At 52.7% G+C, this 111,263-nt stretch overlaps 1 protein-coding gene across 4 annotated transcripts; it reads left to right on the top strand.

Moving 5' to 3' along the window:
• The first annotated feature begins 2,653 nt into the window (after positions 1 to 2,653).
• GRAMD4 (GRAM domain containing 4) lies at positions 2,654 to 108,315 on the top strand. Of its 4 annotated transcripts, XM_029078804.2 has the most exons (21): positions 27,568 to 27,662; positions 32,086 to 32,677; positions 40,888 to 41,098; positions 49,410 to 49,530; positions 66,798 to 66,918; positions 68,873 to 68,940; positions 72,830 to 72,962; positions 73,440 to 73,465; positions 74,259 to 74,350; positions 76,488 to 76,579; positions 78,341 to 78,389; positions 79,531 to 79,602; positions 80,552 to 80,595; positions 80,691 to 80,800; positions 91,442 to 91,596; positions 93,576 to 93,641; positions 98,684 to 98,831; positions 100,715 to 100,808; positions 102,223 to 102,307; positions 103,476 to 103,544; positions 104,498 to 108,315. In XM_029078804.2, the coding sequence occupies exons 3-21, from the start codon at positions 40,937 to 40,939 to the stop codon at positions 104,597 to 104,599; spliced, it is 1,809 nt and encodes a 602-aa protein (XP_028934637.1). In that variant the 5' UTR covers positions 27,568 to 27,662; positions 32,086 to 32,677; positions 40,888 to 40,936; the 3' UTR covers positions 104,600 to 108,315. The 4 variants fall into 4 exon arrangements, with proteins under 4 accessions (XP_028934635.1, XP_028934637.1, XP_028934634.1 ...); XM_029078802.2 differs by lacking the exons at positions 27,568 to 27,662; positions 32,086 to 32,677 and adding an exon at positions 2,654 to 2,773; XM_029078801.2 differs by lacking the exons at positions 27,568 to 27,662; positions 32,086 to 32,677 and adding an exon at positions 35,816 to 36,142.
• Positions 108,316 to 111,263: the final 2,948 nt, after the last annotated feature.

Raw genomic sequence — 111,263 nt, 5'->3', positions numbered from 1 at the left:
GTGACTTTGGGCAAATCAATTCACTCTCTGTGCCTGTTACCTCATTATAATAATAGTAGTAATAACTGTGGTTTGTTTTAAACATCTCCTAGATGCCAAGGGCAACTCACTTAATTTCTCTGTGTCTCAGTTACCTCATCTGTAAAATGGGGATGAAGACTGTGAGCCCCCTACGGGACAACCTGATGACCTTGTATTGACCTTAGCTCTTAGAACAGTGCCTAGCACATAGTAAGCACTCAACAAATACCACAAAAAAGCACCGTACTAAGCGCTGGGGTAGATACAGGATAATCAGGAACCACATGGGGCTCAGAGCATAAGTGGGAGGGAGAACAGACATCAAATCCTCCTTTTTTTTTCCGCAGATAAAGGAAATGAGGCACAGAGAAGTGAAGTGTCAGTAAAATAGGGATTAAGACTGTGAGCCCCCCGTGGGTTATAGAGTGTGTCCGAATTAGTTATTTCATGGCGTAATGGATAGAGCACGGGCCTGGGAGTCAGCAGGTCATGGGTTCTAATCCCTGTTCTGCCACACGTCTGTTGTGCGATTTGGGGCAAGTCACTTTATTTCTCTACGCCTCAATTACCTCATCTTTCAAATAGGGATTGGGACTGTGAGCCCCACCTCGGACAGGGACAGTGTCCAATCCGATTTGTTTGTATCTACACCAGCGTTTAGAACAGTGTCTCGTGCTTAACAAATGCCAGCAGCAGCGTGGCTCAGTGGAAAGAACACGGGCTTTGGAGTCACAGGTCATGGGTTCGAATCCCAGCTCTGCCACTTGTCAGCTGTGTGACTGTGGGCAAGTCACTTCACTTCTCTGTGCCTCAGTTCCCTCATCTGTAAAATGGGGATGAAGACTGTGAGCCTCATGTGGGACAACCTAATTACCCTGTATACCCCAGTGCTTAGAACAGTGCTCTGCACATAGTAAGCGCTTCATAAATACCAACATTATTATTATTACCATAATTGTTATTATTTATAATTGATATTAATGTCTGCCTCCTTTTCTAGATAGTAATCTGTAATCGTGGCCAGGGAATGTTTCTGTTTATTGTTGCATTGTCTCTCCCAAGCGCTGAGTACAGTGCTCTGCACACAGAACGCACCCAATAAATACGATTAAATGATCTACCCCAGCGTTTAGTACAGTGCCCGGCACAGACTAAGCACTTAAAAAATACGATTAAACAAAAGGGAAAGAGAGAGATGGGGGAGCGGGAAATAGTGCAAAAGCGATATCTGGGGGGAAGGGGAAGGAGCCCCAGCTGCTCAGTGCTCAAAAGCCCGTCACTGGGCAGGGATTGTCTCTAAATGCTGCCCAATTGTCCATTCCAAGCGATTAGTACAGTGCTCTGCACACAGTAAGCGCTCAATAAACACTATTGAATGAATGAAATGCCATTGATTGATCGATCGATCGACTGGTAGATCGCCAAACTCTCTTCCCCTCTTCAAAGCCCTCCTGAGGGCTCACCTCCTCCAGGAGGCCTTCCCAGACTGAGCCTGCCTTTCCCCCTGCTCCCCCTCCCCATCACCCCTACTCCCTCCCTCTGCTCTACCCCCTTCCCCCACAGCACTAGTCTATATTTGTACATACGTATCGCTCTATTTATTTTATTAATGATGTGTCTAGATCTACGATTCTGTTGATAATAGAATATCTGAGCCACGAGAAGCAGCGTGGCTCAGTGGAAAGAGCCCGGGCTTAGGAGTCAGAGGTCATGGGTTCTAATCCAGGCACTGCCACCTGTCAGCTGGGTGACTTTGGGCAAGTCGCTTAACTTCTCTGTGCCTCAGTCCCCTCATCTGTAAAATGGGGATGAAGACTGCGAGCCCTACGAGGGACAACCTGATGACCCTGTCTCTCCCCCAGCGCTTAGAACAGTGCACGGCACATAGTAAGCGCTTAACAAATACCAACATCATCCACATTATTGATCTATTTTGATGGTATCGATGCCTAATGATTTGTTTTGTCTTGTTTGTCTCCCCCCTTCTAGACTGCGAGCCCGTGGTTAGGTAGATATTGTCTCTATCTGTTGCCGAATTGTATTTTTCTCAGCGCTTAGTACAGTGCTCTGCACCAAGAAAGGGCTCAATAAAGAATAGTGAATGAATGACTGAATGAATGAATGAGTGAATGATGGATCGCAGGGGGCGGCGCTTGCGCAGTCGGGGGCGAGAAGGCGTGGCCCGGGGGGCGGGGAGGCGCACGCGCAGTCGGGGAAGGTGGGCGGGGCCCGGGGGACGGGGCGGAGAGGCGCATGCGCGGTTGGTGGGCGATGGGCGTGGCCCGGGGAGGGGGGCGGAGCGGCGCACGCGCGGCTGGAGAAGGTGGGCGAGGCCCGGACCGGGGGCGGGGCGGCGCATGCGCGGGTGTAGGAAGTGGGCGTGGCCGCGGGCGGGGGCGGGGCGTGCCGGCGGCCGCGCGGGTCGGGGCTGGAGGTGGATCTCCTTCCCGGCGGGCGCGGACGGGGATCGGGCGGGCGGGCGGGGACGGCGCCCCCTGCAGACGGCGCCGCGCAAGCACAGCTTCCCGCCGGCCCCCCCCGGGGGCCGACCGCAGCCGAGGAGCCGAAGGGCCGAGCGGCCGAAGGGCCGAGGGGCCGAGGGGCCGAGGGGCCGAAGGGCCGAGGAGCGGCGATCCCGGGCGGGGGGAGCAGCGCGGCCCGCAGTGCTTCGCTCCCCCCGGGCCGGCGGAGGCGGAGGCGGAGGCGGAGGCGGCGGGTGAATGAAAGTTGTGGGCCCCGATTTCCGCGCAGGGTAAGGACCGGCCGCCCCTTTCCTCCCTCCTCCCTCCTCCCTCGGCCCCTGCCCCTTGCCCCCCTGCCCCTGCTGCTGACCCCTGACCCCGGATCGCACGCTCACACCCTCCCGGGGCAGGGGCAGGGACCCCGAGCCCAGACCCCCGCACACAGGCCCATCCGGGCTAGGGGGACACAGACCCACTGGCCCGGGACCCACCTGGGCCAGGGACACACAGACCCACTGGCCCAGCCTCACGCAGACCCACCTGGGCTAGGGGGACACAGACCCGCTGGCCCAGGCTCACACAGGCCCACCTGGGCTAGGGACACACAGACCCACTGGCCCAGACTCACACAGACCCATTTGGGCTAGGGACACACAGACCCGCTGGCCCAGGCTCACGCAGATCCACCTGGGCTAGGGACACACAGACCCGCTGGCCCAGGCTCACACAGACCCACCTGGACTAGGGACACACAGACCCACTGGCCCAGGCTGACACAGATCCACCTGGGCTAGGGACACACGGACCCACTGGCCCAGGACCCACCTGGGCTATGGACACACAGACCCACTGGCCCAGGACCCACCTGGCTAGGAACACATAGACCCTCTGGTCCAGGCTGACACAGGCTCACCTGGGTTAGGGACACGCAGGCCCACCTGGGCTAGGGGGACACAGACCCACTGGCCCAGACTCACACAGGCCCACCTGGGCTAGGGACACACAGACCCGCTGGCCCAGGCTCACACAGACCCACCTGGACTAGGGACGCATAGAGCCATCGGCCCAGACTCACACAGACCCACCTGGGCTAGGGACGCATAGAGCCACTGGCCCAGGCTCACACAGGCCCACCTGGACTAGGGACACACAGACCCACCTGGGCTACGGACACACAGACCCGCTGGCCCGGGACCCACCTTGGGCAGGGACACCCAGGCCCGCTGATCCAGACTCACACAGACCGACTGACCCCGCCTCACACACAGAGCCCACCGGGAGCAGGGACAGGGACTCCTGATCCAGACCCCCTGACCCAGGCGTGCACACAGACCCACCTGGGCTAGGGGGACACAGGCCCACTGGCCCAGGACCCACCTGGACTAGGGACACACAGACCCGCTGGCCCAGGCTCACCCACAGGCCCACCTGGGGAAGGGACACACAGACCCCCTAATCCGGGCTCACACAGACCCACCTTGGGCAGGGACACCCAGGCCCTCTGATTCAGGCTCACACAGACCCCCTGACCCAGGCTCACACACAGGCCCACCTGGGGAAGGGACACACGGACCCCCTAATCCGGGCTCACACAGACCCACCTGGGCTACGGACAAACAGACCCAATGGCCCAGGACCCACCTTGGGTAGGAACACCCGGGCTCTCTGATCCAGGCTCACGCAGACCCAGCTGGGGAAGGGACACCCCCCCCCCCCCCCCCCGATCCAGGCTCACACAGACCCACCTGGGATAGGGGTACACAGACCCACCTGGGGTAGGGACACGCAGACCCACTGGCCCAGGCTCACACAGACCCACCTGGGCTATAGACACACAGGCCCACTGACCCAGGCTCGCATAGACCCCCCCCCCCCCCGGATCCAGGCTCACAGAGACCCACCTGGGGTAGGGACACACAGGCCCCCCGATCCAGGCTCACACTCAGGCCCACGTGGAGCAGAGCCAGACCCCCTGACCCAGACCCGCTTGTGACGGAGATAGACCCACTGACCCATGGGGAAGACGAATGCCCAGATCCACCAGGAGCACTCACACGGATATGGACACGGTCCAAGACCCACGGACACACACGGAGGTGGGGATGAACTGCCGGATAGAGGGACAAGCACAAACTCAGGCATGAACACGCACACACACATGTGCACAGACCTACAGGTGGGATCAGATGCAGTCAGGGTCCCACGCACACAGAGGCTGGACAGTGCACAGAAGACATGCTTCGATGGAGCCAGGGACGGACACGTGGAAACAGGGACGGACCATCCATTGGTGCCCCCAAAACCCAAATGGCCACCCCCGAAGGTGGTGACCCCGGCCCAGTTTCGTGGGCTGGGGCAGGAGCTCACCCCTAAGCAGATGGACGGAGGGAGACGGGCATCTCCCTCCCGCTTCCCCCTGCTGCAAACCGGGCCTGCTTGCTGTGGGTTGTGAGGGGGTGGGCTGAGATGGGGGGGGCGGGGGGCTTCCCCTTTGCAGGGGGAATAGGTGTGTGAAAGGGGGGCGGGGGACGGTGTAGTGTGTGTGTGTGTTGGGGGGAGAGGGGAGTTGCTATTCCTGATAGATCCGGAAGCAGCGACCCCTTTTCCTGCCTCCTTTTATTCTCTGCTCCACCCACACTGTGCTGCCTTCTTTCCCGACAGGGAAGAGGATGGAGAGAGGGTGTGAGGGAAAGGAGACGATGCCCAGGGCATAAATGGAGGCCCCGGGGGACGGGGAGTGACTGGGTGCCCGGACGAAGCCATTGTATTGTTTTTGCGCCCGCCAGTGTCCCATCTCTTGATCCCCCCAGACTCCGCCGCACGAAATCGCCGTTTGCAAAAGTTGCCAAAGCCTTTTCCCTCCCCTCGCCCCCTCCCCTTAGCCCACCGTTGTCTCGCTGGCCCTGGGAGGCCAGGAGGGGTCGGCTCAGGGCCCGAATCGGCACCCCGGGAAGAAAGCCAAAGCCATCGGCGTCTGTGGAGAGAGCGAGGGAGGGAGGGGTTTTCTGTTTTCCTTGGCCGGTCGCTTGCCAGCTAGAGAGCGGCCAGAGGAGGGTCCGGGACGGAGGGCAGCCGTTGGATGCCCCTTCCCCCCCGACCCGATGTCCGCCGGAGCTTCGCACGGAGGACAACGTCAACAGACATCAGGGGTAACGAGGCCCGTCACGCCTTTCCCTCCCTTCCTTCGCCGCTTCCAACCCTCCCTCCCGCTCTCCCTTTTCCCGTCGGCCGGAGCCGGAGGCGAGGGTCAGGCCGTGAGCATCCTGAGGGTCTCCGGCGGGGCTCCCTCAGCTCCACAGGCCCCTCTCACCCCCGACCCAGGGGGAAGGGCTTTGGGAGCCAGACGGCGGCCGCCTCGCAAGACTCATTTGCCGGCCTTTATTTTTTTAATCACGCCCCGAGTGTCTGACGGAGAGACAAAGCCCTGGCTGGCGGAGCTTCTCGTGGGGAGGCAGATAAATAGAGGAGGCATTTTCAGTCCCTCGATAGGTGCCTGGCGTACTTCCCACCCCTGACCCGTAATCATTCTGTAGAGATGATCTTGGGAAAATCCCAGCTCATTTCCGTGAGAAAGAACAATCAAAGTTCACACCCCGAGTTTCCCCTGGGTAGAAAAGCGGCCTAGTGTTGATTTCCTTCAGATTCCATGTGTTTGTTCGTGGTGGGCGGGGAATGTGTCTGCTATATTGTCGTGTTGGACTCCCCCGAGCGCTCAGTCCGCTGCTCTGCGTGCAGTGAGCGCTCAATAAATACCACGGACTGATCGATTTGTTCCACGGAGGCGGGAGAGAGGAGAGCCGGCCCCCTGAGAATCCAGGCTTTTCAGAGGGAGCCTCGGCCCTCCAGGGATTAGACTAGTCTGGCTCCTTATTGGCTGGGATCGCCTCTACCCTCTCCCTCGTATCGCCTTCGCCCCAGCGCTCGGCGCAGCGTCGTGCGCCCGGGACGCGCTCGATACGTGCCGCCGACTGACCGCCTCTGGTGGCATTCCGGGGGTCCCACGTAAGGCGGTCGCACCTGTGGGTTTGTCGATGGGGAAGGCCATCAGAATCGACTGAGGCGATTACACTTCGGACATCTCCCGCGTGGCCTCCAGGGCTGGGTGGAGTTGGGAAGGAAGGGTTTCTCGTCGAGACTCTTCCGTCTCCCCCACTTCCTGCCCCCCTCCGCCGGCACCCGAAACCTCGGCTCCGGCTCAACCCCTTCCTCCGCTGCGGCCTGCCGGTGGGTGTCGGGGCGGGGCGGAGCCAGAGAGCGGGGGGTTTCTGGGGGCCAGGGAGGACCAGACACCCCCCATCTCCCTCGTGCGGGGAGTAAACGTTGCTCAACACTCCTCCCTGAGTCACTTCCTCCTAACCAGGCAAGAAGGGGGAGAGACCTCAGGCTCCGAAGCTGCTTCAGCACATCAGCGAAGACCCATTTTGTCTTCAGAAACCATCAAGGCCCCCGTAGGTCACCGGACTCAGTAGTTCCATCTTGGGAGGGCCGGGAGGGGAAAGGGAGGGTGTTGACCGCAGGCCCGTGTGTGGATGTTCCTTGGTTTGGAATCCAGTCGTTCCCAGACAGAGAACCCCGGGTAAATCAGAAGGAGCCTGGTCTAGGGGTAAGAGCCGGGGCCCGGGAGTCCCAGGTCCCGGGTGCTAATTCCGGCTCCGCCGCTCGGGCGAGTCACTTGGCTTCTCCGGGCCTCCGTTCCCTCCTCCGTAAAAAGGTAGATTAAATCCTCCTCCCTTGCAACTTTGGACTGCGAGCCCCGTGTGGGACAGGCACCGTGTCCAACCTGAGAAACTGTTATCTACCTCAGCGCTTTAGAACAGTGCCGGACACACAGTAAGCACTAAACAAATACCATATTAAAAAATAAAAATCGGACGTCAGGACAGTCGGGAAAGTCCACGTCCGGGGCCTAGCGGAAAGTCAAGCGAAGGGCGGAGCGGAAGGCGGGAGGCGGTGGATTTCACTCCGCTTCAGAGGTTTGGCCTCATTTGGTTTTTAGAGAGTTCTGGGCTCAGGGTGTATCTGCGGCAGGTAGACACCCTCGTTATCTCGGCCTGGCGGCGTGCTAGAAGGATGAAGGGGAGGGGTTGTGGTAAATGAGGGCGAGAGCCAATGGGCATTTCGCAGAAGCCACGGAGAAATCGGGATTTTTGAGAACGGGTCACGACTCCGGATCGGGTGGCTTGAGGAGTTTGCCTGGGCTCAGTGCTGACTCGGTTTCCCCTCCCCACCTCCGGGGGGGCAGCCTTCCTGATGGGGAATTAGCTCCTTCCTTTGGAGTCTGGGATCCAAGCACAGATCGCGTGCTAAGCGCGGAGAAGCCAAGGTCCCTGTGAAAGCTAGGAGAGTTCTCCCCTCGGGGGACACGATCGGATTTCTGTGTCTGCTCTTGTTCTAGAGACACCGCGGTGATTCACTGGATAGAACCAATCCGTCAGTGGTATTTATCGAGCGCTTAGGCTGGGCAGAAAGCCGTACTGAGCGCGCGGGAGAGTACAGTATAACAGAGTCGACAGACCCGATCTCTGACCACGGTGAGCGAATAGTCTAGAGGGGGAAACCGAAACAGAGAAAGTTCAAAAATCGTATCTCTGGCTGTCGCTGGGGAGTAGGTGGGAAGCCTGGTTAGTGGCCAGGCGGCAATCTACAAGCCGTTTAATCGTGATGGTGTTTCGTTCGTTCATTCAGTCGTATTTACTGAGCGCTTACTGCGTGCAGAGCACTATAATAATAATAATGACGATGGTATTTGTTAAGCGCTTACTATGTGCAAAGCCTGTTCTAAGCGCTGGGTGGATACAAGGTGATCAGGTTGTCTCACGTGGGGCTCACGGTCTTAATCCCCATTTTACAGATGAGGTAACTGCGGCACAGAGAAGTTAAGTGACTTACCCAAAGTCACACGCTGACAAGCGGCGGAGCCGGGATTAGAACCCGTGACCTCTGGCTCCCAAGCCCGGGCTCTTTCCACTGTACTGAGCGTGTGGGAGAGTACAGTACAAGAATATGGCCTAATGGATAGAGCACTGACTTGGGAATCAGAAGGACCTGGGTTCTAATCCCGGCTCTGGCACGTGTCTGCTGTGTGACCTTGGGCAAGTCACTTCACTTTTCTGGGCCTCAGTTACCTCATCTGGAAAATGGGGATTAAGACCGTGAGGCCTGTGTGGAACGTGGACTTTGACCAAACTGATTAGTTTCTATCTATCCCAGTGCTTAGAACAGTGATTGACACATAGGAGGCACTTAACAAATACCACTATTATTATAATTTTTATTATCAATAAACAGGCACATTCCCTGCCCGCCACAAGCTTACAGTCCGAGGTGCGGGGGGGACGACATCGGTGCAAATAAATTACAGATATGTACATAAGTGCATTTGTTAAGCACTTACTATGTGTCAAGCACCGATCTAAGCGCTGGGATCCAAGCTAATCAGGTTGAACCCAGTCCCCGTCCCACATAAGGCTCACAGTCTTAAGTCCCATTTTCCGGATGAGGGAAGTGAGGCCCAGAGAAGTGAAGCGACTTGTCCAAGGTCGCAGAGCAGATGAGCGGAGGAGCTGGGATTAGAACCCAGGTCCCTCTGACTCCCAGGCCCGGGCTGTAGCCCCTAAGCCACAGTCTAAGCCCTGTGAGACCAGCGGGACACCTCGCCCAACCAGGACATCCGCGTCGAGGTCTGAAGTTGCCCGAGGGAAAAGCATCCCGCGGGTTACGTCAGACAGCGAAATAATCCTCTCACCCGACTCGGTCAGTCGATCGTGTTTATTGCACAAGGAACCGTGTGCAGAGTACTGTACTAAGCACTTGGGGGAGTCCAAATAAAAATAGACACGTTCCCTGCCCACAACGAGCTTACAGTCCAGAGGACCCAAGCCAGAACCTCGAAAATGGACGTTTTCCCATCGTGGGGCAGTGATAATGGTACTTTTTAATCGTGTACTGTGTGCCAAGCACCGTTTCAAGTTCTGGGGAAAATGCAGTTTGATATAGTTCCCAGCCCCCACGGGGGCTCACAGTCTAAGTAGGAGGGAGAAGGATTTAAACCCCATTTTCCCGATGAGGGAACGGAGGCTCAGAGAAGCGAAGCGGCGCGCCCACAGCAGACAGGTGGCAGAGCCGGAATGAGGACCCAGGCCCCTGCTCTTCGCACTAGGCTGCGGGAGTCAGAAGGTCATGGGTTCTAATTCCAGCTTCGCCACTTAATAATAATAATGGTGGTATCCCGTCAAAGGGCAGGGACCGTCTCGATCTGTTACCGATTTGTCCATTCCAAGCGCTTAGTACAGTGCTCTGCACATAGTCAGTGCTCAATAAATACTATTGAATGAATGAATTTGTTAAGCGCTTACTAAGTGACTTGCCCTAAGTCACACGGCTGGCAAACGGCGGAGCCGGGATTAGAACCCATGACCTGTGACTCCCAAGCCTGGGCTCTTTCCACTCAGCCACGCTGCTTCTCTTGTCTCTTGCTTCACTTGTCTGCTGAGTGACCTTGGGCGATTCACTTCACTTCTCTGGGCCTCAGATACCTCATCTGGAAAATGGGGATTGAGGCTGTGAGCCCCACGTGGGACAGGGGCTGTTCACCTCAATTTGCTTGTAATAATAATAATGATAATAATGATGATGGTATTTGTTAAGCACTTACTATGTTCCAAACATTGTTCTCAACACTGGAGTAGATACAAGGTAATTCAGTCATTCAATAGTATTTATTGAGCGCTTACTATGTGCAGAGCACTGTACTGAGCGCTTGGAATGTACAATTCGGTAACAGATAGAGACAATCCCTGCCCAGTGACGGGCTCACGGTCTAATCGGGGGAGGGAGACGGACAAAAACAAGACAACTTAATTGCGATAAGTAGAATCAAGGGGATGTACACCTCACTAACAAAATAAATAGGGTAATAAAATAATAGGTTGTCCCACATGGGGCTCACACTTTTAATCCCCACTTTGCAGATGAGGTAACTGAGGCCCAGAGAATGAAGCGACTTGCCCAAGGTCACACAGCAGACAAGTGGCAGAGCTGGGATTAGAACCCACAGCTTCTGACTCCCAAGCCCGGCCTCTTTCCACCAAGTCATGCTGCTTCTTGTATCCCCCCCACCCAGGGCTTAGTACAGGACCTGGCACATAGTAAAGCGCTTAACAAATGCCATCATTATTATTATTATTATCCTAATAACGGGACTCTCTCATCCCGCGTCGGGTGATGGAACGAGCATCGGGTAGAGTTTCTCCTAGCTGGAAATTCCCGGCTAATGACAGTCGCCTTCTCGGTACTATTGTTAAGACGATGTCAGACCCTTCCATTATAACCCCACGTTATTACTGCTTTTCGACTTGGCAATTAAAGTTTCCCGCAGGTTAAAAAGGGAGCGGAGAAGTGTTGGCCCACAAGAAAAAAACTCTGCAGGTTTCAGTGAAGCGGCTAGGAGGTGTCAGACCTAGAATTCAGACCCCGCCACCAGACCGTGGGCCACTTCTGGGCCGGAAGGGGCCACGAGCCCGGTGGCTGTTCCGAGGCTGAGAAAGCCCGGGCACCGGCCTGCGATCCACACCCCGCAGGTCCGCCGGGAGAGGCAGCGGGGCCTAGCAGAAAGAGCCCGGGCTTGGGAGATAGAAGGACCTGGGTTCTAATCCCAGTTCCGCCACTTGTCCGCCGTGGGGACCTTGGGCGAGTCACGTAATTTCTGTGGGCTTCAGTGAACTCCTCTGTAAAATGGGGATAAAGACTGTGAGCCCCATGTGGGTCAGGGGCTGTTTCCAGCCCAATTATCCTGTACCTACCCCAGTGCTTAGTACAGTGCCTGGCACATAGTAAGCACTTAAATACCACAATTATTATTATTATTACTGTTAGATAGATGAACAGTGCATGTGCCCTGAAGACAGATGCCCTATCTATGTTACCCTACCTACAGATGCCCAAGGCAGACCCTGGGTAGGCAGGAAGCAGTGGGGCCTAGTGGAAAGAGCCTGGGCCTGGAATCAGAAGACCCGAGTTCTAATTCTGCCACTTATCTGCTGTGTGACCTGGGGCAAGTGACTCCCCTTCTCTGGGCCCCAGATACCTCATCTGTAAAATGGGGATGAAGACCGTGAGGCCCAGGTGGGACAGAGATCGTATCTGTAGCTTGTATCTACCCCAGCGCATAGTACAGTGCCTGGCACATAGTGAACGCTTAACAAGTACCATAAAAAAAATGCTCCGTATACGTGCCTTGTAGCCAGATGCCCCGTGTGTGCACCGTGTCTACGGATGCCCCGTGTATATGCCGTGGAGTCAGATGCCCCAAGTATGCACCGTGACTGTAGATGCCCCCTGTGCCTGGCACATAGTGAACGCTTAACAAATACTATTAAAAAATGCTCCGTATATGTGCCTAGTATGCACCGTGACTGCAGATGTCCCCTGTTTATGCCACGCACCGTGTGCTGCTGGCGAACCCCAACCGAAATAACAACGAAAAGGAGGAGGGAAAGCGACGACGAGGAGTTTTCAAGGCAAAGTATTCAGTGCCCAAACGGTCAGGGGATAAGATGAGCTTCCCACCCAGCTCGAGCGAGGAACGGACTGTTCCCAGGACTTGACACCTTTGAGCCCCGGAGAAAAATGAATCTGCATGTGTTCGTAGAGGCTTCCGTGCTCGGATGGGAGGCGGGAGGAGAAGAGCATACTACTGGACGCTGGGAGGAATTAAAAGGGAAGAATCACCCCGCAACCCCTCAAAGCCTTATCGAAGGCCCGTCTCCTCCAAGAGGCCTTCCCAGACTAAGCCCCCCCTTTCCTCTTCTCCCCCTTCCTTCTGCGTCGCCCTGACTTGCTCCCTTTCTTCATCCCTCCTCCCAGCCCCACGGCACTTATGTCCAGATCTCTCATTTACCCATTTCTGTTGTCCGTCTCCCCCTCTAGGCTGCAGGCTCGTTGTGGGCAGGGAATGTGTCGTTAATCCTTGCAGTGTACTCTCCCAAATGCTTAGTACAGTGCTCGGCACACCGTAGCGCTCTCTAAATACGATTGAATCGGGGCCTGCCTAGGGACCCAGGGGCTGATGAAAGAAAGGAATGGAAAACCCAAGCAATCCATCTGTCGGTCAATAGGATTTATTGAGCGCTTACCGAGTGCGGAGCACCGGGCTGAGCACTTGGGAGAGGAGAGTACAACACCACTGGGAAACAGATGTAGAACACCGGCAAAGAATCAGTCATTGATTGAGCACTGTGCTGAGCACTTGGGAGAGTACAATATAAGAGCGTTGGAAGGTATGGTCCTTGCCCACAAGAAGCAGGGTGGTCTAGTGGCTAGAGCACCTGGGCTCTAAGGCCGGCTCTGCCCCTCTTCTGCTCTGTGACCTTGGGCCAGTTACTTTACTTCCATTCGGTCGTATTTATCGATAAATACGAGCACTTACTGTGTGCAGAGCACTGTACCTCTCTGGGCCTCAGGTGCCTCATATGGAAAAATGGGGATTAGGACTGTAGGCCCCATGTGGGACGTGGACCGTGTCTAACCTGATGAGCTTGCGTCTACCCCAGTGCTTAGAGCAGTGCCTGGCGCATAGGAAGCGCTTCACAGATACCCTTAAAAACCCCCCAAAGAACCAGAGGATCTTAGGCCCTGTTGGTGTCAGGGAGACCCTGGCTTGCAGAGTGGAAAAACGGCGTGTTACCTTTTTATCTCTCTGGGCCGCAGACCTAATCTGGCCCGGCTCCGGGCTCAAGGTCACAGGAGAGAGTGGAACGACTAACTACTAGAATAACTCGTCCCACATGGCTTCGCCCTCCTCCACCCACCGTTACTTTCCTTTCAGGCGGTGGCGATAAGCGACTCGCCCAGGCAAACATTGGCATGGGCTTCGAACACCTCCTCCGGCCGAGGCTTTTGGGCGAGGAGAGCCGTGCTAGGCGCTTGGACGTTCAGGGCAAGAAGCAGCGCCCGGCACGTTACTCTCTCAAGCGCTTAGTACAGTGCTCCGCACGCAGTAAGCGCTCAGGCGACAGGACAGTCGGCCAGGGGCGAGGTTCCGGGTTTAGGTCCCGCTGACGGACGACTGGGCGATGGAGAAAAGGAAGGAAGGCGAGCGGCCGAGAGAGGGCCGGTCGGAGATGCAGGAAGTCCGAATGGGGTAGTTGGGGGAGGTGTCGTTTGCGCCGTCACGCGAACCCCGGGGGTGGGGCAGTGTGGATCAGTGGAAGAAATGGGAATCGGGACCCCCGGTTTGGTCACGCGGCCCGTGGAGTGAGTGTAACCTCGGGTGGGTCACGTCATCATTAGAACAAGAAGAGTAACCGAGGTATTTGTTAAGCACTTACTATGTGCCAGGTGCTGTCATAATAATGATAATGATGGTATTTGTTAAGCGCTCACTCTGTGCAAAGCACTGTTCTAAGCGCTGGGGGGGATACGAGGTGATCAGGTGGTCCCACGTGGCGCTCACGGTCTTAGTCCCCATTTTACAGATGAGGGAACTGAGGCACAGAGAAGTGAAGCGACTGGCTCAGAGCCACACAGCTGACAAGTGACGGAGCCGGGATTAGAACCCGTGACCTATGACTCCCAAGCCCGGGCTCTTTCCACTGAGCCACGCCGCCTCTCTAAGCGCCGTACTAAGCGCCGGAGTAGATACAAGGTAATCAGGGCCTGCATGGGCCTCACAGTCTAAGTAGGAGAGAGAACGGGTCTTGAAAGCCCATTTGGCAGATGAGAGAGCTGAGGCCCAGAGAAGTTAAGAGACTTACCCAAGGTCACACGGCAGAGATGAGACCCCATAACCTCTTGACTCCCAGGCCTGCGCTCTTTCCATTAGGCCTCGCTGCTGCTTCTCACTTAACCTCTCCGGGGCCTCCGTTTCCGTCCGTGGAAAGAGAATCATCTCCGTCTCTCCCTCTCTCCACGGGGTGAGGACGGTGAGATCGGAGGGTGGTAAAGCGCCGGAGTCATGGCCAAGGGATTCTCATTGGGATCTAAATTTGAGTCGTAGGACAGATCCCTTAGAGCCGAAAGGACTCTTTAAGGAGAGCCGTTCCTGTGATCGGTGGTTGCTGACAGATTGCTTTTAACCGGGTGTCTTTACGAAACAGTTCCAATACAGGCTAAAGGGCCCTGTGGTGATCGGCAAGATGTTTCTCGAGAGGCGCCCGACATCGCATCGAATCCGTCGGCTTCCGGAGGCTCGTTTCCCCAGATCCTTTTGGGGGTTATATTAAGCGCTTACTAGGTGTTGAGCACACTCCTACGCACTGAGGTAGAACCGGGATAAGCCTGTCGGACTCAGCCCCCGCCATGGGACTCACTGTCCTGTAATCATAATAATAACGGTTGTATCTGTTAAGCGCTTACTATGTGCCAGGCACTATACTAAGCACCGGGGTAGGTAGAAGATAATTGAGTCGGACACAGTCCCTGTCCCACATGGGGCTCACGGTCTTAACCATCCAAGAGGGAGGGAGAGCGGGGCTCTTGTCCCCATTTAAGCGGAAAGCGAGGCCCGGAGAGGGTAAGTGACTCCCCCGAAGATCACCCAGCAGATAAGTCAGGATTAGAACTCGGGTTCCCAGGCCCGGGCTCTTTCCACCAGGCCCGGCGTGAACTTGGAACTGGGTGTGTCTGATGTGACAGGTTGGCAAGGTAACGTGGGGCTCGGGCAGGTGCCCGGCAGATGGAGGTTCTGGCCTCAGCCCTTACATGTTTGGTTCGACCGTGGCGCGGGGGAGCGGAGAGAGGACTTCCTGCCCCGGGCCCGACCTAGGCGGCTCGGTGTTCTCTCTCTTTTTTTAAATGATAGTTGCTAAGCGCTCACTACCTGCCAGGCACTGTACTAAACACTCTGTGGTAGCTACAATCTTATCAGGTTGAATAGAGTCCCTGTCCCACATGGAGCTCACAGTGTCATTCCCCATTTGATAGCTGAGGGAACTGAGGCCCACAGAAGCGAAGTGGCTTAATAATAATAATAATAAAAATAATGATGGTACTTGTTAAGCGTTTCCTATGTGCCAAGCGCTGTTCCTTCATTCAGTTGCATTTATTGAGCGCTTACTTTGAGCAGAGCACTTTACTAAATGCTTGGAGAGTACAATGCAGCAACAGAAAGAGACAATCCCTACCCAACCACAGGCTCGCAGTCTAGAAGGGGGGAGACAGACAAAATAATAATAATAATTTTGGTACTTGTTAAGCGCTTACTAAGTGCAGAGCACTGTTCTAAGTGCTGGGGTAGATACAGGTTAACCAAGTTGCCCCACGTGAGGCTCACAGTCTTCATCCCCATTATACAGATGAGGGAACTGAGGCCCAGAGAAATGAAGTGACTTGCCCACAGTCACACAGCTGACAAGTGGCAGAGCCGGGATTTGAACCCATGACAAAACAAGTATGAGAAGGATGGACACGGTCCCTGTCCCACATAGGGCTCGCACTCTTAATCCCCATTTTGTAGATCGGGTAACCGAGGCCCAGAGAAGCGAAGCGACTTGCCCAGTGTCACGCAGCAGAGAGCGGCGGAGCTGGGATTAGAACCCAGGTCCTTCCGACTCCCGGGTCCGTTCTCGTCCGGAAAGCGGGTGGATCTCGGGTGCCGGCTGTTGCCCGTCCACAGGTAGATCTCGACGCCTTCATTGTGGGGCAAACTTTGGGTGAGGGCCAGAGGGGCGTGGGGGGGCGGGCTGCCAGCTGGGTCGTTGCCTTGGAGATGGAATTGTGGGCCGAGGGAATGGTGTCATTTTTGGTCGTCTTAGGTCCTTATTTACGAGCGTGTGCCCACTACCGACCACCTCCGAAGAACACGGGCTCGACCCCAGGGTGGGGTTGACTGAGTCGTTCGGCCCGTCACTGGGCGGGGATTGTCTCTATCTGTTGCCCAATTGTCCATTCCGAGCTCTTAGTAGAGTGCTCTGCACATAGTTAGCGCCCGATAAGTACCATGGAATGAATGTATGCGTCAGTGGGTTTTGTGAGATGGGGGCGAGGCCGGGGGGGTGTCCAGGCGACCCTTCTACCGCCCCGGATCTCCCGGGTTTCCGGCCTCCAACGGGGAGGTTACGGAGCCCGCTCAGTCAGGTCGGCGCTGGAGACCGGCTCCCGCTCCCCGCTGCCCGGGAAAGGCCGGGACGCGGCGGGATTTCTGAGGGACTGCTGTGCCGGAGAGCGGATTAGGGGCCACCGCCAGCCCAGCGGCCGGAAGGAGCGATGCGGGATGGGGGTGAATCATCCCCCCCCTCCCCGAACCCCGGGCCGGGCGGGCTGGTTGCCGGGAGACCACGGCAGCAGACGGATCGTGGCGCGGTGGGCGGCAGCCCGAGATGGAGGCCGCCCCGCTCTCAGACGAGCGCCGGGTGGGACTGTGAGCGGAAGGAAGGAATGTGCCAGCAGGGGACCGGAGGGTGGGTGGCTGGCTGGCTGGCTGGATGGGCGTGCGTGTGTTTGTGTGAGAGAGAGAGAGCATAGAGCACGAGAGGGAGAGAGCATGCAAGAGAGAGAGAAATCGCGCGAGAGAGCACGCCGTTCTCCAAAGAGTGCGTTTCTGTCACCGGAATGTTAAAGGAAGACGAGAGACGGGTTGCAGAGACAGAGAAACGACAAACTTCTGCGCGAGGAAAGCGGGAAGAGGTTAGGATTCTTCTGTCTGGAAAGATGCAGGTCGAGAGGATGGATCGAAGTTGCAAAAGCACGCTGGGCGTGGGCGAAGCCAGCACGGAGTTGTGGGTCCCCAGGCGGCACGACACCAGGGCACCGCCCCTTAGGTTGGTCGTTGGGGGGGGGGGTCACCCTCCACTCATTTCGGTGTCACCGCCTCGCCAGCGAACCCCACGGAACATCGGCGGCCGGCGGGCCGGGCCGGCCGGCTTCCGGGTCCCGGAACGTGGTCGGCTCGTGGCTCGGTGGAAGAAGCCGGCACTTGGGAGTCAGCGGTTATGGGTTTGAATCCTGGCTCTGCCACTTGTCAGCTGTGTGACTGTGGGCAAGTCACTTCTTCTCCGGGCCTCAGTTCCCTCATCTCTAAAATGGGGATGAAGACTGTGAGCCTCACGTGGGACAACCTGATTACCCTGTATCTCCCCCGGCTCTTAGAACAGTGCTCTGCACATAGTAAGCGCTGAAATACCAACATTATTATTATCATTATCGAGGCGGTTGCCTGGGAAATCTCACTCCGCTGGGTGGGATGCGCGAAATGGGCGGGGGAGAGCGGGATGCCCCAACAGCTGCCCTCTGGCCGAGCGAGAGCGGGCACGTGCCAGCAGGGAGGGCAGAAAGACCCAGAGGCAAATGCCGAAGACAAACTAGCCCGGCGAGGCTGGTGCCATTGGAGCGAGGTACTCTCCCAACCCCACGGCACTCATGTACGTCTCTCTAAATTATATATTATAAATTATTCACACTGATGTCGGTCTCCCCCTCTAGACTGTAAGCTCGTCATAGGCAGGGAACGGGTCTGTTAATTCTGTGGTATTATACTCACCCAAGCACTTAGTACAGCGCTCTGCACATGGTAAGCATTCAACAACTGTGATTGATTGAATGCTAGACTGTCTACGATCAGGCTGTCGCGGGCGATCCGAATTGCGAGAGGCCAGAGCGGCGGAAAAGGCAAGCCTCCCTGCCGCAAACACAGCGACACACGTCCCTCTTTTTTAATTTTTATTTTAACTGGCATTTGTTAGGTGTTTACCGTATTCCAGAGGCTCTACTAAGCTCTGGGGTAGGTACGAGCTAATCGGGTTGGACACAGTCCCTGTCCTATACAGGGCACTAGTCTTCATCCCCGTATTACAGATAAATAATGTCGGTATTTGTTAAGCGCTTACTATGTGCAGAGCACCGTTCTAAGCGCTGGGGTAGATACAGGGTCATCGGGTCGTCCCACGTGAGGCTCACGGCTAATCCCCATTTTACAGATGAGATAACTGAGGCCCGGAGAAGTGAAGTGACTCGCCCACAGTCACGCAGCTGACAAGTGGCAGAGCCGGGAGTCGAACCCATGACCTCTGACTCCCAAGCCCGGGCTCTTTCCACTGAGCCCCGCTGCTTCCCTAAGATGAGGTAACTGAGGTCCGGAGAAGTGACCTGCCCAAGGTCAAAGCCGGCAGACAAGTGGGATTGGAATCCGGGTCCATCTGGCTTCCGGGCGCGGGCTGTAGCCGCTAGGCCGTGTTGCTTCTTCTGCATTCCTTGCGTTCGCGGCGTGGAATGGGCCGACTGCATAGCTGGGCGGTCACCGAGGGTTGCTGCAAGTCACACACGGGCAAAGTGAGCACTTAGTAAATACCGCTGATGGACTGACCGAGTAAATACAGTTGGCTGAGTGGTTGAAGTTGGATGGCCAGCATGGAGCGCTTAGTATGTGCACAGCACCGTACTAAGCACTGGGGAGAGGCTAGTATAACAGAGTCATTCATTCGATAGTATTTATTGCGCGCTTACTATGTGCGGAGCACTGTACTAAGCGCTTGGAATGGACAAATCGGTAGCAGAGAGAGACAGTCCCTGCCCTTCGACGGGCTCACGGTCTAATCGGGGGAGACGGACAGACAAGGATAATGGCAATAAATAGAATCGAGGGGAAGGACATCTCGTTAAAACAATAGCAAATAGAATTAGGGTGATGTACATCTCATTAACAAAATAAACAGAGTCGGTAGGCGTGTTCCCTGCCTCCGATGAGCTTACAGTCAAAGGGAAGCAGCGTGGCTCAGTGGAAAGAGCCCGGGATTGGGAGTCAGAGGTCATGGGTTCGAATCCCAGCTCTGCCACTTGTCAGCTGTGGGACTGTGGGCGAGTCACTTCACTTCTCTGGGCCTCAGTTCCCTCATCTGCAAAAATGGGGATGAAGACTGTGAGCCTCACGTGGGGCAACTTGATTACCCTGTATCTACCCCAGTGCTTAGAACAGTGCTCTGCACATAGTCAGCGCTTAACAAATACCAACATTATTATTATTAGAGGGGGAGAGGCATTTAATATAGATCAGTGACAGATGTGGGCGTCAGTGCTGTGGGATCGAGGGAGGGGGGAATGAAGTGCGAGGGCGACGCAGAAGGGAGTGGGAGAAGAGGAGATGAGGGCTGAGTCGGGGAAGGCCTCTTGGAGGAGATGGACTTTCGATAAGGCTTTGAAGGAGGGGGGAGGGATCGACCGCCAGATACGAGGAGGGAGGGCGTTCCAGGCCAGAGGCAGGATGTGGGCGAGAGATCGGTGGTGAGATAGACGAGATCAAGGTACAGGGAGTAGGTTGGCATTAGAGGAGAGAAGTGGGTCGGCTGGGTTGTAGTAGTCAGGCAGTCAGGTGTATTTATTGAGCACTTGCTGTGTGCAGAGCACTGGACTAAGTGCTTGGGAGAGGACGATATAACAGTAAACAGATACGTTGCCCGCCCACAACGAGCTTGCAGTCTAGATGGGGGAGATAGAAATTGAGAGAAATAAATAAATGACAGATATATACGCAAGCGCTGTGGCGGTGGGAGGGGGTGCATGAATAAAGGGAGCAAGTCCGAGTTTTGCAGAAGGGAGTGGGGGGAAAGGCTTAGTACAGTGCTCTGCACACAGTAAGCGCTCAATAAATCCGACTGAATGAGTGAATGGTTGAAAGGAGGGCCTAGTCAGGGAAGGCCTCTCGGAGGAGATGTGCCTTCAATAAAGCTTTAGTAGGAGATGAGGAAGGGGATGGTGATTGAAGGATCTAGCAACCGTCTCTCCGGGCATCCAGAGAGGATCCTGGGCTGGATGGACCGTGATTCTGACCCAGTAAGTCACTCGTTGCCTGTGGCCTCGTGATCGATCAACAGATCAGTCATACTTATTGAGCTTTTACTGTGTGCGGAGCACTCTGCTCAGCTCTTGGGGGAGAACGATACGACAGACCCATTAATAAAAGTCTCAGAAGGAAGCCTCCGTATTGCCGTTGTTCTTGTCTGTCCGTCTCCCCCGATTAGACCGTAAGCCCGTCAAACAGCAGGGACCGTCTCTATCTGTTGCCGACTTGTTCGTTCCAAGCGCTTAGTACAGTGCTCTGCACATAGTAAGCGCTCAATAAATACTATTGAATGAATAATAAAAATAACTGCTGTGTTTGTTAAGTATTTACTCTGGGCCAACCACTGTCCGAAGAGCTGGGGTAGATCCAAGACGATCTAATCGGACACAATCCCTGGCCCACACGGGGCTCAATCTAAGTAGGAGAAAGCCCAGGTATCGAATCCCAATTTTACAGATGAGGAAACGGAGGCACCGAGAAGTTGTGACCTTTTTTTTGTGGTATCTGTTAAGCACTTACTGTGTGCCAGGCACTGTAGTAAGTGCCGGGGTAGATATACACTAATAGGTTGGACGCAGTCCGTGTCCCTCGTGCAACTCACGGTCTTAATCCCCATTTTACAGACGAGGTAACTGAGGCACAGGGAAGTGAAGTGAGTTGCCCGAGGTCACCCGGCAGACACGGGATTAGAAGCCAGGTCCGTCTGACTCCCAAGCCTGTGCTCTATCCGCTAGGCCACGCTGCTTCTTGCTCAAGGTCGGCACTGCGGGCACACAGGGAACGTGTGTTTTGCTTCTCTTGGAATTTCCAATAACACCATCACCATTCATTCAGGAGTATTTATTGAGCGCTTACTATGTGCAGAGCACTGTACCGAGCGCTCGGAATGTACAATTCGGCAACAGATAGAGACAATCCCTGCCCCGTGACGGGCTCACGGTCTAAATGGGGCTCACTACTACTCTACTCTTCAATTCTAAAAAAACTGGCTTTTTTTTTAGAACTCTGATAGAAGGGGCCGGGTGAGTCCATCCCTCCCCGTGGGCCCGGGTCGGATCTCCGGCAGGTATGACGCCATTCAGGCAGGGAAGACGGTCCCCGGGGCGTCTCTCCTCCAGTCCTCAAAGGGTTCGGTGGGTCTGGGTCCTGGAGTATTCGGTACTGTACTCCGCTGTCGGCCTTTTGTGTGAGGGAGAGCGTGAGGAGGAGGGAGACTCTCTTTAGAACGATTTCAGAGATTCCCTTTTGGCAGTTTCCGACCTGGAATTCGAGTTTCCGGGCTCAGAGGCCAAAGACTGATCCGATCGGCACCGTCACCCCCAGGGAGCCGAGCCGCCGGGAACTGCGAGCGACTCTTTAGAGGAGAGAAACGCCCGTCCGTCGTGCGTGGCGCCGCCTCTCCCCTGCCGGGAGGATTCCCCAGCCTGAAACGCCTTACACGAGATCTTCTCAGACCAAACCCCGTGACCTGGAAATGTATTAGCCGCCTAAATCGGTAGTGCGGGCTGCCCCCAGATCTGGGAAAGGATTCAGTCTCTGTTTTGTTGCTCCCTCTAGACTGTAAGCTCGTAGTGGGCAGGGAATGCGTCTGTTAAATCATTGTGCCGTGCTCTTCCAAGTGCTTAGTACAGTGCCCTGCACACAGTAAGCGCTCTATAAATACGATCGATTCTCTCTACTTGTATTTTACCGCCTCCCCCATTAGATTGTAAGATCCTTGGGGTGATGATGTCGACGACGATGGTATTTAAATGCTTGCCATCTGCCAAGCGATGTACTTGAGAAGCAGTGTGGCCTCGTGGAAAGAGCACGAGCCTGGGAGTGAGAGGACCTGGATTCTAATCCCGGCTCTGCCACTTTCCTGCTGTGTGACCTTGGGCGAGTCACTTATCCTCCGTTCTTCAGTTCCCTCATCCGCAAAATGGGGATTCAATCCCCGTGCTCTCTCCCACTTAGAACGCGAGCCCCGTGCGGGACCTGATGATCTCGTATCTACCCCCAGTGCTTAGTACAGTGTTCGGCACATAGTAAGCACTTAACAGATGCCACAGTTATTGTTATTATTATTACTGAGCTCTGGGGTAGTCATGGTAATTAAAATAAAGAGAAGCAGCATGGCTAAGTGGATAGAGCACGAGCCTGGGAGTCAGAACAACCTGGGTTCTAATCCCGGCTCCGTTGCGTGTCTACTGTGTGACCTTGGGCCAGTCACTTCACTTCTCCGGCCCTCAGTTTCCTCTTCTGAAGGTGGGGATTAAGAGCGTGAGCCCCATGAGGGACTGGGACTGTGTCCAGCCCGGTTTACCTGTTTCGATCCCGGTGCTGAGAACAGTACGTGGCACATAGTAATACAAATACCAACATTATTATTACGTAGTAAGCACTTCAATACCGTAATAATGATTGTTATTATCGCTAGGTCAGACAGTCCCTGGCCCTCATGGGACTCCTACGCTAAGGGGGAGGGAGAGCAGGGATGTCCGGTGGTACGAACCGAGCGCTCCGGGGAGCCTCCCTTCCTAGCACGCCCCTCCTCCCCAACTCTCACATCAGCCAGGAGGGACTTTTTCTCCCCCAGATCCCCACCCCAGTGAACCAGGGTACAAAAATGGGCAAAATACTCTTTAGGGCAGGGACCCGTTGTCTTCTCCCAAGCACTCAGGACAGAGCTCTGCACCGAATAAGCGCTCAGTAAATACTGACTGGTGGGAAAATGCCAAAGGCATGCAAACGCAAATGAGAAGCAACATGGCTTAGTGGAAAGAGCGCGGGCTTGGGAGTCAGAGGATGTGGGTTCTAATCCTGGATCCGTCGCTAATCAGGTGGGTGACTTTGAGCAAGTCAGTTAACTTCTCTGAACCTCAGTTACCTCATCTGTAAAATGGGGATTAAAACTGTGAGTCCCACCTGCTAACCTTGTATCTCCCCCAGCGCTTAGAACAGTGCTTGGCACAGAGTAAATGCTAAACAAATACCGTCATTATTATCATCATTATTATTATTAAATGGGCCTCCACTCCTTCAGGCAGGAGGCCAGATATCACCAAGTCGTATGTGCCAGAGCTGGGCTCTTGGCTGTCTGTCTCCCCACCAGACTGTAAGCTCTCTGTGGGTGGGGAATACGTCTGTTATTTTGTTGTGCTGTACTCTCCCAAGCGCTTAGTACAGTACCCTCCCTGTACACAATAAGTGCTTAATAAGTACGATCGATTGATTAATCAAGCGAGTGAGGGACCTTCTGTTTCTCTGCTCTGAGCACGTGGGAAGTGGAGAGGTGAAGGATGCGTCCACAGCCACGGGAACCAGGACTCGGATCTGCTGGATCCAGTCCGCCCGGCCTGATCCCGCTTTCGGGCCTGATGAAATTCGATTTGGGCCGGGAGAGGAGTCCCTCTGTTGGACTTCCATGTCCCGCGAGTGGGTCAGCAGCAGCTCCCGGGTCACCCCCAGGGCGGGCGGGGGGCGGGGAGAGCCCTCTTTGGGGTTTTAATCCCTCGGTGGCCTGCCGGGTGACGCCCGATTCCCGGATGAGCGCTAACAGTTCGGCCGGGCTCCGTCCCATTTGCGTTTCTGCTTGGTACAGTGCTCCGCACGCACCAAGTGTTCAAAAAATACAGTTGAAAGAACGAAAATGAACGAATGCCACCGGCCTCGGTTCTACCGACATCCCAGCTGCCCTTCTAGGAGAGTCAGATTTCTTGATATTCGTGTCCCTCTCCCCCTCTAGACCGTAATCTCATGGTGGGCGGGAAATGTGTCTGTTTATTGTTCCACTGTGCTCTCCGAAGCGCTCAGTACAGTGCTTTGCACCCAGTAAGCACTCAGTTGATACGGGTGGCGGCCGATGAACCGCTTTTTGAGACCGAAAGGAAAGAAACGGGGCCACTCTGGTTTTGCCGAGCGTACGCAGAATACGGAGCATCGGGTGAGGAGACGGGCGGGGAGAAGAACGCGGCCCAGGGTGATTACAGAAATGATTAATCACTTACTCTGCGTCGGGCTCTGCGAGATAATCAGATTGGACACGCTACCCGATTCACATGGCCCTTACCGTCTAAAAGGGATGGAGAACGGGTACGTCATCCCCCTTTCACGGATGAGGAAACCGAGGCCCGGATTCCGTATTTATTGAGCGCTTATGGTAGGCAGAATACTGTACTGAGCCCTTGGGAGAGTCCAGCATAAAAGAGGTAGACAAGTTCCCTGTCCCCAAAGATTTATAATCTAGAGGGATCGGTTAAATGACTTGCCTAAGGTCCCACAGCAGGCCCGTGGCAGAACTAGAATCGGAACCAAGGTCTCCTGACCCTCAGCCCTGTGTTCTTTCCAATCAATCAATGGCATTTCTCGAGCGCTTACCGTGGGCAGAGCACTGCACTAGGCGCTTGGGAGAGTTCAACACCCACTAGGCCATTCTGCCTCCTCTGTCCTTGAGGACCATGAATTCTAAGGACCGAACGGACCGCCCGTAGAGCGTATTTTATTGTTTCCCCTCAGTGACACCCCCGTGGGCCCCCCACAGTTCCTCCGGGAATTCCGATTGTGGAATCTTGGCCCTCGGGGTGATCCGGTGTCTCTCCCCCCCACGGCCCTCCTTCCCACACACGCTCCCGCCCCTTCCCCCGCCCTTCCTACTGCTCGTCAACCAGTTGGTCCGGTCTCGCTGGCTGCAGCCTAGGCGGGGCCGATGGTGGCCGGGCCCGGCCGTGTGCCCGGCCCGGCCCGGGCTTTCCCAACGGCCACGCGGGGGCCGGGAGCCCGAGCCAGCCGGCGGCCCGGCATCCCTGAGGCCGGTGACGGGGTCGGAGGGGGTGTCCCGAGGCGGGTCGCCGCCGCCCGTTGCCGCTCGGCCGGTCCACCCGGGTCCAGCGTGAGGCGTCCGATCCTGGGGGCCGACCCCCCGAGATGGCCTGAGGGACCCCAGCCCCGCCGGGGGACGGAAGATGTGGTGAGTTTCGTCTTGGGCGGCTTCCTGGCGTGTGGCAGGCGCTGTGGGGAGTGGGCTTCTGTGAGCTTATTGTGGGCATGGAATGTGTCTGTTCAGAGTTCTCTTGTACTCTCTCCAGAGTGCTTCTAACAGTGCTTTGTACTCAGCGACTGCTCGATAAGCACAACTGAATGAATGAAAAATGAACGAACGCCGCCGGCCTCGGTCTAACCGACATCCCGGTTTCCCTTCTAGGAGAATCAGATTTTTGATATTCACGTCTGTCGTACGATCCTCTAGATCGTAAGCTCACCGTGGGCAGGGGATGTGTCTGTCGTTCCACTGTACTCTCCCAAGTGTTTAGTACAGTGCTCCGCACGCAGTAAGTTCTCAATAAATATAGTTGAATGAACGAAACTGAATGAATGGCACCAACCTCTGTCTTACCGACACCCCTTCTAGGAGTGTCAGATTTATTGATATTCACGTCCGTCTCCCCCTCTAGACTGTAAACTCGTTGTGGGCGGGGAATGTGTCTGTTTATTGTTCCATTGTACTGTCCCAAGTGCTTAGAACAGTGCTCTGCGTACAGTAAGCACTCAATAAATACGATTGACTGGAGCAGGTAGGGGCTCTCATCAGCTGGCCTCAGGAGAACTGGAAACTCGCCGATCGTTGGCATTTGACAACAGGCTCTGCCCAGTGCTGTCCTGAGCGCGGGGTGACCAGTGAGAATGGCGGGTGAAGCCCAGCCCTGGGAGTCAGAAGGCCTGAGTTCTAATCCTGGCTCCGCCACTCTTCTGCTGTGTGACCATGGGCAAGTTGCTTCACTGCTCCACTTCAGTTCCCTCATCCGGAAAATGGGGATGAAGACTGTGAGCTCCATGTGGGACAGGGCCTGGGTCTAACCTGATTAGCTTGGATCTACCCCAGCACTTAGTACAGTGCCGGGCACATAGGAAGTGCTTAACAAATACCATTATGATGATGATGATGTAGGACAGGGACTGGCTTAGTGGAAAGAGCACGGCCTTGGGAGTCATAGGATGTGGGTTCTAATCCCGGCTCTGCCGCTTGTCTGCTGTGGGACCTTGGGTAAGCCACTTCACTTCTCTATGTCTTAGTTCCCTCATCTGTAAAATGGGGATTAAGATTGTGAACCCCAAGAGGGACAACCTGATTATCTTGTAACTACCCCAGCGCTTAGAACGGTGCTTGGCAAATAGTAAGCGCTTAACAAATGCCATAATAATAATACCAACTTGTATCTACCCCAGCAGTAAGCAGAGTGCCTGGCACATAGTAAACACTGAACAAAAACCACTATATTATTATTATCATCATCATTATTATTATTGCTTTTTTGGGGCCTGGACCCGAAGCTCTGAGCCCAAGAATCCCACCCCTGGGGCTCTCATCCCTGCCGTCCATATTCCCCCTGGGCCCTGACTGCATCTGTAGGGTTTGCTAGGCACTTTCTATGACCCCCAACACCATACTAAGCGCCAGGGTAGATAGGAGATCATCCGGTCTCACATGGTGCTCACCATCTAAGTAAGAGGCAGAACAGTCATCGAATCCTCATTTTGCAGATGAGGGAACTGAGGCCCGGAGACGCAAAGGGACTTGCCCGAGGTCACACGGCAGATAAGTGGCGGAGCCGGGGTTGGACCCAGGCCCGGGCTCTTCCCATTAGGCGACGCTGCTTCCCGGCGTTCGATGTGCCGGATACAGTGACGGATGCGGGACCGGCCGTGTCGCAGCCAGCCGGGACCCGGCAGGCGGTAGCCTCCGTAGCCACTCCGGCCTCGGCCGCCCACGTCAGCCAGCCGTCTTTGAGGATTCTCGCCGGGCTTGTCTCCCTCACGGAACGCCGTGGGTGGTTCTTCGGTCGGAAACCTCCCTGCTGATGGCCCGGGCCCAGCGGGCAGAGCCAGAACTATCAATCGATCATATTTATTGAGCGCTTACTAGGTGTGGAACACAATACTGAGCCCTTGGGAGAGGCAGTAGCAGTGTGGCCTTTTGGAGAGAGCCCGGACCTGGGAGTCGGAAGGACCTGGTTTCTAATTCCGGCTCCGCCACTCGTCTGCTGTGTGACCTTGGGCAAGTCAGCTGCCTGTTACCTCATCTATAAAATGGGATAAAATGAGATTAAGACTGTGAGCCCCATGTGGGACAGGGACTGTGTCCAACCCGGTTCGCTTGTGTCTACCTCGGTGCTTAGTACAGCACATAATAGGTGCTTAACATATACCACTATTATGGTAATGATTATCGTTATTACACTTCCACAGAATTAGCAGACGCGTCTCCTGCCCGTAACAAGCCGACATTCTAATCCGGGCCTGGAGCCCAGGTCCCTCGGTTTCCGGAGCTGGGCCCTTTCCACTGGATCAACAGGCTGTTGAGGCTCACTTGAGCCACTTCCAGGCCAAATGTGGAGAGGACCAGCATGGAGGCAGGCCAACAAGAAATCTAGGTAAAAGAAACAGCGTGGCATAGTAGTACAGTGCTCTGCACATAATAAGCGCTCAATAAATCCTATCGAATGAATAGAGCATGGGCTTGGGAGTCGGAAGGGCATGGGTTCTCGTCCCGTGTCCGGCACTCATCTGCTCTGTGACCTTGGGCGAGTCACTTCGCTGTGCCTCAGTTGCCTCCTCTGTAAAATGGGGATTAGGACTGTGAGCCCCATGTGGGACAGGAACCGCGTCCAACCTGATGAGCGTGTATCTACCCAGCGCTTAGTCCAGTGCCGAGCATGTAGGAAGCGCTTGACAAGTACGAGCTGACGGTCCAGAGGATTAGGTTGTAAAGCTCGGTAGATTTTGTGCATATCTGCAGTTTACTTTTATTCATATTAATGTCTGTCTCCCCCACTAGACTGTGAGTTCGTTGTGAGCGGGGATTGTGTCTACCAGCTCTGTTATACTGTTGTATTGCACTCTCCCAAGAGCATAGTACAGTGCTCTGCGCACAGTAAGCACGATTGATTGGTCTGCCTCCCCCTCTTTACTGTAAACTCGTTATGGGCAGGGAACGTGTCTACCAACTCTCTTATATTGTACTCTCCCAAGCGCTTAGTACAGTGCTCTGCACGTAATACGATCGTTGGATCCATCGTTGAGCCCTCAGAGATCAGAGACCGTGTGCCTGCCATCCGGTTTGCTCTCGCGAGCGCTTAGTCCAGCGTCCCGCGCCCAGTAAATCCTCGTGGGTGATCGATAGGGACAGGGAGGGAGAGTGAGCGGTCAGGCTCTCTGAAGGATGACCAGCCGAGGCTCCCGTGCTGCCGCGGTGACATCCGACTGTGAAGCGGAGCGTACAGCCGATATCGGAGGTAAAAGCTGCGGCTGAAATCCAAGCCGTAGGAAGAGGAAACAGACGAGGGCAGGGGCCGAGAGCCGGAGGGCGAGCCGTTGAGACGCGCGGCGGGCGGCGTCCCGCTCCTTTTCCCCCGGGCCCGGTCGAGCTCCGAGGACGGAAATCCGCGTCGGCCGCGGGGATGAGCAGGGAGAGGTGTGTACCGGGTGGTTGAGGAGGAGCCGTCCCGTCCTCCTCCGGTGTCTGGTTCCGGGGAGGGCGAGGCTGCCTTGGGCGCAGGTAGTGGCGGGAAGCGGCAACGATCCGCCACCGGGACTCCTTGCTTCCCGGAAGGCTGGAAAACCTGGGACCGCGGGCTGGGACGAACAACAGGGCAGCGCCCGCGGCCAGAACCGAGGGGGCCGAGGCTCCCTTCTGGACCCGTCCCGTGGCCCGTGGGCTCGGAGGAGAGAGGGACCGGAATCTCGTTGTAGGCAGGGAGTGTGTCCGTTCTCTTGTTCTGTTGGACTCTCCCAAGTGCTTAGAACAGTGCTCTGTACATAGTAAGCGCTCAAAAAATACAATTGACTGACTGGCGGTTAGTACGGAGTTTAGTTCAGTGCTTGAGTACTCCGCGCACAGTGAGCGCTCAATAGGTATGACTGAGGTGGGGGCCCGCCGGCTCTGGGGCAGATGAAACAGCGGAGAGGTAAGATCACCATCTCCTCCTCCTCCTCTTAGAAACCAACCCTTGGATGCTATTGTATTTATTGAATGCTTACTGTGTGCAAAGCACTGTACTAAGCACTTGGGAGAGTGCAGTACAGCAACAGACACATTCCCTGCCCACAGCGAGCCCTTGATGGGACAACCACGCTGGCGTCGGAATGAATGCGTGGAGCTCACGGGGTGGGGGGCCGGGCCGGGGGCCGGAGCGGCTATTTAGCCCGAGCACGCCTGCAGTCGGGCCGTGAATTACAGAGGAGTTAGCCTGTTTGTGTGCCTGTCTTTCCAAAAGACGCGAAATGGTTTGAAATGAGCATCTGCCGGGGAAGGACGTCGGCGGAACCCGCCCGGCTCTTTTGCGGAACGGCCATGTGACGGGCTGGATGAAAAGTTGTGTGTGTGTGTGTGTGTGTGATTCATCTGGGTGATTATGTGTCTCCCACCAAGAAGCCCCTTTACGCAGCCTGACCATGGGCGTCGATCTGAGGTCTGGATGGTGGGGCGAGATGCCAGAGCGAGAGCGGGTAGTAATCATCGTGGTCTTGGTTCAGTGCTTACTATGTGTCAAGCTCCGTGCTAAACGATGGGGGTAGATTCAAGATCATCAGGTCCCCTATGGGGCTCACAGTCTAGGTAGGAAGGAGGGCAGGGATTGAGTCCCCATTTTGCCGATGAGAGAACTGAGGCACAGAGAAGTGAAGGCACTCGCCCTAGGTCTCCCAGCAGACGGGTGGTGTTGCCGGATTTAGAACCCAGGTCTTCGGAGTCCCAGGCCTGTGCTCTTTCCACTAGGCCACGCTGCTTCTCAAGATTTGAGAAGATAGATTTGAAAATGCGGTTGGCCTCTTCCTGCCTTTTGTCTGTGAGAGGAGAGCGCTTGCGTGCGTGTGTGAGTGTGAAGAGGGGGCTGGAGGGGGCGGATCTAGAGGGAAGGGGGATGGGGAGGAGATAACGTTGGCATTTGTTAAGCGCTTACTATGTGCAGAGCACTGTTCTAAGTGCTGGGGTAGATACAGGGTAATCGGGTCGTCCCACGTAGAGGCTCACGGTTAATCCCCATTTTACAGATGAGGTCACTGAGGCACAGAGAAGTGAAGTGACTCGCCCACAGTCACACAGCTGACAAGTGGTAGAGCCGGGAGTCGAACCCTTGGCCTCTGACTCCCAAGCCCGGGCTCTTTCCACCGAGCAGGTGGCCGAGATGGGCGATGCGGGTCTTCTGGATCCCTCGAGAGGATTTGAGACCCCTCTCAGTAGCTGCTCTAATAAACAATACTCTTGATTGATTGATTGATTAGTAAAGCAGTGTGGCTTAATGGGAAGAGCCCAGACTTGGGATTCAGAGGACCTGGTTCCCCTTCATTCTGTAAGCTCACTGTGGGCAGGGAATGTGTCTATTAGATCTGTTATATTGTTATATTATACACTCCCAAGTGCTTAGAGAAGTGATTTGCTTTCAGGAGGGGGTCAATAAATACGCTTGATGGATTCTCACCCCGACAGCACGGGCTTGGGAGTCAGAGGTCATGGGTTCAAATCCCGGCTCAGCCACTTGTCAGCTGTGTGACTTTGGGCAAGTCACTTAACTTCCGTGTGCCTCAGTTACCCCGTCTGTAAAATGGGGATTAAGGCTGTGAGCCCCATGTGGGACAACCTGATGACCTTGTATTCTCCCCAGCGCTTAGAACAGTGCTTTGCACACAGTAAGCGCTTAACAAATGCCTATTATTATTATTATTATTCTGCCAGTTGCGTGCCAGTGTCGGGCAAGACGCTTCCCTTCTCTGCCCCTCGGTTTCCTCGTCCGTCAAATGGGGGTCCAGTACGTGTTCTCCCTCGCACTTAGTTTGGGTGTCCCGTCTGGGGCAGGGGTCTCTACGCTGTAAGTTCATCGGGGGCAGGGACTGTGTCGGTTTATTGTTGTATTGTGCTCTCCCAGTGCTTAGTACGGTGCAGTGAGGGCTCAATAAATGCGATTGAGTAGAGTTGAAAGGGATCGTGTTGGGCCTGACCATCTTGACGATCTGACCCCAGGGCTCGGTGCAGTCTTGGCGCGCACTAAGGGCTTAACAAATGCCATCGCTATTCATTATTAACGAAGAAACAGAGAGCACGGCGTAGCAACTGGAACCTCTCACCCCGGATCCCGTCACCGGTCCCCCTCCCGGGACTCCCGCGACGGGGTCAGTTCCCGAAAACAGGGCCACGGCAAGGGACGGAAACTCGTCCCTCGGGAAGATGGGGGAAATCGGGCCCAGGCAACGGGAAGCCGGTAACTCCAAGCTCTTTACCTGAGAGCAGCCTTGTCCGAAAGTCTGGGATCTTTTTTTTTTTTTGGTGGTTTGTTTTTTAAATGGAATTTGTTAAGCGCTTACTACGTGCCGGGCTCTATACTGAGAGCTGGGGTAGATCCAAATTAATCAGGTTGGACACAGTCCCTGTCCCACTTGGGGCTCACAGTCTTAATCCCCATTTTACAGGCGAGGGAGCCGAGGCCCCGAGAAGTGATGTGACCGGCCCCGGGTCCCGCAGAGGACCGCGACAGGCCCGGGATTCGAACCCAGGCCTTCCGACTCCCCGGCCCGGGCTCTTTCCACTAGGCCACACTGCTTCTCCGGTGGTCCCGCTTTGATTTTCCCAGTGGGGAGAGGCATCAGGTCTCGTGTTCTCCTCCCCGTAGGCGCTCCGACCTAGTGTCATCGAGGACGGTGGTGTCGATGTGGTTTTTGAGTGAGCGACATCTTTTTTTACTGCCCGCTTGCAACCTATAATAAACGACTCTTTAAAAAGCCGGTTTTGGCCTTTTAAGGAAGCTTGATCTGACAGGAAGTGGTTACTGGCCTCCCACACGCTTTTTTTTTTTTTTTCCCCAGCTGTCCACCGACGGCTTCGAGACTCACAGAGAAACTCCTATTTGGGCTTTAGGACAAACCCGGCCCAAGGCCGGGACAGAGCTGGACGGGTCAGTGATTCACCCCAATCCATCCGTCTCCCAGCCGCCCTCCGGAGCCGAGCTTCATCGTCCCCGCGTCGTCCTTTGAAGCGGACGGGACCCGGACAGGGGCTTCGGGGCGAAATACTTTCGGGCCCGCTCGTTCCAGCCGGGTGGAGATCCGTGATCCCGGACAGCCGACGGAGAGGCGGACCTGGCGGACCCCAGGGTCCTCTAGACCATAAGCCCGTTCACGTGTCCGGCTCTGTTGCCTCGGCCTCTCCCAAGCGCTTAATACAGCGCTCTGCACACAGGAAGCGCTCAATAAACGCAGTTGAGGAGAGGAAAAACTCTTCGTCTACCGCCCCGAAATTCCTCACGCCGCCGATTGTTTTGTAACCAGCCTGTTGGTTGGGGCTGAGTTTTATCAATCAGTGAGGGGTATTTCTTGAGCACTGTACTGAACACTTTGGCAGAGCAGCGCTAGAGAAGACGATCCCCGCTTTGAAGACTGGCACAGTTTAGCAGGGCAGGTGAGCGCCCAGTAATTTTGGATAGGAGGAAAAAGAAAGTGATTATACGAACGAACGAGTGCTGAAATACTGATAGAGTATGTAGCGTAGCAGGTTGGGAAGCATCGTGATGTAGTGGATAGAGCCCGGGCTTGGGAGTCAGAAAGTTATGGGTTCTAATCCCGCCTCTGTCACTAGCCTGCTGTGTGACCCTGGGCAAGTCGCTTCACTTCTCCGTGCCTCAGTTAGCTCATCTGAAAGCGGGGACGTGGGACAGAGACTGCGTCCAGCCCCATCTGCTTGTGGAGAAGCAGCGTGGCTCAGTGGAAAGAGCCCGGGCTTGGGAGTCAGAGGTCATGAGTTCGAATCCGGCCCTTGCCACTTGGCAGCTGTGTGACTGTGGGCAAGTCACTTAACTTCTCCGTGCCTCAGTTCCCTCATCTGTAAAATGGGGATTACCCGTGAGCCTCACGTGGGACGGCCCGATGACCCTGTATCTACCCCAGCGCTTAGAACAGTGCTCGGCACATAGTAAGCGCTTTACAAATACCAACATTATTATTATCATTATCCACCCCAGCGCTTAGTACGGTACCTGGTGCGTAGTAAGGGCTCAACAAATACTATGGTTATTATTTTTATTATTATTTAATAAGCGCACGCTGTATGCGAAAAGCTGGGGAAAAATACCCGTGGTCCTCGATTCCCTCCAGTGGCTCAGAGTCTAAGAATATATGTGGACGGAAGAGCTGCAGGTGGGTTTGAATGCCTTAGGGCCGAGGTGGTAATTGGTAGAGGCTGACGTGAGGAGAAGAGACCTAATCAGGGATTTATTTATTTGTATTAACGTCCGTCTCCCCCTCTGGACTGCGAGCTCATTGTGGGCCGGGAACGCGGCTGCCGATGCTGTTGTATTTACTCTCCCAAGCCCATAGTACGGTGCCGTGCACACAGAAGATGCTCAATAAAGCCTCCCGCGACAGGTGGCGTTTTAGCAGCTTGAGAAGCAGAGCGGCTCGATGGATAGAGGACGGGCCTGAGAGTCGGAAGGACCTGGGTTCTAATCCCCGCTCTGCCACATTCATTCAATAGTATTTCATTCAATAGTATTTATATAGCGCTTACTACGTGCAGAGCACTGAACTAAGCGCTTGGAATGTACAACACGTGTCTACCATGTGATTTTTGGGCAAGTCATTTAATTTCTCTAAGCCCCAGTTATCTCGTCTATAAAATGGGGATTAAGAGTGTGAGCCCCACGTGGGACGGGGACTGTGTCCAATCTGATTAACTTGTTTCTACCCCAGTGCTTAGAACAGTGCTTGACACAGAGTAAGCGCTTAACAAGTACCCTAATGGTAATTATTATGATTAAAGAAGCAGCGTGGCTTAGTGGAAAGAGCCCGGGCTTGGGAGTCAGAGGTCATGGGTCCGAGTCCCGGCTCTGCCACTTGTCAGCTGTGTGACTGAGGGCGAGTCACTTAACTTCTCTGTGCCTCAGTTACCTCATCTGTAAAATGGGGTTTAACTGTGAGCCTCACGTGGGACAACCCGATTACCCCGTATCTACCCCAGCGCTTAGAACAGTGCTGTGCACATAGTAAGCGCTTAACAAATACCAACATTGTTATTATTACCTGCCTTTAAAAAAATAAGGTCCTGATTCCAGAAACAGGGCCACCTCGGGGCCACCGATCCAAACTAGAAAGAATGTTTGTTTTTTTAAAAATGGTATTTGATGAGTGTCTGCTATGGGTCAAACACCTTTCTAAGCACTGGGGCTTGGTCGGTCACAGTCCGTGTCCTACCTGGGGCTCACGGTCTAAGTAGAAGGGAATAAAGGCACCAGACTCAAATCCTCACATCAAAGCAGCCACTTTGGAGGAAAGGATGATCTTGGGCTTCCTTGGAGATTTGCAGATGGGTGTGGCCATGTGGGGAGTTTGCCTGGATTTGTTTTTTTAATGGTATTTGTTAATCACTTACTAAGTGCCAGGCACTGTTCTAAGTGCTGAGGTAGCTACAGGCTAAACAGGTCGGACACACGGTCCGTATCTCACATGGGGCTCGCGGTCTTAATCTTCATTTTGCAGATGAGGGAACTGAGGCCCGGAGAAGTGAAGTGACTTGCCCAAGGTCACACAGCAGCCTAGTGGAGGAGCTGAGATCGGAACCCAGGTCCCTCTGACTGCCAGGCCTGTGCTCTGGCCACTAGCCTGAACTTCCCCTCGTCACCTGATGGTTCTAGAATCTGGCCGGGGAGGGAGGGGGGAAGAAACCTCAGAAGGTCATCTTGTCCAGCCCTCTGCCTTCAGCCAGCTTTGTGCTCAACCCTCACTGGCCAGACGAGTGAGAATAATAATAATAATAATAATTATGGCACTTGTTAAGTGCTCACTATGAGCCAAATGCTGTTCTAAGCACTGGGATGGACGCAGATTAGTCAGGTTGGCGCAGTCCTGTCCCACATGAGACTCACGTTCTTAACCCCCATTTTACAGATGAGGGAACTGAGGCACAGAGAAGTGAAGTGACTCGTCCAAGCTCACCCAGCAGGCGTGTGGCGGAACCGGGATTAGAACCCAGGTCCTTCCAGGCCCCGGGCTCAATTCACCAAGCCAGGCTGCTGCTTTCGGCAGGAGACCCCGTGGTCCGCTTTGGGTGGGAGTCCCGAAAAGTTGCCCTCCCTCCTTTCCTCTCTAAACTTGGGGCCGGGGTTTCGGGGCCTGAAGGAGGGCAGAGCAGAGGGCTTAGGGGACTGGCAGGTGCCCGGGAAAGGCAGCGTGTGACTCTCTCAAGGGGCCGGCGTTCCAAGCAGAGTAGTCATTCATTCATTCAATAGTATTTATTGAGCGCTTACTATGTGCAGAGCACTGTACTTAACGCTTGGAATGAACAAGTCGGCAACAGATAGAGACGGTCCCTGCCGTTTGACGGGCTTACGGTCTAATCGGACGGGCAGATTAGAGGAACCAGGATGGTCTTAAAGAGTTTATTAGGACAGATAGGACAGCCAGCGACGATTTGCCAAGTATTTCATTCATTCCGTCGTATTTATTGAACGCTTACCCTGTGCAGAGCGCTGTACTAAGCGCTTGGGAGGATACATTCGGACAATAAACAGATATATTCCCTGCCCGCAACGGGCTTACGGTCTAGAGTGTACGTAGCTTACCGTCTAAGGATTTCCCGACCCAAAAGGGGAGAGACAGAGAAACCACAGTCGCGTCCCCGGGAGCGACCCCTTCCCTCGTTCCCCCCGACCTCCCCGCCGGCCTTCGGGCTCTCGGGCCCGTCCTCTACGAGAGCAGCCGGGGACTGCAGTTGGTCTTCAGGAGCCGCGGTTCTTCCTTCCAGGGCATCACCAGCACTTGGAACTCACACTGGAGCTAGCCGAGGGACGGACGGACGGACAGAGAGTCGGGACGGGCCGCGGCGGATGTCCCACCCTCGCCCGAGTCCTGTCCAGCCTCCCTCCCTCGTCCGGTCAGTGCTTGCTGCGGCGTCCGTCTGCGTGCCGGAGCTCCTAGCGCCCTCTCCGTATCGTTTCTTAGACCTCTCGGGTCCTCGGTCAATCAATCGGTGATATTTATCGAGCGCTTACTATGTGCGGAGTACTCTACTGAGCGCTCGGGCGGGTCCGGTACAACAGAATAAGCGGACCCGTTCCCTGCCAATAAGGAGTTTCCAGTGGAGAGAAGAGCAGCCTCGCACCTCTCCGCTCCGTCAGCTGACTTGCCGCTCCCCACACCCGCCTCTCCCCTGATCCGTGGGTGCGGGTGTTTCTCTTTTCCTTCTCCTTCCTCTCCCCCCAACCCCCCTTCCTCCCACTCCCTCCCGCTCTCCCATCTGCTCAAACTCAGACGAGCGGATAGGCTCCCAGAGCTTTTCCCCGTTCTGCGTAAGATGATTAGGATGGGGGTCGGAGGAGCAGAGAGGCGCTTGAATCCCCCTCGTCCAAACAAGCGTTTGCGAGCGCCCCCGTTCCGAGCGTTAGGCCCCTCCTCGCACTGGAAACCATTTTGGGGTTGGGGCAGTTCAGATCTCTGCGTGGGAGCCCTGCCCTCTGCTCACCTGGTTTTCCGGGCCCTGGACGAGGCTACAGTTGGCCGGATTGGGCGTCGGCGTCCTCGCTTCCTTCCCGCGGTCGACACTGTCCAGGACCACGGTCAGATAGTAGAGCATCCCCGCCACCACCTACACCCGAGGCAGGGCAGCGGTCAGCCCACAGCGGGGACCCCTCCCCCTGCCACCGGCCCGGATCTCCCCTTCCTCGGGGACGCCCGCCCGCAGAGACGGCGAGATGGGCGGCCGGGCGGGCGGAGGGCACGGGGCAGGACCGTCCCGAGACCAGGAGCCACGGAGACAAGGCGGGAGCCGCTTGGCTAACCCCGAAGCTTCCGGCAGCGAGGACCGACCCAAGGTCACATACGTAGCGGCGTGGCGGAGAGAGCACGGGCCCGGGAGTCAGAAGGTCTTGGGTTCTGATCCCGGCTCCGCCGCTTGTCTCCTGTGTGACCTCGGGCAAGTCGCTTCGCTTCTCCGGGTCTCAGTTCCCTCATCTGTCAAATGGGGATTGCGACTGTGAGCCCCAAGGGGAACGGGGACTTTGTTCAACCAGATCTGCTTGTATCCACCCTAGCGCTAAGTACCGTGCCTGGCATATAGTAAGCGCTTAAACAAACACCACAATTATTATTATTATCATTATTATGATCTCAGAGTTTCCCAGCCCGGAGGGGGAAGCCCGTTGCCCTCCCTGGCCAACTCCCCCCTCAAGCACCCGACGTCTCCACCTTGCCTTGCTGCCCGAGGTGCCCCCCGCCTCATTCCCGCTCTCCTTTTCTGCGTCCCGCCCCGGGCTTCTGCCCCTTCCCCAGCTCCGTCACCTGCGCCTGGGCCTTGACGACCCGCGGGGTTGAGAAGTAGAAACTGCTGTTGCTGTCCCGGTTGTAGCTGTCCAGGGCCACCTGGGCCAGGTCCTGCACCTCGGGGGCGGACACGTCCAGCGTCAGCCGCCTCCCGGGCAGGCCGAGGGAACGGCAGGGCAGCGCCCGCAGCCCCAGCGGCCCCAGCAGCAGCAGCAGCAGCAGCAGCAGCGACGGCCGAGTCGGTGGGGTCGGGCTCCTCCGCGTCGGCATCGTCGTGGCGCCCCGGGGTGCCGGCCTAACGTGGGAAGACCTCTGCCCAGCGGCCTTTTATTCCCCCGAGGTACCCCGCCCCGGCCAGGATCGCTCCCATCTGCTCCGGCCCACCCGCCGCCTTCAGGTGCGGTCGGGGACATCTGGCCCGTTGAAGGAGTCGTCTGTTCTCTCCTTCCTTCTCCCGCCTCCCCCGCGCTCTCCCTCCCTCGGCCCCTCCCGGCCAGGTGGCACACCGTTCCGTCTCCCAGCGAGGGTCCCTCGGCGCGAGGGAGCGGAGCCGAGCCCCTGCCCCGGGAGGGGCAGGCTGCTCCTCTGAGATCCCGGGCTGGGACGGTCCCCCTGGATCCGCAGCGGACCCCGGACGTTCCCTCCCCCGGCCCGGAACGCCGAGGGAAGGGCCGGGCGGCGGTCACGGTCCGCGGGTCCGGATCGCGAGGACCGCTGCCGGCGCCGGCGGGGGTGGGTCACTGAACGCGGCCATCTGTTGGCCGTTCCCCCGAGGGAGGGAGGTCTGGGCACCTGCCTCAGCGGCCCCCGTTTTGGAAGGAAACCCGGGCCTGGGGCCTGCGGTTTTACTACCTCCGTCGTGGCCGCTCAAGAGATGATAGGCCCGGGTTGGCCTCTCAGTGTAGTACCGCTGAATGAATGAATGAATGACTAGTGGCTGGAGCGTAGGCCTGGGAATTAGAAGGTTGTGGGTTCTAATCCCAGCTCCACCACTTGTCTGCTGTGTGACCTTGAGCAAGTCAGTCACCTCATCTGTAAAATGGGGATTAAGATTGTGAGCCTGATGTGGGGCATGGACAGTGCCTGGCACATAGTAAGCACTTAACAAATACACTCTTATCATTATTCTTATTATTATTAATGGGAGGGCAGTGGCCCAGGGATGGCAGGATGTGCTGGATGTTAGCCCAGCGAGAGCATCACCCCGAGCTGCCCCAGACAGATACCCCGCAGTCTTGGCCGCCGGCACGGGGTGGGCGGCGGCGGAGAGCGTGGCGGATGGGTAGAGGCGGGGCCGGAGACGAGCGAGGAAGAGTAGAAAGAGGAGAGGGGATGGGGGTCTTCTGAGCGGAGGAAGCCAGTCCCGGGTTTCATTTGTTGGGCGACAACCCGCCAGCAGTTGGGTCCGGAGGGATCTCCTGGCATCTTCCCAAATTCATTCATTCGTTCAGTCGTACTTATTGAGCACTTACTTTGTGCAGAGCACTATACTGAGTGCTTGGGAGAGCACAATACAACAATAAGCAGACACATTCCCTGCCCACAACGAGCTTACCACCTCGAGTAGGGGAGACAGAAATGAATATAAATAAATTACAGATATGGACACGGAGTAGCGGAGAGAACACGGACCTGGGAGTCAGAAGGTCATGGGTTCTAATCCCAGCTCCACCACTTGTCTGCTGTGTGACCTCGGGCAAGTCACTTCAGTTCTCTGGGCTTCGGTTACCTCATCCGTAGAATGGGGATTGAGACTGTGGGACCGGGACTACGTCCAACTCGATTTGCTCGTATCCACCCCCGTGCTCATTACACCTCCTAGCACATAGTAATCGCTTAATAAATACCATCGTCATTATTATTATAAGTGCTGTGGGGCTGGGAAGGGGGTTGAAGTTAGGGCGACCCAGAAAGGAATGGGAGAAGAGGAAAGGGGACCTTAGGGAAGGCCTCTTGAAGGAGATGGCCTTCAGTAAGGCTTTGAAGGCGGGGGAGAGTCATCGTCTCTTGGATTTGAGGAGGGAGGGCGTTCCAGGCCAGAGGCGGGACGTGGGTGAGAGGTGGGCGGCAAGATAGACGAGGTCGAGGTGCGGTGAAAAGATTGGCGTTAGAGGAGCAAAGTGTGTGGGTTGGTTGGTAGCGCGGTGAGGTGGCAGGGGGCGAGGGGATTGAGGATTTTTAAAGCCAATGGTGAGGAGTTTGTGTTTGAGGCAGAGGTGGATGGGCAACCACTGGAGGTTCTTGAGGAGTGAGGAAACATGGCCTGAACGGTTTTGTAGAAAAATGATCGGGGCAGCAGAGTGAAGTTTGGACCAGAGTGGGGAATGACAGGAGGCTGGCAGGTCAGCAAGGAGGCTGATGCGGTCAGCCTGGCGGGAGAGGGGGAGTGATAAGATGGAGCCAAAGAGAACTCCCGGCCGGGGATCCCAAGGCCGGTTCCCAGTCACCCGCCGAGATCCCCATAGGGATTGAGAGGTGGATTTGCGGCAGCCCCGCGTTGGCAGCTGGGCCACGTGGCAGAGAGGGCCTGGCGAGCTCAAGCCGGCCTGCGCTGGACACCTGCCACACACCGGCTTTTCTTGGCTCCGAGTCAGCAGCGGCGACCGGGGATGGATGGCGGGCCGAGCCCGCACGCGCACACGGGGGCGGTCGGAAGGTGGGCTGCGGGGGCCGGGTCGGCTTCCAGCAGGCACGGCGGGTCACCGCAGCCGGCCTGGCCCGGCCCCCCAACCCAGCCCCCGGCACAGCCTCCGCCTGAGGAGCTGGGACCTCCTGGGGGGCTGTGGGGTGTGACCAGGTGACGCAGGGCAGGAATAATGGCTTCCCTTTCACTCTGGTTTGCTGGGCCTCGTGACGCAGATTTCCCTGCCCGCCAGAGCTGCGGGGTGGTGTTGCCCAAGCCTCAGGCTGCCGCCCGTTGGAACCCAGCCCCCCGATCTTTCAGCTGGACTTTCGGTGACTTTAGAGAAGCGGCACGGTCTGATGGGTAGAACGGGGGCTTGGGAGTCCGAAGGATCTGGGTTCCAGTCCTGGCTCCGCTACGTGTCCTCTGGGTGACCTCGGGCAAGTCACTTCTCTGGGCCTCGGTTCCCTCCTCTGGAAAATGGTGCTAAGACTTGTGAGCCCCACGTGGGACAGGGACTGTGTCCGGCCTGATTAACTTGTATCGATGTCAGCGCTTAGAACAGTGCCCGTCGCAGAGTTAGCGCTTAATACCGTTTAAAAATAAAAAAAAACCCCAAACAAAAGATAAAAAACAACCCAGCCCCAGATGACCGAGTAGCCGCCCCGGGTCGTTTTCCTTTTCTTTCTCTTTCTGGGATGACTGAGTAACCTCTCTGCGTTTTCCTTCTCTTTCAGGGACTCTAACCGTCATGTTAAGGTAAAGCAGAGAAGCTCAGTGCTGAACATGCTAAAGAGGTTAGACAAAATAAGGTTCAGAGGTCACAAGAGAGATGACTTCCTCGATCTAGCCGAGTCTCCGAACGCTTCAGACAACGAGTGTGGAGATGAGATTCCCCTGAAGATCCTTCGGACGGCCGCCAGAGACCACGAGGAGCTGAGAGACCCTGTGAGTCTACCCGGCGGCCAGCGGGAAACGGCGGGTTTCCGGATCCGGGGTAGCCGGGCGCGTGGGAGGGGTCCGGGGTGGGACCCCCGCCTCGACCCCCTCCCGGCGTCTAGTCGGTCACTCAGTCGTATTTACCGAGCACTTACCCGGCAGCGAGCGGGAAAGCTGGGCCGGCCTCGGAGCGAGGCGGGAGAAAGACGCTCCGGTAGCGCTTATTTGGTGGCGCTTATTATGATGTAGTTGACGTCGAACTGACGGTGACTGCCGGCGCCTATTAGAGCAATTCGCAGTAGACAGAGTCTTGTTGGTAACAAATAGCAGCAGCAGCAGCGTGGCTCCCATTATGATATAGTAGACGTCGTCCCGGAAGCCACAGGAGCAGCAGCAGCAGCCTGGAGATGCCTAGAATTCATTCGGTCATATTAATAGAGCGCTTACTGTGTGCAGAGCACTGTACTAAGCGCTTGGAAAGTGCAGTTCGGCAGCAGATAGACGATCCCTACCCAACGACGGGCTCCCAGGCTAGACTACGGGCTCACAGTGTAGACAACGGGCTCACAGTCTATTACAATTACAGAGTCTATTACACAGTCTATTACACAGAAGCTGTGTAATTACAATTACACAGTCTATTACAGAGAAGCAGCGTGGCTCAGTGGAAAGAGCACGGGCTTTGGAGTCAGGGCTCATGAGTTCGAATCCCAGCTCTGCCACTTGTCAGCTGTGTGACTGTGGGCAAGTCACTTAACTTCTCTGTGCCTCAGTTCCCTCATCTGTAAAATGGGGATTAAGACTGTGAGCCCGACGTGGGACAACCTGATTCCCCTGTGTCTACCCCAGCGCTTAGAACAGTGCTCGGCACATAGTAAGCGCTTAACAAATACCAACATTATTACAATTATTATTAAAAACTACGGTATTTGTTAAGCACTTATTCATTCATTCAATATTCATTCAATAGTATTTATTGAGCGCTTACTATGTGCAGAGCACTGTACTAAGGCTTGGAATGTACAAATCGGTAACAGATAGAGACGGTCCCTGCCCTTCGACGGGCTTACGGTCTAATCGGGGGAGACGGACAGACAAGAACAATGGCAATAAATAGAATCAAGGGGAAAAACATCTCATTAAAACAATAGCAAATAAATAGAATCACTTACTATGTGCCAAGCACTGATCTAAGCCCTGGGGTAGATACAGGGTCATCAGGTCATCCCACTCGGGGCTCACAGTCTTAATCTCCGTTTGACAGATGAGGTCACTGAAATACAGAGAAGTGGCTTACCCAAGGTCATCCAGCAGACAAGTGGCGCAGGCAGGATTAGAACCCACGTCCTCTGACTCCCAAGCCCGGGCTCTTTCCACTAAGCCACGCTGCTTCTCTAGTAGTAGACGTCATCCTGGTAGTGACAGAAGCAGCGGCAGCCTGGAACCAACCTGGGACTCAATTAGATTTTATTTTTATGAATGAGGAGAAGCAGCCAACGAATGGCAATAAGCCATTTTCTCCGGAAAATCGAAAGCATCGAATGATTGACAACCCTTGAGGATCCCCTCCCTCAAGCAGGGGCAGGGACAAATAGCAGTACTTTCCCCTCTCCCCCGCATTTTGCTTTTTATGGTATTCCTTAAGAGCTTACTCTGTGCCAGGCACTGTACTAAGCGCTGAGGGAAATACGAGCTAATCGGGTTGGACACCGTCCCTGTCCCACATGGGGCTCACAGACTTAATTCCCATTTTCTAGATGAGGGAACGGAGGCCCAGAGAAGCGAGGTGACTTGGCCAGGGTCACCCTGCAGACAAGAGGCAGAGCCGGGATTAGAACCCCAGGCCGGGGCTCTATCCACTAGGCCACGCTGCTTCTCTTCGTCTTCGACCTTCTAAGACAGAGAAGCAGCGTAGCTCAGTGGGCTTGGGAGTCAGAGGTCATGGGTTCGAATCCCGGATCTAACACTTGTCAGCGGTGTGACTGCGGACAAGTCACTTAACTTCTCTGTGCCTCGGTTCCCTCGTCTGTAAGATGGAGATTAAGACCGTGAGCCTCATGTGAGACAACCTGATGACCCTGTATCTACCCCAGCGCTTAGAACAGGGCTCTGCACATAGTAAGCGCTTAACAAATACCAACATTATTATTAAGACCTGAGCTCGCCGTGGGAAGCAGCGTGGCCTACTGGAAAGAGCACGGGTTTGGGAGTCAGTAGGATCTGGGTTCTAATCCCGGCTCTGTCACTTGTCTGCTGTGTGACCTTGGAGGAGCCACTTAGCTTCTTTATACTTCGGTTCCCTCATCTGTACGATGGGGATTCATTCGATCAGTTGTACTTATTGAGCGCTTCCTGTGTGCAAAACACTGTCCTGAGCGCTTGGGAGAGTACACTATAACAATAAACAGACATATGCCCTGCCCATAACGCGTTTACGGTCTAGAGGGACTCAATCCCTGGTCTCCCTCCTACTTAGACTGTGATCCCTATGTGGGACCTGATTAGCTCATATCGACTCCAGCGCTCAAGTACTGTGCTTGGCACATAGTAAGCACTTTACAGATACCCCAGGAATTACAAACCCGGAGCCTCTTATCGCCACTGATCTCTCTGTCTCAAAGTTGAAATTCCAGCCTTCACCCTTCCCAACGTGCCCTGAGGAACTCGAGGAATCGGAAAACAAAAACCCGTTAGAGGTTTGGGAGGGCAGACGGTGCCCCCCCTGAGAATAGAGGTCTTCTAAAGGGCAAACCAGAGTATAGAAGCGCTAGCTTCTGATGAATATTTTTCCTTTTCTTCCCCCACTAGGGTTTTCTTGTTCCTTTAAGATTTGGGAAATAAGGGAATCCGTCTTTCTTTAGGATCCCGAAAGGTGCCCGGAAGCTCTGGTTAACCGCACAATAATACTAATGGCAGCACTTACTTTGTGCCGAGCACTAAACTAAGCACTGGGGTCAATGCCAGATAATCAGGTTGGACAACAGTCCCTGTCTCACGTGAGGCTCGTAGTCTAAATAGGAAGAAGAACAGGTATTTATCCCCATTTTACAAATGAGGAAGCCGAGGCACAGGGAAATGAAGTGACCTGCCCATTGTCACACGGCAGTCAGGCGGCGGAGTCGGGATTAGAACCCAGGTCCTTCTGACTCCCGGGCCCGGGCTCTCTCCACTAAACCACGCCGCTTCTCATCCATCTCTTGGGTAGATCCCAAAGCCGACCCCTCGGGGAGGCTTCAGCAGACCAAACCCCGCCTCACGTCCGGTTCCCCGACGACGGCATGAGCGGCCCCGCTGTCGGCCGTCTTGCCCTCTCCAATCGATGGTATTTATTGAGCCCTTCCCCTGGGCAGAGCCCTGTACTAAGCACTTGACTGTGGTTTTCGTTAAGCGCTGACTATGTGTCAGGCGCTTTACTACGCGCTGGGGCGGATCCAAGCAAATCGGGTTGGGCACAGTCCCTGTCCCACGTGGGGCTCACAGTCTTCATCCCCGTTTTCGTCGCTTGGGAGAGTACGACAGAGTAGAGTGGGAAGACACGATCTCTTCCTACATGAAGCTTAAGGCCTAGAAAGAGTTTAGAGTCCAGGTGGGAGCTTGCAGGCCCCAGGATCTAGCGGAGGAGTGTTTGGAAGGCAGCTCCACGGCGGAGAAGGTGTGCGTTGCGTGACGGAATGCCTCGGATTTGGGGTCCGGGCCCGTGTCTCCCGTTGAAGTCCTGCCCCATCCCGGAGGTCACCCAGACCTTACACGGCGCAGGCAGCCGGGGACTTGAGGCGTGTTATAAACACCTTCAGAATACGTGAACGCGTTCCCGACGAGGGAGAAGAAAACCAGCCGGCTGCAGTGTTGGATTCTTTTTTCGGCCAGAAATAACCAAGTGGAGCTTGTTGTCATAAAAGCGGCAGAGAGGAATCTGCTTTTTATAGAGCTTCTCATGGTGAATAGCCCATCTTCCCAACCGTTTACTCCCCGCCCCCGCTTCTTCCCCTTTCCCCCGCTAAAGAGGGAGGAGGGGAAAGGAGATTTTTAGCCCTCTCCTTTCACGCCCCTCACCTCGGCCCCCAAAAGGTTCCACACCTTATGTGCTCAAGCGCCTACTGATTCGCGGGGAGAAGCAGCATGGCCTAGGCGTCAGAAGGACCTGGGTTCTAATCCCAACTCTGCCCCTTGTCTGCTGTGTGACCTGGGGCGAGTCACTTCACTTCTCTGGGCCTCAGTTACCTCATCTGGAAAATGGGGATTAAGACTGTGAGCCCCATGTGGGATATGGACTGTGTCCATCCCGATCATCTTCTGTCTACCCAGCGCTTAGAACAGTGCCTGGCACATAGTAAGCACTTAACAAATACTATTAGAAAAAAGATGCCGCAGATCGACCGGCTTGGGTAGTTCAGTTAAAAATGGAGAAACCCAGAGTCTCAGAGCAACCTTAGTGTTCTCTCTCTATTCTACGCGGCAAATACGGCACTTTACAGATTTGTACAGATCAAACGTGGGAAGCAGCATGGGGTAGTGGATAGGGCCTGGGAGTCAGAGAGTCATGGGTTCTAATCCCGGCTCCGCCACTTGTCTGCCGGGTGACTTTGGGCAAGTCACTTCACTTCTCTGTGCCTCAGTTACCTCATCTGTAAAATGAGGATTGAGGCCGTGACCCCCCCCCCCCCCACCCCGTGTGAAGGCACTGTGTCCAACCCAATTTGCCCCAGCGCTTAGAAGTTTCTGGCACATAATAAATGCTTAAATACGATTTTTATTATTTTTATAATCGATAATAATAAACATATGGGGGGGTCTTCTCCCCATGTCATTGCGAGAACCTCTAGGCAACCCGCTTATCATGTTTAAAGGAGAAATTTCACTTGGGGTCGTGAAAGGATAAGACAGGGCTGGGGATACAAAGTCACCAGAAATCAGACCCGCTTCTGTCTCTGAGGGCCAACGAAAATTCCCTCCACCAGTCAGAAAACGTAGGCAAGGGGTGTTCTAAAACTTCCACAGTCCACTGGCCACAGAGAAGCAGCATGGCCTAGTGGATAAAGCAGGGGCCTGAGAGTCAGAAGGACCTGGGTTCTAGTCCTGGCTCGGCCACTTGTCTGCTTTATGACCTTGGGAAAACCACTTCACCTCTCTGGACCTCAGTTACCTCATCCGTAAAAAGCGCTGGGGGAGATACAGAGTAATCAGGTTGACCCGCGTGAGGCTTACAGTTTTAATCCCCATTTTTACAGATGACGTAACTGAGGCCCAGAGAAGTGAAGTGACTTGCCCACAGTCACACAGCTGACAAGTGGCAGGGCCGGGATTCGAACCCATGACCTCTGACTCCCAAGCCCGGACTAGAGAAGCAGCGTGGCTCAGTGGAAAGAGCCCGGGCTAGGGAGGCAGAGGTCGTGGTTTCGAATCCCACTCTGCCACTTGTCAGCTTCACTTCTCGGTGCCTCAGTTACCTCATCTGTAAAATGGGGATTAAAACTGTGAGCCCCACGAGGGACAACCTGATCACCTTGTATCTCCCCCAGCGCTTAGAACGGTGCTTTGCACCTAGTAAGCGCTTAACAAATACCACCATTTTTATTTATTTTAAAAAGGGGATTGAGACCGTGAGCCCCACGTGGGAAAGGGACTGTATCCAACCTGATTTACTTGTATCTACCCCAGCACGTAATACAGTGCCTGGCGCATAGTAAGCGCTTAACCGATACCATAATTATTACTATAGCTGTTATTTTTATTATTATTATTATATTATTAGATAAGTGATTGAGGTGGTGTTACAGAGTGGCAAGGAGCTACAGTTGTCCCATCTCTCCTTTCCTGTCTCGTGAAAACCTCCCTGGGCTTACCTGTGGATAAACTGGCCCGTCGTCCGGCATTAGACGGAAGCAGTAGTAAGATCCCGGGCCTGGGAGTCAGAGGAGCTGGCCTCTAATCCTGGCTCCGCCTCTCCGTGACCTTGGGCAAGTCACTTAACTTCTCCGGGCTTCAGTTTCCTCATCGTAAAATCGGGAATTCAATCCCTGTCCTCCCTCCTGTTCAGAACTGGAAGCTCCATGAGGGACAGGGACCGTGGCCGACCTGGTTAACTTATATCTATCCCAGCGCTTAGAACAGGCCTTGGCATATAGTAAGCGCTTAAGAAATGCCATGATAATAATAATAATAACGATAATCTCCCCGGCAGCGTGTCCCCAGCCCTGCTCTGATACGACACCAGATACTTCTGTGTCTGTCTCTGTGACATTTTTGGCTCCGAGCCTCGGCGGCTTGGGCTGCGGGCCACACTCAGTTTGGAAGGGACTCACGAAGACTCTGGATGGAGTCCTTGAAATTTCCCAGCATTTCAGAGCCCCGGAACATTTCTCCTCTGCTTCCCTCTGCCTCTCATCGCCTCCCTCCCTCCCCCTCCTCAGCAGTGGGTGGCGTTGATCTCCTGAAGGGTGAAGAGGAGGCGGGCACTTTTCTCCTCGCTTCCCCAATGCCCGCTGTTTTCTGGACTCCTGCTGGCAGAGGGGGGCCGAGAGGGTTGGGATTCATTCAGTCATTCATATTTATCGAACGCTTGTTGTGTGCAGAACACTGTACTAAGCCCTTGAAAAGTACAGTGCAGCGATAGAGACGATCCCTCCCCACGACGGGCTCACGGTCTAGAAGTTGGGGGGATTCATGCGTTCGTTCAGTTCGATTCCGACAGCAAAACGGATTAATCCTCCGGGGTAGTTAGAGAAATAGCGTCGCCCAGGGGATAGGACACAGGTCCGGGGGTCGGAAGGACCTGGGTTCTAATCCCAGTTCCGCCACTTGTATGCTGCGTGACCTCGAGCGAGTCACTTTACTTCTCTGGGCCTCAGTGACTTCATCTGTAAAGCGGGGATGAAGATTGTGAGCCCCATGTAGGATATGGACGGTGTCCAGCCCCGTTAGCTTGTATCTGTTTATTGTATTGTACTTTCCCAAGCGCTTAGTACAGGGTCCTGCACACAGTGTGCGCTCAGTAAGTACAGTTAAATGAATGAATGAATGACTGTCTACCACATTGCTTAGTGCAGTGCCTGGCACATAGTAAGCACTTGACAAATACCGTTATTATTACTATTTATTAGTTCCCGAAGCAGGCTGACGGACACTGGATATTTTCGGGAGGCCTTTGGGCCCCCTCCATCCCGAGGGTTCTGAGTGGAGGGAGACCCAGAGGACCCCAAGAGAAGTTTAGAACTGTCCCCCTCCCAGCTGCACCTTGGACGTTCGCGTCCCCGAACCCCCGACCACCTCGGCACCTCTCGGCTCCGGTGCCGACCTGCAGATCCGTGCGGAAGCGTGGTCGTTCGGGACGGGGATTCTCTCACTCAGTGACAGGATGACCGAGATGTCTGGAAACGGCGAACTCCTCCCCCGTCCAAAGGAGGGCGGTGTAGAAACCCACCCCGACTCCCCCAGTCGCGCTGACGGGAGGAGCCGTCGACACCGAGGCCTGAAAAGATTGGGCGCCGTCCACCCTCTTTCGAGGCCTCTCATGGCACTCCGCCTCCGCTGCCTGCGGATGCGAGAAATGTGCGTAACCGCCGGCCCGATTTGCCCCGGACGGCGGCGGCCTCCCCTCAGCCGTGCCCCGCGGCCCTTCTCCCTTCGCCGGGAATACCGGGCCTCTCTCTTCAGAGCCTGGTGGCGGCCTTGATTTCCCCCGCCACAACATCCGTTTTCTCCCAGCTGCAGCCTCCCTGCGGGGAGAGGACGGGCAGGGGTGTCACCGGGGTGGAGAGATGAAATCCCAAGCCGAGAAACCAGGCAGGTGTCTCAGTCCCGCGGCGTTCTTTACGGAACGCCACCCGGTCCTTTCAGCCAGCTTTCGCCGTTGCCCCGCCTGCTTTAGGCCGCCAGAGGAACGGTCCTTGGGTTGAGGGCGGCTCAGCGTTTTAACCTCAGGAGGGGGAGGGGCGAGCCAAGGAGCTCCCCGCTTAGAGAATCCATCTCTCGAGGCCTCTCGCTGGCATCGGCGTCCGCTTACCTCACTCGGGGCTCGGATCTTCGGGAGGAGTCGCGGCGAAATCGGCCTCGCCCCAGCCCCGGGGACGAGCCGGGGTCCGGAGCCGCGCTCCCCCGTCCGAGGCCGGCCGTCCGGCCGTCGGGAGGGAGGACCGGGGGCGCGGGATCCCCCGGGTCGGTTGTGGCCTCTCCTTGGTCGTGAAAGGCGAGCGCGGCCCCCCGTCTGCCCGGGCCTCTCCCCTCCTCCTCCGGCTCCCACCCGCTCGGCCCGGTACGGACGGGATGCTCTGAGGACCCCTTCCCGTCTGAGCTCCTCGGTGGCTTCTCTCCTTTTTCCCAGGCTGGTACGGGGACCATCATCATGGCGTCGGGGGTCCAGGATTTTAACCGAACCGAGTCGGACAGATTAAACGAGATCAAAGGTCACCTGGAGATCGCCTTACTGGAAAAACACTTTTTGCGTAAGTACCGGAGAAGGCCGTGGAGATGGAGGCCGGGAGGGGACGGGGTGGGGGAAAGGGGTAACCTCCTTTTCTGCTGCTGCTGCTGCGATGCTGTCGCCCGAGTGCGGGGGAGTGAGGGTTAATTCTGGGAAATCGCATCTAACCCGGTGATGTTAATGCCTGCTGCCAAACACACTCCGATCAGCAGACTGCACTCGGGCCTGGGCCCTCTGGGCATTTGGCTTCGGCCCTTCCCTTAGCCCCACAGCACTTTCAAAGAGCTCAGTACAGTGCTCTGCACACGGTAAGCGCTCAGTAAATAGGATTGACCGACTGACGTAATCATTCAATAGTATTTATTGAGCGCTTACTATGTGCAGAGCACTCATTCGGTCATATTTATTGGGCACTTACTGTGTGCAGAGCACCTGTACTAAACGTTTGGAAAGTACAATCGGGCAACAGATAGAGACAATCTCTACCCAACAACCAGCTCACAGTCTAGAAGGAGGAGGCAGAAACAAAGCAAAACAAGTAGCTATACATTACATATTATCAATCATTTATTTATATTAACGACCGTCTCCCCCTTGACGCTGTAAGCTCTTTGTGGACGGGGAACGTGTCTGCCAACTCTGTTGTATATTGCATTGTACTCTCCCAATCACTTAGTACGGGGCTTCGCACCCAGTACGCACTCCATAAATACGATTGGCTGACTTATGTACGTAGCTATACGTCATGTATTATCAATCATTTTATTTATGTTAACGACCGTCTCCCCCTCTAGACCGTAAGCTCACTGTGGACAGGGAATGTGTCCTCCAACTGTTGTATTGTGTCGTACTCTCCGAAGCGCTTAGCGCAGGGCTCTGCACATAGTACGTGCTCAATCAATCCCATCGATCGATCATCTGGTGGTCTGGCGAGCAGTTTTTAAAGCCCCGTCTGCTCTCATCGTTAGGCTTCCGACGTTCCGGCTCCCCTAAAATCCCAAAGAGATCCGTCACCGTGACCAAAGATCTGTGCTTGTACTTGGGCATGGAGTGGAGATGTGTATGCGTTGGGTGAGGCCGGGTCTGAGAAGGAAGCGGAATTTGCAAACTCCAGAGAGAGAATAACGTTCCCAACCTGATTTAGCCCGAGGAGACCGGGTCTCAAAGCTATGGTGACAGAAATGTTCGAGGATTTTTGAATATTTGTGCCGGGTAGAGTTAGTTGATTAATCGGTCCATCTCCTGTTATTAATACCATTCCTCCCGGCTCTGCCGCTTCTCTGCGACTTTGGCCAAGTTGCTTCACTTCTCTGTGCCTCAGTTACCTTATCTGTCAAATGGGGATTAAGACCGTGAACCCCATGTAGGACAGGGACTGCATCCAACCCGATTTGCTTCTATCGATCCCAGTGCTCAGATCAGTGCCTGGCACATAGTAAGTGCTTAGCAAATACCACCGTTATTATTATTGATCCATTTGGGGGTAGTTGAGGAGGGAAGGGTCTATTTGGGGGTAGTGAAGAGGAACCTTCTTTGAGAAAGGTGTGAGTGTGGTGTTCATTGGCCAGGACTCGGTGCTATGTGCTCTGAAGACTCGTGGTGACTCGATGGGGATTCCAGAGAAACTGCTGTTCTCCGGAAAAGCGGCCCCCTGGGAGCATCCGCCGGTTGAGGGGCCCTGGAATACCGTCGGGAAAGCCGCGGCCGAGAGGGGCCCAGCCTGGCCCTACCTCAGGGGTGTGACCGATCGGGTCTTAGGGGTGGTTGAATCCGACGGTCCCTGTTGGACCCAGGGCAGGCGGATCGTCTCTGATCACTTCTGTCTGGAGACGGATAAGCTGGTGGAAAGGCTGGTTGCCCTGGTCCCGGAAGCTACAACGGAGCGGGGATCATTCTCATTTTAAGCCCCGGCACGGCTTTGGAGTGGTTGGCGGCCAGCGAGCCGGGCCGGTTGGCCTCAGGGGACTCCCCGTGGGCTGCCCGTGTAAAAAGCTGGGGGTCAGGGAAATGCACCTCCAGTACTCAACCAATCCATCAGTGGTATTTATTGAGCGATTGCTGGGTGCAGAGTACTGTCCTAAACACTTAGAAGAGTCCAATACAACAGCATCGGCCGACATTTTCCCTGCCCACAACAAGCTTACAGTCTAGAGGGGACACTCAGTAAGTCTGAGTTAGATCAATTATTCGTTCTTATTGAGCGCTTACTATGTGCACGGCACTGTCCCGAGCGCTTGGGAGAGAACAATACATCAGAGTCGGTGCCCGTATTACCTGTCCGTGACGAGCTTCGAAGGGTGTTTGACAGGTTTTGATCTGCGGACTGCTATTTTCTCCCACTTCACCCACGTGATCTCTACCCCTTCCGCCCCGCCAGCCCCTCCGGTGGCGTTTATTGAGCACCTGCTGAGGACCAGGGCACCACACTACTTTCCGGGGAGAGTGCAGCGGTAGCGAGACTCACTTTCCTGCCCTCCGGGAGCGTCCAGTCTAACGGGGGAGACGGGTGAACATCATTTTCAGGTGGCGAAACCCGGGAAAGAACACGTATGATTGAGGAGGTTGTAATAATAGGAATAATTATGGTGTTTGTATCCACCCAGCAGAAATCATATCTGCTGGGTCATATCTACCCGGCAGAAATAGGCAGCTGAACGGGTCATCGAGTGTTCCGATGGAGAGGTCAGTAATATCGAAGGAAAAAATCTGTAGACCTCTGGATGAGAGGACTGAGGATAGGAATTTTCCTTTCCTTTTGGGTAACGCTACGGCTAGAGGAGGCGACCCAGGAAGTTCTTAGCTGGGACAGAGAAGCAGTATGGCATAGTAGATAGAGGACGAGCCTGGGAGTCAGAAGGTCATGGGTTCTAATCCCGGCTCTGCCACTGTCTGCTGCATGGCCTTGGCCAAGTCGCTTCACTTCTCTGGGCCTCAGTTACCTCATCTGTAAAATGGGGATTAAGGCTGTGAGCCCCATGTGGGACGGCGACTGTGTCCCGCCCTGTTTGTATCCACCCCAGCACTTAGTACAGCGCCTGACACATAGTAAGCGCTTAACAAGCTCCCCCTCTAGACTGGGAGATTGTTGTGGGCAGGAATGTGTCTGTTTGATGTAATGTTGTTTATAATGTTGGTATTTGTTAAGCGCTTACTATGTGCAGAGCACTGTTCTAAGTGCTGGGGTAGATACAGGGTAGTCAGGTTGTCCCACGTGAGGCTCACAGTTAATCCCCATTTTACAGATGAGGGAACTGAGGCCCAGAGAAGTGAAGTGACTTGCCCACGGTCACACAGCTGACCAGTGGCAGAGCCGGGATTCGAACCCATGAACTCTGACCCCCAAGCCCGGGCTCTTTCCACTGAGCCACGCTGCTGCTTCTCTTCTCTATGCTTCTCGCTGCTTCTCGTTGTATTCTCCCAAGCGCCTAGTACAGTGCTTTGCACACAGTAAGCGCTCAATGAATACGATGGAATGAATGCCTGAACAAAGACCACAGTTATTATGATTATTAGCATTATTAACAGAGTTGAATTTTGAGGGTAGGGTACTTTCTGCCACCTCCACACGGAGCAGAAGGAATTCCTGGGGTATTTGTTAAAATTCATGTCCGTCACCCCCTCAGGACCTTAAGGTGTTTGTGGGCAGGGAACAGCTCTACCAACTGTGTTCTGTTGGACTCCCCCAAGCGCTCAGTACAGTGTTGTGCTTATAATAAGCACTCACTAAGTTACGATGGATTGATTTTTCCAATCTGCTCCTGGTCGAATTGGTTTCCTGCTATTTTTGTGTTTCCACATTAACTGGGCTTTTTTTTTCCTGGTCTTCTTTCACTAAGTAATCTACTTCGGGCAGAGGGGAAATTGCCAAGCCTGAATAATGCTTTTACTTATGAAATATTAATCAACAAGAATAAAACAAATGTTCCCAAAGAGAATGGCACAGGTAGAAGAGGAGACAGGAAACTTCATTTCGGATTAGAGGTCGTGCCCGTACAGCCTCTCGTTTGGGAATTTAAAACCTAAATAAAAGAAAAGATTCCACGTCCTTCCCCATGCTCGATTTAGAGGACGTGCTCTCCTCTGCTCTTATTTTTTTTATGGTATTCGTTAAGCGCTTACTCTGTGCCCAGCACTGTACTAATCGCTGGGGTAGCTCCAAGCCTAATCAGGTTGGACACAATCCCTGTCCCACATAAGACTCACAGTCTTAATCGCCATTTTCCAGATGAGGTAACCGAGCCCAGAGGAGTGAAGCGATTTGCCCAAACAGCAGAAGTGTGCTGGCGCCAGGATTAGAACCCAGTTCCTTCTGACTCCCATCCTTGAGCTCTATCCACTAAATCACGCTGCTGCGACTGTTTACTTTGGGCAGAGCACTGGGCTAAACACTTGGGAGAGGACCGTACCGTATATTTATTCATATTAACGTATGTCTCCCCATCTAGACTATAAACTCGCTGTGGGCAGGGAATGTGTCTGTTATATTGTACTCTCCCAAGTGCTCAGTACAGTAAGTGCTCAATAAATGCAATTGACTGACAGTTCATTCGTTCATTCAATAGTATTTATTGAGCGTTTACTATGTGCAGAGCACTGTACTAAGCGCTTGGAATGTACAATTCGGCAACAGATAGAGACAATCCCTGCCCAGTGACGGGCTCAGTCTAAACGCGGAAAAGTTGGCAGACGTGATCCCTGCCCTTGAGAAGCTTAGAGTCTATAGGGTACCTGGTCCGTTATGGGAAAGGAAACGTGTCCACTGATTCTGTCGTACTCTCCCAAGCGCTCGGTATAGTACCCTGCGCATAGTAAGCGCTCAATAAATACCACTGATTAATTGATTGATAGGCGAGTCTCAGGCCAGATGGGCTGCTAGCCGGATCTCAGAGAGCAAGAAGACACCGGGCCATACGTGCTGAGGTGCTGGCCGGATGGGCTGGTCCCTGGGGGCCGTAACACGGAGATGAGCTCCCCCTCAGGAAGGCTTTCTCTATCTTCTGCTGCGGCCCTCCTTTTTTATGGTATTTGTTAACTATTTATTATGTGCCAGGCACTGTACTAAGCACTGGGGTAGACACAAGCTAATCAGGTCTGGCACAGTCCCCGTCCCGCATGGGGCTTACATTCTTAACCCCCATTTTCCAGATGTGGGAACCGAGGCCCAGAGAAGTGAAGTGACTTCCCCGAGGTCACCCGGGAGACAAATGGCGGGATTAGAATCAAGGTCCTGGTGACTCCCAGGCCTGGGCTCTATCCATTAGACCACGCTGCTCCTACAGATGATCCAGGGGTGATGGCAGGAGCCCAGAAAACAAACCTGGAGGGTTGAGGGAGAGTCTCTGTGGGGTTCAGCGACACCCCTCTCCTCCCCAGGTCAGGCCAGCCTAATGTAGAAACATCCCAACTCTCTGAAACCCCAGCGTTGAGAACAGCGTAAATTCTGACTCATTCAATCAGCCCGTCAGTCGCATTTATTGAGGGTTTGGTGTATGCAGAACACTCTACTAAGCGTTTGGGAGAGTGTGAGTATAAGAGAGCCGATAGACACGTTCCCTGCCCACAAGGAACTTAAATAAACCATGGCTAAGGACATCAGTGCTGAGAGGCTGAGGGAGGGGTGAGTGAAGGGTACAAAGCCAAGCGCAAGGGCGACGTAGAAAGGAGCGGGAGAAGAGGAAAGGAGGGCCTGGTCAGGGAAGGCCTCTTGAAGGAGACGTGTCTTCAGTAAGGCTGTGAAGAGGGGGAGAGTGATGGTGTGTAGGATACGAGGAGGGAGGCCAAAGGCGGGACGCGGGCGAGGGGTCGGCGGCGAGGCTCACCGGCCTCTGGATTTCATGGTCTCGATAGCTTCCCTAATATTTAGACATGCGATCAGAATGCATTATTCATCGGGGACATTGCATCCTGCCGCCGTTCATCTCCAGGGATTGGCGGGGGACGGGGGGTCGTTCCTGCTGGGGTTCAGGGAGAGGTCGGTCTCCGTTCGCACCCGCAGCCTCCTCCCCTTCCTCCCCGTCCTCTTTCCCTTTCCAGCTCTGCCCCTCAGGAGAAGGCCAGAAGAGGGACGGTTATCGTCAGTGATTGGGTCTTTGGGGTTCTCCGCCTGTGGGGGCTGTGAAGCTCCAGTCCGCCCGGCTCTCGATGTGTCCTCCCTCCCCACCCTCCTCCATGACAGACCCGCGGCCCGGCGGGGGGGAGGCAGCCGCCACGGGGCCCCACTGGGTGGGCGGTGGTGGGGAGGGGGGCAGTTGGCTGGTAGAGTCCCCCTCGCCCCGTCCCTTTCCGTCTCCGTGAAGCGAGGAAAACAAAATTTCAGCTGTGAAATCATCAGTCAGAGCCTGACCCTCTAGGTGAGTGTGAACATGTGTCTGGGTGTGCGTGTAAAAGACCACATGCAGTAGCATGGCGTAGCGGAGAGAACCCGGGCCTGGGAGTCAGAAGGCCTTGGGTTCTAATCCCAGCTCCACCACTTGTCTGCTGTGTGACCTCAGGCAAGTCACTTCACTTCTCTGGACCTCAGTTACCTCAGCTGTAAAATGGGGAGTAAGACTGTGAGCCCTATGCGGGTCAGGGACTGTGTCCCACCCGATTTGCTTGTGTCATTCATTCGATCGTATTTATCGAGCACTTACTGTGTGCAGAGCACTGCACCAAGCGCTTGGAATGTATAGTGTGGCAACAGAGACGGACAATCGCTGCCCGACAGTGGGCTCACAGTCTTAAAGGGATAATAACGATAACGTTTGTTAAGCGCTTACTATGTGCCAAGCGCTGTTCTGAGCACTGGGAAAGATACGATCAGGTTGTCCCACGTGGTGCTCACATTCTTCATTCCCATCTTACAGATGAGGTAATTGGAGGCACAGAGAAGTGAAGTGACTTGCCCAAGGTCACGCAGCAGACAAGTGGCGGAGCCGGGATTAGAACCCATGTCCTCTGTCTCCCAAGCCCCTGCTCTTGCCACTAGTCCGTGACCCTTAGTGGAATCAAGGGTCCACCCCCAGCGCTTAGTACAGTGCCTGGCACATAGTAAGTGCTTAACAGATATAACTATTATGTGTGTGAGACCATGTATTTCCATGTAAGTATGAGATCCCGTGCGTGTATTTTTGCGAGAGTATGTGACTGAATGTATGTGAGGTCATGTGCGTGTCTGTGTTGGAGCCCACGCACGTATAGGTGTGTGGTGTGAGAGATCACGTGCCCGTGGGGGTGCGGTATGAATTCACGCGCACACGTGTATGTAATGTGAGAGAGACCGGGCACTCACCGGCATGGGGTGTGAGAGAGACCATGGGCACGTGTGTGTGTGTGTGGTATGAGAGACCATGTGTACATACGGGTGTGATGTGTAAGAGAGCATGTGCACGTAGGTGTGTGGCGTGTGAGAGAGAGAGAGAACCCTCACGCACGTACGTGTGCGGTGTGTGGCTTGATCGTGGGCGGGAACTAGGGCGGGAGGAGGCCACCATTTGAAGTGATTTTCCTTGGAAAGCCCCATGCGGCCTGGCTTTGAAGAGAAGGACTCGAGAAGATCCGTGAGCTCTTGTTACCCTAAAGACTATTTCTCCCGTGGCCTCGGCAAAATCATCCGAGTGAATCCATCTCCACGCTTGGGAGGGGGACGGGATTGTCTTCTCGGGAGCCGACTGGGATCAGACGGCCTCTCCTCGAGGGCTCTGAGATCTAAGCCACGTCCGGGGAACATCGGCGGCCTCCGAAGCGATCGAGCCTGGGCCGGTAGACGGCCGCTGTCTAGGAGAATGGACTCAGTCGTACGTACTGAGCTCTTACTGTGTGCAGAGTACTAAGCGCTTGGGAGAGGACAGTAGAACAGAGTTGGCAGACACACATTTCCTGCCGACAAAAAGCTGACAGTCTTGAGTCGGTCGGTCAGTCATATTTATCGAGCACTTACTGCGTGTACAGCACTGTACTAAACGTTTGGGTGTGGACAGTCGAACAGTAAATTGGGACAATCCGCCTTCTTTATCCCTAGTGATAATAATAATGATAATTGTGGAATTTGTAAGGCACTTACTATGTGCCAGGCACTGGACTGAGTGCTGGAGTAGGTAGATACAAGATAGTTGGGTTGGACACAGTCCCTGTCCTACATTTTATCCCCATTTACATTTCATCCTCATTTTACGGATGAGATAACTGAGGCCCAGAGAAATTAAGTGACCTGCTCAAGGTCACTCAACAGGTAAGCGGCAGAGCGGGGATAAGAACCCAGGTCCCGTGACTCCCGGGCCCGGGCTCTTCCCCCTAGGCCACGCTGCTTCTCTTGCTGAAGTGGAAGCCCCTCTCTTGCGGTGACTGCACAGCCCGTCCTTCCGTCTGTCTGTCCCACCCCTCTGTCCCTCCTTCCCTCCCTGGGAGAAAGGAGAGTTGATGAAAGAAGCCCTTTGAAAGCCGTAGCCATCGCCTTCGCTGCTGTGAGTCAGTAGGAGCCGGAGAGAAAGCCACAGGCTCAAGGATCGGTGGTCGTTGGGCTCTGGCTTTATTCCCCATTACGGTAATGCAGAGGGGACCAAACTGTCTCTAATGCTTGCCTGGGGGGCCACCAATTTGGGCAAGAGGAGTATTAGGATTTTATTCAAATTTAATAAGAATTTATTTTCCCAGCTCTTAGTACAAGCACCGCTTTGCACCCAGGAGGAGCTTAATGAATACTTTCAAATATGTTTACCAAATCTGTCGTATTGTCCTCTCCCAAGCATCAAGTGTGCTTTACCTACAGTAAGTGCTTATTATTATTCTTGTTAATAATAAGAATAGTGTTATTACTATTAATAATAATGCTAATAATAATTGTGGTATTTGAGCGGGGCTCAGTGGAAAGAGCACGGGCTTTGGAGTCAGAGGTCATGGGTTCGAATCCCGGCTCGGCCACTTGTCAGCTGTGTGACTTTGGGCGAGTCACTTAACTTCTCGGTGCCTCAGTTACCTCATCTGTAAAATAGGGATTAAGACTGTGAGCCCCACGTGGGACGACCTGATTCCCCTGTGTCTACCCCGGCGCTTAGAACCGTGCTCGGCACATAGTAAGCGCTTAACAAATACCAACATTATTATTATTATTAATTATGTGCCAGGCACTGTACTAGGTGCTGGGGTGGATGCAAGCAAATGAGGATGGATGCAGTCCCTGTCCCACATAGGGCTGACAGTCTTAATCCCAATTTTCCAAATGAGGCAACCGAAGCCCAGGGAAGAGAAGTGACTTGCCCACGGTCACACAGCAGACAACTGATGGAGCCAGAATTAGAACCCAGGTCCTTCTGACTCCCCGTCTCCTACTCTACCCACTAGGCCATCCTGCTTCTCTATTAAGCACTTACTGTGTGCCAACTAATACCAAAGACTAATTGATCGATTGATTACTATTGCTGTGACTTGCCTCCCCGTCGATAGGGTTTTGGTGTCGAGGTTCCAATTCCGTGCCAGGCCCCCCGAGCTTGAAAAGAACCCACTCTCTGTAGACAAGTCTTTGTGAATGCATAAATGCATCCATACAGTCATTCACACGTGTATCATTGTAAGCTCGCTCGGGTCGAAATGTTATCTGTGAGCACTTTGTCCATCTCGGCAGAGGACGGTGGAAATATGCTAATTCCAGCCACTGCGAGAAGAAAGAGAATCCAGTTTCCCCTTTTAAGGTGCTAATGGAAATCGCAATTCCCCACTGGAAACCTCGCATCCCTATTGAAGAGAGTGAATAAATATTAATGAAGCCGGCGAGGCACCAGAGTGTCTCCCCAGCCTGCATTTTAATGAGGAAAAAAACGTGGAAGGCTTCGACCTCAGATCTTTGTGGGTTGCGCGATCAAAAGCAGTCGATCCTGGAAGGTGGTGGTTGAGTCGCGGGTCTCGGCTAAGTGGGCCAGGAGTGACGCAGGCGGTGTTTCCACCCTGGGCCCCTGAAAGCAGTGCTTCTCTTCCACAAAATCAATTCACTTCCCAAATAATAATAATAATAGTGTCATTGTAAGTTCCTTGTGGGGAGGGAACGCATCTGTTTATTGTTGTGTTGTACTTTCCCAAATTCATTCATTCGGTAGTATTTATTGAGCGCCTACTATGTGCAGAGCACTGTACTAAGCGCTTGAAATGTACAAATCGGCAACAGATAGAGACAGTCCCTGCCCTTTGACGGGCTTAAGGTCTAATCGGGGGAGACAGACAAGAACAGTAGCAACAAATGACGGGTCTGCACGCAGAACGTGCTCAATAAATACGATCGACTGACTGGTATTTAATAATAATAATAATAATAATAATTGCAGAATTTGTGAGGCACTTACTGTATGTCAGGCACTGTACTAAGTGCTGGAGTGGATTTAAGCTAATGGGGTTTGACGCAGTCCCTGTCCCACATGGGCCTCTCAGTCTTAATCCCCATTTTACAGGTGACGGAACTAAGCCACAGAGATGTGAAATGACTCGCCAAGGTCACAGAGCAGATGAGCGGCGGAGCCGGGATTAGAACCCAGGTCCTCCCGGCCTCTAGGCCCGGGCTGTATCCCCTCGACCATGCTGCTTCCCGATAACGATTGCGGTATTTAAGCTCTTAATTGCTTCTTTGGCCTCGTTCTGGGAAGGGAATGTGTCTGTTCTTGATGTAATTTTACTCTCCCCAGCACTTAGTACAGTGCTCTGCTCAAAGTAAGCGTTCAGTAAATATTATTGACTGGCCTAGTGTTGAATCCTCATTGTTTACCTCGAGTTGAGCTTTGACGCTGGGGAGGAGTATGAACAGACATGACTCTCCACAGGCGGGGGAAGAGTGAAAGCATTCCCTTGGGGTTTTCCCTGCAGATCTTCCCCGGGAATCGCCTCGGGATTCTGGAAGGAAAAATCTCCGTGAGGCGAGCTCTCCCTGACCGAGCGGTTTCCGCTGAGGGGATTGGAGTCGTTTCCCGAGTCCCACGTTGGCTTGGAACGGAAAGAGAGCGAGGAGCGATCGAGCGTCCTCTGGCCTCCTGACGTTCTCCGGCTGTTCTTGGCCTGCCCGCCCTCTCCCCGGCCATTGCCCAACCCGCTCCGATCGGCTACTCGCACGAAAGGTTGCCGACCCATGTTTGAGATGTAGGCCGGTGGCTCCCCTCCCCCCACCAGGCCCCCAGGGGGTTTGCTGTTTATTTGAGAAGCCGGGATATTGTTCATCTGCCCAGGAAATGGGTCTCCACTTGTTCTCCTGATTCATTCATTCAGTAGTATTTATTGAGCGCTTACTATGTGCAGAACAATGTACTAAGCGCTTGGAATGTACAAATCGGCAACAGATAGAGACCATCCCTGCCCAACGTCGGGCTCACGGTCTAAATGGGGGAGACGGACAGCAAAGCAAAACAGACAAAGCAAAACAAGACAACATCATCAAGATAAATAGAATCAAGAAGATATACACCGCATTAACAAAATAAATAGGGTAATAAATGATTATATACAAATGAGCACAGTGCTGAGGGAAGGGGAAGGGGAAAGAGCGGGGTGGGCGGGGAGGGGATTCGGAGGCCGGGGTCACTGCTAAGTTATTTGCGCACGATCACGAGAAGACAGAAACCACACCGGTGGAAGCTGCGGGCTGTGACGAGGAAGGCAAGGAGACCCATCCATCGGTCGTATTTGTTGAGTGCTCACTGTGTGCCGAGCATGGGGCTAAACACTTGGGAGAGTCCAATATAACAAGAGAGGAGACACATTTCCTGCCCACGACAAACTTATGGTCTACAGGGAGAGACAGAGGTTAATATAAATAAATAGATTACGGATCTGGACATAAAGTGCTGTGTGCGACCTTGGGCGGGACACTTAACGTCTCTGTGCTTCAGTTCCCTCATCTGTAAATTGGGGATGAAGACTGGGAGCCCCATGAGGGACCGGGACTCCGTCCAAAATGATTAGCCAGCGCTTAGTACAGTGCCTGACACATAGTAAGCGCTTAACAAATACCATAATTAAGAGCGGGGGTGGGGGGGAGTTGTCCAGATGCCAAGTTGTAGCGAAGGACGGTGGGAGAGGAGATGGGGCAGGCTGGACCTGGCCAAGATGAACGGCTCACTCGGTCCACTGTGGTAGCCATTTTGAGAGACTCATTCCTCTCTCTCTGTCTCTCGTAAAAATTCCGTTAGAGGTGAGAGCGAATTTGACCTCTTGGAACATGTCTGCCTCACGGACCCTGAGGGAGTAATCTTGGGAGTGGGTCTCTAGGGAGGGCTTTATTTTTCTCCAGTAGGTCACTGCAGGAACAAATGAGGTCACCCCTCTCTTATGCGAGAAGAAAAGCCCAGAGGCTGGCTCCAAACAGATCCTCCCCCAGAATGTTTCTGCGAAGCAGAGGTTCCTGTATTAAATGGTGCAATCGGTGCTAATGATTGAGCACTTACCGGATTGATTAGTCGGGGAAGACTTCTTGGAGGACTTGTGCCTTCAATAATTATCATGAGGTTGACCCATCCTGACACGTGAGCTGTAATCAAGGGCACAAGTGGATAGCTATCCACAATCTTCCCACACCTTAAATAGACGTTCTCTTGCCTCGGATCCCTCAGGATTTCTGAGGGAAACCGAGGCACACGAGAGTTGTCAGGAGCACCAATCTCAGCGCCACTTTGGCCTTTATAACGTGCCCTTTTGGAGAGAGCCTGGGCCTGGGAGTCGGAAGGACCCGAGCCGTAATCCCCGCTCGGCCATTCGTCCGCTATGTGACCTTGGACAAGTCACTTGGCTTCTCGGGACCTCATTACCTCATCTGTAGAATGGGGCTAATACTGCAAACCCCATGTGAGACGGGAACCGTGTCCAACCTGATTAACTTGTATCTACCGTAGTGCTTTGAACAATGCATGGCACGTAGTAAGCACTTAACAAGTACCGTGATAATAATAATAATTTGCATCTACCCTAGTGCTTAGAACAGTGCTTGGCATATAGTAAGTGCTTAACAAGAACCATAATGATAATAGTAATTATTATTTACAAATATTTTAAAAAATGCACCCGGCCTTCGACAAGCCTCAGTCAATCAGTGGAACGAGCAAACATCATCTCGTTAGTTTTCACGGGCCTTGATTGAATTATGTTCCATATCGTGGTTGTTTATTAAGCTGCGGCAACCTCGATTCGAAACGTCTGAGTGGGGAGCTCGGGGGAGTGGCTCGCCGGCCGCCGGCTCTGGTGGCCAGTCGCTGGTTCCGGTAATAATAATAATAATGGTGGTATTTGTTAAGTGCTTACTATGTGCCAAGCACTGTTCTCAGCGCTGGGGCGATACAAGGTAATCAAGTTGTCCCACGTGGGGCTCACAGATTTAATCCCTATTTTATAGATGAGGTAACAGGCACAGAGAAGTGAAGTGATTGCCCAAAGTCACACAGCTGGCAAGCGGCGTAGCCAGGATTAGAACCCATGACCCCTGACTCCCAAGCCCGGGCCCTTTCCACTGAGCCTCGCTGCTTCTCTTGCCCCTTGGCCGAACAGGGGACCACTGCGACCCTCGGCGGCAAGGAGCAGAGCAGTCGATCAGTGGCATTTATTGAACGCTTACTGTGTGCAGAGCACTGTACTGAACGCTTGAGAGAGGACAGTACAATAGAGTGGGTGGGCGTGATCCTCACCCACGGGGAACTTACAGTCTAGATGCGAAATACCAAGAAAGCCAAGTGATTGACCCAATTGGTAAAGGAGTAGAGTCCCAGCCCGCTAGCCTTTCTCTGACGGGACCCTCCCCAGCCCCCCGCCCCTCACCTTTTCAACGGGGAGTCCCTACTAGGTAGCCATAGTCCCCTGGGGAGATTCACACACGAGTCGTTGTCGTCTTCATTTTATTTTAATGGTATTTGTTAAGCCATTTTAATATGTGCCAGGCGCTGTACTAAGTGCTGAGATAGATAAAAGGTAATCAGGTTGGACACGGTCCGTGTCCCAGAAGGAGCTGATACCCATTGAGAAGCGGCATGATCATAATAATAATAATGTTGGTATTTGTTTAGCGCTTACTATGTGCCGAGCACCGTTCTAAGCGCTGGGGGAGATACAGGGTAATCGGGTTGTCCCACAGAGGCTCAGTCTTAATCCCCATTTTACCGATGAGGTAACTGACGCACAGAGAAGTTAAGTGACTCGCCCACAGTCACACAGCTGACGAGTGGCAGAGCAGGGATTCGAACCCATGACCTCTGACTCCCAAGCCCGGGCTCTTTCCACTGAGCCACGCTGCTTCTCGCCTTGTGGATAGAGACCGGGCCTGGGAGTCAGAAGGTCATGGGTTCTAATCCTGCCTCTGCCACTCGTCTGCTGTGTGACCTTGGGCAAGTCACTTCTCTCTGCCTCAGTACCCTCCTCTGAAAAATGGGGGATTAAGGCTGTGAGCCCCGTGTTGGACGGGGACTGTGTCCAACCCAATTATCCTGTATCCGCCCCAGTGCTTAGAACAGTGCCTGGCACTTAGTAAGCCCTTGACAAACACCATAATCACTGTACAGATGAGGGTACTGAGGCCACTCAGCAGACAGGCGGCGGAGCGGGGATTAGAACCCAGATCCTTCTGACTCCCAGGCCCGAACTCTATCCACTAGGCCACGCTTCTTCCCGTTGTTCTCCTTGAACTATAACCCCTTTCTACCTCTCTCTCCCCACCCGTCCTCACCCCCGCCCAAAAGGAAGAGGGGAGGAGGGGGCGAGCCCACCGAAGGAATCTTAGTTGCCAAGAAGTAACTAAATCAGGTCGCAACCGGATCCCTAGGTTGGCGTGACCTCCGTCGGTGTCACTCTGCTCAGGCCCCTCGAAGGTCCTCGAGACCGGAGAGCTAGACTCCCGAGCCAGCATCCTATCGGAAAACCCGAGCCGAAGAACTCTACTTATCTAAGGCACTAACTTCCTGGGATCTGGTGACTCTGTTTTCACTGTTCTGGGGACCAAGGGAAATGATGATGAATAGAATAGTAATAATAATAATGTTGGTATTTGTTAAGCGCTTACTATGTGCAGAGCACTCTTCTCAGCGCTGGGGTAGATACAGGGTCATCAGGTCGTCCCACGTGAGGCTCACAGTCTTCATCCCCATTTTCCTGATGAGGGAACTGAGGCACAGAGAAGTGAAGCGACTTGCCCACAGTCACACAGCTGCCAAGTGGCAGAGCCGGGATTCGAACCCATGACCTCTGACTCCCAAGCCCGTGCTCTTTTCACTGAGCCACGCTGCTTCTCTAACATTCCTCTAGCGCTTCAGAAACAGAAAGGCTTTTTCTGGCCTAATGGACCCTTCGGGTGACGGTTGAAAGGTTCTCTGTGTCTTTTTGCAGAATCGTTTGAATTTTTCCGGGTGTGGGAGGAAAGTGAAGCAGAATGGATCCTGCTATCTTCAATTAGTCAAACAATCGGTCTGTTGTATTTATTGGATGCATACTATGTGCAGAGCATCATACTAAGTGCTTTGGAGAGGAGAGTACAACAGAGTTAGTAGCTTGATTCTTGACCTCAAGTAGACAATAGATCTTCTTGACCTCAAGTAGATAATAGATCTACTTGATTGATTGATTATTGATTGAGGAGGAGGAGTCAAGTCGGTCAGTCGTATTTATTGAGAGCTTACTGTGTATGGATTTCTGTACTGAGCACTTGGGATTGTACGATATAACAGAGTTGGTAGAAACGCTCCCCGCCCACAAAGAACTTACGGTCTAGAGGGGGAGACGGACATTAATATAAATAACTAATGGATATGGTCATAAGTGCTGTGGGGCTGAGGGAGGGGTGAGTGTCCTGACTCTGCCCCGTGTCTTCTGTGTGACCTTGGACAAGTCACTTCACTTCTCTGGGCCTCAGTTGCCTCATCTGTAAAGTGGAGATTGAGCCCGTGAGCCCAGTTTGGGACAGGGACTGTGTCCACCCCAATTTTCTTGTAAGCATCCCAGCACTTAGTACTGTGCCTGGCACATAGTAAGCACTTAACAAATACCATAATTATTATTATCATCATCATCATTGTTAAAGGAGGCAAATCCAAGTTGGAGTCTTTAGTCACCTCCTCATGATTATTGTTTGTGTCGTTTGTCTGTCTGATCGTTTCCGTTTAACTTGTCATCTCTCCTAGGGCACAGAACTCTGTTAGCCAACCAATCGATCAACCAATCAATAGGATTTATTGTGGCATTTGTTAAGCGTTTATTGTGTGTCGCGCCCAGTACCAAGCCCTGGGATAGATACAGGATCATCGGGTCTCACGTAAGGCTCACAGCCTATGTAGGAGGGGAAACGGGTATTTGAAACCCCATTTTGCAGATGAGGGAACTGAGGCACAGAGAGGTTGTGACTTGCCTAACTGACTGTTGCTTGTTCTTTTCGTTCATTCAGTGATATTTATTGAGCTCTTACTGTGTGCCGTACAGGACAACAGAGTGGGAGACATGTTCCCTGCCCTCTATGAGCTTACAGTCTAGAGGAGGGAACAGACTTTAATATGAATAAATAATTTACTCAGATGGAGCTGAGGGCGGTGTGAATGCCAAATGCCCAAAGGGTATGGATCGTGTCTAACAACTCTCGTCTCGTAATCTCCCAAGTGCTCAGTACAGTGCTTCACGCAATAGGAGCGCTCAGGAAATTTCGTCAGTTGGCGGGCTGATTTCCCCTGAGAGCCTCACAGCTGTGTCTAATATCAAATGAGAATTTTCATCCTGAGAGAGTCCAGTTAGCTATGTTGGAGATGTTGCTATTAATTCATTCAATAGTATTTATTGAGCGCTTACTATGTGCAGAACACTGTACCGAGCGCTTGGAACGTACAATCCGGCAACAGATAGAGACAATCCCTGCCCACTGACGGGCTTACAGTCACCTGCCGCTATTAATGTCCGTCTCCCCCGTAACCTCATTCTAGGCAAGAAGCGTGTCTACCAACTCTATTATGCTGCACTCTCCCAAGCGCTTAGTAATAATAATAATGGTATTTGTTAAGCGCTTACTATGTGCAAAGTACTGTTCTAAGCATTGGGGAGGATACAAGGTCATCAGGTTGGCCCATGTGGAACTCACAGTCTTAATCCCCATTTTATAGATTGGGTAACTGAGGCACAGAGAAGTTAAATGACTTGCCCAAAGTCACACAGCTGGCAAGTGGCTGAGCTGGGATTTGAACCCATGACCTCCCAAGCCCGGGCTCTTTCCACTGAGCCACGCTGCTTCAATAAGTACAGTGCCCCACACACAGTAAGCGCTAAATAAACCCATTAGATTGATTTATTGATCGCCTAACCTTTCTCCCTGCACTTTCTTAACAGAGGAGGAGCTCAGGAAGCTGAGGGAGGAGACCAACTCAGAAGTGCTAAAGCAAGAACTGGAAAAGGAGCGACAGAGGAGATTAGAACTAGAACAGAAATTCCACGAAGTTCTGAAGGCAAGGTAATGGGGTGTGCGTCTTGGGGCGATCATTCCGTTCCACAGTCTAGGGGAGAAGGAGTTCCACGGGATTCCCAAGCCTTTTTTTTCCCCCCTTCATGGTGTCTGTTAAGCGCTTACTATGTGCCAGGCACTGTACGGAGTCTTGGGGTAAATACAAGGTAATCAGGTTGGACACAGTCCCTGTCCCACATAGGTCTCACAGTCTTCATCCCCATTTTCCAGATGAAGGAACCGAGGCCCAGAGAAGTCAAGCGGCTTCCTCAAGACCCCAGGGCAGACAAGCGGAGGAGCCGGGATTAGAACCCAAGTCCTTCTGACTCCCAGGCCTGGGCTCTATCCGTGCCGCTCCTCTTCCAGGAAACTTCCAAAGGTTTCCCAAGGGTTTCTGTAAGGGTTTTCCAGGATTTTCCTAGGGTTTCTGAAAGGTTTTCCAGGAATTTCCCTAATGTTGGCTTCGGAGGTGTTGATGAGGAAAAGAATGGAGCATCTAAGCGATGAGTCCCCTGGGCCTGCTACCCCTCCTAACCACCCTCTTATGAGGGCACAGGGGTCAGTCCCAAGCGAGTTTGCCAAGCGCTAAGTCCCCTGGTCCCTGGTCGTGCTTACCCCCCCCCACCCCCCAAAAAAGGCTTACGGGACAAGCAGCAGCGGATCCTTTCGCTGCACTTGGATTTGCACCTTTTATTCACCGCCCCCTCCGCCTCACAGCACTTGCATCCCTATCCATCATTCATTTACTTATATTCGTGTCTCTCTCCCCCTCTAGACTGTAAGCTCCTTGTGGGCAGGGAACGTGTCTATCACCTCGGCTACGTTGTACTCTCCCAAGTGCTCAGTATAGGGCTTTGCACACAGTAAGCGCTCAGTAAATGCGTTGGATTGATAGATGAGATCAGGGTACAGTAAGAAGGTTGGCATTAGGTGAGTGGAGAGTGCAGATTGTAGGAAATCCGTGGGGTAAGTTAGGAGGGAGAGAGCCTATTGACTACCTTAAGGCTGCAGGGTGGTTTAGTGGAAAGAGCCCGGTCTTGGGAGTCGGAGGATGTGGGTTCTAATCCCGGCTCCGCCACTTGTCTGCCCTGAGACCTTGGGCAAGCCACTTCATTTCTCTCTTCACTTCACTTCACCTCATCAGGAAAATGGGGACTAAGTGTGCCCCACGTGGGACAACCTGATTTCCTTGTATCTACTCCAGCACTTAGAATGGTGCTCGGCACATAGTAAGCGCTTAACAGACACCATAATTATTATTATTGATGGTAAGGAGATGTCCGTCTGAGGCGAAGGCGGCTGGGCAACCTTTGGAGATTTTTGAAGAAAGGGGAGATACGGACTGAGGTGTTTTTCAGGAAAATGATCCTGGGAGCAGAGTGAAGTGAAGGACCGGAGAGGGGAAAGACAGGAGCCTGGGAGATCAGCAGGGAGGCTCGATGCAGTAGTCAAGACAGGAAATATTAAGTGCTTGGATCAGCGTGGCCTGGTGAAAAGAGCCAAGGTTCTAAACCCAGTTCGGCCAGTCACCTGCTGGGTGACTTTGGGCAAGCCACTTCACTTCTCAGTGCCTCAGTTTCCTCATCTATAAAATGAGGATTCAGTCCCCGTTCTCCCTCCTAATTAGGCTGTGAGCCCCATGTGGGACAGGGACCGTGTCCGACCTGATTCACTCGGAGCTACCGCAGCGCTTAGAACAGTGCTTGACCAATAGGAAGCACTTAACAAATGCCATACTAATAATAACAGTCGGCATTGTAGCAGTTTGGCTGGAGGGGAAAAGGCAGATTCTAGAGATTCTGTGAAGACAAGCCTGAACACAAGACCGGAGAAGGAAGCGGAGGAACATCTCCTTTCTTCTTCCCCCGACCACCCGCCCCCGCCCGCCCCGGGTCTCTAGCACTAATGGATTTCTCGTGTTTTTTTCTTTTCTTTTTTTCCTTTGAATTTTTCCCTCGTTAAGAACGGAGGAGCAGACAGTCCCGCAACCACAGCCCGCGAAAGGACCTGCCCAAGTCAACAACGGAACAGGTAGAGTTGGGGGCCCATCCTCCGTCGGTCCCACGCTGGCTCAGGGAGATGGCCGTGCCATCTTTGGGTGCCCGACTTCCCCGGGACAGAGGGAGGTTGGAGACAGCGGCAGACTCCCCCAGGTCCTCCCGGCCAGCGGCCCCCGATGATTCGCTTTCACTTCATTTCCACATATTTCGAGCCCACAGTGGGCAGGAAATGTGTCTCCCTACTCTGTTATATTGTCCTCTCCTAAACGCTTAGCAATCGTCCAACATGAAGATTGTCCAACCACGCAAGCTGGGACTGGTCCACCTAGTTGACTTTTCTCATCCCTGCTTCCCTCTGTTTCCTCCCTCCTTCCTTCTGTCCCTCCCTCCATCCCTTCTTCTTCCCCCTCCCGCCCATCCTCTCTCTCCTTCCATCCTTCCCTCCTTAATAATAATAATTATGGTATTTGTTAAGTGCTTACTATGTGCCAAGCACTGTTCTAAGTGTTGATGTAGATACAAGGTAATCAGGTTGTCCCACATGGGGCTCAGGGTCTTAATCCCCATTTTACAGATGAGATAACTGAAGCACAGAGAACCCACGACCTCTGACTCCCAAGCCTGGGCTCTTCACACTAAGCCACCATGCTGCTTCTCCTTCCCTCCATCCGCCACTTCCTCCCTCCCTCTCTCCTTCCATCCCTCCATTTTCCCCCCCTTCATTCCTTCATCTTTCCCTCCTTCCCTTTGTTCTTCCCTCCATCCTTCCTTTTGCCCTCCATCTGTCCTTTCTTTCTTCTGCCCCTTCCTTCCTTCCTTCCTTCCTTCCTTCCTTCCTTCCTTCCTTCCTTCCTTCCTTCCTTCCTTCCTTCCTTCCTTCCTTCCTTCCTTCCTTCCTTCCTTCCTTCCTTCCTTCCTTCCTTCCTTCCTTCCTTCCTTCCTTCCTTCCTTCCTTCCCTCTTTCTCTCCATCCTTCCATCACCTCTCTCCTCCCTCCCTCTCTTCAACTGGGAGCAGTCAGATGGAGAAATCAGTGAGATCCCCTTGGATTCGCTCCCCTTTATTCACCCCACCCTCCCTCAGCCCCACAGCACTTATGTCCAGATCCGTTATTTATTTCTCTATATTAATGTCCGCCTCTCACTCTGGACTGTAAGCTCACTGTGGGCCGAAATGCGTCTGTTCGCTGTCCCAAGTGCTTAGTACAGTGCTTTGCATCCAGTAAATGCTCAATAAATGGGATCGAATGAATAATTCCCAGGACTGAGTGCCTCAGGCCAGAGGGCGGGATTGCATTGGAGCCATTATTAATTCCCCTGGTTCCCTGCTCTCCCCCCCCCCCCCGCCAAGCTGCTTTTCTTTCTCTCCAGGGAACCAAAGGTTAGAAAGTGAACCCGGGAAGAGAGGGGGAGTTGGTTTTTGTGCACAGATGGATCGGCCCTTGGTTCGATCAGCTGCCAACTCATCTAATGGAAAGCACCCAGAGTGGCCTCTTTTTCGGTCAGCCCGCGGTACTTATCCTTCTATACGTCTAGCCCAACTCTCCTCTCTCTCTCCCGGGTTCACTTGGCAACAGTGAGTTACCTGGCAAGAAAGAATGAAAATCCATCAGCGGGCAACCCCAGACAGCTGCATGCTATAAGCCCAAACTTCTAAAGCCCTCAGAGAGGCAGGGGGAATAAAAGATGAAAGCAGCCATGACAAGAGATTGAAAAAAATCAATGGGCCTGCACAGTTTTCCCGAGGCCCCACCCCCCCTCCTTCCAGGCCCTCTGGCGCTCCTTGGCCGGTGCCCCCCTTTCTTCTCCCCCTTTCAGCTGGCTCAAGCACCCAGGCGCGGATCCTGGGAAACTCCAAAAGAAAGGCTGGAGAAAAGAGCCGATTCACAGCTTTTCAGGCTCCCTGGCTGGCTTCGCTTCGGCCCATAGGCACACGCTTAGGTGCTGATTTGAGTGATGAGAAGACAACTTCTCTCTTCCAGCCCTTATTTTTTAATGGTACTTATTATGTGCCAGGCTCTATAATAAGCCCTGGGGTAGAAACAAGATGAATGAGATCATCAGGTCAGACACAGTCCCCTGTCCCATTTGAGGCTAACAGTCTTAGGGGGACCTGAGGCCCAGAGGAGTGAAGTGACTTGCCCACGTTTCCCCAATGGACAAATGGAGGAGCCAGAATAATAATAATAATAAAAATAATGGTACTAAGTGCTTACTATGTGTTCTGCGGATGGACGCAGTCCCTGTCCCACATGGGACTCACAGTCTTAATCCCTATTTTACAGATGAGGGAACTGAGGCCCCGTGAAGTGACTTGCCCACGGTTCCCCAACGGACAAGTGGCAGAGCCGGAATAACAATAATAGTAGTATTTTTTAAGCCCTTATTATGTGTCAGGCGCTGTCCTAAGCGCTGGAGTAGATGCAAGCTAATCAGGTTGGACACAGTCCCTGTCCCACATGGGGCTCACAGTCTTCATTTTGCAGATTTTACGGATACAGATACATTTTATAGGTCCCCATTTTACAGATGAGGTATCTGAGGCCTAGAGAAGTGAAGCGATTTGCCTGAGGTCCCACAGCAGACAAGTAGTGGAAGTGGGATAAGAACCCAGGTCCCCTGACTCCCAGGCCCCAGCTCTTTCCACTGGGCCATGCTACTTCCCAGCTCCTTGACAGAGTTCACACCATTCAGGCGATGGGAGGCTGGGAGTTCTCTCCCCTGTGGCCGGTCGCGTCCCCTTTGACTTGGTGCGTAGTCCGGGCGGCAGTATCAGAATCCCATTAAGGCTGAGCATCGGGAAGCCTTGAATCAATCAATCCAAGGTATTTACTGAGTGCTTACTCTGCACAGAGCAGTATACTAAGCACTTGGGAGAGAACACCACAGAGTTAGCAGACGTTCCCTGCCCCAAATGAGCCTACATCCAGAGGGGGAGACGGACATTAATATGAATAAGTAAGTCATTTATAATATATAATTAAAGATATATACCTAAGTGCCGGGAGGCTGGAGGTGGGGTGAATATCAAATATCCAAAGGTCACAGATCCAAGTGCATAGATGATGCAGAAGGGAGAGGGAGCTGGGAAAAAGAGGGATGAAACGGGGAAGGTCTCTTGAAGAAACTCGGATAACTCGGATATTAGTTATAGCCCCAGCGAGAAGATCGCAGACCAGCTGGGAAATCCCTCTTGTCTCAGTGACTGACCTCACAGATGGACTGGTGGTATCTGGAGATTTCATTAGTTGGTGTTTTTTTCTTTTAAGATGTTTACGGAATTCGTTAAGCACTTACTACGTGCCAGGCACTGTACGAAACGTTCGAGTAGATACAGGCTAATGAGGTTGGACACAATTTTTGTCTCACATGGGGCTTACAATCTTCATCCCCGTTTTACAGATGAGCTAAGTGAGGCACAGAGAAGCAAAGTAACTTGCCCAGGATCACCCAGCAGACAAGCAGTGGAGCTGGGTTTAGAACCCACATCCTTCGGTCTCTTAGGCTGTGCTTTATCCATTAGGCCATGCTGCCTCTTTGCTTTAATACTCTGAGCTCTTTAAGGGAAAAGTGCCCCACAGCACTTACATCCATAACCATAATTTATTTATATTAATGTCTAACTCCACTTCTAGACTGTAAGCTTCTTGTGGACAGGGAATATTGGGCAGAGAATGTCAGCTATATTGTACTCTCCCAAGTGCTTAATACAGTGCCCTGCACACAGTAAGCGCTCAATAAATACGATTAATTGAAGGAGCAGGTCTTAGATTATGAGCCCCACGTGGGACAGGGACCACATCTCTACTTCCCCAAGTGCTCAGCACTTAGTGAGTGCTCAATACGTTCCATAGTTACCATCGAAATCCAGGTGCCGGGATTAGTCTAACCCACCCGGCAATGTGGGGTTTGTTTTCTTAGATAAACGCAGCCAGAGGATGTGTTCGCGAGTTCAGAAGTGGTTCTACGAGAAATTCGGGGAGTACGTGGAAGATTTCAGGTTCCAGCCTGAAGAGAACACCGTGGAAACCGAAGAGCCCCTCAGTGCCAGAAGGTGAGGTCTGAAGGGGAGGTCGGCTGGTAGGTTTAGCCAAGGCTGCACAGATTGCTGGGGAACGTGTTTTTTGTTCAGTGGAACGATCAAGGCTGAAATCCGTCTTGTAGCCATTGGTCTCTGTGAGGAATCCTGCTCCACGGACCTCGGCTCTTGGTGTGGAGATCGAATGCTCGCTTTTCACAAAACCGTCACAGCCGGTTTCCCTGCCTGCACGGGGCTTCCGCTACTCTGAGACGGGAAGGGACCTATCTGGGGGCAGGCTAAGTTCATTTCTCATTTGGAAGGGAAAATCAGTCAGAACTGTCCTCTGGCCTAGGATTTTGGGCAGCTGAGAGAGACCACGGACCCCAGTTTTTGCGTTTGGGGTAGTGAATGAAGTCCGCTGGGTGGGAAGGGCCTGTTAAGGGCATTCGTTCTGGCTCTCTCGTGGTGTGGAGCATCCTTTGACATATACCCATGTTTTTTTTGTCCTAGATTAACTGAAAACATGAGACGACTAAGTAAGTACTGAGCAACTTCACTATTTGGGTGTAAAAATCAAGTAATATGTAGGCATAGTCAATCTGTGGACTTTTCTGTTTGCGTTCTGGACAGGGAACGTGTCTACCAACTCTGTTCTGTTCTGTCTGTTCTGTTGTCTGGCCTTATGGTGGTAGAGGGCTCCTATTTCATCATGCACTGCCTAGGGGGATCCCGAGTGAATTTTTGATTGCTTAGTATATAATGCTCTGCACACAGTAAGCGCTCAATAAATACCACTGATTGATTGATTGGGTGAGAGGATGTAAAGGATCTGAGAAACAAAATTCTGCCTTCATCAATTTGACACTTCAAATTGAGCTTTGTGTAAATGACTGCCTCTTAATGAGAACACTGGAACCCAATTGTTTTTAATTTTCTTTTTCTGGTTATTTGTTAAGCCCTTACTATGTGCCAGGCGCTGTTCTGAGCACTGGAGTAGATACAAGCTGATAGGTTGGACACAGTCCCTGTCCTACATGGGATTCACACTCTTAATCCCCATTTTACAGATGAGGAAACTGAGGCCCAAAGAAGTGACATGTCTTGCCCAAGGTCAACCAACAGGCACGTGGCGTGACCGAGATTAGAATCCAGGTCCTCTGACTCCCAGGCCTGGGCTCTTTTCCGTAGGCCACGCTGCTCTGCAATAGATACCATAATTAAGAATACAGCTGTTGTCTGCACATGTACTTTAAAGTACTCTTCTGAAAATATAGCAAGACTCTGGAGAGGATGTGGAAAACTGTTCATGATTTCTTTTCCTTTTCGCAGAGCGAGGTGCCAAGCCTGTTACTAATTTTGTGAAGAACCTCTCCGCCTTATCAGACTGGTACTCTGTCTACACTTCTGCTATTGCCTTTATTGTAAGTGGGTTTTTTCCCCTCAAACGGAAATGCTGGTTTGTGTCGAGGTGCCTGTGGCTCGTGTAACTGTGTAAATTGGATGTGGGTGAAGAAAGTGAATAGTATATCTCCTCCTTCCCCTCCCCTGAGTGGCTTTCTGAGAGTAGGGGGCTCCTATCCATCAATGCACTGCCTTCGGTGATCCCGAGAGAATTTTTGAGCATGGTCATCAGCCCCTGACCGGATAACACGTTTAGAGATTTCCCCCGTCCCATCAGAAACCCCCTGGAGGTGCCCACTACAGTGCTCTGTGTCCTTTAGTGCCAGTGATAGCTTGTGACCGGCCGATCCCCTTGATTCTATTTATTGTGATTAAGTTGTCTTGTTTTTGTCCGTCTGTCTCCCCCGATTAGACTGTAAGCCCATCAGTGGGCAGGGATTGTCTCTATCTCTTGCCGATTTGTACATTCCAAGCGCTTAATACGGTGCTCTGCGCATAGTAAGCGCTCAATAAATACTATTGAATGAATGAATGATTGATCTCCCAGAGTTACAACTAGCAAGCCAGTTTGCCCCTTTCTGAGGAACTAGAACACTTTTTGTGTAGTCCTTCTTGGGCTGGCCTTTCGGAAGCATGCACGGGACTTAAGGAGTGCAGGGCGTTCTGGAAACACTCACTAGGTGAGGAAAATGGGGACTGTCTTCCCAAAGCAGTATTCCTGCAAGTGCGGCCAGGATGGGCATACCAAATCGCCGGTCTTGGCCAGGAGTTCCGCTCTGGTTTCGTGTAAACCAAGTCGTTTTCCAGGCCCTGGTTCCTCGGGAACATTGGGCGGTGGGTTGGCGGGGAGTTAGTTGAGCCCAAAGATAGCAGGAAGAAGATCAGCGGGGGAATTGGCAGTGGGGAGACCTCGAGCCGAAGGAACTGCCGGCCGTAGGTGGAAAGGATGGTGGCGGTTAGATGAGCCGCCGACTTGCTCTCTTCCGGTTGCACCGAGGCTGCCGTGTCTCGCTCCCCCTGCTCCTCCTCACCGTCAGGCCTCCACTGCAGATACTTCCGGAGTTTCCTAACCACCCCCGACCCCCAGGGATCTAGGATTGGCGCTTTACAAAGCATCCTGGCTTCATTCTTTCTACTCGTCAATGCAGCGGGGCCTTTGGCGAGCTGCCTTTCATCTCTCTGTCCTTCCGCGGGGGTGCGGTATGAGACTTGCCAGCCCACGCCCATGCTGCCCGTCGGGCGGGCACCTGTTGCCCCTGGCGCTGTGCCCAGCCCCTATTCAAGCCACCTTGGCTGGGTCGTGAGAAAGAGGAGGGCAAAATGTAGGGCAACAAGCACATAAAGCCACACCTGTTGCTAGAGAAGCAGTGTAGCTTAGTGGATAGAGCACGGGCCTGGGAGTCAGAAGGACCCAGGTTCTAATCCTGGCTCCGCCATATGCCTGCTGTGTGACTTTGGGCAAGTCACTTCACTTCTCTGGGCCTCAGTCTCCTCAGCTTATAAAATGGGGATTCAATATGTCCTTTGTACTTAGACTTTGAGCCCAGTGTGGGACAGAGACTGTATCCGACTTGATTAACTGGTCTCTATCTCAGTGCTTAGAACAGTGCTTGACACATAGTAAGCACTTAAGTATTATAACAATGATAGTAATAATAGAAATAATAATTAGTAAAAGGGAGTCACACTCCAAATGCAAGCAGTTATCTCCTAGGAATCTGACCTTATTTTGTAGGAACTGGCGGGATGCTATTCTTGGGGAATTGAAAGATCCCAGCCAGCAGAAGCCCAGAGAGAACAGACAGCTGGAGATGTAGTCATCGGAGCCTCTTTTTTTAAATTGGGATTTATTAGTTAGCCACTGTACTAAGCGCTGGGGTAGATTCAAGGTTGGATTCAGCCTACACGGGGCTTACAGGGGGTCGTCTGCCTCTCTTCGTTCCCACATAGGGCCCTCCCCCTCCCTCCTATTAGGGGAACGCCGCTCCTCTGAGCAGTTTTCTGGGTCTCCCGTCCGGGGTTTGGGGCGGGGGGCTCTGTGGCAGCGGTGGTTCCCTTCGGGAGGGGCCGGTTTGGGAAGCGGGGAGGGCGACAGTGTCAGGGTGTGTCCTGGTCGCCGGTAACCCCGCCGTTTCCGGTCTCTTCTCCCCTCCGCAGGTCTACATGAACGCCGTGTGGCAAGGCTGGGCCATCCCCATGTTCCTCTTTTTAGCGATTCTGAGGCTGTCCTTGAATTACCTCATAGCCAGGTATTTAAGCCGTTCGACCCTGGTTTTGCCACGAAGCCGATCGATACCCTCCCTCCTCAGTCCTCCCACTTGCACCGCAAAGGAGGTTCTCGGGACATTCCCCTGAACCAGGAGAACGGGTTCCAGAAAGCTGGCGGGCGGAGGGCGGTGTGGGAGCTCAACCGGTAGTGTTGCCCGCTCCGCCTGACGCCATCATTTTTTCACTCATGCAATCGTATTTATTAAGCGCTACTGTGTGCAGAGCCCTGTACTGAATGCTTGGGAAAGTACAATGCAACAATAAAGCCCCTCAGCGGGTGTTCCTGCACAAACTTCAGATGGAGCCGGAAACCACAGTCCTGCTCAATCCGCCTCAAACCAGCCCTTGCTGGCAGGGTCAGTCAGTCAGTCGATGGTATTTATTGAGCGCTTACCGTGTGCAGAGCACCATACTAAGCATGTGGGAGAATGCAGTAGAACAATAGAACAGACACATTCCCTGCCCACAACAAGCTTACAGTCCGGGGGCGGGGGGACAACAGACATTAATATAAAGAAATAAATAACAGATATCGACATAAGTGCCGTAAGGCCTGGAAGGGGAATGAATAAAGGAAGCAAGTCAGAGCCATGCAGAAGGAAGTGGGAGAAGAGGAAAGGAGGGTTTAGTCAGGGAAGGCCTCTTGGAGGAGATGGGCCTTCAATAAGGCATTGAAGGTGGGGAGAGTTACTGTCTGTCAGTGGGTCAGCGAGTCCACCCCCCTGCCTCCAGACGGGCCTGCTTCCACGGTACATCAGCGGCCGGTTAAAAATTGAGGTTTTTTAAGTCGGAGCCCCAGACCTTACGCTGGCTTGGCAATATCTTTGATGTTCCCGAAGAAGGTTGAATGTTTAGCGAAGCAGGGATGCGGTTGAGAACATCTGTAACGTGCCTTTCTTTACGAAACTCTAAAGCACTTCACAGGTTAACTACATAATCCCAGCCCTTGGGATTCCAAAACAGTTGGGCTCCTCAGGGTGGTTATTTCTGAAGGTAGGTCTTCAAGCTCAAAGGGGAGGAAGGGGTCAAGATTGTAAACTCCTTGAAAGCAGGGATTACTTGTCTTACTTCTCTCCTTTTCTCCCAAGGGCTTATAGTAGAGTGAAGTTCAACAAATATCATTGACTGACCGATTGATTGATCGATAAGCAAATGGTGGGAGTGGCGCTCGATCAAGGCCAACATCCACCAAGGGAGGTCAAATCCTTAGACCAAGAATAGAGAAGTGAAGGGAGGGGATTTTTCTTTTTTTCGACACCTCCCGCAGACCGAACGATTCTTCAGACTCCAGCCTCCAAAAATTTTTAGAGTGAGGCTTAACTGAAAACTTAAGCTATAACAGATTCAGAATCAGCAGTACTGACTAGGGGACCTCCTGTTTGTAGTCGGTGCTCTGTACTAGATGCTTGGAGAACATCAGAGGAGCAGCATGGCCTCGTGAAAAGGGCCCGGGCCTAGGAGTCAGGGGACCTGGGTTCTGATCTCGACTCTACCAGTTGGTTGCAGGGTGACCTTGGGCAAGTCGTTTCACTTTGGGCCTCGGTTCCCTCACCTGTAAAATGGGGATTCGCTACCTGTTCTGAGGGCGGGGGAGGGCCGTTCACAACTCAGCCGTGGGTGATTTTCCACACCTCCCTGTTGCACAGGAAGCGTTTCTCAAGTGTTTGTGTTTTGGGGCGGGCTGGTGGCTTTCAGACAAGTCTTTTCTGGCCGGCATTTAAATTACTCCGTTGATCTCGCAGGGGCTGGCGGATACAGTGGAGTATCGTCCCTGAAGTCTCAGAAGCCGTGGTAAGTCTTAAGTACGAGTTTATCACATCGTGTGGTTCATTCCCCTTTGGCCCAGCTTTCCCACCAGCTGATGGGAAGATGTGGGCACTTGTAGATGTGGTGGGATCTCTGACCTGGTTCTTCCAGGGAGCGTACCTGAGTTATGCCTAGGCACGGGGCCTAATAATAATAATGATGATGATAATAATTGTGGTGCTTGCTAAGCACTTACTATTTGCCAGACAAGCGCTGGGTTGAATACAAACAAATCGGGTTTGACACAGTCTATGTCCCCCATGGGCCTTCCAGATCTCCATTTTACAAATGAGGGTTCTGAGGCCCAGAGAAGTGAAGTGAGTTGCCCAAGGTCACCCAGCAGGCAAGTGGCAGGGCCATGATTAGAACTCAGATCCTTCAGACTCCCAGGCCCAGCCTCTGTCTTAGGCAGCGTTGAGCTCCCATCCCAAACTGTGCTGTGGAGTCACGTCTGGGTTTTTGATTGGGGTGGCCACAGAATCTTGATCCCAGCCCAGAGAATGTCCGTTTGACTCAGAGTATTTCCAGCTTTTCCATCTCCGGTTTCAAGGCTATCTCCAGAGGCCCAGCAGGGAAGCGGGGTCAGAGGAGAGGGAGAGTCGACTAGCTGTCCCAGGTCAGGGCCACCTCTGGGGACCCAAGAAGCACCGGTCTCATGAAGAAAAGTCACCCTTCCACACAGCCTCAATCTAATGATTCCGAGTCCTGGGTGGAACCAAAGGAGGAAACTGCAAACCCCTAGAGTTATCAGACTCATTTGTGAGAGACAGAGCTCTTTTAACACCCAAGGAAGGCATGAGTAAAATATTTGCAGCCCACTGTTATATCCTGCAGAGACAACCAATGGGCAAACTTATCTGATGAGTGATTCTAGGAAGGAGAGAGCTAAAAAAGGGCCAGCTTTTGAATCGTTTGTGAAATGGATAGATCTGTCTGTCCTCTCCTGGCTTTCGATACTATAAATCATGGCTGGAGGCAAAATGGGAAATGCCACCGGATGGGTATGATTAAAATGGAAGGAAACGTGGCGTGCGTGGTTTTTTTTTTTCCCAAGCACATCTTTCTGGAACGTAAAAGACGCTGCTGAGTTTAATGGTCAAAATCTCTTTTCCCCTTTTGACTCAAGGAACCTCCAAAGGAAGATCTGACGGTGTCAGAAAAGTTTCAGCTCGTACTAGATGTAGCACAAAAAGCCCAGGTACCGCCTCTGTTTTTTCCGTCTTTGTGGGCTGAGAGAAGGTTTTATCTTCAGAATGATCTCCCGTCTGGGCTGGGTAGGCCAAAGGAAAGCGCTGAAGCAGACAGCACAGGATCTTCACATCTTCTAGTGGCTGGGTTGAAAGGCAGCGAATGTTCTTCCACTGGGGGAGGGGGAGAGTTTGCTAAATGATTCTTCACCCATTTCTGAATGCCGCTCGCTCGCCTCGGCAGGGGTGTAGACTATCGCAGTCTGTTCGCGTCAACTCATCACTCATTCACCTCCCGTGGAGGAATTGATCTTTTTAAGTTTTCTCTCATTGAAAACACTCCTGAGACACTCTCTTGTCAAGTTAGGGCTGAACTGTGACATCAGCCAAGATAAGAACTATTAGCTGCCTTATAATTACAGAATCACTCCGAGCGGAGCCAAAAAATGTAATCGGCAAAGTGGAATCCTGGATTCCTAGCGAGCTTTTGATTTTCCCACAGCCGCTTTCACATCAGTTAGCTCGCTTGGTGCTCGACATAACCCGCCCACTGAGGGAGAAGAGGCAGGTATTATCATTATCCCCATTTTACTGAGGAGAAAGGCGAGGCCCAGAGAGGTGAAGTGACTTGCCCAGCGTCACACAGCAGACCAGTGGAAAAGTTGGGGCTAGGACCCAGATCCGTGCTTCTTGTCCTGGACCCCACATCCCAGTTACGCCTGTTCCGCTGAAGTCTATAACCTGGGATTATCGAGCGGTTTGGTGGCCTGTTGATTATGATTGATTTTTTTTTTTTATGGCCCATGGATTATTATCCTCGTTGTTGATCTGGGCGTCCGAGGGTACCCTGAACAGCTACTTCTATCTCAGGAAACGAGTCAGCCTCCCTCTGTCGCTATTTTGACCTGCCAAGTGTGAAAACTAGTTGCAAACCCATCCGTCTCCTCTTCTTAAAACCAGAACCTGTTTGGCAAGATGGCCGACATCCTGGAAAAAATCAAGAAGTAAGTGTCGGTCCCCTCAGCTCGACGCGTTTGGCCTGGGGTTCTCCGAGGGGGGAGAGGTCGCAGTGGGTAACCGGCTTTCCTCTTGTTTCCAGCTTGTTCATGTGGGTCCAGCCAGAAATCACCCAGAAGCTATACATTGTCCTGTGGGCCACTTTCCTCGCATCCTGCTTCTTCCCCTACAGGATCGTTGGACTCGTCGTGGGTAAAAGAATTGGGATTTTTTCATTATCTCCGTGGTCGGGATTCTCCGGATCTCTTGGGGCTAGAACCATTGGGATCTCACATCGTCCCTCCTGCCTTGACTCTCCAGTTCCCTTTTCCTTCAGCCTGGCAAAGAATTCCCAAAGAGTTCCCAGCCGACCAAAGGTTTTCCCAGCTTCATTCCCCCTCACCTCTCTCCATCCCTCTCTCTCCCCGCCTCCCCCATTCTCTGGCGTCCAGAGACCTACCAAGGTGTCGACACAGATGTGAACTGTTGAGGGGAAAAATTCAAAACTCCAGCAGGATGAGGTTGACTGCATTTCCTCTCCCCGAGCGGGTCAGTCGATGTTCAGCGAGTGCTTACCTGTGTGCAAAGCAGTGTACTGAGCGCTTGGGAGAGTACGATAAAACAGGTTCAGTAGATGTGGTCTGGGTCCACAGGCACCTAACAGCCCAGAGCGGGAGAGTGACATTCAAATAAAGTCCGGTTAGGTACTTAAATACTGTGTAAATGATGTGGGGCTGAGGGTGGGGTGAATATTAAGGGCGAAAGATCCAAGTTCCAGGGTAACGTAGAAGGGAGAGGGCGAAGGGGAGATGAGGGTTGTCAGGGAAGGCCTCTCGGAGGAGACGTGACCTTAATAAAGCTCTGAAGGTGGAAAGAGCAGTGAACTGCCATGTACGAATGGGGAAGGGAGTTCCAGGCCAGAGGGCGGACGTGGGCGAGGGCTCGGCAGTGAGACAGTCGTTAGAGGAGCAAAGCGAGCTTGATAAAGTCTACTCATTTTCTCCTCCCTGACTAGGCCAGTCGATTAATGGTATTGATTGAGCGTTTGCCGGTGCAGAGCACAGTACTGAGCACTTAAGGCCAAGCAAATAAAACTGTCCCCAAGTGCTCGCTATAGCAAGAGCTTGTTTTATCTGAGAATAACCCATCACTTTGGGCGTAACACAGTGATTTGATGGTCCTTTTGATTCCTCTCACAATAATGCAGTTTGGCCTCTTGGCCGAGGCGTCCAAATGCTGTTTTTACCGTGACTTTAGAAAAGTCAGATCACAGTAGAGCAGGAAGCAGAAGGGTGTAGGGTTAGGAAAGAGAAGAAATGGGCTTTTTCCAGATTGGATAGAAACACGTGTCGATTACTGGGCAGATACCTGGTAGGGATGCGGGGCTCGAAGAGTCATCAAAGGATCACTGTGGCTTCTTCTCCGGGGTAGGTTCTAGTAGAAAAACTGGAGGTCGAAGGTCAGATTTGAGGTAGTTCTGAATGAGTCCCGGGGCTGGGTTTTAATCACTGAAATCACTGGGATTAGCCATTTTAGACTGACTTTGGAGATTAGGTTGGTTTATGAGAGGTAAGTACACTAGCTGGCTCCCTGGCAGGAGACAAAGAGAAGATAAAGGAAACTAACTCTTCTTGGGAGTTAATGGGCCTTGTGACTCTGTCAGTGGCCACCGAGACCGTTTTGTCACCAGAAAAGGCCAAGCTGTTACCGGAATAGCAGTAGGTTCCGTAGGACGATAGAGCATTTCCCTTTCAGATGGCATTTTTAGAAGGGTAATTGGGTAAATTATGTTTATCGACAAGCACCGCTCCAAAAAGAGCAGGTGTTTGCCTGGGGTTTGTTCAAGTATTTTTCAGTTTAGCGTTAATTTAGTTCTAGGTGGCAAAAAACAAACAAAAGTCTCTCTCCGTGAAGCGGTCGTTGGAGGATTCTAGACTCAGCAGTCAGCCATTACAGAGGAGAGAAGTGTCCGGGGTTTGGTTTAGCCCAGCTGTACAAATAAAAAAACAAGTAGACATTCTTTTCGGCCAGCTAGGATATTCAGTGAATGTTCTCCCTACGTGAGTCAGAAAATCCCCACATACCTTTGTGCGGACAGCTGAGCAAATATCCACCTGTCACGTTTGAGGTGCTGCCTGTGTTCAAACTAACAGGTTCAGGGACTGTTTGAGCACCTCCCTCGTAAATTTCTACCGGTTTCTTAGCCATTGTTGTGACAGAGAGTTGTAGAGGTGTGAGCTGGGGTGTTTTTTTCCCAGATGAATATTGCAGACATGTGACTTTGGTTTTTGCTGTTTTTGTTTTTCTTTTAATGGTATTTTTTAGGCGCTTTCTATGTGTAAAGCACTGTACTTAAGCACTGGGTAGGTACATAGTAATTAGGTCAGAAACAGTCGCTGTCCCACATGGGGTTCACAGTCTGAAGTTTTGAATCCCCATTTTTCAGTTGAAGAATGAGGCACAGAAAAGTTGAGTGAGAACAGCACAGCCTAGGGGATAGAGCACAGGCCTAGGAATCTGAAGGACCTGGGTTCTAATCCCGTCTCCTCCACTTGTCTGCTATATGACCTTGGACAAATCACTTGGAAAATGGGAATTGAGACTGTGAGCCCCGTGTAGGACAGGGACTGTAACTAACCTGATAAAATTACATATTGCCCTGCTCTTAGAGTGCCTGGTACATAGTAAGCGCTTAACAAATACTACAGTTATTATTCTCGCACCTCAGTTAGTTGGGTGGTTTCACAGAAGTGGGGACCATTTCTCCCCACGACATCTTCTTGTGGCCACCTTCGAGACCATCCCCCCGACCCCTGTTCGCGGGGTCCGGGTGGGACGGGAATGCTTTCGGCGTCTGCCGCCAGGCTGGAGCCAGGGTGGGATTCTCTGGCTCAAAGAGTCCGCCCTGGGCTTTAAATCTCTGTCCACCTCTCAGCCCGGCGGCCGGGAGATGCCCTTGCATATGTGAAAATGAGCTTCCGGGACAAACACTTGCCATCTGTGGTAAAGGGCTACAGAAGACTTCCTTCAGCTGTGTTTCACTAGTTTGAGTGGTTTTTGATGGCACCACTAATAAATAGTCTCCTTGTGAAGATACAAGTTCCACAGTCGTGCATGTGGGCGAGAATAATCACACGGGCGCTTGAAGGGAAACTAAGATGGGTGTCCATAAGACTGTCGCTGCTGTCCTAGTGCTTTCTCTAGACTGTAAGCTTCTTATGAGCAGGGAATGTGTCCCCTAATTCTTTATTTAAATGGTATTTGTTAAGCGCTTACTATGAGCCAGGTACTGTAGCAAGCACTGGGGTAGATACAAGATAGGCAGGTTGGACACAGTGCGTGCTCCACCTGGGGCTCCCAATCTTAATCGCCATTTTACAGATGAGGTACCTGAGGCACAGAGAAGTTAAGTGACTTTCCGAAGGACACAGAGCAGACAAGGGACAGAGCCAGGATTACAACCCAGGTCCTTCTGACTCCCAGGCCCGTGCTCTATCCACTAGACCGCTTCTAATTCTGTTGTATTGTACTCCCTCTAGCATTTAGAATAGCACTCCGCACATAGTAAGCGTTTAATAAACACTACTGACTGATTGATGTGTGTGTGTGTGTATATGTATTGCTGTGTGGGGATGCACAGGTACGTGAGAGTTGTGTTGAACAGGGCGGGCCATTCCATTGTTTCCCAGGTGGCGGGAAATGAGAGAAATGAGTCTCTCATGAGGGAAATGCTGCAGGATACACTGGTAGCCTTCACATAAAACTTCCTCAGGTGGAAACTAAACCAAGTCCTTGTCCTTCACTCAGTGGAGGCAGAGGAAGGCTCTCCATATGGCCGCTGCAGGCTTTAGCCAGCAGTTATGGTATAGTAGCGTGGCTCAGTGGAAAGAGTGAGGGCTTGGGAGCCAGGGGTCATGGGTTCGAATCCCGGATCTGCCGATTGTCAGCTGTGTGACTGTGGGCAAGTCACTTAACTTCTCTATGCCTCAGTTTCCTCATCTGTAAAAAGGGGATTAAGATTATGAGCCTCATGTGGGACAACCTGATTACCCTCTATCTACCCCACCACTTAGAACAGTGCTCTGCACATAGTAAGCGCTTAACAAATACCAACATTATTATTATTATTAGTGTACCTCAGCCATGCATATCGGAATGGAATGGAATGGCTTGCGTAAGCCAGGATCATTTGTTCAGTTAGAGGCTGGGAATGATGTCCTTGACTAGATGACTTTTTTATTCATAATAATAGTAATAATGATAACTATGGTATTTGTTAAGCATTACCTATATGCCAGACCCTGTACTAAGTATTGATTCTATTTATCTTGATGGTGTTGTCTTGTTTTTGTTTTGTTCTGTTTTGCTTTGCTTTCTGTCTCCTCCGTTTAGACTGTGAGCCCGTCATTGGGCAGGGATGGTCTCTATCTGTTGCCGAATTGTACATTCCAAGCGCTTAGTATAGTGCTCTGCACATAGTAAGCGCTCAATAAATACGATTGAATGAATGAATACAAGCAAATAGGGTTGGACACTGTCCCTGTCCCACGTGAAGCTCACAGTCTTAATCCCCGTTTTACAGATGAGGCAACTGAGACCCAGAGAAATGAAGGGACTTGCCCAAGATCACACAGTGGGCAAGTAGTGGAGCAGGAATTAAAACCCAGGTCCTTCTGCCTCCCAGTCCCATGCTCTATCCACTAGGCCACACTGTTTCTCTTAGTGCTCAGTGCAGTGCTAGGCAGAGAGAATAAGCATGACATGATTACTGTTATTATCATTCTTCTTATTTTGGGGGATTTCCTCCTTAATATCAAGCAACGATGCTCACTGTCATGTCTGGGTTGAACCTGTGACCTGTGACCCCTCTAGGACACCTAGCTCCCCCTTCTCTCCCCCTCGCCTTCCCCCTTGCACTTTTCCTTCCCTTGCAGTTAAAAAAAACAACAAACTCCATTTCTGGTCAGAGCCTGCATGAGGCCGACCCATTCTCGGAGCCTAAACGGGGCTTGCGGGGTAAACGTTGCCCTCCGATCCTCCCAAACCTATCCTGTCATTCATTCATTCAATAGTATTTATTGAGCGCTTACTGTGTGCAGAGCACTGTACTAAGCGCTTGGAATGAACAAGTCGGCAACAGATAGAGACGGTCCCTGCCGTTTGACGGGTTTACGGTCTAATCGGGGGAGACGGACGGACGAGAACGATGGCGATAAATAGAGTCGAGGGGAAGAACATCTCGTAAAAACAATGGCGACTAGATAGAATCGAGGCGATGTACAATTCATTAACAAAATAAATAGGGTAATGGAAATATATACAGTCGAGCGGACGAGTACGGTGCCGTGGGGATGGGAAGGGAGAGGGGGAGGAGCGGAGGGAAAAGGGGAAAAAGAGGGTTTAGCTGCGGAGAGGTAAAGGGGGGGTGGCAGAGGGAGTAGAGGGAGAAGAGGAGCTCAGTCCGGGAAGGCCTCTCGGAGGAGGTGAGTTTTAAGTAGGGTTTCGAAGAGGGGAAGAGAATCAGTTTGGCGGAGGTGAGGAGGGAGGGCGTTCCGGGACCGCGGGAGGACGCGGCCCGGGGGTCGACGGCGGGACGGGCGAGACCGACGGACGGCGAGGAGGTGGGCGGCGGAGGAGCGGAGCGTGCGGGGTGGGCGGTAGAAAGAGAGGAGGGAGGAGAGGTAGGAAGGGGCAAGGTGATGTAGAGCCTCGAAGCCTAGAGTGAGGAGTTTTTGTTTGGAGCGGAGGTCGATGGGCAACCACTGGAGTTGTTTAAGAAGGGGAGTGACACGCCCAGATCGTTTCCGCGGGAAGATGAGCCGGGCGGCGGAGTGAAGAATAGACCGGAGCGGGGCGAGAGAGGAGGAAGGGAGGTCGGAGAGAAGGCCGACACGGTAGTCTAGCCGGGATATAACGAGAGCCCGTAGCGGTAAGGTAGCCATCTGGGTGGAGAGGAAAGGGCGGATCTTAGCGATATTGTAGAGGTGAAACCGGCAGGTCTCGGTAACGGATAGGATGTGTGGGGTGAACGAGAGAGACGAGTCAAGGATGACACCGAGATTGCCGAGATTTCTGTCGGCAGAAAACATTTGGGATTGTTTCTCCAGCTCCTCCCCCCTGCCCCACTTCACCGTACCTAGAGAGGGGAAGCAAAAGGTGGGCCTGAGCACCCCGGAAAATTTCCAGGGGGTGAAGGGACCGCCAGCCATCCCCGGGCAGCAACTGTCAATGAGGTAGGACACATTGTCAGTCAGGAGGTCCCACAGCATTAGCACCCAGACGTAGCCGCGTACGCACATACAATCAGCCCTCGCCCATCCCGGAAAACCGAAGCCTCTAGGGACCGAAGTCTCTAGGAACAAGCTGTTAACTCAGCTGGTCGGGGTGAAAATGAGGAGGCAAATGTTTGTTCCTAATGAGACCTGGGTGTCGTGTTTCCCCCACATCCCCGCCGATATTGCATCCAAGACAGGGGGCAGGGAAGCTCAAGGGTCTGGGATGGGTGGATGGGAAAGAAGAAGCGCAGACCACTGGATAGTTGGGAGAGAAGGAGGAAAACAAAGAAGGGAGCTGGGGTACTGTGGGGGAAACGAGCACATCCCGGGAGGCCAAAGGATGAGGGCGGGGGTGTGCGAACAAGATATGATGAAATGACTATCGGGACCGCAAACCCTGATAAAAACCACCCAGTGGAAAGGTTCAGTCATAAGAGGAAATAGTGACGTGAAAAGATCTATGAGAAGCCACTGACTTGATACAGTGCCAGGGCTGGGGCAACGATAATCTGAGAGATCAACAGGAGTTTTCTCGGAGAGAGAATGTACTTTTTTTTTTTAAGAGCTTACTCAGTGGCAAGCATTGCACTAATCGCCGGGGTAGGTACGGAATAATCAGGTGGGACACCACAGACCCTGTGCCGTGTGGGGCTCGCAGTCTAAATAGGAGGGAGTAGGATTTAACCTCCACTTTATGGATGAGGAAACTGAGGACCAAGAAGTTCAGTGGCTTTGCCGAAGGCTCCACGGTAGATAAGCGGCAGAGCCGGGGATTAGAACTTTAGTCTTCTAACTCCCAGGCTTGCGCTCTTTCGACTAGGCCACACTCCTTCCCAGTTTGCTCAGATTGAATGTCTAGTTAGGGAAAAAGAGGAAGGGCCAACGTGGGAATGTAGCATTTTTGAGCGCCCGCTTGGTTCAGTGCCCTGTACTGGCCAAATGGGAAATACAGAGTAACAAAGCGTCGCAAGGAGCTGCTGTCCTAATGCAGGGGAGAGAAGCAGACCCAGAAGTTTTCCCTTCGGGAAAATGAGGGTTTAGTTGGGGAAAGCCTCTTGGAGGAGATGTGCCTTCCCTGAGGCTTTGAAAGTGGAGAGGGAGATTATAGGATGCGAAGAGGGAGCGCGTTCCAGGCCAGAGGCAGGACGTGGGCGAGAGGTTAGCAGTGATACAGACAAGATTGAGGTACAGTGAGAAGGTTGGCATTAGAGGAGCAGAGTGCACGGGCTGGGTCGCGGTAAGAGGGTGGCGAGGTGAGGCAGGAGGGGGCAAGGTGATTGAGCGTTCTAATGCCCACGGTGAGGAGGACTTTCTGTTTCTGGGAAAGTAGTCCCACGGGGCCCGGCCCGCTTGGAGGAGCCGGCTGCCCCGGCTGGATGCCAGTTTCTGAAAACACCCCAGACCCTTTAGGAGATGAATCGGGGCTGTCGGCAGGTTGGCAGACAAGCCGATTTGGCGTCCCATCGCCCCCCCCCCCCCCCCAAGGATTGAGCCCGGCCCCACAGATCACCTCTGCAGCCCCTTCCAACCGCTTGGACCCGCCCACCTTCTGGCTCAGTGGAAAGAGCATGGGCTTAGGAGTCAGAGGTCATGGGTTCTAATTCCGGCTCCGCCACCTGTCAGCTGTGTGACTTTGGGCAAGTCACTTAACTTCTCGGTGCCTCAGTTCCCTCATCTGTAAAATGGGGATTAAGACTGAGCCTCACGTGGGACCACCTGATGGAGAAGCAGCGTGGCTCAGTGGAAAGAGCACGGGCTTTGGAGTCAGGGCTCATGAGTTCGAATCCCAGCTCTGCCACTTGTCGGCTGTGTGACTGTGGGCGAGTCACTTAACTTCTCTGTGCCTCAGTTCCCTCATCTGTAAAATGGGGATTAAGACTGTGAGCCCCACGTGGGACAACCCGATTCCCCTATGTCTACCCCAGCGCTTAGAACAGTGCTCGGCACATAGTAAGCGCTTAACAAATACCAACATTATTATTACCCTGTATCTCCCCCAGCGCTTAGAACAGTGCTCGGCACACAGTAAGCGCTTAACAAATACCAACATTATTATTATTATTATCTGGTTTTGCCAGTTCCCGTCTCTCCTCCTTCCCTTATCTTCCCTCCCCCACCCCCAAGCCTAAACCCCTTCCTGCAGGTTTTGCATCAGACCTCATCTAGGCCCTGTGATGTGTCTACCCTTTCTGTTGCATTGTACTCTCTCACATGTTTAGTCCAATGCTGTGCACACAAGAAGTGCTCAGTAAGTATCATTAATGATTGAGTTCTCCCTCTGCTTCTTTTCCTCAGTCATCACCGCCTCCCCGCCACCCTCAATCTCTCATTCCCTCCTTGTACCCCTGTAGACGGTAAGGTCCTTATGGGCAGGGAACGTCTGCTAATTCTGTAGTACTCTCCTAAGAGCTTAGTACAGTGTTCTGCATATAGTAAGCGCTCAGTACATACCATTGATTGATTGACTATGGCCACCTTCTCTTTCCCTCGCCTCTCTCTTCCTCCTCTCCCTCTTCTCTTCCCTCTAGACTGTAAGCTCGTTGTGAGCAAGGGACACGGCTACCAACTCTGTTGTATTGTACTCTCCCGGGCACTTAGTACAGTGCTCTGCACACAGTAAGTGCTCAGTAAATACCATTGATCGATTATTTCCTCTCATCCCTCAGCTCTGCTGCCCCTCCCCACCTCACTCCAATTCCATTTTCCCTCCCGCTGTGCCATTTGTGCACAAGCAAACATAAAAGTTGGAAAAAGGAAGGCAAGGGATTATGGAGGAGGAGGAAAGGCAATGCAGACATCCCATCTTCCCCTTCTTTAAAACCAAGAGGTGCAGTCTCCCTGGGGAGAAGCAATGTGGCCTAGTGGATAAAGCACAGGCCTGGGAGTCAGAAGGACCTGGGTTCTAATCCCGCTCTGCCATCTGTCGGCTTTGTGACCCTGGGTAAGTTACTTCACTTCTCTGTGCCTCAGTGCCCTCTTCTATAAAATGGGGATTAAGATTGTGAGCCCCATGTGGGACAGGAACTGTGTCCAACCTGATTTGTTTGGATCCGTCTCAGCTCTTAGTATGGGCATGGCACGTAATAAGCACTTATCAAATACTACAGTTATTATTACCATTATTATTAGGGCCAAAGGGTAGAATCTCTGCCAAAGTCTTGGGCACAGTGCCTGGCACAGTATGGGAACTCATTGTTAATAATAATGATGGTATTTCTTAAGCGCTTACTACGTGCCAAGCACTGTTCTAAGTGCTGGAGTAGATTCAAGGTAATCAGGTAGTCCCACGTGGGGCTCACAATCTTAATGCCCATTTTACAGATGAGGTAACTGAGGCACAGAGAAGTTGTGACTCACCCAAAGTCACACAGCTGTGGTGGAGGCGGGATTGGAATCCACAACCTCTGACTCCCAAGCCCAGAAGGAGCTGAGGATGTGCCCTGTGCAGCCACTGACAAAGAGAACCCCAGGATCCTGCCTTGAGTCTTCAGTTCTTTGCTTTTTGCCAGTCAGTCAGTTGATTGTATTTCTTGAGTGCTTACCGTGTGTTTCCCTGCCCACAACTGCCCATATTCCTTGCTGTCTAGAGTCTTGATTCTCCCAAAGACAGGCACTTGGTTCCCTCCAAGAATGCGTCTGCCCATGCTGCTTTTTTTTCTTTCGTTTTTATGGTGTTTGTTGTTTGCTTACTATCTTCCCAGCACCGGCCTAAGCGCTGGGATACATCCCAGCTAACCTATGTCCCACATGGGGCTCACAGTCTTAATCCCCATTTTACAGGTGAGGTACTCGAGGCACAGAGAAATGAAACGAACGTGCCCAAGGTCACACGGCAGACGGAGCCCGGATTAGGACAGGTCCTCTAACTCACAGGCCTGGGCTCTTTTTGCTAGGCCTCGTTGCTTCTCTGAAAATATATGCCTTTGCTAGAATATTGTTTGTGATGTGTCAGACCTCATCTAGGCCCTGTGATGGCAGACGGATGGATTCGTGCAATGCTCTTAAGAGCAGATACTCCCCAGGATGCTGGGCTGTTTTGGGGGAGCAGGGCAATGACCGGCCTCCAAAAGTGGATTTTTAAATGGCCTTGTTTCTCCCCTGGAGAACAGGTCGATCCCTGCTTACCAATTCAGCTCCATGGACGCTTTAGCATCCCCTCCCTTTTCTTTTATGGTGTTTGTTAAGAGCTTACTGTGTGCCAGGCACTGTTGTAAATGCTGGGGCAGATGCAGGTTAATCAGGGACACAGTCCCTGTCCCACACAGGGCTCACGGACTTAATCCCCATTTTACAGATGAGGGAACTGAGACACAGAGAAGTGAAGTGACTTGCCCAGGGTGACACAGCAGAAAAGTGGAGGAGGCAGGATTAGAACTCATGGCTCACAGGCCTGTACTGTGTCCACTAGGCCATGCTCTCCTCTGTCTATTGATGTTTTTCTGGCCCGCAAGTCCGATGCTCACAACGTGAACACCAGGGACCCCTCTCCCGAGATTTTGAATCCAGAAATGTCACTTAGATAAGGGCAGGAGAACACGGAGGAGGTTGCCTGCTGAACCCTGTCCTTTCGCCGTCGCAGGACTCTATGCCGGAATCAAGTTCTTCCTCATCGATTTCATCTTCAAACGCTGCCCCAGACTGCGAGCTAAGTACGACACCCCCTATATCATCTGGACGAATTTACCCACTGACCCTCAGCTCAAAGAACGGTCCCTCGCCGCTGTGTCTCGGAGGGTGAGTCTGACCTCCGCCATTGCTGGCGACCGTCTCCTACCCCGGGTCGCTGGGGCACGTCCGTTTGGGTGGCTGGGGCCGAGGGAGCGGAAAGGATCGGGTCCGTATTAATTAGTAAATTTCCATCTCCATTCTCTGAGAAGCTACTTGAGACCCACATTTGTGACTGGTTGGTTTTTTTGGGGTTGTTTTTTTAGGTGTTCTTGAAATGAGTTTCTTAAAAATCACCTCTTCATTTCTCTTTTTGTGTTATTCATCATTAATAGGTAGTTAATAGTGATCGTATTTATTGACTGCCAACCGAATGCAAAGCGGTATATGGGGTGCTGGGGAAAATACATGTATTCTGGAAAATATCAATTGATTGTATTTATTGAGCCCTTTACTATGTGTAGAGCACTGCACTAAGCACTTGGGAGAGGACAGTGCAACATAATTAGCGGCACATTCCCTGCCCGTAATGACCTTACAGTCTGGGGGTGGGGGAGATTGACATTAATGCGAATAAATGTGTCGTTTATAATATATAATTTAAAGATATATATGTAAATGCTGTGGGGTTGATGGTGGGGCAGACAGCAAATGTCCGAAGGTCACAGTTTGAAGCAGACAAGCACATATCCAACTGTCGTAGACTGAACTGCGTAGTCCTACAGAACCACTGTAAGGTGGGTTGGGTTCCCAGAGAACAGAAGAAGATATCGCCCACCTTTCGCCACAAAGACTTGATAGTCTCCTGTTCCACCGACTATCCAGTTCCCAGTCGGTCTGTGCGGGACGGATACGGCCCCAGATGGCTTGATTTTCATTCCCTCATCCCAGCCTCCGCCGTGCCTCAAAGTCCAAGTCCCATAGCTCAGAAATGATATAGTGGTCATAGGGACCCAGGCCGGGAGCGCCCAGGCAGTATCCTGGGCATGAAGGGAGGCCGGGGGTTCCCCGCCTGGAGAAACGTTCTGAGGTCCGGCGAATTTTGGCAAACTGGCAGGGGTGGCATCGGTTCTTTCCGCTTCCTGCCCATCGTACCACTTGGGATGCCAAGCACGCCTCTGGTGTGCTCCGTCTCAATTCCTTGCCTGGCATCTTCGCCCTCTGGGGCCCAACGGGCATTTCAGGGAGACCAAAACTAGAGGGGTTAGAGGAGGAGAAGGGAGCAGGATCTAAAATGGAACCCAGGTTGTCTTTTGACACATGCCAGTGTCCTCTATAGACCGGGGGCAAAGCTCTGAAATCTCCCCGAGACGTCCCCTTCTGTGTCCTGGCCAGGGCTGCCCCAGATTGCTTGGGTTGCATTCCAAACCCGATTTTAAGATTTTTTTTTGTTGCTTTTCTCCACTACCCATGAGCCAGCCTGGGCCATCTCATCACTGGTTGCCGGAGGGAGGGGTTGCTTCAAAACAGAGACACTCCCCCCCCCCCCTTGAGATTCATCCAGAGAAAGGAGCAGAGAATGGGGGCTCCTAAAAAGCGAATCCTTCTAGGACAGATGCGTGTCTGCTCTTTACTTAAGTGCCTGCAGGAATGGGACCTCTACAGCCTCTGCCAATTACCTGTAGGTGTCCATCCTGTTGGAAGGGAAGTTCTTCTACAGGTCTAGCCAGAATCTCTCCTGCTGTAATTCAAACCTGTTTCTTCTTGTCAGTCAGTCGTATTTTTTGAGCGCTTACTGCGTATAGAGCACTGTACTAAGCGCTTGGGACAATGGAACAATAGAACAGACACATTCCCTGCCCACAGAGAGTTTACATTCCTGTTCTTTGATCCTCTTTGGACGTGGAGACCAACTATTCTCCATTTTTCTCATCAAATCCAGGTGTATCAGTGAGGGAAACGATTAACTCCCCCCTCAGCTTTCTCTTCTTCAGGCTAAACAATCCCACACCCTTTAACCTTTCACCTCCAGGACTGCTACCCCACCCTTTTATCATATTTTTGCTCCCCTCATCCCTCTCACGCATTTCTCTGCATCCTTTTTCCAGTGTGGTGGTCAACACCAGACGGGCTACTCCAACAGGGGTCTGACCAGTGTGGCATCTAATGGAAAGGTCAATTTCTAGTTCTTGCCAGTCTGACTCACTGTTCTTACATCCCGGGTGCGCGTGAACAGCAACAGCACAGAGTTGCTGGTGGACATTTTGTTTCTGCTCCTCTCAGATTCTTGGTCCTCTTTCTGTACCATCGTATCAAGTCCGTCTTTCACCGTCCAGTGTATATGGTCTTGCATTGCTGAATGAGCCATCTCGCCTCTGTCCCACCGAGTCCCGTCCTGTTATTGTAAGACCGTCAGTCAGTCAGTCGACAGTATCACCAGTGTGCAGAGCACTGCACTAAACAGTTGGGAAAGTCCAATCGATTTATCCTTCTAATTTTCACGGGTCCCTGTGGGCAAAAAAGGTAGTTGGGAGGGAGAAGAAAACAGGGAGATTGGCAGAGTTTGGGGATTAACCTAATTTGTTAACTAATTCGCCAATTGTGGTATTCGTTAAGCTCTTACTACGTCACAAGCACTGTTCTGAGCGCAGGTGTAGATACAAGTTAATCAGGTTGGACACAGTCCTGCCTCACGTGGGGCTCCCGGTCTAAGTGAGAAGGAAAACAGGAATTGAATCCCCATTTTACAGATGAGGAACCTGAGGCACAGAGAAAGAGACTTGCCCAAGGTCACGTAGCAGACACGGAGCAGAGCCGGGATGAGAATCCTCAACCTCGGACTCACAGGCCCCGTCCACTAGGCTGCTCTGCTTCCTCCCTTGGGCTTGGAAAGGATGAAGTCATTCAGGCTACAGAGAGAAGGAGGGAGAAAGGTGGCATAATGGGAGAGGTCTTGGGAAAATATTCCCATCAGCATCCATCTGGCTCTGCCGAGCCTCCCCCTTGGCAGATCCCATCGGTACTCGGGTCCCTGGAAGCTGTTCGGGGCCCAGAGAAACCCGAGATGCGATGGTGAGGAGGGGTGAACACCAAGCACCGGAAATGTCTATTCCGGCTTCGGACTGGAGGCCGCGGGGGACCACCCGGCAATGGAGCGGACCACCTAGCTGGCTACTTTGGGGGCAGAAGGCAGGGGCCTGAAGGGAAGTCAGGAGGTGCAGAAATAACCCGTCAGTCGTATTTATTGAGCACTTATTGCGTGAGCACTGTACTAAGCGCTTGGGCGAGTACAGTAGAACAAGAAACAGACACATTCCCGACCCATAGCGAGCTTATAGTCTAGAGGAGGAGACAGATGTTAATATAAATAAATTACAGATCTGGACATAAATTCCGTGGGGTCTTTGGGGAACGAACCGTAAAGTTAAAAACTGGACTTTCACCTGTTCCCAGCTAGATGTCGAGGTGGTAGTAGAAGAAAACAAGCCGGATTTTCCTGCGGGTTTTCCTGCATGGAGAAGGGAAAGCACTCAGCCTACATGGTCTCTACTGTTTTATTTAATTTATTTTCTTAATGGTATTTCTTAAGCGCTGACTGTATGTCAGACACTGTACTAAGCACTGGGATAGACAAGTTAATTAGGTCAGACACAGTCCCTGACCTGCATGGGGCTCACAGTCTAAGAAGGAGGGAAAACAAGGTATCTCTGTTTTACAGATGAGGAAACAGAGGACAGAGGTGTTAAGTGACTTGCCCGAGGTCACACAGCAAGCAATTGGCAGAGCCGGGATTAGAACCTAAGTCCTCCTGACCGCCAGGCCCTCCAGGCCCGTGCTTTCTCCACCGGGCCGGGCCGTACTGCTTCTCTACCGGTCTAGTGTAGAAATGCCCTAAGGAAGCGCACCACAGCCCACGCCCACCGTCTCCAATATGGTGTCTCTAGTGAGTGTCCTCGCCCTCCCTTCTTGCAGAAAGACGCGAGAGGAAGGTGGGACTTTGCGGTCTCGTGTAGCCATCTGGAACGGAGCCCAGAGATGAGGTGTTTGGCTCCGAATGGGCCTTGGCTCTCGGAGAGAGACCCAGAACAGAGAGAGGAAGCCAGAAAAGCCGCGCCCCGAGGCAGACTCCGACCGCCCGGTTCTGAAGAGGGACCCTGAGGAGACTGGATGGATAGCCCTCCTGGGACTCTCTGCGGGACCTCTGCCAAGAAGCCCGGAGCCGGTTCAAGCTGGGGGAAAACTGTGTGGGTGGCGCAGCCGCTTCCCTCCGGGCCAGGCTGGGAGAGAATTATGTGGTGTCACAGCCACCTAAATCAATAAGTCGTATTTATTGAGCGCTCACTGTGTGCAGAGCACTTAACACCGTCCTCCCTCCGGGTCAGGCCGGGAGAGAACCGTGGCGTGTCGTAGCCACCTCTCTCTGTGCCAAGCTGGGATCACATCCCGGTATCCCAGGATGGCCCAGTGGAAAGAGCAGAGGCCTGGGCTTCTAATCCCAGCTCCGCCACTTGCCTGCTGGGTGACCTTGGGCAACCAACTCACTTCTCTTCTCGGTGCGTCAGTCTCCCCATCTGTAAAATCGCTTTTCCAAACCGAGACCCCAGTGGATTGTGTCCGAACCCCCAGGGCTTAAGCAGCGTGGCTCAGTGGAAGGAGCATGCGTGGGCTTGGGAGTCAGAGGTCATGAGTTCAAATCCCGGCTCTGCCACTTGGTAGCTGTGTGACTGTGGGCAAGTCACTTCTCGGTGCCTCAGTTACCTCATCTGGAAAATAGGGATTAATTGTGAGCCTCACGTGGGACAACCTGATGACCCTGTATCTACCCCAGTGCTTAGAACAGTGCTCTGCACATAGTAAGCGCTTAACAAATACCAACATTATTATTATTATTAATACAGCACCTGGCATATAGAAAGTGCTTCACAAATACTGCAGTTCTTAAACATTATTACCATCACCTCCCTCCATGCCAAGCTGGGAGGCAACCGTATGGAATCACATCCTCCGAACGGTGCTAGCCAATAGCTGGGATAATGTCAGGTGCCGCAGTATGGAAGGTGACTAAAAACTTTCAACCTGTTGCTCTGCTGCTTCAGGAAGCTGTGGCCGAAGAGAAAACTGTCCCTTCAGGTGGACGGGGCTGTAGGGGTGAAGCACTCTTGATGCCAAGAGGAAGCCAGTCAGCGATTGGTGTCCGGCGTTTCCCGAACCTGGCACCGGGGCCTGGGAAAGATGAAGAACAGGGCCCAGGTCCCGCTCTGAGGAAGGGGGATGGGCTGAGAGCCAACGCACAGAGGCGCGTCAGCCACTGGAAATTACCAACCGCCTGCTGAAGGGAAGAGTCCAACAGCTCGGCCCCTGACCTCAGGAAGCTTTCAGATCGAACGGGGAAGACAGGGAGATCCCCAGTTTTTAGTATCTGGTAGGCGCTTATCTGCCGGGTGACCTTGGGTGAGTCACTTGGCTTCTCGGTGCCTCAGTAACCTCATCTGCAAAATGGGGATTAAGACCGTGAGCCCCACGTGGGGTAGGGACTGTGTCTAACCCGATTAGCTTATATCTATCCCAGCACTTAGTACAGTGCCCGGCACGTAGTGAGCAGTTAACAAAACCATTAAAAATAATAATAATTAGGCCTCTGTCCCTCAGGACCACCCAGCTAGTTTTGAAAGGAGGACAGTCAGCCCCGCTAAGGGAGTTTTACCAGATTAGGAGGCCAGGCTTTGTGTGCCGGCGGGAGAGATCTTCTAAAACCACCTTCTTCTCTCTTGAGGCTTTCTCTCATTCTCTCAGTGCAATTCTCACCGCTTCGCCCGATTCACGTTTTGAGCCTGTATATGGTGCTGTGAAATAGTCTTCACTTTTTCCTTTTGTCATGGTCACATTTGTGTTTGTTATTTCTTTTCCCGCTAGCTGTCAGGGCATGAAAAGGTATGGATCATAGTGTGGAAAAGCTTTGCTTTCTTTTTCTTCTTTTTTTTTTTTTCAATGCGAGCCTCTCTGTTCACAATGAGCTGAGCTGATGCGGTTTGTGTGCCTTCTTAAATATTTTTTACTGCTGCTTTATGGTCTTATTAAGTGTCTGGTTTTTGACTCCCAAAGCCTTAATTTAAAGCACTGCTCAAATGCATTTTGTCAGCTGGCAAGTAACCCTAATATATGTTAGGGAAGCAGCATGGCGTAGTGGCTAGAGCCCGGGCCTGGCAGTCAGAAGGTCATGGGTTCTAATCCCGGCTCTGCCACTTGTCTGCTGGGTGACCTTGGGCAAGTCACTTCGCTTCTCTGGGCCTCAGTTCCCTCATCTGTAAAATGGGGATTAAGACTGTGAGCCCCACGTGGGACAACCTGACTACCTTGTATCTACCCCAGCGCTTAGAACAGTGCTTGGCACATAGTAAGCGCTTAACAAATGCCATCATTATTAACTATTATTGTTATGTCTTTGAACCCTTGCACTGTTTATCCCGGTGTGAAACACACTCAATTTCGAGGGGGCAAAGGGCTAGGAAGACTCACGTTGGACAGCGGGACATCTCTGTACCCAGAGAAAAGTCACAGGAAAACAACTCTCAAGAAGAGCATGGCCTAATGGATAGAGCCCGGGCCTGGGAGTCAGAAGGACCTGGGTTTTAATCCCGGCTCTGCCACTTGTCTGCTGTGTGACCTTGGTCAAGTCACTTCACTTCTCTGGGCCTCACTTGCCTCATCTGTAAAATGGAGGTTAAGACTGTGAGCCCCATGTGGGGCAGGGACTGTGTCCAACCCGATTTGCTTGGATCCACCCCGGCGCTTAGTACAGTGCCTGGCACATAGTAAGTGCTTAACAAATGCCACAATTATTATCATTATTATTATTAATAATAAATCAGGCCACCGTGGAAAGTTCCGGAACGTTCACTTTCTTGGCGAAAGTAGAAATCTCCTTTATTAAGCACCCAGGGGGTGCGATGCCCTGTACTGTGCTCTTGGGAAATGCCGACTAAGGAACATTCCCTGCCCACAAGGAGCTTACATTTATAAGGGCGAATCCCACTGTGGAAAATACTTGCCCCGTTCTGTTTCTTCTAGAGCTAGCAATAGGGTTCGATTTTCCTACGTACCTTCTTTTGCTGCCCTTCACGTTCAAGCGGGGGGGGGCGTTCACATTTCAGCGGGTCGACTAACAGGAGTTAATTTTCTGGCGATGGTCTACGCGATGCCTTCTGTCTCCTCCCAGCTCCAGACGGCATCATCCCGGAGCTACGTGGGCGCCAGCGCCCCGCCGGGCATGAGCAAGGATGAAGACGCGGGTCGTTTCCACGGTACCAAAAAGGGCAACTTCCACGAGATCTTTAACCTGACGGAAAACGAGCGGCCTTTGGCAGGTACGAGCCCGGCTGCGGGGGTGACGGGAGGAGGGGATCGGTGGGCGGACTTCTGGGGGGGGGGGATTTCCATGCGGCACGAGGCTGGGTAATTGGGGGTCCCCCGAAGGTCACAGGAAAGATTTATTTCGGTCGGAGCCTGGACTGATCCAAAGTTGTCCGTTTTGCTATCGGACAGAGTGGCCTAGTGGGAAGAGCCCGGGCCCGGGAGTCGGAGGACCTGGGTTCTGATCCCACTGCGCCACTTGTTCACTGTGCGACCTTTGCCAGTCATTGCAACTTCTCTGTGCCTCAGTTATCTCATCTCTAAAATGGGGTTTAAGACTGTGAGCCCCCTTGGGACAATGGGAATGCTTTTATAGCCCAGAAGTTAGCAGGAGTTTCACCAAACTCATTTGGGCCACTGGCCTGCCGTGGTCACCCCTTTGACCTCTCCAGGCCTCAGTTTCCTCTTCTGTTAAATGGGGATTATAATAGTACCCACCTCTCCCTCCTAGGGCTGTTGGGAGGATGAAATGAAATAATCGACGTGACTTGGGAAAATCAAGGAATGTACAAATAATCGTTCAACTGTATCTGCTGCGCGTGTACCGAGTGCAGAACACTGAACTAAATATTTGGGAGAGTACAGAAGAACAGAATAAATGCCGATAAATGCAAGGTGTTATTACAAGACCGGGCAACTTAAAGGTAGAAAAGAAAATGAAAAGACAAAGTTTTACCACTATATAAAACCGTGGTTCATCCACGCCAGGACTTTGGTATGTACCGCTGGTTTTGGATCTTAGGAGGGAAGAAAGGGTTAGGGTTGTGACGGCCAGGGACAAACCGAGGCTACTGAGATGGTCAACGAAAGGGAGAGCTTTCCAGAAGAGGACCTCAGACCTTGAAAAGATTAGGTCTCTTCTGACTAAAAAGGGGAATTGTCCCCTCTAGACTGTAAGCCCCTTGTGGGTGGGGAATGTGTCTACCAACTAACTCTCTTATAGTGTAATAATAATAATGTTGGTATTTGTTAAGCGCTTAGTATGTGCAGAGCACTGTTCTAAGCGCTGGCGTAGACATAGGGGAATCAGGTTGTCCCACGTGGGGCTCACAGTCTTAATCCCCATTTTACAGATGAGGTAACTGAGGCACAGAGAAGTTAAGTGACTTGCCCACAGTCACACAGCTGACAAGAGGCAGACCTGGGATTCGAACCCATGACCCCTGACTCCCAAGCCTGTGCTCTTTCCACTGAGCCACGCTGCTTCTCTATTCTCCCAAGTGCTTACTACAGTGCTGTCTCTGCACATGGTAAGCGCTCAAGTTTATTTATTCGTTTATATTAATGTCTGTCTCCCCCTCTAGAAGCAGCGTGGCTCATTGGAAAGAGCCCGGGCTTGGGAGTCAGGGGTCATGGGTTTGAATCCCGGCTCTGGCACTTGTCAACTGTGTGACTGTGGGCGAGTCACTTCGCTTCTCTGTGCCTCAGTTACCTCATCTGTAAAATGGGGATGAAGACTGTGAGCCTCACGTGGGACAACCTGATGACCTTGTATCTACCCCAGTGCTTAGAAGAGTGCTCTGCACATAGTAAGCGCTTAACAAATACCAACATTGTTATTATTATCATTATTGTTATTAAACTCATTTTGGGCAAGGAATATGTCTGTTCATCGCTGTAGTATACTCCCCCAAATGCTTAGTACAGTGGTTTGCACACAGTAAGTGTTCAGTAAATAGTAATGAATGAATAAACCTAGTAGTAGGTTTTCCTCTTTTCTAAGGAAGACAGCAACCCAGGGTCTCCCTTATAGGCCTGCAGAAGTAATTATCCCAGCTGATCGTCCATCTTGACTAAGGATTTTGACAGCATGTGTGTATTTGTATTTATTTGGTAGCGTGTGAAAACGGTTGGCGATGCTGCTTAATTAACAGAGACAGGAAGATGCCAACAGACTACATCAGGAACGGAATTCTCTACGTGACGGAAAAGTGAGTGCCGGACAATATTCCATGCTCTCGAGAAGGGAGGCGGGATCATGAGAGCCACGAGAAGAGAGGCCAGGGTCAGTATTCCTGAGTTTTAGTGCCTGACATGAGAGAGGCTTCTGGTTCATCGAGAAGCAGCGTGGCTTAGTGGAAAGAGCCTGAGCCTGGGAGTCAGAGGACCCGGGTTCTAATTCTGGCTCGGGTGCTTGACTTCTGCCTGACTCGGGCAAGTCACTTCACTTCTCTGGGCCTCAGTTCCCTCCTCTGCGAAATAAGGATTCAATCTGTGTTCTCCCTCCTACTTAGACCGTGAGTCCTTTGTGGGACATAATTATCTTGTACCCTCCCCAGTGTGTAGTACAGTGCTTGGCACATAGTAAGTACTTAACAGGTGCCACAATCATTAGTCTTATTAATATCATCCAAAATGGCCACCATCACGATTCCTATAGGAAGAATAAGAAAGTGGGCCAGGACAAATGGGCCAAAGAGTAGTCGTCGGTTTCACGGTGGAGATTTTTCATCATTCCCAGTCCTTGAATCATCGAGTCAGTCCGTGAGGGCAGAGGGGGGTGCCTGTGAGGAGAGAGGATGTTGATTGGGAGAGGTTTGGCATTAAGCAAGCACTTTTCTTCTGGGCAGTGGGGCCGTGAGGCCTTGTACAGAAGGTTTTCATTATTGCTTTCTATTCATGTAAAATGGCTGCTCTTAGCACAGTTGTTTTAGCTGTGCTCTGATGGATACTGCCTGAGCCTGAAGTGACTGTGCTGTTGGAGAAGTTGCTTTGAAAACCTGTTCAGTTGCCGGGAGACGTAATTCACATGTAAGGAAGAAAACCTCCGTAGTGGTGATTCTGTACTTAATAGGGCTTCAAGGTTTTCTCTCTCTTTCCTTCTCTCTCTCCCTCCCTCCCTCCCCTCTTCTTTCTCCCTCCTTCCCTTTCCCCCTTTCTCTTTCTCTCTCTCCCCCCCTCCTCCTCTCCGTCCCTCTCCTTTTCTCTCCTCCCCATCTCTTCTCTCTTCGTCTCCCCCCATCTCTCTCTCTCCCTTTCTTTCTCCATCTCAGTCTGTCACCATGTAGTAGAAAGGGGTAAAAAATGTGAATTTTGAGCCTTGAAGATCAAACTACTCCAGGAGAGGGATTTTCTAACGTGTACACGTGGGCTGGCATGGTTCAAGCACTTGGCGGCCGTCAGGCAACACACAAACGTGGAGAAACACCGGGATGCTTAGCCCAGTCACAGAGTTGTATTTGGAGCAAGAGATTCTGTATTCTGGATCCGAATCGATGGATCAGTTGTATTTATTGAGCACCTATGTGCCAGGCGCTGTGCTGAGCCCTTGGGAAAGGGACCTCGAATAAGTGTCTGTTTTTCAAGACACTATGACACCTAAACTGTTTTCTCTTTCCTCTTCAGTTACCTGTGCTTCGAAAGCTCGAAATCTGGCTCATCGAAGAGAAATAAAGTTATTAAACTGATGGATATTACGGACATTCAGAAGGTAGGTTAATTGAGGAGGGTTCATTTGTCCTCGCTGGCTTCATGGGGGGGTCGTGTTCCATGCTGCAGGTTTTATTCTTTGCTTACTTCAAATTGCCTCAAGCTGTGGGATGAAAAAGCATCCCAGAAGCCAGAGAGGCTGAAAGAAAATGCCCAGCTCGACCGAGGGGAGTAAAATAGCTCAGAATTGCTTAAACCATTAATTCTCTCCCAAATAGAGCTGAATTAAAAGTGTTTGAAGAGAGGTTGGGGGAGGGGGGAGGAAGAGAGAGAAAAAGAGAGATCTATTTTGGGGAGTTGTGCTCATTCTTCTAGTCACTCGGTTGGCTGCCGCCTTTCCTGCCCTGCTTTTCCTGGCTTGGGGAAGTAGTCCCCGAGTTTCGGTTGATGTCAGGTTCTCGCAAGTCCCTCTGGTGTAATTTGGAAAACCACCGTAGCGGCTGGCCCTTGGACGGTCAGATTTTCCAGGGGAAACCACACCTGTGTCCTAGTGCCCCAGCATCCCCTGGGCTGGCTTCTGGGTTTGGCCCGACCACTGGAGTCCCGGAAAGAAAACGATCAGTCAGTGGTATTTATTGAGCGCTCACGGTGTGCAGAGCACCGTTCTAAGCACCCGGGAGAGTAAGAAGGAAGGCGGGCCGTTAGGGTCCCACCCTTCAAGTTCCCCGCCTCCCCTGTCTCCGGACCCGACAGGCAAGAGTCACGGCTTGTGGCTGGGGAGTCAGGACGTGGCCACAGCTTCTAGGGAAGATGAGGTTCTTCTTCTTATTTTTACATTTACTCTGAAAGAGGAAATCGAGCTGGGTACCCTCTCTCCACCATCAGCTCGCTGTGGGCAGGAACTATCAGTTTGGTGTTATATTGTACTCTCCCAAGTGTTTAGTACAGTGCTGTGCGCACAGTAAGCGCTCAATAAATAGGATTGAATTTGGAGTCTACCCATCTGGCTCTTGAAGGAAAAAAACAGGCACCCGCGGCTCAAGACCTCTGGTGGATTTTATCTCATGTGCCCAGTTTTGGGGGGAGAAGGGAAGTTTGGAGGGGGTAGGGGGAGGACAGGTACCTCCTTGACTTATTTAATGTGTCCCTGTGGGAGAAAGTTGGGTCATCAGGAGTGACTGAGTCGGGTTGTGGTTTGTTTGTTGGGTTGTTTTTTTTTTGTCTTTCAGTACAAAGTGCTGTCTGTTCTTCCCGGGTCGGGCATGGGGATTTCAGTCTCTACACCGTCCACCCAGAAAGTAAGTGCCAAACCAGTTGAAATGGAATATTCCAGGCCCCGTCCCGAGCGGCTCCCCCGGGGTTCCCTGCTCCGCGGAGAAGCCAAGCGACGGCCTCAGCCCTCTCCCTCCCGTCTTGGCAATTTGGGACATTTGGGTGGATGATGATGATGCTATTTGTTAAGTGCCTAAAATGTGCCAAGCACTGTTCTGAGCACTGGGGTAGATACGAGGTCATCAGGTTGGCCACGTGAGGCTCACAGTCTTAATCCCCATTTTACAGGTGAGGTAACTGAGGTAACAGAGAAGTGAAGTGACTTGCCCGAAGTCACACAGTTGACAAGTGCCAGAGGTGGGATTAAAACCCATGACCTCTGACTCTGAAGCCCTGGCTCTTTTCACTAAGCGGTGGTGGATCCTAGGGGCGGTTCCAATAGCTCATTTAAGAGGGTTGGAATGGCCTCGGTGGGATTTGTGTGGACTTTTACCCTCCTTAACCAGGCCCGCCCCCACCTTCCACCACCGAATAATCAGTACCCATGGTGGTATTTATTGAGCTCGGTAAATGAATTACAGATATTAGTAGCCCTTACCTGCCTGGCAGGCTGAACTCCTAACCGGGGACTGACTGAAGTGGAGACTGTCAGCTCGTAATGGGCGGAGAATGTGTCTGCTAATTCTGTTGTATCGGACTCTCCCAAGTGCTCAGTACAGTGCTCTGCATAGAGTAAGCGCTCAATAAATAGCTTTGATGGATTGAGATGCTCCAGGAATCCAAGCTTAAACCTTTCTCCACGTAACAAAATATCGCCCCTTCCCAAAGCAGAAAGCGGGGATCCGTCAGTGCGTCTGGGAACGTCGGAAGGAAAGGCCTCGCCTGTCTGTGGAGAAAAAGGGGGTTTTGTTCCTGGGTGGGTGAGTTTCTCTCAGGATCTCACAAGGTACACGCCGTAACCCTTCTCCTCTCTCGTTAGCCGCTAGTGTTCGGTGCCATGGTACACAGAGACGAAGCTTTTGAGACCATTTTCAGCCAATACATGAAGATCACATCGGCAATATCTGGCGGCGAAAGCTAGTATCCACCTGCTGGAGATCTGAAAGACTTTGGGGTTTGCTTGGTTTTTTGGGCGGGGAGAGAGTTGGGGGTTTATTTGTTTGGTTTTTTTTTTACAATTTGGTAGTGGAAAAAAAGAAATCGGACCTCCTTACGATCAATCTCTTTTGCAATAATTTTCCTTTTTCCATCGTTCATAGTCTCTGCTACTATGTGAGCCTATTTTATACAGGCCTTCCCGTTTGTTTTTAGGATGTTTGTAAAAAGTGCTTTCACCACTCTTCGCCTTGCACAGCGAGCACTTTTAACGTTCATTTTCTGACATCGAAGGCCGGGAAGATCCTCGGAGAGCCAACGGAACGGGGCGGAACCGGCACCCGATCGCAGTTTCCTTTTTCTGAAGCCAGCGTGCTTCCGTGAAGGTTTTAAGCTGAGATGGTGCACATCCAACGTGAACCCCAAGGCCAACGGTCAGCCTGAACCTCTCGGTCCTCCTGCTTCCCTGGACTCTGCGTAGCCCCTCGCTGTGGACCCGGGGGCGTGGAGAATAGGGATGGTGTAAAGGAAGCTGTTAATCCCCCACGTGAAGTGTATTTGCATTTCTCTGGGAGGTCCTGGAATGACCTTGGGTCAGGTGGAGAGGATGATAATAATAATGATGGTATTTGTTAAGCGCTTACTATGTGCCGAGCACTGTTCTAAGCGCTCATGGCATCTACACTGGACGGGGGCCGGGGGGAAAGACTGTGGAAAGGTGAGCGGAGTGAAGACACACCTCCTCGTGTGTAGAAGTGTTTTGAGGGTCTCTTGTCAGCAATCTCGCCATCCCTAACAAAAGAATCAATCAGTTGTATTTATTGAGCTCTTACTGGGGGCAGAGCACTGGACGGAGCGCTCGGGAGAACACGACGCAGCGGAGTTGGTAGACGCCTTCCCTGCCCACCGCCAGCTTACAGTCTAGAAGAAGGAACTCTTGCCAAATAAAGACGTATTGTAAGTTGAGTCAGAACCTCTCCCGGGCAAGGCCCATTCCCTCTCTCTCTCGCCCCAGTCACCTTCCGTTTTCTTCTCGGGTGGCAGCTGACCGACGGCCAGTTACCTCGTCGCGTTTGACCACCGGGAAGGAACTGAGTCTGAGGGGGTTCGGGCCGGGGTGACCCCCACCATCTTGGTTCCCAAGGGATGGATCCGTTTCGGGCCGGCAGCGCCTGACTTTGGTGCCGTTTCTGCCGTAATCCCACCTACGAGGAGGTTCTTTCTCCCAGGCCTTCCCCCGAGGCAGCCTCCACCCCTGCTACAGCTCCCGATTACCTCACGTTTGCCCTTTGCACCCGAGGAGAGATACCAGAGAGTCAGAGAATAACTCGACCCTTAAGGTCGAGGTGTTGGTGTTGGCTCCGTTGAAAGTCAATCAGTCGTAGTTACCGAGCGCTTATCCTACTATGCGCTTGTTGGATCATCCCCTCAAGGCAGGGGTGGTCGTGAGCAGGAGCCTGGGCATCTTGCGGCCATGGAAGGGGATTTCGCCCAGCGGGCTGACCGCGTTGGGAGGGAGGGCGGCCTCCGGGCCGCAGAGGTCGAGCTTGGGGCAGCGCCGGGCCCTGGTTGGCAGCGGTGCGAGAGGTACCCTCAGGCGCCACCACAGCGAGCTCAGCGGAGGGACCGGCGGGGGGGTCCGGGGAGACCCGGGCCAATCCCCGAAACCACCGGGTTTAGCTTGCGGATGCCTAGCGTTTCCGCCGACCCGGGGCCGTTCTGGGCAGCTGCCGGTTAAAATCAGTAGTCGCTCCGGAAAGGGGGCGGATGTTTCCTGGGAATGTGGAAGGGATCCCTCCCACCCTGAAGAGACACCGCTGGTTGAACCAGGATGACTCTACGGCACAGTGGGCCAGCCCTCAGAAGTTGTCTCGGGCACCGCAGAGAAACAGGATTTAGAGAAAGAAGTTTCACCACCGGAGTCTTTTAAAAGTCTTTTCGGCCTACAGAAAACTTAGAGCAAACCGTCTCGATCTCAACTCTGGTTCACCCAGTATTTCTTCGGTAGTACTTACCAAAACCAACAGCCAGTGTTTGAACTCGTGCCGTCCTGTTGTTTTCTTCTCCCCAAGGCGGTGGATCATGTTTTCCATTTTCAAGAGGCTGCTTGGAGGGGCTAAAGTCATCGAGGTGAATCTTGTCGAGTGGTGATATGAGCATTAAAGGGGCTTAATGTCTCGTTCATCTCTAAAACCGTCCCTCACCCCTTCAGCTTGTCTTAGTCCTTTGGGTGCTGGTGAGATCGTTGGTTTTTTTTTTTTTTTGAAGAAACAGAAAATTATATTTTTTACAGAGAGCAAGCAGTTTTTCTTATTTTTGTATCATTTTCGAATGGAATTTTTACCTTTCACTCTGATCCTAATTTGCCGGCTTGGCGAGAAATGGGGTAACTGCATTTACCGCCTCCTTCCCCGACCGGTCGCTTTAGAGTCGTCTCCGTTTCTGGCTCCCGGAAAAGCCTCGCTCTTTCCGCGCGAGCGACAGCCGACGCGATTAAGCGTATCCCTCCAAGCCTTCGTCTTTCCCTTGTCCCCGGTCGGGGTTCGGGGAGGCGGGCGTGTTCGGCTCGAATGATTCCCGAGTCCACAAAAGAGAGGTCGCTCGGGTGTGGACCTTCGCGATGAACCCGCACTTTAACCGGGTGGACCGAGCTTACGGACCGCAGCCGCCTCCCCGACCGCCTCACGATTCGGCGCTACCCTTCCGAACTGGATTCCCCAGGAGCCGGACCCTGCGTCGTGTGACTAGAAGGCGCGGGTCCAAGGCCAGGTCCACCCTAAGCGAGGCTGTGAGGGGGGGTCCCCGCCGGCCACCCGAGGGGCGCCCGGGCCGGCGTCGGACAGAGGGCTCCGGGAAGGGCGTCGGCTCGGACCACCGAGGTCTCGATCTCGCTAGGCCCGAGGACGGGGCCGCCCGGCACACCCCCCACGGCGCGTTGCCGAGGGGGCCGCCCGAGCCCCGTTCCCTTGGCGGCCGGGGCGGTCCCGTCCGATTCCCGTCCTTCCCGTTTCCGGGGTGATCCGTGCCACTTAGCCAAAAGTGTTAGTTTCCTCATCGGCCTCTGCGACGGTCGCGTGGGGGTGGATTTAACTTCTTTCAGAGAAGTGAAGTGGCCAGTTTGAGTTCCTTTTAAGGAGAAAGGGAGATGAAAACTGACCACACTCAAATGGGAAGAGCGGGGAGCGGGAGGCTCCGGTCGGGACTCTCAGGGGAGATAGCGGGAGGAAGAGGCCGGAGGCGGCGAACCCGGAGTCCGAAACGCAGGCCGGCCCACGGTAGAACCTTGCGGAAGAGTCCGCTCCGACCGACAGGAATCATGTTTTCCCCAAGCCCGGCAGGTGGAACTGTACATACTTTGGGGCGACCTCGCCCTGAAGAGAACTCGTAGTTTTTACTGAATTATGTAAATTTGGGCAGATATTTAATTTCTATGACCAATCATCGAAATAGAATGGATGTTCAATTTTTTATGTCTCGATCCGTTTGAACCTGTAAATAGCCATTGCCGGTGTGACTTTTGTTCAGCGAAGGAATCGTTCCGTATGAAGAATTGAAGCGATGACCGACGAGAGGAATGCCCTGTACATTTTTTAAAAAAAACAACAACCCGACAACCTTGTTTGTTTAAGGAAAAAAAAAAAAGTCTTGTATAAATTATCATTTTTATTTAAATAAACCTAAAACGCTTTGGGCTAACAAGTACTTTTCCTGTTGAGTTGGGTAACTTTTTGGAGTCTCACAGCTCCATCGAGTGGGTAAAATAAGCAGCTTCTCCTTCGAACGGCCTCCTCCCACCCCACACATCCCACAGGAACCCACCTCACGCAAACACACACCCCTGTAGATACACACGACTGGTTTGTTTTCCAAGGCAGTACTACTGATGATTAGATTGAATCCACAGAGGCAGGTGTGGCTGAAAAAGCCAACCCCCACACAGTGCTAACACACAAAGATAGATCCTTGCCGCGGCTGTCGATCCCTCGTTGAGTGGGTAGCTTTTCTAGAGTTCCTCCTCTGTGCCCTCTAGACTCTAAGCTCCTCCTGGGCAGGGCATCGATCTGCCAACTCTGTCGCGCCCTCCAGCGTGGCTCAGTGGAAAGAGCCCGGGCTTGGGAGTCAGAGGTCATGGGTTCGAATCCCGGCTCCGCCACGCGTCAGCTGCGTGACCTTGGGCGAGTCACTTCACTTCTCTGGGCCTCAGTTCCCTCATCTGGAAAACGGGGATGAAATCTGTGAGCCCCACGTGGGACAACCTGATCGCTCTGTATCTACCCCAGCGCTTAGAACAGTGCTCGGCACATAGTGGGCGCTTAACAGATACCAACATTATTACTCTGCACCGAGCATTTAGTACAGTACTGGTTAGAGAAGCAGCGTGGCTCAGTGGAAGGAGCCCGGGCTTGGGAGTCAGAGGTCATGGGTTTGAATTTTGAATCCCGACTCCGCCACTTGTCAGCTGTGTGACTGTGGGCGAGTCACTTCACTGCTCTGGGCCTCGGTGACCTCATCTGTAAAATGGGGTTGAAGACCGTGAGCCTCACGTGGGACAACCTGATGATCCTGTTCTACCCCAGCGTTTAGAACAGTGCTCTAACATTCTTATTATTATTATTACGCATAGTGAGTGCTCAATAGATGCCATGGATGGATTGATGGACATTTTCAAGACGTAGGTCGCGATGACCACCGACCGTGCAGAGCGCGGTAGTCGGCCTTTGGGAGAGTCCGAGGGCTCCCCAAAACTAGAGACATTAAGCTCGTTGTGGGTGGAGAACGTGTCTACCAGCTCTATTTTATTGTACTCTCCCCGGTATTTAATACGAGGTAGGTACTAAAATAAGCTGCAGCTAGGAGGATGCAATAGACAATAGATGTACGCAAGTGTCACCCGGGTCATCCGAGCGAGTCAAGGAAAAAATGATGGCCACTCGACTTTTCTATTTTTGTCTTTGTATAAAGAATCGTCCTATCAGGTGAGAAACGTTTCAGTCCTGCCAGCTCGAAGGCATACTCGGGCACCGTCAGGAGCACGGCGTGAGTACTGAGAGAAGAGATCCATGGAACATGGACAGAGTGGAGCAGGGAAACAGTCCGGCCTAATGGTTAAAGCCTGGACCTAGGGGGACCTGGGTTCTAATCCCGACCCCGCCATTTGTCTGCCGCGTGACCTTGGGTGAGTCACTTGACTTCTCTGCGCCTCAGTCACCTCATCTGTAAAATGGGGATTAAGACAGAGCCGCACGTGGGACAGCGACTGCGTCCGAGCAGTGAGGCATAGGGGGATGGTCAGAACTCAGAAGGTCGTGAGTTCTAATTCCGGTTCTGCCACTCGTCTGCCGTGTGACCTCGGGTAAATCCCTTCACTTCTCCGGGCCTCAGTTCTTCCGTCTGTAAAACGGGGACTGTGACAGGGAGCCCCATGTGGGACGACAGGGAGTGTCCAACCTGATCGGCTTGTATCCACCTCAGCGCTTAGTACGGTGCCTGGCACAGAGTAAGTGCTTAACAAACACCACAGTTATTATTGGCAAATCTAACCAATCTGATGATCTTGCATCTAGCCCGGTGCTTAGTACAGTGCTGGCACATAGTAAGCGCTCAACGAACACCATAAAAGAAAAGGTGGAGCAGAAGCTGACGGATAGGAACCAGGGATAGAGATTTGCGTTTCTCCACCCTCTCTCTCCCTCCCTCAGCCACAGGAGACACCAATTACAGTGTTCGTTAAGCGTTTACTACGTGCCAAGCACTGTTCTAAGCGCTGGGAAGTTCAGACCTCTTCCACCTCGGGGTTCGGGTTCGCTCGGCAGTGGAAGACGCTTCCGGCCTCCGAGATCCTGAATAATAATAATAATGATGTTGGTATCTGTTAAGCGCTTCCTACGTGCAGAGCACCGTTCTAAGCGCCGGGGGAGATCCAGGGTCATCGGGTCGTCCCACGTGAGGCTCACGGCTAATCCCCATTTTACAGAGGAGGTCACTGAGGCACAGAGAAGTGAAGTGACTTGAAGGGAGAAGGTGTTGGCTTAACGAGAGGAACGCAAAGCGTCTCTCCCCTCTCCAGGTGATTTCCTCGCTGGAATCGTAGTGTCCATCAGCGGTATTTACCGAGTGCGTACCGTGCGCAGAGCACTGCAGCGAGCGGCTGGAGGAGTCCAGTAGAAGAGTCGGTTGACAAAATCCTTGCCTACGAGGAGCTTATTCATCGCCTCGAGCTTGAATGGTTAGTTCCTCTGCTGCGCGGTGGCCTGGGGAAGCGGCTTCGAACTAGAGCAGGGGAAATCACCCAGCCCCAACCTCCGCTCCACCTGGCCACCTGGGCTTCAGGGGATTATATCAATCGATCGGTCGTATTTATTGAGCGCTTACTTGGTGTAGAGCACATACTAAGTGCTTGGGAGAGGACAGTATCACGTTCCCTGCCCACAGTGAGCTGTAGGACAATTTGTAGGCCCTCGTCTCCCGAACCGCCCCCCCCAGACTGTAAGCTCGTCGCGGACCGGGGATGTGTCTGTTCTATTGTTGTGTGGTCCTGTCCCAAGCGCTTAGTACACAGTACTCTGCACACAGTAACTGCTCAGGAAATACGATTGATTGACTGGCCGGGGGTCTCTTTTTTATTTTGTTTTTTCTGTCTTATAGAGTGT

Source organism: Ornithorhynchus anatinus, chromosome 14 (genome assembly GCF_004115215.2).
Source record: "Ornithorhynchus anatinus isolate Pmale09 chromosome 14, mOrnAna1.pri.v4, whole genome shotgun sequence".
In the NCBI taxonomy this organism is placed as follows: Eukaryota; Metazoa; Chordata; class Mammalia; order Monotremata; family Ornithorhynchidae; genus Ornithorhynchus; species Ornithorhynchus anatinus.
Note: the sequence above shows the minus strand (reverse complement) of the source record. Positions and strands in the feature narration are given on the sequence as shown.

What these genes read in the sequence shown, in the direction of transcription:
- GRAMD4 (XM_029078801.2), top strand. Translation starts at nt 36,096, where the DNA reads ATGTCCCACCCTCGCCCGAGTCCTGTCCAGCCTCCCTCCCTCGTCCG. An exon ending in CACGAAGTTCTGAAGGCAAG is followed by an intron (nt 66,919 to 68,872) that starts GTAATGGGGTGT and finishes TCCCTCGTTAAG; the next exon opens with AACGGAGGAGCAGACAGTCC. An exon ending in GAGCCCCTCAGTGCCAGAAG is followed by an intron (nt 72,963 to 73,439) that starts GTGAGGTCTGAA and finishes TTTTTGTCCTAG; the next exon opens with ATTAACTGAAAACATGAGAC.